Raw genomic sequence first — 121,367 nt, 5'->3', positions numbered from 1 at the left:
GAGATTTCACAGCCCAAGGAACACTCGCCACTTCACCGTGACATTCTGTCTCATTCCTTGGGAGTAAAATGCCCCGAGGCACGAGTCTATCGCGCTAGGTTGGGCACGCTTCCAGCCGACAGGGCTCTGGTGAATCTGATTTCAGCAGAGCGCTGCCAATTTAATCAAACGAACCACTATATGCAAACTGACATACGAGGTGTACGGCTGGCCGTGCCTCTCATTCAACTGTGCAAAAATATGGCTAGGATTTGATCCAAAGTGAGGAAGCACTGAGTGCACACCAAGTGCACCCTGAAATAAAAATTCTGGGTCAAAGTGCCGAAAATGGGACAACTTATTGCAAACTTTTGTCAGACTTAAAGTTTCCATTCAAGAGAGGGCGCTGTTTCTAACGTGTGGCGTTCGCTTGTGCATTTCCGTTACCGAGTGACCCTAATAAACACAAAACCACATACACACGATATAAAAGCTTACAAAGGCAGTACGCCGACTTCGAGGGAGTCATTCTTTACTTCAAAATTTACATAATACAAACTGTACTTTTAAATGTCACATTTTCATCAACATTATTCATTCTTCTCGGCTATTAAATAAATTTCTTGTTAATCGGTGGCCAATAGTGCTTTCTACAAACTTCAAGATGGTAATAAATTATCTTTTGCTAAAAATATACGTACAAAGTAACAAATGTTTAAACGTGACTGGATAAATCCAAGGAAATATCAGACAACATATACAGTACAAGCTCTGCTTCCATTTATGGATTTCAAGATGGGTGCAATTTTCTAACCAAATAAACCAAAGAACTTTTTTCCAACCTAGCAAGAGAACATAATTGCATCCGCCTGCCATCCACACTCGCAAATAAGAAGTATAGTAGCGGGTATGTGAAAGGTTTTTATTAATCTAATTTATAAATCAATGTTCATCGTTTATTCCCTTGGTGAACATGGTTTGAAATCTACTACATGTATATGCTTCATATCACTCTTTTACTGTCGACAGTAGGCCCTAAATAGGTTCAGAGCATTTTCTTCATGTAAGTCGTCTCCTGACCGAGGATCAGATTGTCTTTCAACATTAAATGGAACGGAATGTCAGATCGAGCAGGATTGAATGATTCCCAGTTTTTGGAAGATAAAGGGAAATGTTTGTCCGTACTTATAAAATACTGTACTTCTACGAAGAATGCAATGATAGACATATTGGATACTGAACAGAAATGAAACGAGAAACTTTTTAACACAATACATTAATTGCATTTTGGAATTTAAAAATACCCTTTGTCGAAATGCAATCAATATACATTTCCCAACCAGGAGTTCAAAAGTCAAATTTTAAAACTACTCCGCCTCTGAAGAAGACAAGGAAAGTTGTGACAAAATACTGCCGCTCTTCTGAGCTGATTGGGAATTTAAAAGTTTGATCAAAAGGCATTGTTCACTGAATATAAAGAAGAAATATGATTTCATATACAAAATATATTTACAGAACACGATATCAAAATGTAACACAAATAGTACACAGATGTTGCCTTAAAATTCTTTGATTGTTCGCACAAATGTTATTAAAAATACTTAATTTTCTCAACAAGACAAAGGCAGATTGCATATATTATTTTAATCTACTTTAACAAAAAAAGAAACCAATATCAGTAGCACTCAAGTTTAAAGCTTGTCTACGCAAAAAAGGAAATACTATAATGGTAATGATGGCTTGGATCAATCCTCAGCCAGTGTTCATTGCTCTAGACACCATGTTCAGATCTCTTTATGTGATTACGTTAGCAGTTTTTCACATGACTACCTCATATTAAAGTTTCTCATCCTACTGAGAAACTGAGTTTTTAACTGACAAGGTTTTATACAAGGTGGTTGAATTGACAGGCTTCATCTTGTTCCTCTGACAGGATACTTTGTCATTCCATCCTGTCTTCATCTTGCTAATATATCAAACTCTCTCATGCATTGTTGGGTGCTACTAATCTCGTCAATGTGACAATACTCCACTTCTGTGAAGGCGAGAAGTTGTTTATTAAGCATCTGCAGGCGAGGTGAACCTGACTGCTAAGGAAGACTTCTACTGAACGCACTCATGTTCAACACAAAGTGACAAGGAATCAATTTTCTTGGGGAAACTTCCTTACAAAAACAAAAATCAGCCCTAGTGTCCTTCAATTTGTACTTGTAACCAAACAAGTTTCTGTCATTAATTATGCCATATCTTCATTGAATGTTAACCTTATATCATAGTCAAGTTTCTTGCTAACTTAAAAATCTGTCTGGTTATCCCTCCCACTTCTTATAGGGTAAGGATAAATACTTACCCTAAACTTTGAATCAGTTGAACACTTGCAAAAATTATTGTCATTAGGACTTACATTTTGTCATCCAAAAACTGAAGTGCATGGTAATCTGCGGAAAACCTATTTATAAAATCAAAATTCAAAATTTAGCAATTGAATGTTCAAACTTCACTGTACGTCCCAATGAAAAAATTGTTCTAAAAAGCCGTATAAAGTGTCATGAAAGTAAAGTACCATTTCAAAGCATTTTTTTTAAGTGAACAGCAATGTATTGACATCTGCCCATCATGAAATCTAAGGTAAACCATGTCTGAGTAAAGTTAATGTACCTAAAAAAAAATAATTCCAACATTATTTCCTGATAATTCTGTTATTTTCAATATTTCTCCGCTTAACAAATAATTATTCCAAAACTCACTGCCCAAATATTTTGCAAAAAGGCTGCCCCATGTATTCCATACAACATGAAAATTTGTATGTATATTTTGTGGTCCAAGAAACATTTCCACACTTTAGAAACAAAAAAGAATTCCTATGTATACAATTAATATGCAAACTAAACCTACTGGGTGTGGACGAGACATTGACAAGGGTGTACAAAAATGAATGTACAAAGGACGGACTATCATATCATGGCAATACCTAAGTTGACAATGAATTTCCCATTGTGTCTTGTTGCTAAGCAACCTTTCCAATATCTTCTCTACAATGCTACACATCTTTGTAAACTACATGTATAGGGACTGCTTTAAAAGTTGGTAATAAATTCATAGCAGATGTTGAAAGGTAACAGTGAACAGGTTGAAAATGTGCCCATTTACGAATGTAAATGGTCATTGTTGCTGTGATGAATTCATTAAATTGGCAAACCTACAACTGTATTATCTCCCCATCATTTCCTGAGAATGAGTAACGAACCCCAAATTTGTTCAAGAACTGATGATTAAAAACAGCTGGAACTAGTTCCATGACTTTATACAAGTACTCTTGTTGCTTTTAGGTTTAATGGCATAGCAATACTTTGAGAGAGTTCATACAAATATGTGTTCTCTAGAGATCCAGATAAGCTGGATTGTGACATCCAGAATACCTGGACAGAATCTCAACAATCTAACTGCTTGATGTAGGTACATGTATGCCACTTGGGTGACCACCGAGGAACGTGATAACCAAATGCCAGGACGTTCCTACAACCAGCCAAGACTTTATACAGTGTTTTCCAATTTATGTTGGCACACCTAGGAAGTAATGAATATGAACTGACCCTTAAAAACAATGCATGCTTGGATACCAAAAAGGTTTGTCACTGCTAAACAAACCACACAGTTTGATCAGCAGATTCAAAAGTTAGTTAGTTTTATAAAGAAATCCTACTTACAAATGGCTATGCATACAAAATGGTACCATAAGTACAAATGCATACAGAATGGTAGCATAAGTACAAAAGGCATTAATAGTTTCCTTTGACAATTTTTAAATGTTGCTTTTGGAAGCACCTCAAGAATTTAGTCAAGATGATACCATTTGGCTTGGAAAACCCGAGTTTCAAAAATATACAGCTTTAGACATACCAAGCACATGCAAATCACATTGCAAAAAATATTTTCTACAAAAATGCTGGTGCAGAAAAATAAAAATATTACATTTGGTAAACAGTCTTAAATTGTTTGATTCTTAAATTGTTTCAAACATTTTAAAAATTCTGCAAGCATTCAAAAACCTCTGTAACATTAGGCTTTTCTTGAAAAGCAAGTTTGTAATGTGCTTCAAAAGGGACTGTAACTTCAATCCATTTGACCACATACTAACTTTTTAACCAGCACTGTTTTTATTGACATTTCCTCATTTATGTTTCAAGTTTTAATGTCCATAAAAAATTTTAACTATTCACAATTTTGTTTGAAAGACACTCGGTGTTTTAGCCAATGGTCAGCTTGACCGTTTGGTTGCAAAGAAGAGCAAAAGTGGCATCCATTTCGGCGGCCACTGTCGTGTGCAAACAAACGCATTGAAGTTTGAAATATGTGTATGTTGCATTCAACAAACTCCTGACCCTAACATAAATACACAATTGATTACTTTCCACTTATTTTGCCAAAAATATTAAAACAAAAACAATACATTGTGCATTCTATATTGTGCATGTCACTTAGGTGTGACACTGCATGTCACACTGTGCAAACAATTTGGAAGACACAACTTGACACCAATTTGACCCCAATTTGACTCTGACACAATTCAGGTCAAGTAAAAACAACCTCACATTGCCAGACTGGTCTACTTGCACAGCAGAATCAATCAACAACTTTTCCTACCAAATTTTCTGGCATTGTTGAAAACTACTTCAATCCAAAATTCTGGTACCTCAGAACATCTACGCTGCGAAAAATGTTGCTTGGTGTACCTAATCATGTGCAAAGAAATTTCACAACCAACAGGGTGCAAGTTATAAATGAATATTCAGGAAGGTGCTCTTCTGAGCAATATTTGTATACAATGACACAGACAAAATGAATATTCAACACTTTCACCTCCTATCACACCAAAGGTAGTTTCAGTATTTGAATCTCAGGACAATTTAAGTGCAAAGTGTTCACTTACAACTAGCATAAGAGGACATACTCTCGGATGCACGACCTCAAACCTCAAATCAATATCTTTAGTATGGTCACTTACGGGTGATTTCTGAGCCAAACTGTACTTGGAGAAGGACAAATCGGGAGTGGTTGGGACTCACTGTCTTACCAAACGCTGGTTGGGCTTTCATGGCCATGAGAAGACTGAATCAGACCATTGGATCCATTGGAACCCTCGTGGAGAAGACTCGAAGAATTGTTGGCACTGAACAGGGATGGCTTGGTCTTACCCTTGTTCATGTCTGCCAGGAAAAAAATGATAACAATGATTCGCTGAATGTTGCAGGTGCATGCAGTTTATTGTCATGTTCAAGAGACGCTTCTGGAGATACCAGCAATTGGATGTTACAGTGTCACCATTGGAATAGCCATGACATTCTTGGTTAGGGGATATTCACTTACTGGAAATTGCCAGCCGCATCTTTCTTCTCGCCCCAAAGGTCGTGATGCCAAGCTCCTTTAGGTCATTGTCCGTCAGGGTCAGGAAAGTTGACAGGTCGATCTGCAGAAAGTTAAACAGCTCAGAGGTTAACTCCAAAGGGCAAATTGGTGAACAATCTGATCAAATCTATTCTAATGTTTTGCACAATGGACAAATGACACATTTCAGGTAAATGTCATTTCTTACTGTCTGGTACCCAGACTTTAAACCCTTACCTCTTGCTGTTGAAAGACATCAGCGTATTTGCCCAGACCAAGATTGATAAAGAGATCAGCTAGGTCTGGTTTCTTGGATTGTGTCAGTGAATTACTGCCCTCACTGCTGGACCAGAGGCCTTTAGTCTGTCCAGGTAGTGAGGATCCCTCGATGTAATTACTGCAACTGAGGTTGGTGTATGTTACTGTAAAAAAAATTCACAATATTATCAGTAACAAAATCAGTTTTACTTTGAAATCAAAAGTGATGGTGTTTTTCATCAGGTATGATCATCCTATAATTTGTTGAAGTCTCCAGAGTGCTATTTCTCACTTCTGTAAAAACAACAATGCATCTCAAGGACAATACATAAGTACAAAATATAAATTAAAAAAGATTCCACAAAAAACTTTGCGATTTATGATGAAATATAGTCACATGGAACTCTTGAACATCTACTTGTATTGCAATGGTCATCTGCTACTGTACATATGCCACACTCAGCAATTAGTAAATTTGGAACATGGCTGCTTTGGGCTGTGGAAAAGGAAAGCCAACCTTTCTTTTTCCTGTTGGCAGGATATTCTCCAGGTGCAGCTGATGTTGGTTGTGGTTGCTCAGGTTGTTGACAGGTCAAGAGGTCAATGGACGGACTTGGCTGATCTGGTGGCCAGCTGCTGTCAGTGGTACCATTCTCAGTCTCCTCCTTCAGTGTGTTCTAAAAAAAAATGGAGATCATCCCACTTTCAAAGTTTTGTAAGACATTACAACAGGAGTATTATCCAGATGTGGACCTAACCCCTGAAATGCATACATTCCGTGACCACAATCCCTGAAACATTTCTGAGAAATCTGGTGGACTGCTGGGTAGTCTGGAGGTAGATTGGACCAAGTTTGAGTGATGACTAAATGTCAACCACTTATTGATTTTATGGTACCTGCCCCTCTACCTACCAATTATACCCTGGGCTCCTAGCCAAAGTGGGCAACAGTGGCTGGCTGCAGTGGCAGACTTATAGGCACTGATCAGGCCTGGCCTGTGTTGGTAGAGCAACAGGACTGTAAATACAGAGGTAATGGGTTCAATCCCACTCCATCCCATTTCCTTTACTGAATGCATTCAGGATACAAGCTCAAGGTTTTCCCAACCTCTAATACCTCATATGTAGTTGGCAGCTTCTCTGTATGGAATAGTGAGAATCCGTTAGGTTTACGTTGCTCCCTAATGGCTGATTCCGGCATTGATTTGGAGAAGCCTAAGCCACTCCACTGGTCAGTCGGCCGACGGACTTCTGTACCTATTGGCTTCTTCTTCATAGCTACGAGGGAAATCGATGGCAAATATTCTGATGAATAAGTTGATTTAGCTGGTGAGTACATTCACAGTATGCATGCCATAACTAGCAGCATTCGTGATAAACTGTCATCACAAACATGGATGTCAAATGAAAATGGCAAGAGTAAACTAATTGCTAATACAGCTATTCCTTGTGTTACTTCACACAAGTCAAAGAAACATGCACTGAATGATTGCAACCATCCTAACTCTTTTCCTACTTTCCTTTATTCTTGTAATTCTTTGTCATTTTTCCTACCTCAATTCTCAACAAGCAAAACGATCTTATGGTTACAGTTGGGAGATGTATTTGTGGTACAAAATATTTGCTGCTTGAATTCTGCATACCTTTATTTGCCTTGAGTTTCTTCTGGTCATAGTCAATACTACCGTAGGAGGCTGATGTTGACTGCAAAGCCAGCCTGTCCACCTCCTCCTGTCGTTCCTTCTCTCGTCCCCTCTCCCATTCTCCTCTCTCTCGATCCCTGTCCCGCCTCTCACATCCTGGAGCACGCTTGTCGGAGCTGTCTGAGTCACCGCCTGATTCTGATGATCTTCTGCCGTTTGTGCTGAAGCAGAAGAAATGAGATTTTTTTCCAGGATTCATTCACTCATTGGCTTGTGTCTATGTAGTCCAACTGTTTTGTAAATTGAACTCCAACCAACTCAACTTACTGATATGCTAGTCCAGATCCTGTCAATCCCAGGGTTCCATCCTGCAGAAGGGTCAATGACCCCCTGCCTCCTGAGCCCATCAGCACTCCTGACAAGTTCCCGTTGCTGTTGTTAGGTGAGATGTTGTTCTGAAGGTAGCCCAAGTCTACCAGTTTGGGATTATTGTTGTTGCTGCTGCTGATAGGAGGGGTTGTTGGCATGGAGATAAGGTCAATGGGGCTATTACAAGGGCTCTGGTTTGGACTGGTGCCACTACTTGTGTTGCTATGGCTACTGCTCATCACTAAGGAGAAACAAAGAACATTGAAAGTCACATTCTGGAACATTCTTGATTGGTCCATACTTCCTATGGGAACTTTGGAAAACACTTGCCTTTTAAAAAGCCTAGCCGTAGGCTCAGCTTTTCTTAAATTCTCTGGAGGACAGGATAAACGGTTGGCATATATTGCTGATATCATAACATTTGAGAGTATTTCAATTGGACAAACTTCTGTACCTCTGTCTTTGGTGGGACTTGAGAGCTGTCTGTCAATTTGAGAAGCTTGGGCAATGTGTTCCATCAGCTCTTCTCCTCCACAGGAACTAATTAATTGAGCTGCCTTTGCTGCCATGTGTAGTCTCTGAAGCTCTGTCGATAGTAGGTCAGGATCTGCCTTAGTCAATCCTGGGGGTGGGGATGTTGGGTGTACCCTCTGTAGGGAGCTATGCGTGACCCTCTGTGCCTCTGTCTGGTGTGGGGTAGGGTATATTACCCTGTGTGGCTCCGGTTGTGACACTCTATGTTGGGGTATATATGTCAGCTGTTGTGCCATAGTGTTTTGTTGTATCGTCTTTGGTGCTTCAGCTTGTGGGTTTGCCCTCACTGCCGATGGGATAGCTACCTTATGTGGCTCTGTGTTTACCACAGTATTTGTCACTGGCAAGGCAGCTGATGATAAGATGTAAGCCTGAGTCGGCTCAGCTGCTGGACGAGTGACTACCTGCAGACTGGCAGCCATGTTTGGGGCTAGCTGGATGGGGGCTGATGGTGGATTGGCCAGGGGTGGAGGGGAAGTTGGTGCTGTGGTTGGGGTGAACAGTGGGTTGGCACCTAGGTGCACAGGGGGGCTCACATTAGGGTTCAGGGCAGGATTGGTAATGGGTACTGGGGTGGGGTTGGGAACAGGGTTAAGGGATGGAATGTGGGTTGGGTTCTGGACTTGGTTAGGGAAAGACTGGAGGGTGCCTTGACTCTGGAGGGTGCTCTGACCCTGGCAGGCGCTCTGACCCTGAAGGGCAGTCTGACCCTGGAGAGTGCCTTGACTCTGGAAGGTGTTTTGTCCCTGACAGGCACTTTGACTCTGGGGGGCGCTCTGACTCTGAAGAACTTTTTGATTTTGAAGGGCATTTTGGCCCGGCTGTACAAGAAGAGGCTTGATGGTCTGCTGGGAGATCAGAACTGGAGTTACTCCAGCAGGAAAACCTGCAACAACAAACAAAATAAACTTGTATAATTAATTCGGGTACAAAACAGCAATTACTAATGCAAATAAATATTAATTCATGATATCTTCAAATAGTCATACATCACACAGCCGGATTTAACTACCCATGGGCACCTTGCTTAATTGGAGTTTCCAAGGATCAATTATCTAGGGTTTTGTGGATGTGGAGCTATCCAATACCAGTACAAGACAGTAGCTAGTGATGGAATTGATGCCCACTTACTATGACTGAGTCCAGTAGATTGCTGGGATACAGCTGGCCAAGTCAACCCATTGGGTCCACTGACCGATGACCGTGGACTCTGTAAGGGACTGACTCGGGAGAGACCATTCACCGAGAGAAGATTGCTGGTGTTTATACTGACAAGGTTGGAGTTCAGAAGACCTGGAAGGAACATGAAAAAGATCCAAGTACATTTTATGAATCTGCAAGGGGAAATGGTTTAACAGCAAAAACACTGACACCGACAGGAACATAAGCAATAATGGAAGTAGATACATACAACAGTAGTAACAGATTAACTGGTACCCATGGATTCTTTGCATTGGTACTCATCATTAGGAGGGTACTTTCAAGCACTTTACTGATTCTGGCAACTGATGTCATGATAAATAACCTAATAAGCACAGCTGACAAGTGTAAAGTGTTGCAAGACACTCTTGGAATATGGTCCATGAATGTGATCTTACTGCTGATATCATGTACTGTCCACAGATTCTATTTAAAAATGCCATCTCTCTTTGCTGCAATGCAAACTACATCACTGCCAAGAGCTTACTAAGCTTTGTCAAATTGACACCTGAAAGTGGTAGCGACGTCCCATTCAGACCCCTTGTAGCATTACTGCAGTTAGCAGCACAGCTCTCACATTCCTGACCAAGTAGAATCTGTCTGGCTCGGTACATGCTGGGAGCATTCCTCTCAATGCTCTTGACTATAACAGACTGGAGAAGACAAAAAAAAACAAAGGAAAGTAAGGATTACTGGAACCTCATGCAATCCGGGAGAGATGAGATGCTGTTCATTTGTATTTGTAGTTCATCATTTACTTGCATGTGGTACTCCATACAAAATTAACCTCATGACATGATTCCTACTTCTACGGTCACTGCCTTATTGACATGACTTAGGGCCTACCTTGCTTGGTTGTCTTGGCTTGGGCTTGATACTGATGAAGACATCCAATTGCTCCATCAACTGTGCTAGTTTGGAGGCATCAATATCCACTTCCTCCTTTACATCAAACATCAGAACTAGAGGAAGACAGCCCTGGACAGAGATGCAAACCAAACAAGACAAGAAAACAGGGTAATTTGTGGCTCTTCTCCTAGTCAAAAATATGATTGCCATTCCAAATAAGGTCTGCTCTTTTGATGTTACAATCTTGTTTTACCTACTAGTGGTGTCTAAACTATGGTTAGCTGTCAGTGCAAAAGTAAAAAGTAATTCACAAAGTGTTAAAATCCCACGCAGATACATGCTGCTAAATACTAAATGAAAATACAACCCTATTTAAATCAACGAGACAATTGTCCATTTTGAACGAATTAAAAGGAGAATAACCACCCAAAAGATGGTATTTCTGTAGAGCCTGGCTGCCCATAGGCAAAAAGACAGAGGTCTATAAAACTTAAGCCCTGCCTCCGAAAATTCATGTGGAGATTCTGTGTTAACAGGAACCAATTCAAAGACGTAAAGCTGCCCTTTTAACAAACACATTTTATTTGTTTATTGTTGATCTTGTGGTTAGGGCTGCAGGCAAAAGATGAGCTTATGGAAAGGTGGGTGAAGCTGAATAATGACGCACCATGAGTAGATGTCTAGCTATGATGACAGAATCCACAGGTCCTGAGATAAACACCGTACTCTTCCTCTGAGCATTGTTGGGATCAGGGAAGTGGATGGTAGCGCCGGTTCCCTGCATGATCTGTTTCACATTCAGGCCACCTCGACCACTCATAAACTGATGGTGCTGTGGGGCTATCTCTATCTGTGTACTCACGGGGAGAGTCACCTGGGAACCAGACAAAAAGAATTCTATTCCTCACATTCCTGGCGTTTTTGTTAAGAACTTCCTGAATCTGCCAAACCTCCTCCACTTTGCAGTAAAACCAATGGCATCTTCTTTGCATTCATAAAGTTTCACAAATTGGTGAAGTCTTTCTTAATAACATTTTCACGGATCTCTTGAGTTTTTCTAAGTCCATGCTCCTACAGCAAGAAATCACAGGCCATTATTGAAACCTCAGCTTCAGCTTTGACGTACATCTTTGACTTTGGAGATGTGAGCTCTGCATGTTCTTTTTTGGGGGGGAAAACCAACTTATACATTTTGAAGCTCTCTACAAATACAACAAGCACCAACCATGATTTTTTTCCATCCAAATGATTTCCCCCAGTTGAACTTACGCCTATGTTTCCAATGAGGTGTTCCATCAACCGCATGGTGCCTTCCTTGACTCCCACTGCATTACTGCTGGATCCCCTGACTGTAACTGTGGTGGAATAGCCTCGTGCCCTCTGCTTCATGTTAACACCAATGTTGTAGAGCTGGACAATCTGTTGGATGGTTGGGGAGTTGATGTCTGGTGTGGGGTTGTTAGTGATAGGAAGCTCAAAGACCAAGACCAGTGGCAGAAGCTCCTAAAATCCCAGGAGACAAAGTAATATCAACCCTAAGTCATAAGGTCAATTTATGTTGATCACATCCTTCCTTAATCCTACAGCATGTCCAAAATAAACCAATGTGTAGGAAAGAAGAAGAACCACCAAGCTGTTGGAGCACCAGTACAGTATTCCTGCGGTCCCAGGTTCAAACCCACTCCGGTTAATTCTTTGTTCATTTTTATAATTAAAATGCAAGCACACGCACAGAGTCCCTATTTGGTTTGTCTGATTACAGAGACTGAATTCACACTACACAATGTGCATGTACTTACACATATATGTATAACTTACATTCTGAATGGGGTCAAATGATGCATGGCATAGGTACATGTACCTATCCATGCATCGTAAGACCCCTTGTTAAAAGGGTAACTTTTACCACCTATCATGACCTGTTGAATAGGTCATTTACTCTGTAAAAATCACAACTCTGTATTCAGCCTTGCAAGATGTATAATAATGTCAGTTCAGAATCCATATGCAGGGAACCGTTCATTTTTATGGAACCTATGTAACAATTGACATCATCACAAACTGTGCCCCAACCTCATGGAATGACCCACATTTACTGTAGTACAATGCTCTATGCACGATGTACATGTAATATAAAACACATACCACATACAAAACATGCACAGAAATATGAGACATACATGTACAATATAATTCACCAGTCTGAACTTTTTAAATACACATATCTGCTCCTTTAGGGCAGCTTAAAATGACTCATTCTATCAATCCTGGGTAGAGAACTGTCCATGGATGACCTCGGGTGACCCAACTCTAACCACAGGGTATCATCAGGGCAAAGTGTTGCTTAGCAACAAGGTATAAACAAACCCCTCAACAATCTTCACCATTTGTAGTGATAATGGGTTGTGTTCCCTGGCCCCATTGCTAGAGTGTTGTGGCTTTCTTTTTCCAGGTTGCCTTATTGTGGCTTGTGGTTTAAAGTTTTAAATTCATCATCAATCTCCAGGGGTTATTGTTGAGCCAAGAACAAGACTGTTGGGCTGTACAATGTACATCTACCATGCCTTTATGTAAATGTACACTGTACAATTGTACATACATGTATTGTGTACACCATGATATGTACATGTAAAATGTAAAATGTAGGACGACTATGCACACAACAGAATAATAAATGCTATATACAATGAAATTGAGATAAGGGAGTTTCACTTTCAGTGGTGGAAAACTGCTTATAGTGGAATGCCAACACAAGTGCATCTGCTAAATTTCCCTCCAAGTCCTGGAAGTTAGAAGTTAAAGGTGATGCAGTACAAAATGAAAATCAAATTCTTTTCCATGTCCACTGATTACATGTAATTAAAATAAAGAGGGACTTATGACAGGAAACAAGTAGTTTGGGGCTCCTAAGAAAGGAGAATTCTGTTGCAAAGGCTCGGATCTTTGAGGGCAGACTTACCCTAACTTTTGCCCGTGCCTGCTCTACTCCCCCTATCTGACCAGCTATGGAGACTTGGTTACTTTTCTCTTGCTGAGAGCCTCGGTTGGAATCCGGAAAGTGAATATGGCAGCCTGTGTCCTGCATGACTTTCTTGATGATGTTACCTCCTTTACCAATCACATGGGAGTGTTCGGTGTAGGAGACGTCCATTTTTAAGGTGACTCTATTACTCTGTCGGAGGGCAAAACAGGTGTGTTCAGAAATTTAGAAAGTTAAAATGTGTTAGTGCCACATGGAATTAAAAAAGTTAAATCCCTTGTGTGTCTTGATGGCATTTTACAGAGTAACTCAAGTCAAAGTGGTAGACAAGATGCAAGTCAACTCATCTTGTAGGATAGTACATGCACATGTAGTGGTAAACCCATAAAGAGAATTTTAATGTGTACTTTCAGTTGAAACAAATTGTGTGCAGTGAACAAACTAGTCAAAAGCAAACATTCCAGCACCAACTACCGTACTTGCAACGTTTCTCCTTAACCTCCCATGGGAAGATACATAAATTTACAGGTAAATTCTAATATAACAAAACTATTCAAATGTAAACGTATAGTGAATGAAGAACCACTACCTACCTTTGTGTCTAGGACTGCCATGATTTTATCTTTGGCTGTGACTACGTTTTCAATTTTCCCTGTCACTTTGATGTGGGGATCTGTGAAGAAATACAATCATAAATGAGCAAAGATATAAGGAACAGTAAAAAAAAAAGAGGAATTCGTGCTTGAGTGACCCAAATAAGGCAACATTCTAAACTGGAGCAAAAGTGTTCAGACTCAAAGGTGAGTTTGTAAGTTTCCTCCCAACATTTTCCTATTTTTTTTTCCTTCACAGAAATTCAATACAAATCCAACTGCCTAACTCGTATGGCGAGTACAAGTACTGTACCTTCATTCTCAAACTGCGGTATTTTTGTTACTGGCTGACACATCCTGTGGTCATCTTCAAGGTACTGTCTTGCATGTATGTCTACCATTTATCAATCATCTCTAGTTCCTCTACACACAAGCTGACTGGTTTGATGTCAGTTCTCTCCAAATGGGTTCAAACTTTGACCTCATCAACAGAAGGCTTAAAGTTGCAGGTGGTGGCTCAGCAAATCAGTTCAAGTGAATTCTAACCTTGTCCTCACTCAAAAGTTGACTACTTTCGAGAGGGATTCAAACAGTTTATTTCATCCAAATTTACTTTAATGGTTACTCCACGGAAACTTGGATCAAGAAAGATTTGAAACCACCGAGTCAAGGCTTTCTGCTGATAAAACTGACCAGTGAGCTCTATTCCACATCAGAACTAACTATTGAGACTACTTGGGGATCCTTCGGTATACGCACAAGGCAATTGTCTCAATGACGCCAAGATGGACCATGGAGGGAAGGAGATGCAACTTCACACAGTACAGATCAATACAGAAGAAGCTATTGACTTTCAACTTCAATTTCTCATCAATTCTGGTATGTTATCAATTCATCATATTAGTGGCAACGACAGACTCCTTCAGTCACCATAAGCTGAATGCCACTATAAGCACAAACTGGAGTATTTGTAGACAGACAGCAGCAAAACATTACTACCGGTTGCAGATCTGTAAACCACACAAGAAGCAGTGAGCACACATGAGTTCCTCTCTCTACCACCATTCACTGTGCACTGACCCCAGCAGGCGTTGACTTGTCGCTTTTGTGTATCCAGGGATAGGTATTAAATCAGCGCTGCTGTTTCTATTCATCAGGACTTTTTGTGGTTAGAGGCCAATTCCTTTTAAAGGTCTGCTTGACTACAGGTAAATGAACTGAGAGGAAAGTAAAGGTTGTTATCTACCCTAACAATAGCAACAGGATTTAAAAAGGCCTACATCCAAGAAGGACGAGAATATTGACAATGGGTGAGACTAGAAGAATTGATCAAAGACCAAGACACATACAAGACTTGCTCACTTCAGACATCTCCAGATAAAGAGGTTGCCTGTGTCTTGCAACACTCGAAATAGAATATTTTTCAAGACAATGCTTGGGAGTTGTTTGAAAGTGTGGCGTGAGACGTGAATTTTGCGACTTCCTTGTTTTGGTGGATGAATGGATCTCCACCACTGCCTGCCAATGGGGGGGTCGAACGTTCAGCAGTCTTCAGTGACTCAGTCCATTAATTGTCCCTTCATCAAATCGGCTTTGTAGCAGGGGAGGCTTAGCGTGTTCTTGTGGATGTAACAATCAAGTCGCCCATCATCTCTCTTAAACTGCCACAGAGATGTGAACAAATCCTGTGTGCAATTGAGGTGAATGTGCCAGAATACAGAGGAAGAAAAATGATTTCCTCCTCAGACAGAGCTGGAGGCGGAAGAAAGAAGCAGGCTTTTTGGAGGTTGTTTGGAACACAGAATCAGGAAGTACGGATGAGTGAAGTAAGGAGACACAGGTGTGTCTCACCCATAAAGTAACATTGATTTGGATGGTTTGATAATTTGATGAAAATAATCACTCTGGCCAACTTTGTTCCCATGTTTAAAATCTCAAAAATAAAACTGAAAAAAATTTTATTAAAGGAAAAAAGCCCATTAAAATTTTCTGGAAACACCCTGATAGACTTTGAAGGATTTCTTGGACATTTTGAATATTTTCAAGCAAGTTATGCTTCAGGAAATTAAACAACATTAATATTGACGGGATATTTTAAGTAAATGTACAGTGACTCAATAAATGTAAGTGTGTGACGATTGTTGATTCAGAATCCAAAATGTCAGCAGTTGGTACTACAATTGATAGAATTTGTATCAAGAAGATGTAAACTTCAATATTTGTAATGCCCTTTAGGTAAAATCAGAAGCAAACTTCTAATTGGCACCATCCTGATTACAGAATTCTATTCATGGCCAACCTGCCCACATTTACATGTACATGTACATCACATGAGGGGATAACTTAAGACAACCTTAATCACAGGGAAGTAGAAGATGAAAGCGAGAAAAAAAACAGGTCGTTAGTATACTGCACTGAAGGCCACAAGAGACAAATAATTCCCGCAATTACCTAAGCAGGGGGACAGGAACACATGACAACAGGAAGCATACAGGATTTTTTCCAACTGTCACTGACTGCACTCAATAAAGAACGAGACATTCAAGTTGTGACACCGTCTGGTATGGAAACTCAATGTTCATTTGACTTTAGCAATGTACAAATAATGTACTGCATAAGTTCTATGCACCTCCATCTAAAGCTTATTTTTAATAGGCCTGTAGTTGTTCTGTGTAAATTTAAAGTAATGGGGCCTATAGCTTTCACCAGAACCCCTGAACCAAACATAAAGTTGACATTTCACCATGCCTCAGCAGCACTGTCTGTAAGACATAAAGAGCAGATTTCAGCCACAACAGAATATGTAGGGCTAGACAGCAGACCTATTCAACAATTTTGAAATATAAGCCAGGTTGATTTTGAAATGTAAGGGTGTCATTTTCTATCCTTGTTAATGTCAATTTCTCCTTGATTACCACCAACCTGAGAAAAACCACAAGTAAACAAGATTACAGTTTATTCATCCAACATCCTTGAACCAAACCTAGATAAAGGGTTCAGAGGCTGACAAAATTCCTGGCCAAAATATGATCTTTTGCACTCAAGTTCATTTACTTTTAACGCCCAGGCGTTTAAAAGGCTGTAACCACATTATACAAAGCAGTCCACGATGCACAATGAGCAGTTCCATGCATGCCAGTTCCATGATGTCACAACTGGATATGTTATCAAGTTTATATTTGACAAACTGGGGAATTACCTTATGCTTAAAGGATGATGACTGTTAACACAATCCCTACTTGCATTGATAGGGGTCAAAGTACAGAAAGTTGCTGATATGTGGAACAATATAAAGCAGGTAATCACTGCGATGCGATAGAGGTCACATGACATGCTGGGGCTATTTTGAGCCATGACTACATGTACATGAATCTACCTGTAGGCTGTACAGTCGACGTACATGTCCACCACCACACTCTATGAAGAAACAGTACAATGAGACGCAAGTGGAGGTTTCATTAAACACAAAGGAAATTTGGCTACTCCTTTGTACATGTACGTAATTAAAACTATCTTTTCATATACGTGCAATGTACATGTATTTGCAGCCCTCATCAAAATCCCCTTCAAAGATTGCCTAAGGAAACTGCCTCCTCTTACGACCTCTTGCAATGGCCTTCTCCTATTCTCAATTCTGTCTTCACCTCTCTATAAATGAATGAAAGCATTTCTGATAATCCAGTGACTCAGCTCTAGACCACGAGTTACATTATCCCTACTCTGAATGAACATGAAAAGCCTAACCAAGAAATACTTCATGCGGGATGTCCCTTTAAACAAGTCTTTCAATAGAAATTGCATCAACCACACTAGCCTCTCTGATGACGCTTTACCCAAAGCCACGTATGCGGAGCCTTGACTTGCACAGTATATGTACGTGTACATGTACAGTACATGTACTCCTCTCTCACTGAAAAAAGAAGAGGTTCAGAGAAGTCCTGACGAGATTCAGTCAAGTGGAAAAGGACAGGGTTTGGAGAAAAGAGATAACAGACCATGACAAATTGTTATTCAGACATAATTGTTATTGGCAATAGGGTCTGCTCTTTTAACGTAACAGTCATGCTTTTCCTACAAGTGAATGCTGAATCTATAGTTGGCCGTTGTTGAGTATAACAATAATTCACAAAATGTTTAACATCCCTTGCACAGTAGCTGCCAAAGCAACAGATAATAACACACATTACAAAATACTAAATGACATTAAATCTTTGTTTCAAATCAATGAGACAAAGGTCCACTTTGAATGAATTTGAGGTAATATAAAAAAACTAAGATGATATTTCTGCAAATTTTGGCCACTCATACAAGTTGTAGGCAAAGCATATATAGTGGCTGACCATTACATCATCAGGTAATGTTCCATTGCTCCTTGTTTTACCATTGAACCCATTATTATACAAACATATACATGCATGGAAAAACTTGGATTACTCTCAGATGCTAGAGACTAAGGGAAAAGTGTTTTACCCTCACACTTACATAGTTCTGAGTCTGAAAATCAGAGCATCATTCACACAAATCCAGAGAGATCTATCCGTACAGGTACATATATGAACCATCTACACGTACAGTGCATGCTGTATGGACATCCATACAAAAATGTGATCTTTGTTCAACAAAGCCAGCAACAATTTCTCAGAGTCCCAAAAATGAACAAAAAAGGCCCCCCTCCAAAAAAATGGGTAAAAGAATACAAGCAGGAAGTAGCAAGACAATAGTCATTCAAACAAAGCAAACCCACAAGCACTTGAGCAGAGAGACAAACAATAGGACCGCCTGGCACTCCAGTCAACAATCAGGCCATTCATTCTCAGCTCAGAGCTATGCTATGACTCAATCCTTCATTATTGACAATAGGCGCTCAAGAAAATAAATACAGAATGCTGTTGACTCTCACCAAAGGGGCTTGAATGCCGTATATAAGAGTTATCACTCTTTGGACCAAAGCCAGTTTATTGGACGGGAGACAATGCAGGGATGACAGGGATTTTTCTTGCTTGAGGACAGTCTCATTCACACACCAACTTGAGACTGTATCGGAAGTTAACTTTATCCGAAAAAGAAACTGATCAAAGTAGTCAGAAAAATCATTTCCGTCAAGACTCCATCCTCATTACTGACATCTCCCTTCATTAAATGGTGATTTTTCAAAACAGACTCTTCAAGGTGAGTATATTGACAGACCAATCAACATACTGTGAGCAGAACCTCCTCCCAAGCGATTCTAGCCTTGGGTATCTGACAGCTGTTTTTAGGAATCCCATGAGCCATCTGGACATATTTTGAAAATACACCTCTATTTTCACTCCACGGCAAATAAGGAAATCCAACATTTTCATAAGCTAATCAAATTCCTGCCCCAACAAAACCCGCATTTCTATCCTTGTCCCTATTTAAAGATGTCTTAAAATCAGTAATTCTAAGACTGCTGCAACAATACTGCAACATTCTTGTACCAGGAACTGCGTATAGTTGTCCTCAAAAAAACCCATAATTCCTCAACTTTTCTTTAAAAATGCAAATTATGGGTTAACATATTAAATATTAGCTAGGGAAAAACACACAATGGGCAAGAATGCTGTCAAAATGACTGATAAGTCCTATGCTTTATTTTAAAAAGGTATAAAACCCCACTGTTTGATGACCAAAGCTAGTTTGGGACAGGTATTGCTTCAAAAGAGTTACTGGTCAATCACATACATGTATTTTATACCATTGGCTATTCTAAACTTGTTCACTGGCGTGGGAAAGAGCACATCAAAGCAACGACAGGTGCACACAAAAGCCTTTGCTGCATCACAATGTCACAAAGTAGGCATTACCAAGACAAACATAATGGTGGCAGTAGCATAAAACCATTACAACACTGTCATAGAAATTCTGTGTCTAAGAGCTCAGACAAGAGCCAAAATCAGACTGCCTGAACCGAGCAACAAAGCCAGAATAAAGGGAAAGAATCAACTTGTAAACAATTGTATGCATTGTGCCAAAATGGAAGCAAAAAGCCATTAAATTGGTTTCGGCTGAACAGTTTTACGTGTTTGGGCTGGTGGTGGGTTTCAATACAAAAAGTAGTCACAACCACTTTTTTGAGATAAAGATTGATTGCATTTGTTGGAATAGAAACGAAATGGAAAAGCGGCCTCTTTTATCCTTTATGTTCTTTAGTCATTTGTTAAAATCTTCAAACCTACTTTCAAATCTAACTAGGTATTGTGGTTGACGACATAGGGGTGGGTGATTGTCTCACAAAAACATCTTTGCGGGAACTTTCTTCAGTGACATAATGCAATTATGACAGAATATTCTGGTTTCAGTTCCGGTTTCTTCAAATTACAATGTACATGATGTATCTGATCCTGCTTTAACTCTTGAGAGTGGACCTTTTGCATGGCAGTCATTTTGGAGGAACCAGTGCATTCTGTGTTCATATTTCACAGTTAAAGTTATCAGCAGTTACATCCCACATTTAAGATATCTCAGTACACTTGCCTCTTTTACCCCTGTTCAGCTGGAGTGCATAATTATGTCACTGCTTCTCACATGTAAGCTCCTTTATATATAATCATTTGGACAAATACACCGTAGCTATCTCAAACACAACAGAAGTTAACTGATTCCTCTCTCACAAGTGTCTATCACAAGTGTCTATTAAATTTTTTTTAAGGGCAGCAATTGTGGTAAAGAGCCTTGCCTGAGAACACAAGTGCTATAATCCTATGGCTGTATTACCAACTTTGCACTTGACACTGTTTTGTTAGTTTTGGCTTACCTTTTTTTGATTTTGCTCCAATCTTTAATTTGGAAGGCCACGTGATGCGTGTGTCTGTTTCTTGCATTATCTGAAATGTTACGAAAATCACTCTTTAATGATTTTTTTAAAAATGAAATGACATCTTGGATGAATACGAATTTGCATTGTTTGATAAGAATCGTTCATAGGCTCAGAGGTTAAGTACAACTTTACAACGCACAGGGCATTCTGGTTACAGGCTGAAGATGTTCATCCTTTAGCTTCATGCACCATGTATGGTCTTAAAATTTAGAATGGCACTAAATGACCAGCAGAGGGCCTCCTACAATTTCCAAAGACAGTGTAAATGTGAAAACTGATAAAAAGCTCAAGATATAAGTCCTTCATAAATTGCACCCCTAATCCTAATATCTCTATGATTCCAATGGCCATGGGCGCCTAGCTCCTCGCATGTCTCTGTTTGACGTGGAAAAATAAAGAGCCCCATCTAGGGGCTCGGTGGATCACTGCGTAATTCATTATTTCAAACTAGTAATTTGTTATTCCAAATTAGTGATTTGTTATTTCAAATTAGTAATTTGTTATTTTGAATCAGTAATTCGTTATTCTGCATTAGTAATTCATTAAAACAAATGAGCGTCAGGCTAAAAATTTATACTTCATTATTCATAGGCATGATTGGGCTTTCGTAGTATACATGTACATCCTGTACATGTACTACATGTACATGCTGTACATGTACACTGTAGGCATGTATCCCTGGCATCAGGTTTCCTAGAATCACAATCATGTTATATATGCAAATAAGACTCCCTAGGGGACAGGGAATTAACAGTTTTGGGGTCATCTCAGTACAACCAGGGAGGTCAAGGCTGGCTCCCCTCACAGTTCTGACTGATGTGTAATAGACTCTGAAAGTAAAACTTTAGCAGAATGTGGCTCAATACAAGTACATGTGCACGGATTTATAGAATGTACTGACTACACTGCCACTGCCACAGAATGGCCCCAAATTTGTCCCTACCTGGTTGGCTATGACAATTATTTCATGACAGCCAATATTTCAAATGTTAGCTTCTCAAATGCAAACTTTTCCAGTTTTAACTGGACAACAGGCTCTGTACTGCAAAAGATATTTGTTGCACTCAGGAAAGTGATCATCTTGAACAAATCACTGAGAACATATCATATGTTTGCTGATGACACTTTCAAAAATTGCATGATGAGTTTTTTACCATACAATGAAGATCATAAATCATCATACATGGTCAATGGTCAAAACGAATACTTCAACACAGAGCTACTGAAAACCCGAACTGTACTTTTGTGAAATATTGTTGGCGTCATGCAGACAATCACATCAGATAAACAAGGTAGTTGAGTGGGTATTCGTGTCACTGAACGCAGTCCCTGTTGAATGCGGTTTCAAGTTTCATTCACACTGCGCAAGCAAAATTGACAGTGACGGCTGCTGTGATACAGGGTGAAAAACTAGAAATGTAAATTCAGCAAAGAGACATGTGATTGTCTGGTTCAATACTGGTGAGCCTGTAACACCATTTGTGTGTATCCAGTTACTGATTAATTCTGAGTTGGTGGACATGTTTTGAACTTTGTATTGAACTCTGTGGGTCCTGTTGGTCTGTGAGTATGATTGGAGTAAAGAAGTTGAGAAGAGCTTTGAGAAAGGGAACACCAACATACAGTTAGCAGTGAAAAAAGACTTCAATATGGATAGATCAACGTAAGACAAGTGAAGGTTTCATCAAACAGAGAATTTAAGGGTAGAAAAATTGATTTAAATCAAATTGTCATCTTTGAAGTTGAAGCTAAATGACTAATACGTAGACGTACACGCACCGTATGAAAATAAATGTGGCTGAAAAACAAACAGTAATAAATTAATGTACTTAAAAATTATTGCCATCACTTAGTTTCATATGAAAAAAACTAGACCCTGCTTATTTATTATACTGGTGTGGAGTATAGCAGATGGCGCCCTCACTTGGCCTAATTAAGAAAGTGAATTTAGACATTAAAATATCTTTCCCTGCTTCCCCACTTTTCCTTTCTCTTTTGTTGGGGGGGGGCAATGACAGGATACTCAAATCTTTAAGCTATGCAGTCCTCTCTCTACAAACATATGGTAGGACGATGTAATAAGATTTTATGTTGAAAGCTGCACAGTACAATGGTAACAGGTGTTAATCACATCCCAATCCAGATGTGCAATACATTTGGGATAGGAGTAGAAAAGGTTTTATAATAGCCCTGGGGATACTCAACAACCTAACGGTCATGGTCCACTCAATCACGAATTGGGCAATGCCTATTCACATCAGTCTGGCACATTTTAAAAGATGCATTAAATATGGTATTTTTTTCCTTTAAATTACTGCACTGACAGTTTCTAAACGGCAAATTGTGGCCAGCAACATTCCATTTACAAATACTTTTCTTGACTATTTAATACAAAGTATCTCATTTTGATCAGAAACACAGAAATGAAAAAAAAAACAAACCCCAACTCATTTCCTGGTAGGGGACATATACATATACTTGGGTATGTTAAGCAAAAAACAACCAATTTAGAAAACACTTGTAAGTGTTCAAGTATTTTCAACTCTTTCAAATGTGCATGTCCAATATTGTGCCTCCATTCTCAACGTTCATGGAAGAGGCATGATTCAAAATGTTTAGGTTCAACTCCTCTCTTCAGATTGGAAACAAATATGCCAGCATTCCATACTACCACTTGAATAAGACAACAGCCAACTGTGATAAATTGAGTGTCACTTGGTTATCATATAGCTCTGGCTCCAATTCTTGACTTCAGAGTGACCCTGTGACCTCTTTGCAACCTCTGCTAGAAGTGCTCCATCTTTCTCAGCACACCCACAGTTGGCAATCTGTTCATCAGTTTTGGTTTTTCTTCTTGTTTTTTCCCTTGTTGAACTAATGCTGTGCAGTTCTAAGCATACATTCATCTACAGTTATCTTTTCAAATAAAAACTCCCACATGCACGTACATACGTTTATATATTATTCTGTTATTTTTTCTATACTTGGGAGTGGAAGGATTTAGTACTTCTGGGATCTGACAGCAGTAAATATTAGACACATCGTACAGTGATCATTAATTGTGCATAGTTCATGTGTACATTTTGGCATGGACTATCCTGAGTTTTCTACAGAATGTGCACAATTTGCATGACATGTGCACTTGATGAGCACAATAAAGTTATAAACATAATTTGAGAGCATACTACTGAGTTATAGCAGATTCCACAGGTCTGTTTGGCAATTACTGTACATCGTCTTTCCCCAATACATTCAAAACAGAAAAATGTGGAAAACTGAAAAACCAAAAATTGACCATGCATGCACTGCTTTTGACACTGATTATCATCAATGCATGGTTTCCTGACCCCTTTCCCTACAGGACAACAGTCTAAAACAAACAACCATCCTACCCCAGACAGGGTCCCTTGTCCCCTGGGGGGAGTCCTTAAAGCACTCCCCCTGGGATATGCTCTCCAAGGGAGGGCAACTGTAGATCAGCAACTGTAGGATATACCACTGACCTCATTATTAAGGGGGGTGGATTAACGCTAGCCAGACCTACATTTGTCAAAGACAGGTGTCAAAATGATGACAAACATTCTATGCAATTCTATTTTCTCCCCAAATGTTTTCTTGCGATACTGAATGTGAATTGGCATCAAACAGGTTTTTTTGTGTTTATTTAACACTCCTATGCAAAGATGCATTCCCCACAAAGTTGTCCTATCAGTCAAAATCAGTCAAATGACCCCTGTCTGTCTGTGCACTGTGGCAACTCAAGAGGAAGGAATTTTTGACTGTGACTGTTACAGCGATGTCTTTATGTCTGCACAATTTTTTAAAGTCTTTATTGTTTTTTCCCCCAAACTACAAACATTTCTTAATCAAAATGAGGCAGATCTCACTGATACCTACCCGCTGGAAAAATTCTTCACCCGTTTCAGCTTTCCCATCTTGCGCAGCTGCAGGAAACACAAATAAAAAAAATGTAAATAATACCAAACTTTAATCGATTGAGAAAAATCATAATCAGGAATACAAGAAATATCACTTTTTATGTGTATTAAACAATCTTATTTGCTTTCTAGAATTCAGCCACTGACTGGTACTTTTCTCAAATAATGAATTCATACAATGAATGAATAAACTGAAATGAAAATTTAAAACTTTTGGAATTTATGAATTTTTCATTTTTCAATGAATTTATAAAATTGAATTTATCATTTAGTTGGTTCTTGCTTTACAGATGACTGACAGATATCTTTGGGAAGCACTGGTATATATGGTGTATCTGTCCTGGACAAAGATACATCTGATATCCTATCAACCTCAAACACATCGTGCAATGGTCCACGTCACGCACATGTACCGCAGGCTCATGAAGGACTTCACCAAATGGTAGAGCTTTATCGTGGATCATCTTGCTCAACTAATTTTGCAGCTCCAGCTCACAAGCAGTAAACAGTGGAAGCACAAAGGGTCACAACTTTGGCAAAGCTTGGCCAAGTGTTGATAAAATCCCCTACTTCATTTTCAATGAACTAATCCGAGTTGTTTGCAACCTCTCCAGCTTGTCCAAGGAGGGATTTAGGAATGACCACTGCTTGGTTGATGATGAAGTGAGAGTGAGCCCTCTAGTAGTTGGTCCTGACTAGGTTTACCTTGAAGTCTGTGACTCAGAGTCAGTTACGACATTTTGTCATGTTATTCTCATCCACCCAGTTTAAGGTATGAATGATGACACCAACTTACAAAGGGCACAGGCAAACATTCTATTCAGAATGCAACAAGAATCCATTTGCATGAATTAATTATACACCATTACTGCTTAAGTTTCTCTGACAAACAGAAAATATAATCACAAACCTATCAATGACAACCATTTGACAGAGTTTGCACTGGTCAACGTACAAATAGCATCCTGCGTACAATGCTGATTTCATTTCAAGCTGAAAGAACTACTTTGTTCACATAACATTCTTTAACAGTTCACTTAGACGCGTAACAAGGATACTAAATGCATGATCACACTGTGGGTGTGCTGGTGTTTATGTGTCCTCTTTCTGTTTGTCTGTTGGTTTTATTTTGCTTTTATGGGTTTGAATGAAAGAATGAAAATTGAACACAAACCAGAAGTAAAAATGCATCCAAAGTAAACCAAATTGGGTCTTGTCTAACTGTAAATAGTCATACATAAAAATTACTTTAAGTTAACTCAGGCTACCTCATTAGCAAACATCTGGCAAAAACCATTCTTGAGTGTTTTGCTTGTAATGCAATGGTGTGGTATTTGTGTTGCAAACCACAATGCAAGGGTGTGGAGATTACTGTCCATAGGGGGTAGATGGTAGGCAAACTGCCCTGTTGGAAGGTGTAATATCTGTCATTGTTTGTCAATGTTTCAAGACAAACTCTAGCCAGACTATCCCTGCCACAGCACGTGATAAATTACGTTTATAATGTCTGTAACAATGTTGATGGCAGCTTCACACACATTTTTTGAGGATCTGAAGAAAGCTTCTAAGTGAATTGGTAGCACGCTGCTCAGTGGGTTACTGCTGTGCTTCAAATTTTGAGGTTCTTCTAGAGGAAAGCTTAAAAGTGAATTGGTACCCATGCTGCTCATTGGGTTACCGCTGTGCTTCGTGTGGTTAATATGGCCATTATTTATAACCACTCTTCGAGTTGTTGATGTGGTTAACACCAATAAAATGTACCAGATATAAACTTGATTTTATTTTTTACAGAAGTCTCTGCTGGACAAGAAGTGACATTCTGAGCAGACATTCTGAGCAGATAAATCAGTTTTAATTTTGCCCACATGTAACTGGTTATTTTTGTTCTCATTTTGTGTTCTCAAAACACAAGAATTCATTATCCAATCTATAATATTGATACTGATTTTTTTTATTCACTGATCACTTTCTTTTCCTTTTCAGATAGAACAGAAAGATAGAAAAATACTTGAAAGATAAGGCCCCCTGAAGCAAAACTTTAAACCAGCCAACACAGAGGATATCAATCCATCCAGTGAGTACCTCAGAACTCCTTTGCCCTTCTAACCTCATTGATTTCTACTAATATTTACCTCTGGGCAGCTTTAGTTCGGTTGGCACAAACTTGTAGTGACTGAGGTAAGCTGAAGACTCAAATTCAAAGAAAACATCCTAATGTAAATACCCATAAGCAAGAAGGGTAGATACAGGCCAACCTTTTGTACATAATTCATTATGTTAAATCTTGTGGCTGATTAAGCCTGAAAGGAATTCTGAGTATGTCTTCCTCAGTTCCAAACATTTATGTACAAATGTACTGTACAATCATTGCCATTACTTACAGTTCTGATCCTGTCATCCGGCTACAAACTAATCAACAAGGATTAAATATAATTAGTTCCGTTGCTAGGGAAATCTACAGTTTTAATGCCAATTTTACAGGTTTCAAACCTTAATGTATAATCTACATCTACACACGATGTACATGTGTATAATCCTAGACAAAACATTTGTTGCAGGCTTGCAAATTCCAAAGAGAGCATTAACAAGCCCCCCCTAATTCAATGTCTCAGCAACATTTTTCAAATCTTTGTGGAAGCATGGAGGTAGGAATTGTGAAAGTCATTTTCAGCTGTGGCATGAACTTTGACACTTGAATTTCAGTAAGGACTTTGTAAGATCATCTGTATTCTCTGATTACATGATGTACCAAAATGCAGGGTACTTCAAACTTGAGGATTTCTTTTTAGAAACACTTTTCATTTGTTTTTCATGAACACTACACAGCATGCACATGGCAAATGTTTACACTCATAAAAACCTGGCCAAGGACTCTGCTTTGCCATTCCCGAGGGTGTTCGCTGGTCACAACAAAGCTGTAAATAGTTCTCAGCTTATTGAAGTCTATTGATTGGTCTGGCTTGATCTGACTGGCTGAGTGTGGTTGGAATGCTGTTAGCAAGTAATTGAAGAGAATTAATAATTCAGTGAAGAGGTAAGATCGCTCCTACCTTTTGGGAGTGACATAATGTGAGCTTTTAAAACTTGTGTCTTGTTGACACCTCATTAATTTCAAGGTTAACCCTAACAGTCCTCAGTCCTCCAACAGGTGAAGGATTGAGGAGTGTTAGGGTTAAACCTTCCCAGTTGTAATTATCCTGAAATCCTATTCCACAATAATGTAGTTTAGTTCAGGGCAACTTGCAGTTGGTGTCATGACATGTGTATAAATACATACAGATGAATACATCTTTTCTTTTCAAAACACGCTGAATTTGACTACAGGAGCATACACATGCACATATACACATACTGGAGGAGGTACACATGTTTGGTATTCCATGAAATATATCATCATTAAGTGGTCCATGTGAGCATTGTTTGTCTGTCTCCAGGCAGTAATCAAGTCCGTTCAAAAAGCCAATTTTGGTAATTATTCCGCTTCTATTTTTTACTTTAGTGACAAATCCTTGACTTCATGGATAGTGAGCAAGTCCCATTGGTATTTACCCAGCTGCACTAGCATGAATTGACTTTAAGGGGGAACAAAACCATGATGGAGACTCCAGTCAAACCAGCTAAGGTCAAGTTTCGTTACCAGCCTCTCCCGAAGTCCCAAGAATAAAAGAAACACAATACGATAAAATTGACTTGCAGCAGCTATATAGGCAAGACCATGAGCCACACAAAAAATAGAAACATTGCCCAACTATGACACATCAAAATTCATCTCAGAAATACACTGTATGCCTTTCTGGAATGAATATGAGATGACTCACAAGTGTAGCTTTTATTTTCAAAGTGTATTCTCCAGGATTTCCTCCTTTAAATGCCAATTTTTTCGTCCTGTGTGTCTGTTCAGGTACTGTAGGGCGTTGCCACCGAAAGTGTAATTCAAATGAAGAGATTTCTGGTTTCTGACCAGGCATTATGACCACAAACGAGTTGTGAAAGCTTTACAAAAGGCCCGCTATATGCTAAGCAGGTGACAAATCCCTGGGTTAAAGGCTAAGCCAGGTTCCTTTCTGCCACTGTGTGTTCAAGTCTCCCGATAATACACCCAGGAACTGAAATGACAAAATGGGTTGGGATTTTTTTCCCTTCTCTTTCGTCAGGTATTCCTGGGGGGGGGGAGTAGTTTTGGGAGATCTGCAAATATGCACAGCAGTTTTGTTCCTGCAATAACTTGTATGGAATCTTTCATGGGTCAGTAGATCTGGGTTGCTATGTTACTGGGAGGTATTTTACAACCAAACATCAATGTTTTGCTGACTGCAAAAGGTTGTTTCACACTAGACGAAACCGCGGAGGTCCTGTGCGATAAAATTGCATCCATGTCATGAAATTGCATATCTGTGATGTGTGAAAGTGACCCTTGCGAAAAATTACCAAGGTCCTTGGTTTTTGATCTCTGAGGTCCAAACCTCCTCCCAACTTTCGCACCTTTGTCAAAATTGCAGCGATCGTGTGTGAAACGTGCGCGGTGTTCATAACCACGGACCCTGGTTTTGGCATGCGCATTGTGTGTTTGCAATAATAAAGATGGCTACATTCGAGGAGATATTGCTTATGCTTCTTCTGTGCAGTTTCATGAGAATTAAAAGTTCCTCGAAATCAAAGATAAGTAGTACAAGTGCCTCCCTTCGATGCTGGACATACGAACATAGCACACGTCAGGACGTATGTTCACATATGTACAGTGTACATGAACATATCATGCGTGCGGGAATCTCGGTGGTAACCTACATATGAACGTACTGCGGACAGTTATTGCACACAGTACCAGTGAAACAGTGAATAAATAATCGTGACCCTTGACCGCATGTTACATAAACTCCCAAAACGGGGATGTTGGTGTTTTGGTGTACTGCGTTGTGTGTGAAAGCTCGCTTTGTGATCGCATATGACCCAGGTGACAGACTACTGATGCCTGCAACCTAGGACCCTAGTATTTCGGCTTGTGTGTGAAACTGGCTGAAGTTTGGATTTGAAATAATGTTAGACACATCAACACTGAAAGCAAATTCTTGATCTCAAGGACAAATGATGAGGGAATACCCACAAAATGTAAAAAAATGAAATGGATTTACATTTATAATGTTCACTTTACAAATGCTGTGCACATAGCCCAACAGCACATAAGCATAAGGTCAGAACATGTGGGAAAACAGAGGCACATTTACTGTCATCAACCTCAAGAAATTGACCAAATTCACAGCTGTTTTGGGGGTTGGCCCCAACACTCTACAGCAGCAGTTTTCCCTGCTGGGTAATTTCTATCAAATTCTGCCAATCTCAGCAAGTAGTTAGGCTTTGGTTGAGAATTCTGTTGCATACTCTGGAAAGCTTTTAACTTTGTTTCTACTGTGACTGACTTTTGCTTGTGTAGATTCTTCTGAGAACCAACCAAAAGAATAACAAACATGTACACTAACTGGATATGGGAGGAAGAAATTGAATTACTTGCTTGTGTACAGTACCGACAGGTGTAATGTCAGGAAAATGTGATATGAAGATCAAGTAAATGAAAACAAAAGTAATGTCTATTTCACTGCATTGCTCGAAGATTTATAATAATCAAAACCGGCTAAACTGTCCATGTTGTTTGCTCAGTATACAAATCCCTTCCACAAACAAACCACCACACACAGCTTGCAAAATCACGAAGGACAGTGCTCACTTCTTACACTCAAAAAAACCCCCCTTTCTACTCCTGAGTTTACTTTCTCTTTCCACGGCGGAAAATCCGTCTTCAAGGGTGTAGGGCTCAGGCAAACACTTGCTCTGGGTGTTGGTTAAGTGTCCGTTTTATTGTGGCGACTTCACTGCCTTTATGAATGAAAGATTACAGTGCACTGCAAACTCAAGGAAAAAGAAGCGCACAACTTTCAAGAAAGTTTCTGTGATTCCCTTTTTTTTGTCAACAGGAAATCCTGTGCTGCACAGAGGTAAAGCAGAGCAAGATTAGCCCTGGATTATAGCAATGCCACCTCACACTAAGCCAAAGATACAAGAGGGGTATACATGTATGTGAAGAAATCAGAATACTGAGAGCTATAAGGGAATCTGTAGGTTAACAACAGAACGCTGAATGTATGGGGAAAAGAAGGGAACCGTCTAACAAAAAGGTTACTACATGGACACATGAACGTGAGCTTCATTGACATAACACTGTAGACAGATACTTCCACAGACAGAATGAGTACCACTGCTGTGGTGAATACATTATGTGCACATATGTTCCAAACAAAGCATCCCCCCTAGGCTTAAGCTCCTGTAAATGACATTAACAATATGCTTGTAGCATCTGTGGATAACTAAATTTAGCAGAAATGCATACCTTTCTACTGAGCACAGATATTCACACTCCTACATTGTAAGTTTCTTTCCATAGCCGCATTCCTCTTCTCTAAAATTGACACTGATTTGGCTTTTCTGCAGATGTGTTCACATTGGGCAATATTTCACTTCTTCAATCTTGTGTCAATGAAGTTACCCTTTAACTTTTACAAGTAAGAGCATGGCTTTCCTCACTCTTCAGGCATTTTAGACAGGGGGAAAGGTGTGGTTAGAAAAGCAACCATGCCAACCACAGGTAGACCCCCAAAAATGACCCAAGGTGTAATGAGATTGAAGTGTCATGGGTCACTCTGGGTCAGCATCAAGTTGTGGGCACCCAACAAAACCGCGCTGTTAATGTTCTGGGTTGGTTCTGAGATCAAGTTTTGAGACCAAATAATCTCTGACGAGAGCATGGCAGGTGAACGGGTTTGAATGGGCAGGTGTATTTCAAGGTCCCAATTTATAATGTTATTGCTGGCCTTATCCAGGTCAGTGACAGCTGTCATTCAGGTATTACAGGTTGTGGAACATTTCAAGCTCCATGCCCATCTCAAAGTGATAGATGTACATGTATCATGTGTCCTAATCTCTTCCCAAAGCAATGAGAGTGGTGCACCATAGTACATGTACTGGTACTGTAAGAAGTGACAAATCAAAGACAATATTATGTATGTTGGTGATATCATAAAGGCTTACGATAAACAAAAATGAGTTCATACAGACAGTGTCGACGTTTTCTTCAAGCACACATTAACCCAAATTGATGGGGGTCGATAAACACAAGTGTAGAATACTTGAAGACCAGGCATGAATCCTAAACTTCATGACCACCCTGAAGGAATGTATCTTTCCATGAACTCCTGTCTTGTGCAAATGTTTGGATGCAATGCAATGGTGATTCACTTCTGTTCCTTCCAGCATCTACTCGCTAATGTTTACACAACGTGTGGGCAAACTGTTGACTTCATATTTACAGGGTGGGGAACTTTTCATACTGGGAGAAAGAGGGTTATTGTCCTATTGGCTGGTGTACTGATTTCTTTTAAAGAACCACAGGAAACATGTACACATACTAAAGGAAAGACTTTTTAGTGGACACTTCAGACTTGTTTTTCCCAGCCAAAAAGTAGTTTAACCATACTTTGGTCTGGGAAGAGTTGACCGAACAAATTGTCCATACATGTACTTGCATTTATTTGTTTAGATAGAAATCTTGAAAAAAACCCATTTTTTACAGAATATCTTGAACAAACTCATGTAATGACTTTGTGATAACACATGTAGAAAAAGATAGGAAAGCAACAGGGAAAAATCTGGGTGTAACATCTCCAGAGTGGTCAGCGATTACCCCCTCAATCATAATTTAAAAAGCTGAATCCTATCTCTCAGTATGATACACTCTGCTTGCTGTAACTCAGCAGACAGCAGGGACCTCAACATGCTGCATGATTTCAAAGACTGACCACCTCAAGAGATCTACTTGTTGATGTTCGTTGTTATTCTTCAATTCTATCACCATTCTGTTCTGACAATAGGACAAAAAAGACAAGCAGAAAGCAGGCTTTCATGTAACCCAGTCCCCAATGCTCTTTTTGCACTTTGAACACAGTCCTTATGTACATGTAAACTACAGCTCCTACATTTTGGGGTAATTCACTTGCACTCAGTGCTGGTACAAATGTTCCTCTGCGGAATCCTCACTGTTCTCTTGGTAGAGACACTTTTGATGCTGACAGAAATGTCACTTTTAGGCAAACATATTTATGCATGAGGGTACATACCTGTACATGTATACACACGTACATTTACATATCCATCAAAGCAGGATGTCTTTCAACAAGTTATTAATGTCCACTTTTTTTTTAATGTGGAACCCGAAGAAGAATTTCTCTGTAAACCCCTACAGGTATTTTTACCAAGTTCTAACTTTCACATAGAACTCCTTGATATTTAATAGTTTAAATAAAAAAAATTCTAGCCAGCTTCACAGCTCTCCTGAAACACACACAATCACACACAATTTACTTGTCAGATCTCAACTTGTCAGATGCTGTAAGGAGCCACTGCATCTTGACTATCCAAACATCTTTATTAGAACAAATCTTCTTTAGTATACAAGTGAAAAGAAGGGGGGTCAGCACAGTTGCCAGGGCAACAGGGATGGAAGTGGTCCCTTTATGCTTTGAGATCAGGGTGCCACCTCAGTGCCACTTGACAAGTTGAATATCGACATGCTCCCATTGTTTGCCACTTATCAGAGACAGATGTCTCCGATTACTTATGTTTGTCCCAACAATGTCAGCATACCATTAAATTTGGAACAACGCAATGAAAAGGTTTTTCAAAAAGTCACTGATAATGACAGGAAATACAATACAGATAGGTTTAGAGTCAATATCATGTCTAATTATCTGCAGTATGTTCGAGGAAGATACATCTTGGAACAAATTTGGATTTGTTTGAGGCAATTTTAAAAACTGGGTGGCAGAAGGGGGCGGGACAAACATATTTTCTTTGAGGGAAGGGACATCTCTATAGCTTCACACTGCACAAGCTGTGAAATGATAAAAAAAAACACCTTCACTAAAGATTAAGTTTCAAACAAAATAAACACATCTGAAAAAGCTGAATCCATACATCTGCGAAAACACTAACAAACAAAGGCCAACTGAAATTGTATAGGCCTATGTGTGCAACAGTTGCCAGAAATTTCCTCAAAACAAAGAGGCTAACCACAGCAAACTCTGACCTAACCTTCCCTACATCACCCCTATCAAACAAGCTTCAGCTCCCACACAAATCCACATCCATCTTCACCTCAATATTTTATGGATCTTGTTCACCTCTATGAGTGGCCATGAACTTGGCCCGGCTATTTGGCAAGTCAGTGGTACCCAATCAAAATAAACAGGAAAAGTATGTAGGAATGTTGTATTCCTAAAGATTCTGCTGTAAACAAGAAAGGCCTGATCTTACTTCATGACACCTTAAGACATATGGTACATGTACATTTCACATCTTTGAAAAGAATTTACACTGGAAAGGTTGGATAACATGGTGTAATTATCAAAAATTAATAAACACCAACTACTTGTTGCAACAAGTTATGTTCATATCAAATGAGGACTGCCATGCATTTGAATTTTAAGCAGAAACACCAACTACCTGTTGCCACAAATATGTTCATATCAAATGAGGACTGCCATGCATTGAATTTTAGCAGAATCTTTCTCAATTGCATCATTGAGGTTTCATTGTCACAAATGACATACTTTTATTGAGCTTTCAGACACTATCTGCATCTGTGAATTTGCTTTTATTTACACCGACCTAAATCTTGTAGTTTTCTTCCCCTGAATGGCAATGGTGCTCCCAAATTAAGCCAGTGAAAAATATCCAACCAACCTACATTGTGTTATTTTTATGATAATCTCCTCCTTACACAGACAGTTTTTGTGTATCATTTTAGCATAGGCAAGAAAACCCTGTGTGTGTTTCCACTGTATCCTGTTCCCTCCCCTCCCCCGTCTTTCTGTAAAAGACACACTGTACCTCTATACATCCCAACCAAGCATGTGTACATGTACTCTGGGTAGGATTTACATGTAATTCGCTATGGTAACTTGGTTATTTTCAGAAACAAATTTAAGTCCTTTTGGATGATAGCAAAATAAAGTTCAGCAATAGAAAATTCCACAGATTAACAATTTGCATTTTTATGTCTATACAACTTCTGAAATGACAGTAAATGAAACAGACAACCACACAATATAACAACTGAACCTACACTGAGGAATTTTAATGAGTGTCGAACAAGTTTTCTTTTATTCATCCACGAGAACCATTTGGCACTTTTTACCACCATTCTGTTGCCGATAAAAAGGTCATGCATCATGAGCAATGCATGGTTATTGCCCATCCAGGTGTGCCCCACTTCATAACAACTTTTAAACAGGTACATTGCACTTTTGTAGTGTGATACTTTTTTCTTGTTTGGTGTGAAAAATTCTTAAAAGGTTAGCGAGTTGAAATGGCAGATTTCGGGATTAGAAGGGTCAACCACCATTAAGTGTCAATGATTGAGGGTTTTTATTGGAAAGATTAGTTTCATGCCTACATGTACATTGGCGGTGTCTTGAAAACAACATCAAAAACACCTTTGGTGTTGATGGTAATGACACTGCTTTAAACATGCAGACTGAATTTACATGCAGATGTGTTCATTCTTTTCAAGGAAAGCTATGCAAACACTGTGTTTTATATTTTGTGGTCAGAGTCTTATCCCCATCTCCCATCCACCTGAGCATGGCAAGCACTGTGGAATATCTCCCTTAAAACTAGAAATAAATATGTGTCTGCCTCTTGCCATCAATTTTCCTGCATTTACGGGGTAACTTTGACAATTTTGCTCCAATAACTACTTCACAAAGGTGTCAGCTGGACCCAATCTGTTAAGCTCATGGATTAGATGCTGTGAAGAATTCAGCACTACAACATTGTCCCATCTCTGTAGGAAGCAGTGGTGCACAGGGCTTAACATCTTGGGGTAAATCAAAGCAACCTCCAGGCACCTTGCTATATAATAAAGATTCCTTGCTAGTGCTCACCCAAAAGTAACTAAAGGATTGTAACACCTCCCTACAAATTAAGATGGTTTGCCGAGGTTATTCTTCAATTTAGCTTCTTTGGAAGCCCCATCAGTTCCACTGCTCTAAAACTATACTCTAAATTCGCTGGCACGAAACCTTGGGTAACTCAATGGCTGAACAGGATCAGCTGAACTCGTAGAAATTATAAGTAAACTTTTGCCGTCTGGTTTTAGCACTCCTTTTCTTCGTTAGTTTGAATGGAAAATTTTAAGCCTGCCCAGTGGGTACAGTTTTTCAGGTTCTTTTGTTACTCAATATTGTACACTGCAGGTCTCGAGGGTAGATTCCTTTCCATTTGTAAAGATGCAAATAATAGCTGTGTGACGGCGTGCATTGCATTGTACATCATGTACAGGTTCTCAAAGCACTCAGCAATAAGCAACATTCACACTGCCTCAAAACACTGAAAATAGGAACAGACCATGTTGGTTAAAGTTGAGAGATATTAGCATTTGTGCAGAATGCAGAGTGCCAACTCATATGGTCCTTGAAGTTGAACTCCTCAACATGCGTGGATACCAACTTCCTCATCTATGGTATTACAACTGTTTATGTCAATCTTTACTGATTTTATAAAGGAAAGAATTTGATATAAATGTACACATACATGTCCAGACGCTGCTTGGCATTCTGGGTACAGACCCTATGACATGGTCTGAAAATTGTACATGTAAGTGTATTCTAAAGGAAGACCTCAGTATTTTCACTGTTCAATTTGGATTTTTAGGATATTGCTTTCACATGACTATTCCTTTGTAAATTCAAACTGTACAGATTATCTCTGATTGAAGAATTTACACTGTACATCAAGTATAGGGACTTACATGTAATAACACACTCATTGAAGATTATCATTTTAATAATTCTCTTTTCAAGAGAAAATGGAAAAAAAGCACAAGAAAACAATCCAAACAGCACTTTTTGTTTGCACAATTGTAATGCTTCATATTGGAAGTAAAGATCTGCCTCATTTCAGGTTGACTTCTAAGCCAACATCACTGAGCTCCATCTGTGTCCTAACCCAGAGATAAGCAGTCTAGCCAGGAAAGATCTGACAGTGACAGTGATGGATTTCCTTATTCTGGGGGGGGGGGGGATTGAGAACCCTCCTGCTTGTCACATTTTTTTTAGTCCAATACCCTTCTGGATAGGCTCAGTGAATCTCATACATCACAAGGCTGGTTTGGAGAGAACGAGACAAACTGTGACAACTTAGGAGAAATCTTATCCAAGAAGAATGCAGGCAGTGACAGATTACATACTGTTAGCCCAAGCTAAAGGTGCAAAGTGTGCTGAAAGATGTTGTGCCTATGTACCCAAACAAAATGTAACCAGTTTATCAGGCAATTCCTGTGATACGGTTTGAATTTATGGTCCTTGAACCTAAAAAAGAGTTATCAGATATGAAGTTTCAAATATATATGAAGTTGTAAAAATGACTTGTTTTTTAAATTCATTTTGTATGTATTTGCAATAACTCATGACAATGATTGTACTAACGTCTACTAATTTCTTTCTCCCACCCAGCGTGGGTTTTTTAAATTTGTGATTAGTGGTCATACAGCAAGATATGAAATAAATCTTGAATCTTGAAATCTTAGATATATTACAAGCATATTCTATGCATTTGACAAGTGCAAACATTTACTCTCTTAATATTAATGCTATGCATTTTAAGCTGGCGCAAACAGCAAGAGTTAAGCGCCATTAAAACAAAACAATACCATTTCAATTAAGCTTGTTCGTCAACACTTGCTGACCATTAACCACCTCTGTTCACTTATACCACTCAAATCTTCAACAAACCTTGCAACGTAACGAGGCAAACACCAGGCCAAATTTCCCTACCAAACCTGCACGGGTAGTCTGGTTTCCGATACCTAAGACCGTCTCCTCATTTATAGGCTTTCATAGTTGTTTTTCTAAGATTTTTACAAATTCATAGTTGCAGTTACACAGTTGTAGTATTGTGTAAGTAAATAATCAGACACTATCATTCTTGATAGCGCCAAGCGCTCACAGTGCCCTTGAAATTGTCAATCAAGTCATTTACCATGTTTACCTTGTAGCATTTCTTCCAGTTTCTTTCGGTCGACACGGAATCTTTCCTCCATGTGTTCGGGATCGCAGACGCTCACCTGACCCGGCGAATCTTCTTCGCCTTCTTCGTCCTCCAGGGCTCCCATCGGCTGGCTGAGATCGGAGCTGTTGTCAGAGCTGAAGCCACTGTTGTTGTTATTGCTACTCACTGCTACGCCGAGGTCCCGTAAATCAGAGACCGTGTCCATAAGGTCCGCCATTACACACCAACTGAAAGTCTTTTAGAACTTCTTATGAGTAGCTTGCAGCGTTAGGCTGCATGTCTGCCGCGCGAGCACACACACACGTACAGGTGAATCGCTGCATTTCGTGTGCTCCGTGCATTTTTATTTCATCCACACTATGCTTCAGCACTTATACACAGGACGCATAACTTAGTGCACATCCGCAAGGCATGTCTGCAATGGCTCACTACTTGTACCAATTACACCTGCACTTGGTGGTAATCGCGCACATTTCAGACCTGTCAAACCTCAAAGTTGTTGTTCAGAACTACTCTAGAAGTTAGATTTTACAATTCTGAGTTATTCAACATTTTCAACCCAAAATACCGTCGTTTCTGGGCGGAAAACAGAAAGACAAGTGTGACTGTGCACATATTTTTTCTTCCGTCTAAATAGTAAATGCCATTTCGTTGATTCTCATTGCAAAAGTTTATTATTCTTTTCTATCAAATAAAAAATTGCAATTCAAAAACGTTTAGTCAGGAAAACAATAAAATTGATCGTTGTTGGTAGCAGAGAAAAATGGCAAACGATAACAGAGGCTTATATTAATGTTGGTTAGTGCGTATGAATATTTGCTGTCATTGTAGTGCTATCCGACGAAAGTCCACAATGTGAGGTTTTTCTTGTCGTCTGCAAACTTTAAACGCATCAGAATGTTTTGTTAAATTGTTATTGGGTTGGTTTTTAATCTTGAATCGCTCGTTCTGCGTTTCATTCGAAAATTTACAACCCTGTTTTCAGTTAAACATGATATCCCCCAAAATGTCACTTGCTTCACAAAGGAACATCCTGTAAATAATGCATAAGAACTGACTTAAAGACTTTATCATTATTATCGATATTTTGATTGCCTGTTTTGGCTCCATATTAGTTACTTTTTAGTTCTTGACAGTCTGCAATCACAGTACGAAAAAATGTTTCATTGCCTCGCCCATAGATCTTGCTTTCAAGGGTCATTGACAGGGAAGTTCCTTTTTCTCTATTTCGAAGGCCGAGGCCGGTTTGACTCAGGGCATATTTTGCTGTGCCGCACCTTCCTAGCCACACTGTCGATTTCTTGGAACAACTGAGCCACCGGGGGCCCGTATCAGATGAGCCACAGGTGAGGCCCAGCTACCCAACCGTTTTGTGTTTTCCCTTCAGTTGATCGTTGATTTAGCGGAGCGGGAGAGTTGGTCACGGTCGCCTGAGGGAGGAAAAGACTGTGCACGGAGAAAGGATGGTTGGAACGCGCAACGGCCGGAATCTTGATAGCCTGCGGTCAAAGCGTCAAAGTGGAAGGAATTTATTGAGGGGTCTACAGTGGTCATCATGTTCGTTTCTGTAGAAATAAAGCTGATTAAAAATGGTTGGCGACCATGAGTTGATGTCGACGATTAAAGGAATGTTTACACGGAGTCACGGTTATTTTCTGCAACGAGAAAATCTAGTGGGCAACAGGAAACCGTCAACCTCGACCACTAGGCGTATGGACTCCGGGTTGCATCGAAGAATCGCGCCAACGTGAAATAAAAGAAAATTACAGGAAAATGAGTTGAGAAACCCAGCTAGTTCGTATGAGAATGGTATTTCCACAAGACTTTTAAGACGAGCTGTAAGGGGGCCTACTTGTCTTGGCCAATTAAACACAAAGTAGCATCTTGTTTTGATGCCAAAGCGCATCGTGATTTAGAGTTTCCCATTAGGGGAGTTTCTATCATCTTTTGTTTCAGCTCTCATCCTCACCCCAGATATAGCTAAAAAAAATTCAGAGGGCAGGGGAAGCTATGTTATCATGATCCTGCTAGCTAAACTTCGAGTACACACTATCTCATGAAACTCTCGCGGATGAGGGGAGGGGAATGGTCCATTCTCCAGCCGTCCCCCTTCAGTGCACTTTTCGAAATGTGTTAAACTGTTTGTAAAAGCAACATTTCATGTGACCTCAGTGCAGTGCCCCATTGGTAAAAATATATCCCCACTCTAGGTAGGATATTGCGAACACTTTATACTGAGTTCACGAGAAGTTAACGATAAAAGAGGGCGCCATTGCAGCTTGTCCGGTTGCGATTTTTGGCTTGCCGGTCACAAAAAAATACCGTGCAACATTTTCATTCGGTATTCAACAAACAACTCAAAAAAATAAAATAGGAGGTAACAAATAAAAAGATTGATTGTGTTCCAGGAATGTACAAGCTAACGAGAGTATGTATATATTCCAAATGTTCCTACCCAGGCTTCCTGGAACAAGCCAAAAAGTACAAATAAATAATAAATAAATAAAATTCGAAACAACTTGTGCAGGCCCGGAGTCAATGACCCATGAGCGTAATTCTCAGGGTAGATGGGGATATGTATTCCCCCACTTTTGAGATGGGGAATGGCCTATTGAATAATGCCCCCTTTTTTGTGATGAGCAAAAAAAATTAAAGCGGATTGTGAAGATTTTATAGGATTTCTCAAGGACTAAAATGTGTGCAATGTCACTAAATAGGCAAATCAGTTTTTAAAAGCCATAAATATTCCATTCTGATATGAAATACTGCATGAATTTGATACACATTACAGATGTACATGTACATCTCTATCACGAACATCACCCCTATATACTGTATATTACATCCCCCTTTCAAATTTCCATGCCCAGGCAAGTAAGCCCGACCCCCCCCCCACTTTCCCCACCCCACCCCAATTTCCAACACAGACGCCACTGCGATGAACCCCTCCCCCAGCAGCCAGTATTCAGCCATAGGTGCTGTACACGAATTAATGGTTCAACTGTCCTGAGTCAATGGTCTGCATAGTTGCTTTAGGACATTACGCCCGGCCCTTCGGGATGGGTGCTTTGAGCCCGAGTATTCCAGAGTGTTTCATAGTGCACATGTCTGTAAATTCTTTGTTTACTATGACATTTGAAAATTGAAATATATGTTCATTTATATGTTTGTCGGTCAAGGAGGAAGGGTCGCATATATTCTTATTCAACGGTTTTTAAGAAGTTAAAATGTAAAGGTCCGGGCGGGCCGGGAGACCCCAAAAAAGTTCGTCAGATACATTACCTTAGCTTACCTACGGTGGCGGTTTCTACCTAAAACTTCCCACTGATGTTTCCACTTTGATTAGAGTGGCAAAACAACCTGCTTGAAAAATCAACAAAATATTTACATTACATTTTCAATTTTCTTTCTTGTTCAACATATCCAAAATAATTCAAACGTGAAACTTTCACCCGCGTCTGAAATGATGCTGATTTGCTATACATAACAATGCGACGCACAGGTAACAGGTCACAAACACGAAGGAAACTCAAAAAGACTGAAAACGGAAGTATGACCAGAAAGTTGGGTACTTTTGTGATTTGTGTTAGTATTTCAAAGCATTACGGAGCTGCCCTTGACTCACAAATAACGCAGGAATAAACGCTTTTACCTGAAAAAAGATAAATCTTTCAGTCTTCTCTAAAAGTTTCAGTGCGGTATTTTTCGAGAACGGGCAAGTTGGCAAGCGCCCTCTCGTGTTAGTCTCTCCTGCTTTATTCGTGCGGCAGCCGGTATGCAAATTAGCAAAAATGGTAAATGTTTACGCTGCAGTCTGAGAAGGGAGAAGGCTTACCTGGATGAACCGTGCAAGAAATCCGCTGGAATCCTATATTTTGGAATAGCATCGAACCCCCAAAAGGCAGGTGGCGGGATAAGTAGCCTTTCAACTATGGCTACTACAAATCAGAAGCTCCCAACTACTGAGAGGATCGTAAAAAGTGAGTATTCCGGAGCGCTTGTCACCTGAATTATAAGTGTGCCACCGCCATGTTTTATAGTCAGTCGTTTGACATATACATGTAATGTCGTAGCGGGTTGCTGATTATGTTTATGTCGCCGGGTAACTGTGTTAATTGTTTGTTACACGCCTTCTTTTGCGTTTCTAGGCATTGACAGGGCCTGTGTGCTTACGCTAATATGTTAACACCCCGTGTGCTGTTCCAGGAATAACGAATGCATTCAAAACATTTTCCCCACGGTAATTTTTTTGTTAGAATAGAAGTTTTGTGTAATGCAGTGGGCTTGGCCCACATCTCTTAAAATACATGTGGTTACCGGACAAGTGAGTTGATTATGTACTGCTGAATACTATAGTGGAATTCAGGACTATCTATGTTCCTCATGTAACAAACAGGGTCTGCTACCCAATGCACTAACAAGATCCTGAACCCCAGTTTTTGTTTGTAGGAATTGCTGTTGTAATTTTCCATGTAATGTTAAAACACATAGGCTGAGCCTTGCTAGTATTCATGCTCATGAGCAAACACACAGTTAAATGTCATTAGCACTTGAGACTAGTCACAATAAGCCTTATTGCAAATACTGCATGAGTGATTTTGCACAATGGTAGAAAGGCATTGTGGGAAGGAAAAAGGAGCAAAGATTGAATCTTTTTCCTTCCCACAATGCCTTTCTACCATTGTGCTAAATCACCCATGCAGTATTTGCGATAAGGTTTATATCCCATGAAGCTTGATAGCGGACGACTGAGCTTAGTCTTCAAACAGAGTGGAATAAAGTCAGAGTGTTTCACATCTGTGTTCTCTGTACTGCTAGTCATTTGGGAGTCATGCAAATCATTTTACCTATATCATCTTCACAGCTCAACTGTATTAAGTGGCGCGTAATTTGAATTGATGCAGATACTTGAAAATACAAAGTATGCAGGATTACCCATGCTTCCATTGGATTTTTGGGAAAAATGCTACCGCTATTCCGATTCATCCCTTCATGTCCATGTTCTTAGACATGTTAAATGGCATTGCTGTTGTAACATGAATTTCGAAACCTAGATAGTGTGCAGAACATTCCAGCATCCATTCTAATTTCACTGGATTTTCCCATGTTGATTAAATTAGTCTCTGGTCTGGTAACACAAGGCCGTACTAATGGTTTCCCTAGTTGCCATGGTGACAAGTTCATACTGACAATGAAGAGCTCAAGCCAGGGGGTGCTGTATAGTTACTGTCTCCTGTGATACCTATTTGAACTGGTTTTGTTTTTCCACTTATGTGGAACTGAATATCACATTATTTTAATGATATATGTATTTTTTTTCTAGTAGCCAGTTAATTAACGTCACAGTTAATATATGTAGCCCAGGGGTTGTGGTTCTCAAGAGAGCAACCAGTGCAGTTATGGACTGTTGTCATACACAACGTGGTGTAGCCCTTGAAACTACGATCTTCTTTGACATCCTAGTGCCTATCAGAAACCGATTGGTTTGGCATTATTGCATATTTATCAGTCAGCCCTCTCTGTCCTTCATATATGTGCAGTTTACAAATTGGGAGGATATCCGGAGATCTTGGAAGACATTGTGTTTATATGTGCAAAAAAAGCCAAGTGGGGATCTGCATCTTTATCAACTACTTGTAATCCCAGAGGGGATTAGGTAACATTGTTAAAGGGATCCCAGAGAGGATTAGGCAACATTGTCCAAGGGATAAACACAAAGACATGAAACCAGAATCTATGGATTGGCGCGCACCTTGACTAAGGCTAGCGGTGATTCAGCCCAAGGTGCCGTGTGTCTATTTTGCATGTACTCTACATGTACATGTATGGGTGGGTTGGTTTTCATACAGCAGAGCACTATCGGTATCTTGCAAGGAGGATGTGATCTACACAATTCTTTCAACTCAAGTGATAGAAAAGGCAAAACTAATCCTATTACGGGTAATGTGTAAACTGACATTTTACATTTTAAGGGAGCACACTGGTTTTGAGTTGTTATGAGCAGGCCTACATCCCGTTAAGGTTGCGTTTTCAGTTACTGTTGGTAAAAAAATTGGATAGGATCAGATATCGGCCAATGTTCCGATTAAAACACCGGATATCGGATCAATTGATCCTTGCTCCTGCTAGGTTGTTGCTTAGCTGTGCTGGTACATAGTGACCTGGGTAGAGCAGGAGGATTACCTTGTTACATCCCTTTTTGTTTGAGTCTAACTCTGTGATTTATTTATCGCTATTGTAGAGGTTCAGAGTGCCTGGATTTGGGAAGGGTTTTAGTACTGCGTTTACATTTGATCATGCAAAGGAGAAACAAGGGGGATCAAGCAAGGGGATCAGATCTGCGCTGTGTTTACATTGGATCCTGATCCCATGTGGCATCGATGAAGCGCTGCATCCTCGGGGCGAAGCTCATGTGAACAGTTCACTGATCATGCACACTGGAGCAAAACGGCAGGCATTATACGCAAAACTTGAATGTGCATTCTCATGTACTTATGCACTGTATATCTCGTCTTATCTCACATAGTTTCAGATGAAACAATGAAATTTGGGGAAATGGAAGGTGTTGGATGAGCGATATGCAGCGGTAATGAAAGTTAGGAAGGTGACATGGAAAAAGTACAAATGGGCGTGCACCAGTTTACCAGCTACTCACAGTAAATTCAGACTAAACAATCTATTATAATATAGACTTTATTTTAGGCCTTTTTGAAAACACTCGCTTTTGATTCAGATGCTAGAATTTTGGCAACATTTGTTTGACCACCTCAAACATATCAGCACCCCAAGAGATACCCTGATGTATATCCTAAGCGTACCTGATTCATGCAAGAGTACTGAAAAATGCTGTTGATAGTGGTACTAGAGCAACTTAGTAGATTTAGACCCGATTTTGAAACTCTGGTGATGGTGCCAGTAGGGTGAAGTTTGTAGGATTGGGTATTGTGAGGTAAGAGTGTTTTTCCAAGGTGTTGAAGTTTGTGTGATTGGGAAAGGTTAGGTCCAGCAACCCTTGGGTGGTTCGGGTTAATGCTTTAGGTACATGTATATTTTCCCATGTGTCCATGAATTTGCCACGTTTTGTCAAACGTCAGTATTCAGTTGGACTATTCACATATATACCGCAGTACTGAGTATGTCTCACCTGGATGCATTCTACATTCTGGGTCAGATTTTCACCATGAATGTTGTCAGATTCTCCAAGGATTTTGCAGGACACCAATTTTGAAATAACTGCTCCAGGCTCAGAGTCAATGAAGCCCCCCTCCCCTTGGAAGCCAGTGTTTAGCCATACATGTCATTGCTGTATCCTATCTATCCTGTGTGAAGGGCCTGCATGGTAGGCAGCGCAAGTTGCCTGAGGACATTTACCAAGTTGAAATGATCTTTAACTTCAAACTGTGGAGCTGCATGTTTATTCCAGGTAGCGTAATGTGCTATTTAGGCCTAGTAATCAAATGAAAGATTTTTTCGGCAAAAAGAGTCATTGTGCTAGAAAACAATGTCCCATTTGGTGACATACGTGTAGCTCTCTCGTCTTTTGTGAAGCGTTTTTAAATGCTTGTTAGCCAAGCTTCACACGCACATAGGGGCCTACCTTTAACCCTAATGCCCAAGGCTCCTTCTCTAGAAAGCATACTGAACCTCACAAAATCCAACAGCTGCATGTACAGTACTTGTCTTTATACTTGTACATGCAGGTCACTGTACCAAACCTGAAAAAATCCAACAGAATGAGCCCGTTGATGTTTGAGTGATATGGTGTGGATGGGTCTATGCAGTATAGGATGAATTGACTTGCCCTGAACAGTACCAAACCTGACAAAATCAAGCATAGTCCAACAATTGGTACAGCAAGCCAGACACTGCACACAATGAACCCTGTGTGTCCCAACTCACACAGAATCCAATACCGTCTCCCCCAGCCTTTCATCCAAGTCTAAAAAAATTCAACAAGTTCATCAAGTATGGTACCAAACTTGCCAAAACCTCACAAAGCCTGCTGTAAAGTATGGCAGGTTGGGGGTAGTTGGGGTTAATAGCAAAAAAAAAAGGATCCTTGTTGAATACAGCAGACGTACATGTAATGAATTCTTGAAAAGCAGTGACTTGATTGATTAGGTAAAATATTGAAGTCATAGGAAGGTGACAAGTGACTACTGTATTCTCTTGCAGTTGGATGACCGAAGTGATAGTACAGGTTGTTGTATTGTTGTGGTTGTATCTAGCCCAGGTGGACTCCCTGACTGTACTACGTTACTGAGGGAGTCCAGGATATAAAGGGTTTATTTATGTTTATAAACCAAAATATACAGTAGAACAAAATATGGACATTTTAGTGGTTACCAATAGTGGGTTAATTGGTCAGTCTGAAGCCCCTGATCCGACAACTGAACTGCATTTTTATATCAGCTCGACGGCAGGCGGGTTAAAGCTGGGTACCAATTACGGCCTCCGTGTAGCAGGTATGCAGTAGACCTTCACTGGAAATTGCGCATGCGTAGTGCTCGGATTCCTGTACATGCGTGCACTTTACAACTCAAGAACAGATGAATTATGTCTACAAAAGTAACGTTGTCTCTCACTTATTTTCCTCGATTTTGCAGTCCGTGGTTCGTTCTGAAATTCCTAAACCCCCAGATGGATAGCTAAGACCACGAAGAACTTAGTTCTTAGAAAAATTAGTTTCATCAACAAGGTAAACCAAGAACAAATTAGAACAAATTTTGTGGTCATTTTGTACACATTTTTATACCCTGGAAGTCAGTCGTAATGAAATGAAGACAATGTCCAACCTGGGATAGGGTTGTGTCCAGATGCAGGTTAGAACAAGTGTGCAGGTTCAGGAAGGAGGAACAGTCCCTTTGCTTTTATAGTGAAGTCACTTGTCTGGAGCCTGTGTTCCTAGATACACATACATGTAGCTTTCAGCTTGTTCCAGTCTAATGTAAAGAGGAGATGGAATTCTGTAGTAATGTTACCTCGTGTCATTCACGAGCCTGATACTCTCGCCTCAATCCAACAAGATGCAGGTGAGTCCCATGCATTGCCATCCATCATCGCCATTTTATAAACGAGATACCCATGTCTTGGGTAATCTTGGAGAAGGCACTTTCCAACATCATCGGGTTCACTTAAAGAACCCCAACAGGAACTTCAAATTAGAGACACATTTTCTTGACTCTGGACCAGACTGGGAATTCTCCTAGCCAAGGCATTTTTGCTGGGAACCCTTGGCAGGACCCTTCCTGAATCCCTGAATTCCTGACCTTGATAATGTTTGTAATGAAAATGAATCATTTGTTGTTTGCAAAGTGGAAAATGTTGGCAGATGTGTGAATAAATTATGAAAGCCATTTGCTCCAATTATTTGTGTGCTATCTACTTAATTTTTGAGAATTCTCTTCACAATCAAGGTCAGGGGAGGAAATTCCAAGTTGCTGGTCCATACTGTATCTTTTAACTTCCTACAGTTATGTAATACAGTATTTCCTCAAGTGTAACACATTGTAATACAAACTTGGACAGAATGGATAATTTGTAGTACACATAAGTTACAAATGAATACATAGCTGTGTGCTTGTATAGCTTGCCCATAAAGAGTCATGGCATGACTAGACAGAAACCTTAACCCTTTTTTGCTGATCCAATAATCAGTTAACATGATTGTGCTGGCGTCTAGTCAAATTATTGTTGAGTAGATCCCTTTTGGTGCAGTTTGGGTTATATTGCTCTTGGTCCAGCTTCATAGACATTTGTTTATTATGATCAGTAAGCTTCCTAGTCCAGAGGACCTACCCAATTGTCTGCATTGTTAAGGGAAAAAAGTCACATTCTCACGAAAAGACTGAAATGAAACTGAAATTTCAGAAGTGGTTGTGAGTGGATGTTTCCCTTCCCTTTAAATATAAGTATGCAAAATGGCTCGAGGGGTAGGGAATGGATAGTAATTTCAGTCTGGTATCTGTATGTCTTAGGAAAAATAAAACATTTTTTTTGTTGATTTATTGAACGCAGGTATTTAATTTTTGTAATACACATGTATGGTATAATCATGCCTAATTGGACAGGATAATGAGAAATGGATGATGTACGTGTGTAGTAACAAATTCACCTTTTATATATGTATAGGCTTTTGTGACTAAATTAATAGCAGTCCACGGTGACATGTTCCTTTATTTTATATATCCATTGTTATTTATGAGACACAGACCCATGTTAAAAGTAAATATATGAGGTAAACAAATCACTTAATGCCATGACAACCAATAAATATCAGTGTAAATAATGTCTGCAGGGAGGAGTGCATTTTCTCACGTAGTCACCACTGGTCACCAACCTGAGAGCTCTATGTCTCTTGCAAGTCTCAAATTTTACACTTTGATCTGTAATTATCTGAGAAAGAAAAATGCATGGGTGTGCCCTGGTTGCTTTTGTGGTGAAGGTGATAATTGGGTAATTTAATGTATCTTATTTAAGTTAACTTGTTATCCTGGTGTTGATAAAGAGATACAACACCTGGTACAGTATTTCAGTCTAATTTCATGAGCAGTGCTTCTTAAAACATTGAGTATTACTGATAAACATTTTGATGTTGCATTTAGTACATTTTGTCATAGTGTTTTTCTTTGAAATTGCAAAGAACTCACATGGTCAGTAATTTGTTGAACAAATACTTAGTTTTAGGGGTTATGACATGAATATTTAATTCCTGTTTTATTCAGAGAATTTTGTGATACGATTCATGTACTTCCCGTTTTTATACAGAACTATGTCTGATGTACTGTATATTGGTTCTGTAAATGTGTTTCCAGGTTTTCCAAATTATACAAGAGTGCTTCTTATGTGAATTATCAAAAAACGAGTTTTCCCGGAGGTTTTTATTTTCAAACCATTCTCAGGTGATACCTTTGAGCCAAGCATGTCATGCTTGCTGATGGGTTCAAATTAAGTTCACATTATAAAAAAGAATGGTTTTGTCGAGCATGTAGGGCCTATATTTTTCTTTACATAAGCATTCTTATAAATTCTTGGAGATGTAGTTTTGGCCTGTTGATGAAATGTCAAATTCTGTTTCAGTTGATTAGACCAAGACGTGCTTATTGATTGCTTTGTACATATTGGTATATACAAAAGGTGACATCTGGCATGGAATAATGTATAGAGATGCTGGTACTGGTACGGCTCACTGTGTTGATTACTTTGGTATCATGTTGGGCTCTCCCTGTCTAGTTCCCACGGATATAAAAGCATCACACCAACCGACATGTTCCAAATGGTATCCTGGTCATGAAACATCAGATAAATCAATCTGTGACACCTCTGTGTACTGAGGTACTGCAGTCCTGTGCAGTGCATACATGCATGTCCATGTAGATTGTACAGCACTGCCCTGCATGTACATACACATGTGGGTAATCCCTATGCACTGCGCATTGCATTCTCAGATTACCCTCCCAGTTTCATTTCATCTTGCATTTGATGATGATGGTACAGTATTGACCTCTTCACACCATCTGTGCCAGTGCAACTGGGCTGAGGGCTTTGCCATCCATGCATAATCCCCTCTCCATTGGAAGGTGTGTTCTGGTGCTGACCCCTTTATTTTTTGCATTTTTCCAATATCAATACCTATTTCTCACAGCCAGATCACATGAATGACATACCGCACAACCTCTTGCCAAGCTTGGTCCTTGTAGCTACAGCAACAAAACAATTTGTTGATAATGGTAGACCTTTAACCTCCATCTATTGCCCATAGTACAAGCTTTGTCACCAGTAGTTGACATGTAGAAGCATCACAATTGGTTGGGGAGTATTTGTAATCTATATTGACGCAGTATATAATGTCTAGATAATACAGTGTACACGACAATGAACCCAACTTGACCCTTTGTGGGTTTCCCAGCTTAATGTCCATATCCCATCTTATGTCAATAGCTGTGAATATTATTGAAGGATGCCCTTGTGCCATTGGCAACGCTGCTATTTTGTCTGGTGATGAGATTCCATACTCCTGTCTTTGTGTACTGTGCAGTTCTCGACATATGCAATCAAGGCAGACATGTGTCAGTTACATTCATGCATAATGTATGAGTTTCCCAGTATCAGATCCTACACATATTTGTATTTTATTTTATAACCAGGCCCATTTCTCTGTATGATTATGGAGAGCTTGTAGTCTGGGAATGCTTGTCCTTAGCAGTAGACCAGAATGGCTTCCTGTGTGTGTGGGTTTATGAATATATTTAAGGGATGCTCTTCAGCTGCCCTGCTGTATACGTGAAACTTTTTTAGAATGAGCTCACAACCCTGAGTGGTATTTTGAATGAGAAACGTAGTACACTGCAGCTATGTGGCTGTTTGAATGCACAACGTAGTACACTGCAGCTGTGTGGCAGTTTGAATGCACAACGTAGTACACTGCAGCTGCCTGGCATTTTGAATGCACAAGCAACGTAGTACACTGCAGTTGCCTGGCATTTTGAATGCACAAGCAATGTAGTACACTGCAGCTGCCTGGCATTTTGAATGTGCAACGTAGTACACTGCAGCTGCCTGGCATTTTGAATGTGCAACGTAGTACACTGCAGCTGCCTGGCATTTTGAATGTGCAACGTAGTACACTGCAGCTGCCTGATATTTTGAATGTGAAAAGTACATGTAGTTGAATGCATGCACAAGTTGTACACTGCAGATGCATGCAGGCAATTTTTGTCTGTCTTGAAAGAAAAAAAATGAGTATAACATGTACACGTACCTTCTCCTTTCTCAGGCCTGAGAAGTCTTTTATTTTACTTTCCGTACCTGCTTTGCTATATTAAAAGCACTAAAAGAAATACACAAAATCTTGCGTACATGTAGGTTGGGACTTCCTTTTTTTCTCTGACTTCCTTCGTCAGGTTGTTGATACTGTATTTAATTGATAGAGTCAAAATTGATATACACACAGGCCTACACATCAAATCATAAATGCATGCCTGGAATAGAAGAAAATATGTTCATCACCACAGACAAATGTAAGGTTGAGATTGAAACTGGCTTTGTTTTACCTGTATATTCTGCAGTTCTGAATACTGCTTCACAGTGAGTTCATTAGGTGAAGTCTTGTTTAATGTGATGGCGGCTTCATCATAAGAAACAAGGTTAATATATTCACAAGGCACTTGTAGACCAGGAAACCTACTGTTTCTCTGTCCACGTTCCTTAATGAGCAATAAGCTCATAGTTTCCATGCTGTTTCTGCTTCAAGACACCAAAGTTATTGGCTTTACTTGATTTGTTAGAGTGCAGTGGTGTTCAAGTTAATAAGCCTGACCGTTGATCAGCTGGGCTCATTGTTGGACTTGAAATTAAGGATGAGGCACAGGCACTTGTGCAAGGAGTCAAATTGCCATGCAGACTGGCTGCGTGTTCATTGGATAAATTGATCAAAGTGGACATCACACCCAAGTGTACTTTTGCAGTGGATAGTTGTGTCATTTTAATAGTTTATTTTTATAGAGTCATTTCTCATTGTTTGTTTCTTTTGATGAAACAAGGATTCCACAAAAGTACACATGATACTGTAACTCACCAGAAAACAGTGAAGAAACTTATAATGTAAGAGTTTGGATGTACATGTACATTGTAAACCCTGACTTAATATTCTGGGGTGAACAGAATTTGAAAACGTGAAGACAAGATGTGCATACACTGAACATGTGGACTAATAGATACATGTATACCTGTAATGACAAGTGCTTCCTAATTATACCAATTTTGCAGTTATTCCGTCTGGTTGTCAAGTGTGATATGTTAGGTACCCCTACCATGCATATCTTGACCTAAAGCACAGGTTGTTTCTCTTTCATTAAGTCTTATTTTAAGTAGTTGCAGGCATCCTGTAAGGATGATACACTCCGTGATTGACACTTCAGTAGATTACACTGGCATCATTATTCACATTTTTTTCGGCCCTCACGTGCAATGGCAAGGCACCTCTTTTCAAAGTACAATATATTGTCTGGGATGATAATGCCATTTGCTGTTGATCAGGAGGCTGAGGCCCTCTCCTGAGATGGCCAAGATTGCTATGTGGAAAATGATGTGTGGGTCCATCTATCCGCTCTGCTGTTGGAATCAGATTGAAGTAATGAAAGTTGTAATTTGTTTGACATTGGTGTAGGTGTAAGACCCATGCCACATGTAGATTTTTAGAACATTGTTGACAAAATTGTCCAAGATCTTCAACATTTTGTATAATTTGATTTCAAACCTCAAAACCCCCATAAATGAATAAAACAGCTGTGATTTGATTGATCTGCTGTTGAAAACTTACTTAGTGTAGTTTAAATGTGTTTTAAATTGACAAGAATTGGTACATATACATGTGCGGTAGAAATATGAATACAAGAATATCGTTAACCTACATGCACATGTATTCCTATGATGCACATGGGCATTAAAATATGCAGAAAGATCAAGCATTTGGAGTTTTGAGTTGCCTTAAGAGCAGGATTTGGATCAAGTCGAGCATGCTTTGAGGGTATTTTAAAAATTAATACAGGCATGCCATACTGGCACATATCCTTAGTGCAAATGTCACCAAGGGACATCTTTGCTCACCGATGAATTTGGATGTAGAGTGCAAAAGGTGGTTCATTTCCTGATGGCCTTGTGGTGGTCAGAGTGAGTGATATAACTGATGTTTTTTCTTTATGGTTTGATTTGCTGCTGATATTGAGCACAGGGAATTTGTAACCAGACTTGAATGAGATTTTTACAGTGAATGAAAGCGTAAGTTTCAGGTTTTGAACCTGTTGACAAATTGGTGTTTAAAAATGATAGTCATTAGTCACATAATTAAGAAGTGCACGTACATGTGTACTCTGTATTTTGAAACAACCAAGAACATGCACATTTACCTTCATTTACTGTCTGACAAGACTACTTCAATGGCTCCACAGTCACATATTCATTCTTAAATATACTGCACGAATGTATCTTGGTACATGTAAATCACCACATCCTTTTAGTGAAAGTACATATAGAATTTAATGTGTCATGTTACATTTATCTGTAGGGCCTATAAGAGTATTTTACTGTATTGTAACAGCTTCTGATGCCGACTCCTGGATTAGTTTACAGTTCAATATTTGATAGAAACAGAAAAGGAAGAGGTAAAAGAATAAAGTGCATGAGATCAATTTGTTTTTAGATATAACTTATGACATAAGAGGGAAGTGTGTGTGTTGAACTCTGTGAACCAACATGCAGGGTGTATCATTTGAAAGGATCTTGATTGACTTCTGTGTTTTATCCGGTATTATTTCTGGGTTTTTGTTTTGTAAACGGATGCCTAAACCATTCAGTTATGTGTGACACAGTCTTCACAAGAGACTTGCATGCATGTAGTCCTCTCAACACACTAGATTTCCATTGCCCATTGTGTCCAATACTGTGACACACTCCCAGCCTCTTTCAGTTCTTTCAATGTCATCCTGCTATTGCGTCTGTTTCACCTTCCAATTATTCCCTACCATCATTCCACATCCTGTGTGCAGAAACGGTCCTTACCACTCATCTATTGTTTGCCACTGGCAAGCTCTGATATTGCGTGTTGTTGCTTTTCATCTCCTTGGTTTTTTGGTGCAGTGCCTATAATCAGTTGCCAGCAGTGAGCGAGATATCCTGTGACTGCTGATTCATCCTCTTTGGCACAACTATGTCGATACCAGTTGGCTACCAGCTACTGACCTTGGGTGTAATATTCCTATATTTCTAGGGCGGCAGGGATGGTGGTGACTACTAAATCGATAATGCCAAGAGTGACCAATTGCCTTCATCTTTTGAGGGTTTATTTAGGTCTGTCGGCATGGAGAGAGTTGTAAGAATAAAGGGGAGTCAGGTCTAGTGTAACTAGACACATACATTATGATGTTGGAGTCATTTAATAACCTGGCCTGCAGAATCTAGGAGACAGTTACTCCTAATCCTGATGTTATTTTTGGTATGCAGTGTTAAACATGTTGTCACTCATGCTTGGCACATTTTATGACCCGTCTACAGGGGCTTAGACTTCTTTTGTGTTACACTCTTTTTTTCATTTGGTTTTTTTTTTAAATTTCATTTACCATTTTGCTCAAAGCTCAGCAAAGGAATGGCAAAGGACATCATTTCCTCATGTTCTGTAACAAAAATTAAAACATAATTTTGACCTAAAAATTACCAATTTTGATAGATTGAAGCCATTTTATTGGAAATGTCACATGTAAATGTTATAAAATTCCTGTTGACCAGATGCCCACTGCCCATGATGACAATATCACCTTTAAACAAAACTATGTTGAAAATGTACCTGTACATTTTTCAATCACATGGCAGAGATATATACCTGTAGTCAACAACTCCACATAAAATTTAATTTGGTTTTACGGTCACAGTCCTAGAATGCTGAAACCTTAAATAAATAGTCTCAGGTGTTTGGAGAAACAACACTTAATTTTGTTAGGGATTTTTCCCCCTCTGCCAGCCCTGGCATGACTGCACAGCTCTCTGCAAGGGCGACTGTGATGCGTGTGTCTCTCTCTCTGTGACTGGGTTGGTACTGAGTCTAACATCATTATCATGACTGTGACTGAGGGCCTTGATGGGGCTTTGAGAAATGCAAGCCTAATATTTTAAAGGGCCTCATCTGTTATTACATGTAGCAAGAATTTTCTTGAGTTTTTTCTTCTGTAGTATTAACAGTTCAAAATATCACTCTTGCTTGAGAAATCAAAATTTATGGTTGCTGCTGCAGTCAGAGAAAGTGTTTTTGATTGTATGGTTTGCATGTCTTTAATTGTAAGAGTTGGTTTGAATAAGTGAAGAACCAATTTGTTTACTTTGTCCATTTCCTGCCCTTATGGACGTGGGCAAAATCATTTGCAGGAAGTTGCAGAAACAAGCACATGAAAGGCTGAATGTTTGTTTGGAATGAGAGGTTGAATTTGAGCTTACGATAGCATGCACTTTTGGAGACAGACTCCATTCCTGGTTCCATTGATGTTAATAAGGTCAGGTTTCACCACCATTGCCAGTCTCAGCAGGTGTGACCTTTGGATGCACTCTGGGAGGCTAAAGGTCAAGCTTAGGTAGTGCATGGTTGGTGGTGCACCATTGCATGCACTAGGAGGTTTGGTTAGGTGTCCCTGCATGTGTGTGGCTATGTCCTGTTTGATTGAGGATGCTTATTGCTAGTTGATGCGGTCTGGTGCCTTGGCTCCATGGAGCAATCAGTGGCTAGGAATGTGAAGATTAACGTACTGACAGGGCTTGTTCTGTAGGTCTATATGTACACGTACATGGGTCTGTACATATGAAGGGGTAGTGCTGTGTATTTAAGTGACTAGTGTTTACTGTGGGGTGGTGAAGTAAACAAAACACTGACCAGCAAGCCAGCTTCCTTGCTGTGTTATCTTTGTTGATGCCGAGTTTTTTTAAAATCTTCTGAAGTTCCTGTGATGTGCAATAAATGCAAATAAGATTGAAAGACCTGAAGAATATTTTGCGTATTTGGTTTGACTATTTCCAGTACCCTTAGGCAGTTACAGCCTTTTATGATAGCCTTTTGCGAGTTAAGTTTGACCCAAATCTGGTACACTGAGTTCTTTAAATTCACGTGAACATAACTTGAATTCTCCATACTTAAACCAGTGTTGCTATACTTCACGATTCGGGGCAAGCTTTTGCTTAGTTACATAAGAGATGCCTTGCAACAATACACTCTTCTCAATGAAGAATGGCACAAAGGAACCAGTCCATTCCAGAGATGGTGGTCGCTATACGAAAGCTTGCCCCAAATCATGAGGTATAGCAACAGTGTCTTTAGTCTGGGGAATTCAAATTATGTTTATGTGCAATCAGATAACTCAGTGTACCAGATTTTATTCCAATTTAACTTGCCAATGGCTTATTGTGGCAGGGTTGTGGGAAGAAAACTGAACATGTGAGAAGTCTGCTGGATTCAGTTTGGTTAAGATGTTGGCATTTCAACCAACATGTATGCCAATATGCAATGGCAAGTTTGGTAGAGGCTAGCACTTCAACGGAAAATATGTGAAAACAATGACGTATTTTGCAAACTTATGTCAAAATGAGGGTTGAATGACCACATACAGTGTACCAGATGAATAACTTAAAGCCTGGTTTCCAGATGGTTTTTAGTAACTGAGACGGTCTACAAGACGTGAAGATGCAGACACGAACGGAAGAGATGGTGCATGACATAATTCCACCCAAAAATTGAAACAAAATGGCATTGAAAACCCAGTGATTTTGGCAGAAAATACCCTTTTAGAATGGCTATACCATGTCTTGATGCAAAACCTGTGTACCAGTTTCATGCATTTCATTGATGGTCAGCTATTTAATTGATCATTGATCATTTAATCATTAAGGAGAAAATTCGTGGAACTAAGTGAGAGAGACATTGTTGCATGTCAGTCATGCCAGCATGAGTGTTTGTATGGGGATACCATGGCTACTCGACGCAGACAGACAGCAAAGGTGAACCTAGCTTAACTTTGCCGATCATTACCAGGCTGATTTGCATTTGTCTGCATTGTCGGCGACACCTCCATTTGGCAGTTTGCGTCTTGATTGTGTTGCCCTCTGCATTTCTTGCGCCGATATGGAACCAGGCTCAACATACAGCCATGGCTTATGTGCCTTTTCAAAGCTTATCAGCAGGGAGTTTGGAAGAGTGAAAATGGCGATTCTGAGATCTGAGCTCTCGTGATGCATAGAGTGTTAGTTCTTTAATCTCTGAGGAATCACATCATTCATTGCATGGATCCAGAAACTTGGTGAAAAGCAGAGTTTTGTGCAAGTCACTGAGATTTTGAGCCCAGCTGAGTCACCATAATGCATTTGTTGTGGTGAAGTCTGTCAGTGTCATCCTAAAAACCTGTGAAGCAATTATCGGTCAACACCTGCTGTTACAGTCTGATAAGCAAATATGTGTGTGCACAAGGGAATGTGGATGCATAAGGCGCATGACTGGCTGTATAAGAAATGAAGTTAATTATGATGGAGCGACATGAATATCACAGTTCCAGCAATGTTCTCCTATGTCTTGTTACCATTCTTTGTATGCCCATCACCCACTCTTGAAGCTCTGGGGTGTGAACAGGCCATAAATATTTCAGGCAGGGGCAGCATGTTGAGTTTCTTCCCATAATTTCAGCAGTTGCTGATTGCCAAGTTATGCAGTGACATCTTAAAAGTTGTAAATGTCTCGCCATTTATTGTAACATGGCCTTTAGAATTTCATTGATGAGTGGCCTTTGTCCTTCAGTTAGACGACAGCACTTGTACAAGTAGATTGCAGAAGTTTGGTCTCAGTGTCTGCAGATAATTAAATATACCACTAGAAGGCTGCAGTGCTTGTTCCAGGTTCATGTACTGGCCATGAAGTACAATTTACAAGTAGGTCTACATGTACACTGTCCCTGCTGTTCACTGTTAGTTGCCAGTATGCTTCCATTGCCTCCTGCTTACTAGACAACATGGCCCAGCTTTTCACACTACAAGAAAAATTACCTGCTCAAGAAAAGAGGAATTTTTAATTTTTTACCGTCTTTCCAACCAGAAAAGACTGAAGCTATTTATCTGGGGGATTGAGCCTAAGCTAAGACGTAAACAGTGTCCTGAGCATGAAAGAACATAGCGCCGCTGGCAAGATGGGAACTAAAGCAGACAGGGTCTGAAATTCCTTGACATTTAGAGTCGACCTGTTTCTGTATTCTGTAGGATTGCAGTAGAATGAATTAGTGTCTTAAAGAGGCATTGACTGAGTGACAGGTTTAGGATGGTGATGGTGGAAGGGAGATGGTACATTTCCAAAGTTCATAATGAGTTACCATTACAGTACTAATCACTGATTACTATTACAGTACTAGTCACTGATACAAGTTTCAGTTGATTTACTGTTACAGTACTAGTCACTGATACAAGATGGAGTTGATTTACTGTTACAGTACTAGTCGCTGATACAAGATGGAGTTGATTTACTGTTACAGTACTAGTCACTGATACAAGATGGAGTTGATTTACTGTTACAGTACTAGTCACTGATACAAGATGGAGTTGATTTACTGTTACAGTACTAGTCGCTGATACAAGTTTCAGTTGATTTACTGTTACAGCACTAGTCACTGATACAAGATGGAGTTGATTTACTGTTACAGTACTAGTCACTGATACAAGATGGAGTTGATTTACTGTTACAGTACTAGTCACTGATACAAGATGGAGTTGATTTACTGTTACAGTACTAGTCACTGATACAAGATGGAGTTGATTTACTGTTACAGTACTAGTCGCTGATACAAGATGGAGTTGATTTACTGTTACAGTACTAGTCGCTGATACAAGATGGAGTTGATTTACTGTTACAGTACTAGTCACTGATACAAGATGGAGTTGATTTACTGTTACAGTACTAGTCACTGATACAAGATGGAGTTGATTTACTGTTACAGTACTAGTCGCTGATACAAGTTTCAGTTGATTTACTGTTACAGTACTAGTCACTGATACAAGATGGAGTTGATTTACTGTTACAGTACTAGTCGCTGATACAAGTTTCAGTTGATTTACTGTTACAGTACTAGTCACTGATACAAGATGGAGTTGATTTACTGTTACAGTACTAGTCTTTAGGAAAGAAAAATGGCAGTCATTCATTTCAGTTCACAAATCTCTATATGAGCTTAGGTTTGTTTTGGTCTTTATTATTCCAAATGTTTGCATTTGTGCTCACTTTTTTAGTCACAGGTGTTGAGTTCTTAACTGTAACATCCCTGAATACTACAAAGTACTACTGAGTAGTAAAATGTACATGTACATAAAGTATATTCAGTGCTGTCGCTTGTAAGAGGATATGACCTTACTGTTCTTTGAAGTCATAAAATACAAGAGATAAGACAATGTACCATACATGCTCTGGCACTGTGAATGCACGACTTTTTGGTCCTCTGTACGAGTAACAATGAAGGGTGCCCTAGCCAGAAGTAGTAATCTGTTGGTCCTTCAGGCTCAGAGTACTATGTAGTATTTTGCAGTACTAAGTACTGTAAGCCAAATGATATGCACGACTGTTAAGGTTAAGGTGTGAACTTTCTTGGGTAAAACTAACAGTGGAAGAATTATAGAACTAAAATAGATTCCCTGGAAAATTGTTGACCCTATCGGCCCTAGATGAAGTGCACCCCCAATCGGCAAAAGAAGGACAGGTGGTTACCAGCGGGTTATTGCGTGCGTTTTTTGTGTATGTAGAGACCATACAAGCTGGAATAGATAGTTATGTGTACTCGGCCGGCTCCGCGTCAAGCGCGCATATACTTGCGCACCTCGTGGCACCCTACAAAGTATGCGGTGAGTTCCAAAAACAAACGCCCTCATTTCTTCTGCTGGGAGCGGATTAGTTTTTGAATGAAAGTGGTTGCAGAATGTTTTGTGGAGCTGATTAACTGCACTGCAGAACTGCACTGGGCGATATAAATTCTACGAATGCACAGTAAAATGCCTCTTAGTTGGGAGTACATACTACCACTTCAAACACTTTGAAACACCATGGTATTCTGGTGTCATTGTCAGGCATGTGAAAGAGAACAAATATGAAGTGTGTGTGACTTTATGGCAAGAATTGGTCAACATATCAGGTATAGGAGTGCCCCTTTAAGCAGACTGCGCTTTTTGACAACTAGTGACTTGTGCTTGGGAGGGAACCCATGAGCATTACAACACAACTGGCCATGGAGCCTCTGGCTATTTTGAAACGAAGGCTCATTTCATTAGCCACCAACCACACTGTGAAATTAGTGCAGTGTTGTCCAACACTGTGGTAGATTTCACCTGTGTTTTTCAGAGATGCATCTCTCATTTGAATTTACATAGGCTATACATGTCTCTACATGATCCAGGCCTTCTTATTTTGATTGAATTACTCAGAAAGCATTAAAGAATTTTTATTTTACCTCGATCACTGTGAGAATTGAATAACAAAATCAATTTTTTCTTTCAGATTACCTGGACATTGAATTATAAGCTTGATGTTTCTATATTTGGTACATGTTGATATAAGGAGAAAATCTGCATGTGTATATTTGCACATTTTGTAGATATATGCAGCCTACGTGTACCTGTGTGTACATTGTACATTTGTGTGAGTGTTCAGTAATGACCCCATTGGATGGTACATTTTCTGTTAGTACAGAAGTGAGACATCTAAATTCAGCAGTTTTTACAATACTGTGTAAATTATGAACTGCCATGAATTATTCAGTTCTTTGCCTTCATCCTTATATGTACATTTGCATTCTGTGATCACATGGACTGGGTTGATTTTGGCCAGTATTGTGGGAGTGTGGGTCTGTACAGTGTGGACGGTGTGGACAGCTTGTGTGTAAGGCCTGCCTGTGACATTTACATGTAGTCTGGCCATCAGAGAAAATAAACCTGTTTCTCCTTGGATCTTTAAATCGTGTTGCCAAGTGGGAGATAATACAGAAAAAGTACATCAGAAAAACCCACAGAGAATGGGAATTACTGGAGTACCGGGGGGGGGGGTATGTACATCTACAACCCATGCATTTGCTTTAGTCAATTACCAGTACTAGAAATGCTTTTTGGTTTACTTGAATTAAAAACTGCTGCTGTTTTGATGTAAGGTACATTTTGTGTCAATTGTGCATGGCAATTTGGTATGCCTAATGGGTTTTTAGGTTGCATCATTTTTGTGTCTTTGAAACAAAGTGTTCATCAGTTGCACTGTTTATTTTGTTTTGCTAGAATTTTATAGGCCCTACAGTAGTGCTGGATCCGATAAAGCCAATATTCGTCTGATGGGATTGCACCTTGGTAGTTAAAAGAAAAGTTTGATGACAAAAGTTTCCCAAAACGAAAATCATTTTGTACGATCTGTTTTTAATTTTCAAATCTTGAAATGACAAAGCACTGATGTCCTTATCATAATTGGAGTGGTGGAGAATGCACACAGATCTTTGCAGCTCTCTCCACTTTACCCCTTACTTTTCTTTCCTGTTTACACTGGGCACCCACGCTGACCGCGTTCACCCGCTCTGGCTAATTTGGTCTGCAGATGTCGCTGATGGGATCCGCTGGTTTCTATGTATAGCACAGTACTGCCCTGGCAAATGACACTTGTACCCACACTTTGTTGATTTGGAGGAAACATGTCCATGAGTGTTGCGCTGGGGCATAGTTACTCACATCAGGCTGGGGGTGGTGTTTTTAGCTCCTTGTTCACTTTTTTTAAGGGGAGTGCTGCTTATTGTGAGCATTTAGTGTGACCTTATTAAAATGACTGTGTGTAAAGTACATGTAGGAGGCATTGGCTGTGTCAACTCTATCAGGCTGCACATTTCTATGTCCAGTAAAAATTCTGTTTGAACTTGTCTTTATTCCAAGGGGAGTGCTGTCTGTTTATTCTCACAGGTTTTTTTTTTTTAAATTGATCTTTGGACTTGTAAAAAGACCATGTTCTGGTAAGCAGTACAAATCATTTGCAAATGATGCACAGGCATCAGCATTTGCATAGTCTCACTTAGTTGTGGGAAGCGGCCATAGTATTCTGTAATTTTAAGACGTCAAGACTTGTGGTACAAAAATAATATCGCACCTAGGGCCTGGCCATTGTGAAATACATGTAATACCATCTTCAAGCGGTTAAAAAGTCATTGTTCTCATGAGGAAAAATATCAGCTACTTGCCCTTCCCAGATGCTTCTTTCTCTGGGAATAAAAGATGTAGTGACTGTTGTCTTCACCAGGAACAGTGTACATTCAGCTGCAATCTGTGCCTTTTTTCCGGGATAACTTTGAGTAACTTGCACTTCTTTACTGATATCTGATACATGTACATTGGGTGTAGCCAGGTCTCTTTGTTGAATTTTGATCTACATGTGTACTCAAGTAATAAACACCCACCCAGCTGAAGTAGGCTGTTGTACATGCACATGTCATCTGATGGCAACAGTACTGCTGAGGTTGACATAATCAGAGTGTATGTTTATGTGTTTTTACAGAGAGAAATTAGACATGATGTGCTGTACCCAAGATACCCAGGAAACTCTTGGAGCGGCAGTCCAGAGTGTTAGGAGGTTTGGCAGTGGCCCAAGTTAGACTGTGTATAGGCCTTTTTACCCTAGACAAATCCTGGGGTTGACGTAGGGTTGAAAACTAGCAGCGATTCACACTTAAAAATTTTTAACCATGAACCAACCCCAAGATTGACTTCAACCCGGGTTGAACTCAACCGTGCTGCAAACCAGGGTTGAGATTTTTCAGCCAGGGTTGAAAATTATTTGTGCTCATATCTGGGTTGCACTCACCCCAATAAGCTCAATTCACATGAAACATGTGTGAAACAATGGGTTGAATGCAGGGTTGAAAAAAACAATTTTCAACTCAGGGCAGCCATGGGCTCACCCAGAGTTGAGAGACTATAATGTTAAAAGGCCTTATATGGTGTAAGGTTTATGGTATCCACAGTGCACTACTGCCTCATGCAGAGAAATATAGAAACATCCATACATGTAGCTGACCTTCTGTCCAAGGCTTACAGGATGCTCTCTCTCTTTCCACATCTCTGTTGGTTGTCAGCGGTTACGCATCTCCTCCTCCAGTAGAGGAGTGCATTGGCCATCAAGGGCATGTCCCACCCAGCAGGACTGAGACTGAATAAATATACCCCCCATCTCTGTTGCCCTGTGGCTTTGATTATTGACAAGTCATATCTAGTTACAGTCTGTTCTGGTTGACTGGTGTCAGTGGTCAGAGAAAGCAGCTGACTTGTATTTAGCTTATGATTAACCTTGGTTTATCTATTTTTAATGGTGACAAACCACTCATTAACAATTATGCAGAACTTAGACTCAAATTACCTTTGATATCAATAGCTTATTTTTTCATTACCATGATAAAGGCATAGGTTTATATACAGTACACTTGTTATTTTGATAATTTTGATACTTCCATCATAGGGGCCGTTCAAAACTGGAACGATTCCACACTTTAAAAAAAAAACAAATAAAAAAGACTTGAAGGTACATGTACATTTACGTAGTTGGGTTCAGAAAGTGAAACACCATCTAGTCCTCATGTTTCCTTGGGGTGTATTCTAAACTAAAAAATTGATGTGAGCATGGAGGAGAGCAGTGGTAATGACAAGTGTGGTGTGATATATAATCAAGGGGGCTGATGTTGAAAGTCGCTGCTCAGTCTCTTGACTATCACTACTGTTTAAATTGCAAGCACGGTAGGCAGCATTGGCGTGCACCTGTGCCATTGTGCATGGAATACTAATAATACTGATAGTGTTCTGCCCAGTTATCATTTGTGCTTGTTGCTGTCGGTACACCATTCTGATTATAGTGTGATGGGACCAGTGATGCCGTCTGCCATAAGAGATTAATTTCTGTCTGAATTAGCACCATCTCTTCTAAAGAGGAGGTACAAGAATAGCTTTGATCAGTAGTGGGAAATATCCTTTTGTCAGGAATGCTTACATCATTATCTTTTCTCCATCGTGTACATGCACGTTGATGGTTGTGGGAAAATTAAGTGAATATTTAAGAGTATTTAATAAAATTTTTTCTGTTGTCAGCTTCTTTAGCAATGCATTTATGTGAAAGTGGGTGCTTTCTACAGCATAAAATCAATTGGCATACGTATAGTCATATTTTTCATTGTGTCTGGCAGCATTTAATGTTATTTCTCCAGGGCACCTGTTCCGGTACATTATTACAGACTCATTGATTGCCCCTGGGCTACACAATAAAAGGAGTAGGGGCTGCTACCAAGCAGTATGATGTGTTCAGGCAAGATTATTTAAAATGTAGGGCCAGCATTCTAATTAACTTCAAACTACTTGCGCATGAGTTGTAGCACTTCCAGAGCATAGGCTTGGGTGGAACTAAACTGAAGGGAATTGCAAATTTAAAAAATGAGATTTTTATTCTCTCTCTTAGCCTCAAAATGTACATGTCCTGATCCACTTACTTTATGTGATGACACCATTGTACATTATGCATATTCATAAGCCTATCTGCAAATGTAGGTAAAAACAATACTGTACTCTACCTAGAAGTACACAATATGCCATTCACACAAATTTCAGCTCTTCTGATCAGGAGAGTTTCATGTCATTTTAAGTGTGTCAGTGCCAATAAAAATGTGAAAACAAACATTTACGCAAAAACAAATTAACCAAGCAAAATAAATACATCACACCTTACTAGTCACGGTTGAAGTGTACACCTAAATAGTAGTCTTACATGTACATATGTTATCTTGCTTTGTTATATCTGAAGTTGTATGTCAGCTTGACCTAGTTTCCATGTTGCCTTGGACCTTCTTGCCATGTGAAAGCACTCTTTGAAAACATCCACAATACGATGTATTCAACGTGCTGTAAAATCCATGGGCTTGACTGTTATTTCATCAGTGATTCTATTGTACAAAGTCATACTTCAGTGGTTTGCTTAGGTATACATAAGCACGATCATTCACAGTCTTCCATGCCTACACATATGTAAATATTGAGTTGTGCTGTTAGAATAACAAAGCATTTCTGCTGGTAATGCTAGCCAAATCCTGGTGCTGTTGAGAGCATGTGTTACTATGGTGATCTGGACTGTTCCTGAGTGCTGTGTTTGCTGTCTGAAGTTGGTGTTTTCCCCTTTTCATTCTTTGTGATCAGAATCACACAGAGTTTCCCTTTTTTCAACTTTACTGTGTCAATTCTTTTTTGTCAGGTTTTTCAACCTGTGTCATAGGTCATGACCATATGCTACCTTTCCCTGAATGCAAGGACATGGTAAAAAGATCATGCTTGGGGAAAAGTGACTCTTTGAAAGAAACAAACAACCACTTAGTTCTTTTTAAAATTATCCAGAGTAAGAACAGGTGTGTAACTAATTGTGAGTGCTGTCCATCAATGTGCATACAACTCCTACTACTCACAGCAGTACAGTAAGCCTGTTCGATATGACAATATTTCATGATATTTCGATATGATGTTGATATTGGATATCGTGTCGTCCGTAAAAACACATCAGGATATCGTGCAAATCGATATGCCGAAAATTAAGCTCCAAACTACGTACTTTACATGCATATAGGGAAGTCAATGCACCACGTGTTGAGCCCTGCATGCATTACTACATTTAGGCCACACAAATACTCCATTGAAAACCTCAAACCACAAAGTCACTGTTAGCCCCAAACAGCTGCAAGGGTCTTCAAAGTATTAGGGGGCAGAACGAAACCAACAGACTGTACGCATGTGTAATGTATTGTACATGTACATGTACTGTAAACTCCAGCTACATGTAAGTCATCTCTCTCACTTGGGACTCAAGGTTATCATACCGCGCCCGCGTGCCCCACATGTACATGGCCGTTTTCCAATACTCAACTTCGTCTCCGTCTCCAAAACAATTTCCCGATTGTGGGCCTGAAGTATTTCAATTAAATAGAAGAACTGTAATGTTTGGCTCTTATGCATCTTACTTGATGTTTTGTACCACTATCAACTTAATATTGCGCTTACAACTTCAAAGTCAGGTAGAAAAAAAAAACAGTTGAAGCCTGAACGAAGTCGAGTATTGGAAAATGGCCTACATGTTAAGTTGTTCAATAAAGCGACCCCCAAAATGGACAGAGTGCATGCGTGTAGCCAAAGAGGGGTCCCTGATATTGGTGTACTCAACCACGTGCATGCATCAGTCAAGCAGTGTGGGGCTTGATGCTTCTAGGTAACCCCAGCGAAGGAAACCGATACTGAAGCGCGATATTTTTATTGCCGACTTATAAGAAGGATTTTTTGTGGTCTTGTAGAAAAGGGACCGAGTGAAACATGCCGACTTATGAGAAATAAATGACAACTTAGAAATGAGGTGAGGATGTCAGTACCAGTAGCCCCTCTAGTAACACGCATGTGGTCTGTCCATTTTGGAGGTTGCCTTATTGAACTAACTTTACCACGAATGTGTCGGTACTGTGCCATGATATGATATATGATAATTTTATGTCCACAATTTCCATATTGAAATTTGCTTTCCGCCAGCATATAAGAGTTCTAAATGTAGAAATAATATGTAGGCCTGTACATTGGATTTTTTTTTTGTTTTTTTTTAATGTGGCACTGGAGACATGGTGATTTTGGTCGTGTTTATTTTATGAATGGAAAATGACGTCATTATTGCGATATTTTTTCATGATATCGCGATATGAAAAGAACTGAATATTGAACAGGCTTACAGTACAGACCCAATTAATTAATTAAATCTATGCCATCGAACAGTACCTGATTGCATTTCAATATCCAATTGAATGTACAGGAAAGGTGGATTGGAAGCGTCAGTCTTGTTGAACCTTTGGAAAGAAGTAAGGGTTGGAAGCCACAGTCTCATTGTGATAGACTAGAAACTTTGAAGAAAGAAAAGGGTAGGGAACGGAATTGATGAAAATGGCGATGTGAGTCATGATCTTATTAAAGTCGGACACCTGGCCGCAAGCAGATAATGTGATGCATGCACTGGGGTGAGACTTGTCTACATCAGTGTATGTCTCGGCAGAAACTAAAGAGGCGTCTTGCGATCTTTATGTGCGTGAAGTCGAGTTTTCAAGCCGAATCAGAAGCTTTTATTTCCCTAGGAATTAACAGCACAATTCTAATGAATTGTAATACCAGATGAATGTGGCAGACATTCTCCAATAGTTAATGGGACTTCCTTGTCTTCCTGACCATTAACCACATACAGTACATGTACATCACTGGATCCAGATTGCTAATAAATACAGCTGCAATGCAGAACTGACACCACACCATTATCTTATCGTTTTTTACAGAGCTTTGGTAATTACATGTATATGTAGCACATAGTTCGGGGGACATGAAAAGATAGATTGTTTCAGATAAGAAAATGAAACAAAAGCCACATGTAACCAGGCAGAAAAGTTCAAAGTCCTTTTGCACCTTTCAAAGAATTAGTTGTGATGTTTCTTTCTGGAGTTTGTAGTCGGGCAAAACATTGTAAATAAGGATGAGGTTGTACATGTACCTTTACTGGGACATTGTTGGTAGTTCAATACGCTAGTTTCTGTAAAGGACCTGTCTATGTCATTGTGTGGTCTATTCATGACAGCCAATGAAGAACTTCACAGTGGTAGTTTTCTGAGCCAGTCCCTCACAAGTCACATACTAATGGTTCTTGGGGGAAGACATTAGCCTCTTTTCCTGTCCCTGCAGCTGCTGCAGTACTGGGTCAGAATCTGGCCTTGTAAAATGGCAAGGGCCCTTTTCCCACACTGTGTACACTCTGCTTAAAGGGGCTTGTATGGAGACTGTAATTTTATAGAGTTTCCCTGAGGTTTTGGTAAGTATAAAGTTGACTTGTATTGTGACACAATTTAGTGTAATGAAGTTTTAAAGAAATGCACTCTAAAATTGTTGCTTGATTTTAATATGCAAGTGGACCACAAATTTCAAAATTTTTGAATCTTGTCTTAAATTGCTTTTGAACACAAAAAAGATAATGTAAACTTTTTTGAACAACAAAGACATCTTAGTATAGTATTTGAGCACATATCAAAAAATATTTGCACATGTAAAAAGTATTTTTCCGGTTTGGTAATATACATGATAAACATCGATAAATGTTTCTTCCTATATCTTCTTGATATCTTATTGATACAACCAACCATCACACTCTTAAGGATTTTGCCCACTAAAGCTGCTTTTTGGTGTAGAAGTGTTGGCCAAAGGTCAAATTTTCATTGACTCAAGTCCTCTTACATGTACATACCGTGTGCATTTTTGAGAGTTTTTCCATCATCCATCCTTGCCGTCTTGTCCAAACTTAAGTGAATTATTTTAAATTAACTGAAAAAGCATGATACTTGAAGTTAAATTCACTATTCTTGAAAAAGGCAAAATCCTATAATCCACCTGTATTGAGTGCTTTGTAATGTATTTCATTCAACAAACCCAACAATGGCAACATTCCCAAATCCTCCAGTTTCAGTATGATTTTACATATACCTCAGGCGGTAAGGGTTGAAAATCGTTTTTCACAATTTTTTCACAGAATTTGTTCCAACCAAACTTGATAAGCACTCACTTGTGCATTAAAATCTTTTTCATTTCATGAAATCATTTTTATATCTTGAGAGTTTGATATCTCTTCATGGCACAAAATTGAAAGTTTCATCCAAACTTTCTTAAAGGTCAACAATTCAAAAAGTGAGTTTCGCTAAGTCTTCTGTCTCAAATAACAAATCATTTCATGGACACATACCCATCCAAATGAAATAAGTAGAGGCCATATGTCACTTTCAGTTTGACTTCATCCCTGAGACAGATCAATAGTTGCTTAATACTAATGTGTACATATTGGCCACGGAAGATGACATTCACTATAATCGACGCTTAAAGTACAAAGTGGTTTTCTGTCTACTCAGGGATCAATAAGCCACCGGAAACCAGTGAAATGTTGCACCCGGTATCTCGTGCAAGTGTTTAGACTGGTCACTTGAAAATCGGTCTGAAATTTATTTAAACATGCATTGCATTAATTTATCAGTCTTTTTGATCCACAGCTATAAATAACAAATATGTGGGCAGCAGGGCGCCATTGTAACAACACTGATTGCATCAAGAGAACATCAACGGGTGGGAAGGAACAGAGATTGTATGGTTGAATGATACCGTATGTCAAGTGGTGTCATTCTTCTGTGACATAAATACCCTATTTTTTTTTAGAGAAGGATGAAAATGATTCTGTTACCTTGGACTTCTGACTGGTTGGATCAGTTATACATGTATGTACATGTGTGAAAACTCGCAATTTTTTGATGTTGTTTCTGTTTTTTGGGTTTTTTGTTATGGATAGCCATACTGTAGAAGACACAGATTTCAACATCATGCCTGAGAACCAGACTTTCATGTGAGATTGTGGATCGAGTTAGGATTGGGAGTGTCATCATATTGAGCGTGTGTAAAGAAACTTAATGCTTATAGTCTATTTACACATTAAAAAAACCAATTTCAGTTGTGACCACTTGTACACCATGATAATGAAATGTTCTGTTGCATTATAACATCAAACAGTGTGTAACATTTTGAATTAACATTCTAGGATATTACATTTAACAGACTTTTTTGTTCTACATTTCCAACAAAATTCCCCATATAAAGAAAACTGGATATAAAACATTTGGTTCGATGTTTAAATCTGCTTGAATCCTTGGGTGAAAGCTCTGATGGTTACTAAGGTTTCAGTGAATACAATTCACACCATCACTGGGTCCTCTTCTGATCCAAATCAATTTTCATCCTGGCACTGTTTCATACATTGAAATAGTGTACCTCTGTAAAGGGGAGCACTGTCACTGTCCATGCGCCGTCTGTCCAAATACCAGTCTTTGTCTGTCCAAATACAAGTCGTTGTACAGCCAAGGAATGGAAACTAACATGTACATGTACCCAATTGCCTTCAGCAGAGACAACCTCAGTGTAAACATGGTGAAAGCTACTCCACATCAACTCTGAGTGAGATTAGGGGCGGTTAACACATTCCCAGATAAAAGGGGGGTGAGAGCTAGATGTGAGGTCTGCTTGTCAGTATTCTTGATCTCTCAGGCTTAGACATGTTCAGATGTCTAGATCAATTGTTAGATAGCCTCTGGTGTAGATGTAGTCACGAATGGGAATTGGTAAGGAAGAAAAGGTAATATGCTTACATATGTACATGTAGGTCATTCTAAATTTTTTTGGGGGGTACAGTTTAATATCCAATGGAGCTTCTTTATTAGTGCAGCGTGTGTGTTAAGAAAATTTCTAAAATAGGTGAGAAGTCATGAATTTGTAGTGTCTGTAAAATAGACAGTAATTACTCCTTTTCTCCTCAGTCCAAGCTCTGTTATCAGACCCTACCTGGTCCCTCCATGTTAATAAGCTAGCCCCTCCCAGTTTTTCGCCCCCCCACTATTATGAGGTGTTAATGCCCCTTTTCTTTCTACCCTTTTGTTAGGGGGGCTCAGTCTTTGTGTCAAATATGCTTGTTGTAAGGATTAGGGTATTGTTGAGTGGTAGCCTTGAGGCCTAATGTAATTGAATAGTCTTGGCTTCTGAAGTAAGTTGATAGCTGACAAGCATAGGTGACAAAAGATGGGGTTACAACTACAGTTGTGAACAAGTGTGTTGCCCACAACACTGAACAAGTTTGTGGTCTTAGACTTGACACCATCAAGTGAGCATTGCTCTTTTCCTTTGAACACCATTTTCACTATCTGTCCTTGTACTGCTCTAAGAGGTCTTTCAGATCCTTACTATTGTGATAGTCCTGTTTTCAGGATACCAAATGCCTTCATATCCTTGACATCTGATACAGTTTTAGAATGGAGCTACCTGCCATACAAGTTTGGTATAAACTAGGCATTCTACTCCTAATCTGTAGATTACTGTGCTTTCATTGCGATATAAAGACTCGCCAAACCTGTACACTGTATGTACATAAGTGAGACACTAACACACAATCTTGTACTAGAAGATGTCCTCTCACCAAGTTTAAAACCAAAGGTAGATCAGCAAAAGATATGTTTTTCAAGATTTGAATCTTCAACCTCTTAAATACTGTTCTGTCTCTGGTGACTGAGCTCTCCAATTCTATGTTAACAGGCTTCCAGTTTGTTCAAGTCCTCGAGGTTTATTTGATATAGTAGAATTTTGCTTATTTTAATGTAAATTGCAAACATGATGCCATAGGTGTCCACTTGCGGTTGAGATTGCTAGGATTTCTATGTTGAATTGTATCTATCCTGCCTTGAATTCATGGGCCTCAGACACACAGGAATCACCTGCTCCGTCAAACTTTACCAATGTGATGATTTCACCTGTTTCCTATCTGCAGGCCTATAATTACAGTAGGTTTGTAACAGTGTAAACTTGTAGTCAGGTGCAAGTGATTCAGTGACTCATTCCATTCAGGTCAGTACAGCATGTGCAGGGAACATGACTAAAATGGCTAGTATTTCTCAATACTGTTATATTTATTGTAGTTCTTGTTCCCCATGGATCTCTGAATTTGCAGGTTGTTACTGATACCCACAGGAAATCATATGGAAGCCTGCAGAGAAGCATTTATCACTTGCAGACGGATTACCATGACTAAAATCTGTGAATCTCTGACTTTTGCATTTTCTTACTCTGAGTTGCCGTTCACAGTGGTTATCCTTTTTTTTCCCTGAAGGTGTACCGTACCCGCCCACACGGAGGCTGCCTATGAAAGAAGTCTTTGATGCCCAGGGTTTTCCTCGACCAGACGTTTTAAAGCAACATTTTGTCTTAGAGGGACGCTTACAAGAAGATGTAGCACTTAGAATAATCAACAAGGGGGCAGAACTATTAAGAAGAGAATCAACAATGCTAGAAATAGAGGCACCAGTTACAGGTTGGTTCTTGATATCCACTGCATGTATAAATGTCTTTTGTAATTTCATAAATGTCTAGGTCTTAGGTTTACTCCAACTGGCTTATTAAGAAGAAGTTTGGACCTGCTGAAAGCTAATGATGGCTTGTTTGATTTTCAGTATGTGGAGATATTCATGGCCAATTCTACGACTTAATGAAGTTGTTTGAAGTTGGTGGAAATCCCGCATCAACACGCTACCTGTTCCTAGGCGACTATGTCGATAGAGGATACTTTAGTATAGAGGTGAGTCTCTCAGTTCTTTAACATAAAAACAACATAAGTCAACCTTTGTGGGAACTAAAGACAAAAGATCAAAATTCAGAAAGTGGGTAAACATGGAAACTAAATCTGACATAAGGACAACAGGCACTCAGTAATAGCCACTGACAAACAGATGAATGAATGTGACAACAAATGAGCCAGACAGACCAACAAACAGACAATGTGACTGTCAAGCAGACAGACGAATGAAGCACACTGCGATTCAAAGTAACTCCTCGATAGGTGTCTGGAAGTCTAACTGCAGATGATGAAAAGAGCATACATGTACATATGCTGAGGACTTCAATGATTGGTTTCTTAAAAGTAGGCATACCCACATGGCCGATTCATTTCTTGCTGTCAGTTCGTCCACCCAAGTGCCAGACAGTTAATGAATTTTTCTGGCAAGTGTATCCGAAGGGTCATTGCCCTCTGTCTGTTCCTTGTACTGGCACACTGCTCCATACAGTTGTGGAGAATTTCTCCAGGGCTTGCCATTTCAAATTAATTGTAGGTGATCCCTGAGTCTTCCCTGGGTCATGCATAGATTCCAGGGTACCTACCTGCACAGTTCTACAAGGCCATTTCCCTAAGCCAGCTCTCAGATTCCAGGTTTGGCTTCAAGCTTGGGATTTCATAAGTTAGGGGCTAACTTTAGATAAGTTTTCTGTATGTTAGTCAGACATTGTTAAGTTTAGGTCACTTTCTGCTGTTGAACCAAGTTCTGTAATGAGAGAGTACAGTTTCCAGCATTGTATTTCATTTTGAACATGAAATTTGAGGTTGGAAGCAAACTAAGACGAAGCTGATTGTTGAGAAACACCTCCGGATTTCATTCTGCCACCTCTCAGTAGTCAAAGGTCAGTGGAGGTCAAGACCTTGCCTGGAAATGGGTGGAAGAAATCATAATCTGTTGAAATGTTGGTTTTTTGTAGTCTTTCAAAAAGGTTTTTCACTGGAAAGCAAAATACAGAGAAATGCAACAGCATATTGGCCAAATACTACATTTTGTCATTACTACTCTGACGTTTTTGTTATGCTATCACAGAGTTCAAGTAGACCATATTTTTGCAATTTTCTTAAAACCTTGTGGCCAAGAAGAGAATACAAAAGTCTTTCTGGAATTTTTCATCCATGGAATGACTTGGAGGTGTTCTCATTCAGGGATGACAGATGTAACAACCTTGGCAATCTGCGTCCGATCTTTTGGAATGGGTGGTTTCATTGGATGTGAGATGCTGTTGTTGGGGGAGGGGGGGATTTCTGCCAAACCAATACCTCCTGTGTGAAATCTTAAACCCATGTCATTCAGCCCACTTCTCTTACCTGAGTGCACTTAGAGTGATTGCTATCACAACGCATGCAGGTGTGACTTTTAGTTGTTACTATTCACTATTTAAGAACTTTGGACTTAGAAAAAAGTGTCATATCTCAGTGGATTTTGGGTTGTATTGTTCCTGTGTGGTGATTTCATTTTAACACTGCCCTGGTACTGCAATGAAGAAGACCTGATGCTGTTGAGAGATATCTGAGGTAGCAATCGGAGGTGACTATCAAATTGTAGGGTACCTGACCCAGAGGTGTTGATGTGTAAAGGGACTATCTTGTGGAACCACATGAACTTGAGGATTAGTGTCTTGTTGAAACAGGAACTGGCTTGTTGGTTGTCACAAAGAGGTTATCTCATTGTAGTTGAGAGGAGTCCAGAGAGGAGAACCTTATTGGTGGTTGCCAATTCCTCCAGACCAAAGGGACTGATTGTTTTATTGTTGATGTCCGGGAACTCTGGAGTGGAGACAAATCCTGTGTTTGATACATTGTATCTCTTTAGCTTTCCAGTAGGAATCAGTCTGTTTTGGTCTGCCAGTATAGTAAGATCAAAATCACTTATTCCATGAATATGAATCATTGGTGTATATGTACAGCTAGTTGTGTCCATGTCCATGAACATGTACATGTCCATGTACATATAATTTATGCATGTGTTGGTGAACTTTCATCAACCTGTATATATGATGCAAGTAAAAACAAAAAAGCAGACAGTGAAATGGAAATATGTTGGAACGGTTCCACAAAAACATGTGGTTGGTGCTGTGATAATGCTTTGCTGTATTTAATACATTTTATGCCAAGAGTGACTGATGCTAAATTTTTGGGTTTGAGAAAGCCGCATATTCTTAGGAACTTCTGCCGTCTCACTCTCAGGGAAGTCAAAAGTGAGATCAATTATTTTTTGTAAATGAGACACCACCTAATTGTTCTGTCTGGTAGACTAACAAGCAGATTACCGTTCTCTTTTTTTCATGAATATTTCTTCCATTTGTTGGTCAGTGAGACTACCCAGAGCTTTACTCCCTTGGCTGTTAAGAGCTTTCAATATATTGAACCAGTTCAAACAAGTTGGTCATGCTCTTTGTATCCAAGATTAAAGTCAAAATATCGTCACCTTTTAATCTTGAGGGAGAAGAGCCCATTGCCTGCCTTCCTGCAGATATTATCCCCCTAGGGACAAGTCCCATTTTCAAAAGGCTTCCACTTTTTGTCTGAGCATAATAGACAGGCCTGATAATAGATCACTCTCGCTAAAGAGTCTTCAGTCTTAGCAGCTCGTGTGCAGTATAACTTGTAATTGCATTGCACTCCACTCTCTGTCTTGGTTTTCCATCGTTTTAAAGAAAGAAGGATACAATTTTTAAGTTTATAATTTCTGTCACTGTGCCTCAAAAGAGGTTGGTTGTCGAGACGACTGGCTGCCTGTGTCATTGCTGTGGACCAGTGGTGAGTCCGAGTTCAGCCTGGGTTTAATGAGGTTATGATGAATGCCTGAGTGATGGACGCGACGCTCATAATGTAGTCTGCTGACAAGGCTTGGAGCAAAATGGAGTATATGCAGTAAGACTACTTGCCTTGTAGAACGTACCCATGCAGTGGTAATGCTGCATCAGTAATCGTATTGCATAATGAATGCTCTAGGAGGTGCATTATTAAGGTTGCTCCATGAATAGCACAAGTGGGGGAATTAATTTACAAAATTGAACTGTCTACTGCTTTTCATTTTTTTTTTCAAGTATGATTTCCAATAAGTAAGCCCTGACTTGTTACATTGGCACAAGGTGACCCCAAAACATTGTTCTTAAATATAAATTATCAGTATTCCTGGTGAAAATTTTTTAGATATCTTCAGTTTTAGATTCACCCAGTGATTATTAAGCTTTCTGTTCCCCAATTCATATTAAATAAGAAATCCATTTAAAACAAAACCGAAAAGTGATATATAGTTAGAAATAATTACAATGGAAGTGGTAAGCTCATGTAAAAACTGAAACTAACTTGTTTTATTTTTGTTGACTTTCTGAGAAGGTCTGAGAAAGTTTTGTTTCTTTTTTTTTCTTTGAAATATTTCCTTGAAGTGCTGAGTGAGCATTGCGGAGGTCAATAAATACCTGCATTTGTTCCTCTCCTTCCTAGTTTATGCAGCCTTATGAAAAAATGGCCTCATGAATCAGGCTAGGGTTGTCAAGTGAATTATGGCATTGTGATACTATAATGCTGTGGGTGCTGTGTGATTTAGCATTCCATATCGATTAATATTCAGTGATTCAACCCCCCCTTACAAAGGAATTGTCATAAGGAAGATGTGAGAACTCTCAGTGTGTGAATGGGGATAAAGATGAGACATGGGACCAATTGTGCTGAGGCATATTTTTACTGAGAATAGAAAACTTTGTGCCACAGTGCCAGATAATGTGATCACCATCAGCTTCAGATGACATGCAGTGTACTGATGACTTGCTCTCACATGAGTTCCGGCATATAATCTAAGCACTTAAGATTGAAGCAATATTTCTTGGTAAGCGCTAAGCAGCACAGACATTGAGACTTTTAGACAGTTGCGCTTGCTGATTGACACACAGTAAATGTTCCAGTCTTGGAAGTTTGACTTGAACTTCCTCACTAAGTTGCTTTAGCTGTGTTCCCATTGGACTTTTTTGACTTAACTTACTGCGACTTTACTGTAGAATTACAAAATTAAATCCAATGAGAATACATGGTAAACTAACGTCCCTGTCAACTTACCGTTATCGCGATGTAAAACTAACAGGCCAAAAAGGGTTGCAGAAGATTTCCGTGCTGTCACGGTAAGTTAGCAGGGATACAAAAAGTCCAATGGGAACAGTTCCCATACAATGTAGATTGATGGTGACCACGCTAAACATACGAACCAGACAACTTCCTACACAGAGAAAATGGTTGTATGGTTCGCAGTCTCCAACTCTGTGCGTGAACAGTATAGCAGCATGCCGTGCACACATGTGAATGTGTTTTTGGGCAATCGTGGACGTTCCTATTGTCCTCTTTTGTTCATACTTCAACTTTTTTGGAAGGCCTCTAATATGTTTTGTACACTTTTGGCAATGGTGGACATATCGGGAATCGTGGACGGTCATTAATTCATTAGTTTAACATCCACGATTGTTTAGAAACATCAGTGTACAATGAAGCGTGCCCAGATAAAGCTATACACACATTGTGTATGGGGCTTTTCCTGTACAGGTTCATCGTTTTTGTGACAGATTTGGCCGAATTTGATTGATTTTGTCTTAGTTTTTGTCAGATTTTGCCGATTTTGTCACGATTTGTACAGTGCAGGCAATATAATCAGCTAGTCTTATTAGGTCTAATAACCCAGCGAATAAACATTCCATTACAGTAAAAAAGTCCACGTGGGAATGCGCGGTAGATTGACACAAAGGAATGTCGCGATAAGTTTCCGCACACCCGCGGAAGAAAAAGTCCACTGGGAACATGGCTTTAGTCTGTTCTCCATAAAGAAAACATTTGATCTGTTACAAAGACGATGTATGCACCGTGCTCATGCTCAATGATTTGTATTTACACAAGGTCAGATTTGTGTGAATTTAGTAGACGTGTGATCATGAGAACTGAAAACAGTGCATCCTGTTTATCAATTGTAGTGCGATCAACAATTGATATGTTACCACCAGTACTCACACTCGGCCATATCCTGCCACTCCACATTTGCATCTTCGTATTAGTTGCTAGGCAAGCAAGGGACTCTGTATCATTGTTCAAAGGGTCTCCTCTTCTGCAGATCAGACCAGTTTTAAGTCCAAGAAGGGGAGGAGGGATTTGGAGGAAAATGGAGCCATTTCTCTCAGGAGCTATGTACAGTAATTCCTTATTGATTGTCTTCTCATTTGAAGCCAGGGTTAGGGAGATACATGTGCTTACAATTGAGAGAGGTTTGTTTTGCTATCCGTTTGTGTTGTGGTTACTTATTAATTACCTCCCTGAGGTCAACCTGTTTTGGCTCGTGTTATATTCACAGTGTGAATGTTCAATGTACCAGTACATGTATGTATATGTATCCTGAAAAGCTGAGCTAAACCTACGGCCATCTATAGACTCTGGCAGAATGTTGAATACCAGGCTGACATTTAAACTCGTTGGGATTGATCGGTGGCCATAATGCCAAATCTTTTCCGGCTGGGGCAGTCAAAAATTGATTGAGTGTTGGATATATCACTTTCAGATCAATTTGGAGATTTTATGTGCCAAGCTGTCACCAATTTGATGGTGGTGGATTTGTTGTCCCTTACACAGTGTTCGAGAACTTGTAGGTGAATGATTGTTGTCAGATGTACAGCAACACAAAAGGCAACTATTTTGGTACCACATTACCACAACCTGTTTGATCATCTTACTGCTGATTTCAACAATTGTTCCATTTCCCTGTGATGTTGCTCATCAATGTTGAGCAGATGACATAAGTGTCTATTCTTTCAGAAATTCAGCTTCATCATTAAATCAGGGAGATTGAAACACTCCTAATAAAACTCAGATTGTTGCAGACAAAGTTTTGGACATTATGGCAAAAAGAAATCCCCTACATTCACCGTCGGGCGATCTAAGATGTGTCTGAGTGCACATGGGTAGGGATTTTTTTGTATAAAAGGCAAGGACGTTTAAAAGCATCACACCTTTCCTTGTGTGAAGCTAGGCATGAACAGGTTGTCTCCCTCACACAGACCCTGTAAGCCTTCTGTCTGTCTCTCCCTTGAAGAAGCTAATAGAATCACCTCACTGAGGGGAAAATCCAGTTTCCTCTTTGTGAGGTTGGGGCCTGTCCTGACAGATTATATCTTCCTCCCCTCACGCCATCTTTACAGCTGAAAGTTTTTCCCTTGCTTTCATTTCTATGTTGAGGACGTTTTTCCTTGGGCAGACATGTTAGATATCTCGGAGGATCATTGGATCTATTCTGAGCAAATGGTCAGGACAAAATGTCACAGGTTTGGGACTCCTTTTTAGGATGTAAGGTCTGGAGAAGTGTGGAATATACTCCGAATATGTCCCTTGAAGAGCTTGTGTGCACAAATTCTGTGTGAAGTAGCCTTTGCAACCCGTACTTTGCAATGTGTAAATCTAAACTTTTGTGACTTTCACATTAAAAACCTTCCTAAATTTTCATAAATTCTCCAGTTATCAGGAAACTAATGACACAGTCTTGAGACTTACATGTACAGGTACACTGTAAACTCCAAACAAACAGTCATCCTTCTGTGAAGCAAGAGTGAGTGAACTTTGCTTTCATGTACATTTCCCTTCCAGAAGACTTTATGGATCCGGGATTAATTTAAAGGACAAGAATACTAGAAAAGCAGCAAACATGGGAAACTAGTCAGCTCAATGTTTTGAATACAAACAGGGAAATGGATTTGCATTATTTGATGGCAGTGATGTTAGAGTGTCTCTTGCATGTTTCTGTTCATGTGTCTCTTGCGTGTTTCTGTACATGTGTAAGTGGTACATGTATTTGTCAGACCAAGAGAAGAGATCTGACTGTCAGAGGTAAATGGAATGTCACAAATACACGTATTGCATTAAGTGAAGTAATACGTAGTGAATTCTAGTGTTGAGTCTGCCGTCTGCTTTCGAAATGCTAGTGAAGCATGTACTGCTGTTCCTCCAAGGCTAAAGGCTAAGATGCAGAGACCTGCACAGAAATCATCCCTCCCCCAACCCTGACGCCACCATACCAACCTGCCGGGAGGTCTGTTAGTAATGAGTTGCCATGGCAACGTAGCAGCCTCTAACTCGGGGCAGCACGAATGTGCCGTTACGTGAAATAGAAGATTATATGTGTATGTATTGATTTGAATTCTCTGATGCTGGCTGCATGCCGACACAGAGTAGCAGGAAATAACAAAAACGATGTACATTGTACCGCGACAGGTTTGGGCATAGGAAATAAGAATGAATTTTTAATTAGTGCTGCAGAATTCTAGCTGTAACATGGGTAATGGGATGTTTCGTTTAGACTGGAAATTATAATGGTAATATTTCTTGTACATTTTCTATGTTGAATTTTGACAAGCCATACACAGTGATGTTAGTTTGGTTGGATCAATGATTTAGGACTCAACAGGCAAATGGTACATACACCATATTGTCTAAATTTAGATGTTGGTAAAAGCCGCATGGCATTCACTGCAAGGGATTTAAATTTGACATTTACCAAAATAGTGTCTTCAAAGTGAAAACAAAAATTAACACAGAATGCCCAAAGCACCATTGGAGCCATAAAAACTACAACTTGTCCAATTATGTGGATGTGATTCCAAAACAAAGGGAACTGACATGTTGGATGAGCCAAGCAACAAGCCAGTGCTTTTATGATTGGGATATCATTTCCATCGTCCCACACACAGCCCAAACTGTCATCGGCCATTAATATTTCATCTCTGATGGGGGTATTGCTTACCACCATCTTGTGGGCTAAGCCATTTAGCCTCAACCATTCAGGAAATAGGGGTGTGTTTGTACACAACAAATTAGGAAAACATGAAGTGGGAGGGGTATTATTCTTGGCTAAAAAGACCCAGGTGGGATTCCTACATTGTAAAATAAGGGTGTGAATATGATTGAGGTCACGTGTGCATGATATGCATTTAGCCTTGCTTGTACAAGTTTATTGATTCATGGTTTATGTGTTTTTGGAAACAGAAGTTTTGTAGAGTGGACAGTAAAATTGAAATTGAATATGTATTTTACCACGCCGGGTGATCTATTGTCTTGTGTTTGCTTTTGTTTTTGTGTTTTGCTTCTTTTTACAAAGGGCAATTGTAGTATTTTTGTTTTCTGTGATTTCAATATGTGCTCGTTCTGTGGCATTGTTCACTGATGACAGTATGCAAGATCTGACCTTATGACGAATGAAATGATTTGTGAGATCTCAGCAAAATTGCATTGTAGCAGTAATTTCTGTCAGGTGGGTTGTTTAAATCCCCCCAAAGCTGTGCTTGCCTAATACCCAGATGTTCACAGGGGAGCACCTTGCATATCTTGGAGTCTGTGGGGAACTACATGCAGCTACGTGTACATGTATATGCATCTGTGCATGTATAGGCCTAGTACCTGTTCTGGTGCAAACACACATACACACACACACAAGATGAAGCACTCAGTGCAAGTTGTGCTGATACTGCCCTGCAACTGATGACTAAAATGTTACACATCATTAACCAATTTTTTTGGACAGCACCCTGGCTGTCCTGCCAGGGACCCAGGAAAAGCAGAAATTGCTGGCATGGTTCATTTAACGCAGTTAGAATCCTTTTTAGATATCGCCATATATATTGGATATTTCATCAGAATGTCATTTTAACATGGACGTGTGGATATTGCAGGCTCAGAGTAAAGAAATGTAACCTGTGTGCTCTTGTAAAATTCAATTTGATTAGAAATGTTGTGCTTCCCGATGGGTACGCCAGTTAAATGGAGCATACCGGTAGGTGTGACATATATACCAGCTGGGTTGTGTGGAATTATACATTCTGCAGCCTGAGCATTGGGAGTGGCATAAATTAACGATTCTGTCTAGTAATTATGCATGCTCTTTGCTTTGAAGCATTGCCTGGTAGGCTGGTACTGGCTAAGATTGAGGTTGTTTATCTTAAACTGTGAAAATATGCACAGTTGAAGGGCATGTCCAGGCCCTGTATGGTTTTGTTGGGAGGGGAATAAATAGAAAATGTAGTAATTAACTCCCTATGCAAAGATGCAACAAAGTTGTCCTGTCAGTCAAATTCAGTCAAATGACCCCTTGTGTCTCTGTACTGTGGCAAATCAAGTGAAAATAATTTTTGACTGCGACTAATACAGCAAAAAGAGGGTTTAATGACAATTGATTTCCAGAAGTTGTGGGTTTTGTCAAATTTTGTTCTTATCTTCAAGATGTTATCTTCAAATCTTGCAAAATTTTTTGGAGAGTTTACAAAATATAAAACAATTTTTAGGGAAACTCAATTACGATAGCAAGTCTAAATATTTTTGCAACCCAGACATAATGTTTCCTGCAAACCCTCTGCATTTTACAGATAGTGTGTGGGAAAAAAATCTAGAGCATGGAAAAAGAACTTTTGTCGGAAAAGCTGACCCAGATTTGTATATTCACTGTGTATTTACATTTGTACCCCTTAGAGAGGGTTTTTCAGTCGGACATTGCCTGAGTATCTCCCACAGGGCTTTTGAATTGGCAATGCACTACCAACATGTTATTGGGAAAGAATGGGTATGAAATTGAACAAAGCAGTAAGGTTTGACTTGGTATCCTCTTTCAATTTCATGTTGATTCAAACTGACCTAGTCAACTTTTCAGTGAGATCTGTTTAGAAAATGGTGTTTAGAAATATAATTCCCAACTGTCAGCACAAGATTTATGAAAATGAAGTTCCAGAAATGAGTCAAAGTACCTACCCAGAGCTCAGATTTTGACTTGTTGAGGGCACTGCCATTTGGGCCTCAAGAGATGGGACACTGTTAAGGGGTACCGTGGCCAATAACGGGCAACAAGGCCAAAATTTCTACTAAGGAAAGGCACTGAGGCAAAGGTGTAACATATTCTGCCAAAAAAGGTTAGATAAACAAAAAGGGTGTTTTATGTGCTTGAGCTGTAATCACTATTTAAATATTTTATAACCCTTGACAAAGCATCATATTACCGGATGGAACAGGCATATTTTCTGACAAAGGATTTCTTAATGTAGAAAAATTAATTTGTAAAAAGAACTCCAGTGAATTTAATGATATATTAAACAAAGAGTACATGTTTCGTTTCAATTTTGACGCATGTTTTTCGACTGCATGGCGCGAGCTTACCAACCACATCCCCTGCATTGCAGGCAAGCCTTATCACGCAGTACGGCACCTCGGCATGGCACACCAGATCTACCAGCTCGGCTGGCCTAGCCGTATGTGTATCCATGTGGCATGAAGACAATCATGTACCGGTAGACCGCAACACAAAATAACATTCATATGAAAGTGAAGTCTGAAACCTACTGGAAATATAGGTATTTTTTCAAGGGGCACCACTGCCAGGAAGAATGGGGCACATGGCCAGTTTTGGCCGTGTGGACAAAGTGGAATTTTTCTGGGCACTGCGACCAGTTGTAAGGGCACTGACTGCTAAGGCCTTAGTGGCTGTGGTGAAATTTGAGCAGTGTGTACATGTATATATTCCATCATATTGGAAGATTTGTGCATTAGATTTGCACTCGCAAATGCCGATTCTGAGACATCTCCCAAAGACTTTGCTGTACCCTCCAGACCATGTACCAGTTTGAAAAGCAAGTGACATTGAAGTGGCTGTTAATCAACCCTTACTATGCTAAATCCAACAAGATGAATATGATGTTGCATACACTTGTGGGGGTTAGGGTTTTAAAAGCTCCTGGGAGTCAAGTTCACAACAGTTCCAAATACACAACTTGGTTGACCAAACCAAATATACATGATAAAGTGCATGTATGGGTTATGTGAACCTGCTCACATGTAAAACATCTGGCATTTGTGTTCCTGATAAAAGACAGGCCATCTATAAACAAGGGTTTATTGTGTATAGGGAAGTGTGTAACATATTTTTTCATTATTTTTTATTGTGCACTATGCCAGTAGTACACACTGATCATAAAGTGGTCACACTTGGTATAGAATGCGTTAACAGGATATGGATGGCTGAGAAGGCGTACGCTGAAATGATTTCATAAGCAGCGAATGCGTACACACGAGCACAAGACATTTTCAACAAGCAGGTCATGTGCGTTTGTATATGATTGCTGCTGTCGTGAGACACGTCAGCAGACATGAAACATCTTGCGGTGTGAAATTTGCACTGCAGAGTTGACGTGCAGGTAGTCAGTTTCCCTCCAGTTTGCAAGTTGTCCTGTATTTTGTTTATCAATTTGGAAAGGACATCAAAGCTTAAGGCTGAGATGGATGCAAAGGTTATGTGGTAAAGTGTTTACGTTCATATGCCAACACTGACTAGGGAATTAGGTATGAGCTTATGTGCATAGGCATCTTGCTTGAAGGAGTTTATTGACCTTTTTTTCATTTTATAGTTCAGTTCTTCAGAAGTTGTTTGTTCATGAGTTTTTAATTCATTTTGATTGGCCATTTTCTTTGGTAATGGTGTGTAACCTCCTGGGAGCTAATGGGCAAGTTGTAAAAACGTGTCACAGGGACTCCAATGCATGGAATTGGTCTGTGCTTCACGTTTATGGGCTGTTGGTTGCTGTGCATTTATAGGCATGCTCAAATTGATCAGGCTAATGATCAGTAATGAAATCATTGCCATGGAACTCAAGTACCCTTTGGAAGGGAGCTTGTATGGTCATTCGTGGTGATTCCAAATGTCAGTAACTGCAGAAATACAGGTTCATCTACATGCATCAGAAGGAGAAGGGGGAGGGAGAGATGGGGGTAATTGGCTTACTGACATGTGTGACAAGGCATTCTTAATTCATTCTCATGGACTGTTGGTTGATGTGAAATTGTTGGCACTCAGAAATTTACTCTGGACTGAAGTGCTTGATAGAGACTTGGGTACAGTTTATAAATTTTGTTGAGGTAAATAATTTATGCGGTTGGAGATACTGAGGCAAGAACTATCTGCAGTGCATTGTACAGTCAGACTGTTTGCCTCGTTCCCATGGAACAGCCATTTGTTAAGTCATTCAAGCTTATCTTCCATTAGTTGCTGCACATTTAAAGGTCCTGTACATGTACAGTTAAATAATGGCCATTGATAATGTTCATAAACTGGAACGCTCAGATGGAACTCTTTTACAGTACGTTGTTGGTTCTTAGGGACAGCCATTTTGCAACTGCAGTTACAGATGTATTCTGGTATTTATACACTGTAACATGTGGAGGGACCTGACTGAAATATACATGTATACTGGTTCTTATTTAATCATGCCGTCTGATTATCCGTTTTTAAAAAGTGTGCCAAAGAAATATCTTGTTGAGGGTCTCAGGATAAGTGTACAGTAATTCGTCGGTTTCACCACGAAGTGACCTGTGGGATAGTTTTGGTGCACCACGAAGTGACCTGTAGGATAGTTTTGGTGCACCACGAAGTGACCTGTGGGATAGTTTTGGTGCACCACGAAGTGACCTGTAGGATAGTTTTGGTGCACCACGAAGTGACCTGTGGGATAGTTTTGGTGCACCACGAAGTGACCTGTGGGATAGTTTTGGTGCACCACGAAGTGACCTGTAGGATAGTTTTGGTGCACCACGAAGTGACCTGTGGGATAGTTTTGGTGCACCACAAAGTGACCTGTGGGATAGTTTTGGTGCACCACGAAGTGACATGTAGGATAGTTTTGGTGCACCACGAAGTGACATGTAGGATAGTTTGGTGCACCACGAAGTGACCTGTGGGATAGTTTGGTGCACCACGAAGTGACCTGTGGGATAGTTTGGTGCACCACGAAGTGACCTGTGGGATAGTTTTGGTGCACCACGAAGTGACCTATGGGATAGATTTGGTGCACCACGAAGTGACCTGTAGGATAGTTTGGTGCACCACGAAGTGACCTGTGGGATAGGTTTGGTGCACCACGAAGTAACGTATTGTCCATAGACTTTGTACACATGATAGGACAGTTCGTGGTGTGTCAACTATCCATGATACGTCAGTTCATGATGCAACCAATGAATTGAACCCCGGACCATATTATGAAAGATAAGGCAGGTGATGTATTGGCAAAACATTACAGTGGTTTTCTTCGGCTAAGAATTAACTAAAGAGGCAGTTTTAACCCTAGCAGTCCTCAATCTTTTAATATCAATATGATTTTACACCCAAGGGGGTTAGGCTTTAGGATAAATTTATTCCTTTTCTTACTTGTATTACTAATAGATATGTGGCATCTCTATTCTTCCAATTCATGAAATCTCTCTGAAAAACTAACCCCCCAAATCATTATCTTGCTTGATCATTTCTTTTTTTTCTCTCTGTCCATCTATGCAGTGTGTGTTGTATCTTTGGGCGTTAAAGTTGCTGTACCGTGACACATTTTTCCTGTTACGAGGCAACCATGAGTGCCGGCATCTTACAGAGTATTTCACATTCAAGCAGGAGTGTAAGTAATGGCATAAGCTTACAAATGCTACGCCTGGTCCAATGCAATAATGTTCCTGTGGGGTAATTTTTTTTTAATGTCCTAAGATCATGAATATTCATGTATGGTAACCTTCAAGCTTACCTTTTCCTCTTTGATTGAGTTTGCTTTTGGAAAGAATAAACAAGTAGCTCCAAATTAAATATCTCCCGACTTACCTGGAAAAGCAAAACAGAGAATGTCCCTTTACTTTACTCTAACAGATTGGCCTTGATAAAGAACACATGGAGTGATATTGCTTTTAATGTACATGTAGGTAATGCAATATTGCTACAGTACTATGTGTCTATTCTGACAAACTTTGAGCTCACCTGCCATTGTGTAGGCAACTCGTTTTGGCTAGCCTTTCATGACAAGGATGGCAGCTTGTTTCTGACCTTCAGATGTTTTCATTTAATTTTCAGAAAATTTCATATGGCAGGCAGACGGAGTAATGGATTCCTTGAAATGCACGCCCAGTCACAGCATTGGCATTGAGTGTGCTCATAAGGGCAAATATCAGGCCCCATTCATGGCCAGAAGTGATATCTTCTCGCTTAAACTATCCTGTGGATAAACTAACAGAATTTATTATTATTTAAAATTCAACTTGGTAGACAGTAGAGAAATTTTTAGAAGCAGCCAGATTGAAGAATATTTTCCAGCTCCAGATGTGTAGCATTGAGTCACCAAATCATTTAACAGCAAATTTACCTTTTTTTAGTTGATATCCAAAGTTGTTACTAGTCATATGATCCCAGCAAGTTACTTACATGTATAGACATGTTGTGCATTTACAGTGTCTGCATCAGGAAGCATGGAGTATAAAGTCAAGTTCTACTTGAGGCTTGCTCAACTGTCTTGGTTCTTGGAAAAAGAAAATTTTATACATTGCTTCAAACATGAAATCTTGCAGAAGTTGGAGCCACCAAAATGTGCATGCATAAATTTATAACTCTGTGTGTATTCATGTCAGTGTCATTTGGTTCCTTCTCTTGTTACATTTGCAGGTAAAATTAAATATACAGAGAGAGTGTACAATGCGTGTATGGAAGCATTTGACTGCCTGCCCCTTGCAGCTCTTATGAATCAACAATTCCTGTGCGTGCACGGAGGGCTATCACCTGAAATACATACACTGGAGGATATCAGAAATGTGAGCTTTAGTCTTCACCTTCTGGGGGGTGTCAAGGACCACCTTGTGTGGTGCCACAAATAGGCACAACTCTGATAAAATGTGCCCATGTATGCTCGTGGCCATTTCTTAGTCTTCATGTAGCTTTGTTACACCATACCACAACTTACCAAAGGACTTCAGTACAATTTATGATGAGTCATGGTAGCAGTGAACTCTCAGGGATAAGGAAATACAATCTGTGGTGATGCTGTGAATATGAAATGATCAGGGTTCCCCTGGCCTGCAAAAGTCATGAAAAAGTCAGTGAAATTTGTGTTAGTTTCCCAGGTCTGGAAAAGCCATGGAATTTTGTAAAAAATCAAAGACTAAATCATGGAAAAGTCATGGAAATTTTCAAACACAATGTGTGTGAATTGTAGTATTGTCAGAAATAAGCCCATAAAATGCATTATTTTATTCGCAACTTTAAAAGTCTGAATACTCGAAGAAATCGTGTTATTGGGTCATGGATTTTCATACTTTGGTCATGGAAAAGTCTGTTCTGCAGCCTTGTGATTGCTGTTTCAGAGCAGGAACTTTGTTCTTGAAGGGCCATAGCAATTTCTCATTTGCAATGGGCACTTGTATTAGAAAATCAACTTGTCTATGGGGATATTTCAGTGGGCATTGAGGCAAAGATCAGGGGCATTAAGTCAATTGCCTCTGATGCCTCCTTGAAGTTCCTGCCAAGCTTTGCTAACTGTCTTTTGTAGACCTCTGTCTTGGGGGCAGCAATCTTTCATTTTTTCACCATTCAAAGCAATGTAACCAAACTGAGGCCGGGAGGAAAAAGGAAAAGTCTGTTCCCTTTTATCAATATGTGAAGTTGTATTACTATTGCCAGTGAGTTTGCAAGGAACAAGACAAACAGGGCAGCATGATGATAAAGGTCTACGCCCTGTGTTCTGCAGTCTTGTTGACTCTGTTCTGTACCCTGTCTGTTTTGCAGTTGGATCGGTTCAAGGAACCCCCAGCCTTTGGGCCCATGTGCGACATCCTGTGGTCGGACCCACTGGAGGAGTTTGGCCAGGAACACACGTCAGAGCACTTCAGTCATAACTCAGTCAGAGGCTGCTCCTACTTCTACAGGTAAGGTGGGAAGGTTCAAAGGTCAGGTTGACATTTGAAAATGTTCCCTAAACAAGTAGCATGCACACAGTTGTAAGAAATGCTTCAGGGAAGTTCTGGTTTCCATTTTTTCTAAAGGATGTGATATTCCAGGCGGCTTAAGTCTGAGCTTTGCCTTGGTAAAAGTTCTAGAATAAATCTGTTTTGGGCATTGGATGTTTAAATTCCTCCAATGAATGGTATTGCATTCTTGAAATTCAGGATACTTAATAATTGATAAAAAAACCCTGTTGCCTAGCAATTCTCTCAGGATAGTCAGTAGTTTCACATGAATCAAAACTAAAAACCCTCAGAATTCAGATTTTGAGAAAAAAGTTAAGAAATGAGCCAAATGTAGACAAACTGGAACAACCGCTTGACCAAATTCCCAAGAGATGATTTGATAGAAGTCTTATTTTTATATATGTATTGCAGGTGTGGGAAGGGCATGAAATCATGTGAAAGCAGTTTAGGACATACATGGTGCACAATAGCCAATTCGTAGTTAACCCTAACAGTCCTCAGTCCTTCACCTGTTGGAGGACTGAGGACTGTTAGGGTTAATATGTCACCAGAAACATACATGTAGTCTGAACTTTAAGATACTGCTGCAGACCTCGAATGTCATTTTTTTAGGGCACTACCATTTGGCATTGGTGGATTGGCTGAAATAATGGCTAATAAAAATGCTGTGCAAAAATCCCAGCATGTGATCACTGCAGTGGATGTTGCAAGTTTGGCTGCAGTTTTGCAATCCATTTTTCTTGTAACTGTCATGTCATTGCTGGAATGAAAGGAAATTAACACATGTACCAAAAGCACCAGTAGGCACTCAGACATGCTGTATTTCTAAGGTGGTTCCAAACGGACATTGAGCAATGCCCTATATTTCTTTAGTGGTGACCTTCAATATTGATCAAATCTTTTTTGTCTGACAGCTACCCAGCTTGCTGTGAGTTCCTTCAACAGAACAACCTGCTGTCTATAATACGAGCACACGAAGCACAGGATGCAGGGTAAGTGCTTTCGAACATGCAGTCTACCTCTCAGAAATGTTATCACTTTTGGCTCTCTGCATTAATTGTTCAAGGCATACTGCTGCCAACTCAAGGACAGGTCTGTGAAGGTGAATGGGAACACTGCATAGTCTGTGTTCAAAGCCGAATACAGCGTGGCACCACCATTAACATCAACGTTTGCATCCACAAACTCCCAGCATGCCTGCATTCAGTAGAACCCTGAGATGTGTTTCTCAAGATTTTGCAGGTAGATTTTTGAAAGTAGAGTCCATCCACTTTTTACTTTACACTTGGTTGCTGCCCCTTAGAAGTCCAAAGAATGAAGGATAGAGCGTACCATTTCTCGCCCTCCTTAGTGGATTTTGGATGATACAGGAAATTTGTCACCGTCATCCATACCTACTGGTAGTAATGGTAATCAGAGCGAAGTACTTTGCTTAGGGACACTGGTGTTATAATCCTCTCATTTTTGTTGGAGGCCACATTTCAACAGTTTGGTTTTTATGTGTGGTTTGGATGGCCTTTGACCGATATTCCTGCTATGATTTCCAGGTCCACCTCAGGCTGCTTGGATCATCCTGGATGCAGATCACTTGAAGAGCATTAATGCAACCTCCATAATCCCGCCCTCTAATTACCCAGCAAATTTACTCTGCTCTTGAATGGTGTGGTTAATTAAACATTTAGATGAGGCTTCAATCCTGAGATATCCCCCGGGGCCTGAATCCATTACTGTCTCCTTTTTCAACAGAATGATGCCATATAACAGCTCTCATGAATTGGTTCAGCATATAAAGGATTATAATGTTTTGTATGATTGATGGTGTCATTTAGCAATTTAGGCTTTCCAGACTGCTCTTACAAGTCTAGAGATGGGTTTTACGAAATGTATCAACATTATCTGACAAAATACACTCATTTTGTTTTGGACCTGTCTTTTTTATCCTTATCTGGCAAATTCAGAAACGGGGTTGATATGCCATTGATAGTGTACTTTATATTGTATTCATATGTTGGACCGGACACTTCGCTTGACCAGGTTTTGGATTTTGCAAGCAAATGATCGGTTTTTCATGGCATTGTCACAAATAACTTGTGGAGAGTGTGTTGGCATAATGTTGTTGAATGATGCACATAAATTATGGTGGGCTGATATGATTGCTATGCTGACATTTCTTGGTGTGTGGGCGTTGTTTTATGGTCTGCCTTCAAATTGATGAGAGTATGAAGTGTCTAATTTGCAAGTCATAAATATGCTAATTGAGGTTGGTCACTGAAAAAGATACTTGTCGATCTGCAGATGCTGGTATTGATATTTGGTTGGCCTGTATACTTCATACCTTGGCAGGAATGAACAGGTGTATGTCCTTATGCTGTGTCACTTTTTCCAGGCAATGCATCACTCAAGTGCCAAACTCATTCAACCTTTGTGAAATATTGATGGCAGATTGTGTCAACCCCACTGGCATTAGAAGGGCAAGCACAATAGAGAGAAATATGATTGGTTGCACCTGCTTTGCTTGGGATTCTGATTGGCCAGTGGAGTAATTAACAAAGCTGTTCTAGTTACAAGGTGTACATTAAATCAAATTATCTATTGTATTAATGCTTGTGTTAATATTAGATTTTGATTGTTAGAACAAGATGGCAAAGTGTCATTCTTTCGGGAAGCGTATTGATGCTTTGGAATACCGGTAGGTGTGTACATCATACCTGATTTGTTGTCTAAGATTTCATTGATAATGTCTAACAGTTTTAGGGACTGTTGTGCAACATGATGCCTGCATGTCTCTCTGCTTGGTGGGTTTGTGGGTGGATTCGTTACCAAGATTGGTGAGTTTGGTTCCAGTGATTCTGGGTGGGCTCAATTTTCTTGTTAAAGGTGACACCCCCCCATATGATACCAGAGTGATAGATGACTGTGTGCATTATTAAATGCCAGGTTTTCCTTTCTGTGCATGCAGCATCAATCCAGTGGGCAGCCATTTAAAAAAGTATATATGTTGTTATTTGTCAACAGTCTGTCAGCCATAACACCAAGAAAGCATACATATCATTCATCACTCCAGAACATCTGTGCTCACATGCATCTAGCATGTATGAGTTCAGTTAAAAATGAGGGCTTGTGAATGTTGAACAAAGTTGTATTGGCCTGTCTCCAGGACAGGTGGACAGGAGGCTGTATCGCTATCAGACACTGGATAGAATTTCTTAGCAAGTGACCCTTCAAAATCCAAAAAAATCAGTACAGAGGAGTGGATTTTGGTAACAGATCTATAGGCCTACCTATATGTATGGATAAACATGGTCAAAACTAACCTCAGGACTGTCAAGATCTTGCACTTCAAACCTGGAGATGTTGACAACATCTGCTGTGGTCATACCCTGCAGATTCCCCCCCTCCTTCTTAGTAACCTGACTCCCAGCCCACACAATAGCTGCCAGTTTAGCAAATTACACAGTCAGGGACCACCTGATCCCAGGTGTCTGCTGATACTTACAGATTTTGTAAAGTGATAAGTTGTTGGTTGGCCAGGACCTCTCAGTTCTTGGGGTGGTGGATAGTGTGAACAGCTCCTTCTCTGCTGCTCCAGGTCCTGATTGAGTTTTGGTAAGACTTTACTCTTGAAATCAAGGCTGATTGGTCACTGATTTAGCTATGGCAACTTGAGACTGTTTACTAATTTGCCTCTGTCAGGAGATACACCTGTATGCAATGAAGTATAATGAAGCAGAGTTTTATTCCAAAATCACCAAACTACCACACTTCTAAAGCAATTCCTACCGTAGGTTTTGCTTCGCATTCACGAGTCACAGACGTCCTGCTAGTGAGGGAGATGAGCTCAGCTGTTGAAGCTGTACTCAAAGCTGGAACTAAAGCTTGAACGAAAACTTGAAATATAATTTAGTGCCTTTAAAAGTTCACCTTAAATACTTCCAAGATCTAGTATTTGAAAGGCTGGCATGCGACCAAGAGATTTCATCTCTCCTTTAACCGCAGTCTCTATGGGATAGGCTATGTGGGATTGGCTAAGTCAGCCCAGTTAAAGCTCCTACAATGGCCTCTGTGAACCCCATTTGATATTCTGATAATTCACTGCTAGGGAGCCTTGCTGTGGCCTACTTTTTGCTACCCTAATGGGAATCACATTGGATCCAGTTTCTCAGCAGTTTTTATTGGCAGTGAATGATGGAATTGTGTCAGGCAAGACTTTGGTGACAGTCCACACCTGTCTTTGGAGTTCACACCTGCCTAGATGTAAAAATGATGATAAAAAACAATCGGTCATTAGAGAGTAGGACTTTGAGAAAAGACCAAGACTTTGAAAAGACAATTTAGTCATAGATGAGGCCAGGCATGAGAAGAAGGAACTTCATCAGGGATGAGATGATTGGTGTCAATATATTTGTAAATGGAAATTATTTTCAATATGAAAGGCTGAAGATCGTTCCAGAGCGTTCACATTTGGTATGTACTGGTACATGCATGTACGCCTTTCTTGTTGATTTTGTTGAAGGTCAATTCTGAGAATCATCAGCCTAAGTTGTTGCAATAACATCCCCCGCCCCTCCCCCATGGTATATTTCCTTCTGCAGGGTATGCTGCCAAACACGCAAGACCACACAACCCCACACCCCTGGTATTTTGTGCACATTACAGGCTCTCATTTGTATCGGCCCGAATACTTTACCAAGCAAAGTGAAATCCTATACAGTGTATGTGGTCTGCTGGTGCATTGGCCACCCTTTATCTGTGTAGCGAGTGTCATTTTAAACATGTAACAAGCGTTCTGTTGCCCTGCCAGGCTGCCTGTTGTTTTGGCAAGGACACCAGGCAGATCATTCATCTCGGTTAAATGTCAAATGAATAATAATTTTCTGACTGCTTTGCTCCTGCTTTTTTGTTGATCTCTGCATGTTTATTTCTTCTCTCAGAATTGTGCGTATGGTTGATCTTTAAAAGGCCTTAGATTTGTGTCATTTTTCTATTTCCACATTTGCCATTTCGTTGTCTAGGCCCTGCGCAGATGGTGAATTCTGACAGTCTTAGCACAGATTTTGAGCTTGAAAAATGATTTCTTTCACAGGAGACTGACTTCAAGATTAAGTTACGTGTACTGTATATTCGGTTTCAGTAATGTGTTGAAACGGTTTTGGCTTTACCTAATTGTTACCGGACTTAAATTATTTCATAAGAAAATTTTTCCTAAATTTTCCATTAAGGACTTTCATAGTTCAGGGCTTCATATTTTGCAGTGCGCAGTGTGTGAGAGAAATGCCTTGATCACAGTTTTGACATAAGTTGTCATATTGTTAATTGAAATGATATAAAAACAGTACTTTGCACAAGTAGTATGACATTGTTCCTGGGTTCAGTTCTGCCTTAAAAACTTACTGGGATGCTTGTGTGAAGCTGTGTGCTTATATTGACCCTTACAGTCTTTGGACCATCCCTGACCCCTTGTCCAAATCACCCACAGGATTATTGATAAATCTGTCACTCGGCACAGCATCAAAACCCACTTACATTTGTAATATCTGTAAGACAGCAATGGTATTAGCCAGTTAGAGCAAACGGCCGCAGATGGTCAACATGTTCAGTGTCTCTTGAATGTAGACATACAGTACAGCACACAACAGTGTCATTGCACTGCAGGACCCCACAGAAAAAAAAAATCCTGAAATTGAAAACCCGTACCCACTGCACCTCCTAATGTAATTAAACCGGGCCTGCATTTATACTGTGCGGCATGTGAACTGGGCCTTCCCTGTGCCCAGATCACCTTACACCTCTTAATTCTTCCGTCTGCATTGTATTTGACGGTGGTAAGTTCGGTAGCCGGGGATGTTCCATTCTGTACGCGGATGCGCTGCTTTAGGAGTATAAATAGACTTACTGTATGGGAGGTGGGGGGGGGTAGATGCTCGGCGAATTCGTCCAACTCTGTTTAGCTTTCATAAGCATCGGAATCGGACAGGACTTAAGAGCATGGGGTGCTGTTTCCCATCCTAGGAGGAAAGTCCCAGGGGCTCTGAAGTAAAAACATGCGTTAGTGGCTGACAAAAGTTAGGAATGGAGGTAGGTGTGGGAAAGGGGACATCAATGATGTATGGCTGGGCCTGTGTTACGCGGCAATTTATTACTAAAATGGTCGTTTAAAAATCTGCTGCCATTTCTGTCACCGTACCCACAGCAAACTACCTACAAGGAAAAACTTATGGGTAATTCCAGAAATTAGGGGTTCATTTTTTTCGTGTCCCTGTCATATCTAACATATGACTTTGTAATTTCAGAATATGTTTTCTAATATCCAGTAGTGATGAATTAATGCAAATCACCTGCCAAACTAATAGTAATAGTTTGAAATCAATTCTGGTGATATTTCCATGTCAAGAAACAAAAGTCAGATGTAACAGGGACCCCTAATTTCTGGAATTCCCTTGATCTTTTGGAAGCAGAAATGTCCATTTTTAATGAAATTTGTATGCATTGTGCACCAGAGTAGAAAATGACTTGCATTGGAGAAATAAGCTTGGACAACAGCACATCCATATAAACAAGTGTGTAGTGCAGAGTGGCTCGCAACATCTGAATAATTCCCCTTTGTTCACTTGCATTGAAGCCTTGTTTTCAGTTATTTTCCTCACGTTAACCTCTGTGAAATAAGTTGCACAGTGCGATTAAAAATCAGTGCAAATGTTTTGATTCCTTCCCTGACAAAAGAAGAAACAAGGCAACAGTTTGATGAAAGTTATATCGTCTCAATCTTCATGAGTTATTGCTAGAGCCAGGGTACTCTTTTCAATCAATTTACGGTAGATTATTGATATTTTGTATTACAATCAGCTGCGTTAATTTAATTTTGATCGTGCTTGTTATTTATGACTGTAACTGTGCAACAGATGTCAAATGAAAAACAACAGACAAACAATTTTGGTATTTCCAATCGATTGTCTCAAAGTGCTGGAAGCTCCCTAGTTTGCATTTCAGTGTTTAAATTTGCAACCCAGGCCAGTCGAGCAGTCAAGTTGTTTTATAAGCTCTTGCTGACAGATTGAAGGACTCTGTTGTTTGCTAGCGTTTGGTTTTGTTGGATGGTTTATGCTCAACATATTGATGTCAGATTTTGTTGGACATTCTTCACACATTACTGTTGCCAGGTTCTGTTGAATGTTGTTAGATTCTATGGGATTATGTAGGATTCACACTTGGGCATTGATTCCTTTGAATTAGCAATGTGTCTCAAATGTAATGTAGAATTTGCAGTGTCACATATTTAGCTACTGGCATGCTCTAGTCCTCAATCCTTGAAAAGCCACTGGTAGAAGGGTTTGGAGATTGATGGAGAGCCTAGCTTCTCAGTCCTTCTCGTACGGGTACTTTTATAGGGGCCTTACATTTACATCAACTCTGATAAAAATGTCTGATTTGTTCATTTCCACAGCCTGTAATTTTGGGTTTTGAAAGCTTAAATATACGTAAATGTCAGATGAATATTCTGAAGATTATTAAAACGGCTTTCGTATCCTGCTTGGAAATAGCAAACTCATTCCAATTCTTACATTATGCATGTAGATTCCACTTTGATGCACTGGGGAACTCGTGGGAAAAGGTAAATTGACTTATCAGAGAAGACATTTCACTCGGCTCTATATTTAGTCTTCATTGAAATGCAACTGTCTCATACAGTGAGTCGAACCCTTGCCATTTTTGATCTGTCGCCTCTTCCTGTGACTTCCTAGAATTACTGGAGGAAACACTTTCAACAAATAATACTGATAAATAAAGTGGTGTTCATCACTGGCATGTAGAGCCACCAGTTTGCCCAGAAAAAACTGTAGCTATCCTTTTGCGGGTCAACATTTGGATGCACTACTTTGTGAGTTATAAATACTCTACACACATTTACATAAACATCAACCTACTTTGTTTAAATTTTTAAGCATTTTTTGTCAGAATTAAATCATGATTGTCAAAAAGGATGAGTAATGGTTTGTGTAATTAAAGTAATAATTTCAATAGAAACTGTTGAATGTTTTTGAGCCTTTTGTGTTTCTCCAACATACCCCATGTGGGTGGTTCACCCCAGTTGTCTAGGGGTCGGTGGATACACACTAGCAAATGAATTCAGTAATACCTGTACACATTACATGATCATCGCACTCAGGCTGTTGCATAACTCTTAGGCACCTTACTTGATAGCCTTTATTGTACAAGGTGTGTCCTTCATGTACACCAGTCAGTAAGTCCGACTTGACGGATAAGCCAATCGGACCCCCCCAGTCGTTGATATGTAGTTATTCAAAATTGCACAGGAACAATATGATCTTGCATAATCCACCAATCGAAGTAGTCAGACTTGGAATTTCAGCAATCCAAGTAGTCAGACTTGTTTATTATAATGCAGGTATTAACGATGTAAACACAAATCCGGCAATTTGATTGGCTGCTACCTGTTGTGGGAGATGAGCTGATTCGCTGTGTGCAAATGGCTGTCAGATGTGTCAAGTTGGCATTTCTGAATTCTAATCAATAATTGAACACATGAGGGCGGAAAGTAAGTAACGCCGCCCAGCCTCCATATCCGAAGTATAAACCATTCATCCCTATTACAATGGAGATCAATAACATAACCACAGACATCACAGAGGATCCTGACTTGGTCAAGTCTAATATTCTTTGGCATTTATCCTAGGAATTACATGTGCAACACAGCTGTGAGACAACCGTGGCCAATGTTTTATACTGGATGCGTGTTTCTCCAAGAATCATGTGCTATTCTATATGTAATGAAGTCAAGATGGGGACAGTACAGATGCAATGTTTCTGGTAGATTTTCAGCTTGGATCACGATGGTTAGATTCCCAACCTGATGCAAATGGGTCAGAGTGGTGTAATTGTGACATCAGAGGCCCCTGCCTGTTTTGTGTCAGAGGTAGTCTGTCAGACTTCATGATGGTTACAAGCTGTCACAATAGTGCTGTGACCTTTGAACTAAATATTGATCTAACTGTGTGCATGTGGGTTAACATGCCATACCATCATCTGCTCAAATAGCTTTGTAATGTCCTTGGCTTGCCAGCATGATGTTGGACTTGTGAGACATCAGTTAGGGTCTGTCCATGATTCATGAAATGTCTCAGAAAACTGTTACAATTAAAAGCTAACCTTGCCATCGTCAGTACCTCAAATGGTATAGAAAGGGTTTGTGATAGAGGTGTAGAACATTGCATTGGATTGTTTGTGTGGCCCGAACCCTCAGGGATGTGTGACAAAATTGCATGAAAATCATTGGATTTGAGACTGTTTAGGTACTTGTACATAACTTTAATTGGTGACTTCAACTCCTTTGTGGGATATGAAGGGGCAGTGCTTATTGTGGTCCTATAGTGAGCCCTTGGCGTCATGTTGAGATGTTTGAGATCATCCCTCAACTGGTATCTGGCTGATGTTTTTTCAGCCCAAGCTGTGCAGACTCCAATGATTTGACCTACCCTATGCAGGGAATCAGGTAGCTGAGCATTGCTGCAAACCTGGGCTGGGAACCGGGAAGCTAGGAACTACTAGTACTGTGAACCTGAACAATGGCATTGTGGGATTGATGCAGATATAGTTAGAATTGATGTAGAATTTCAAGAAAGGAGACATTTTATTATGAAACAACCTGGCAGGAGGTGCTGTTGGAAGGTTTCATGATAGGCATATGATTCCAGTCCAGTTTAATGTACGGGTACATATAAATGAATAAAACTCAGAATTCCACCTTCAAAGGGAAATCTTGAGTTTGTACTTGTAGGGGAAATTACAAAGGTACCATAATTTCCACCAGGTTTGATCACTGGCATATACACGTAGTTGCAGAGATCACTTCTGTTGTTTCATGTATCACACACAAAAATTATTGAAATTACTATTTTAATTCAAAGGATTTGAGAACAGTTTTGTTTCATAGGCACATTCGCGCACTGAACAATATTTCAATAGTATTAATATGCAGGCACATTGCTGCAGTGCAAGGTGATATGATGATATGTAAAAGCTATATGTGGGAGTTATTTGGGATAATATCTTTGGCAAGTGTGGGTGTTTTCTTATTATCCATACAAAGGGAAAGTGTATTTGACTTGTCATTGCAATTCCCGTCAACCCTTCTTTCTCCCTTCCTCCAAGAAATGACCTTTATGTCCAAATAGCCTGTGTCCTTGTCAGTTTCTGTTGCTTTAGTGTGACAACATGATATCCAGTTACTTTTTATCAAGAAGCATGTCCAAATGACTGTTCTTGGAAATGTTTGCTTCCTTACATACTTTAAACTTGTTACAAATTTTAAAAAGGAAGGACCACTTCTGTCCATTTGCGTTGTTTTTGACCTGAAAGGCTATGTTTTCTAATGAAAAAAGAGAAAAATTCCAAACAGGATTGTGTAACATTTCCTGGCTCTCTCAAAAGTTCCTGTCTGAGAATTGATATTTTTCACAAGTGGTATATGTATTCTATGAGGGGAATATGTATCATTGGAAGATTTAAAATTCTGTTTTTCTTTCAAAAACAATTCCACAGAAGCTTGGAATCACCCAAGAATTTAACCCACCAGTATCGAAAGACCAAATGATAGAGAAATAAATGGAAGTTATTCCATTCAACTACCACCCTTACCAAAACAGATCAAGGCAACCGATATGGGCTTAAAATAGATGATGGAGTTGGTCCAAACACTTGTTGGAATTTTCTTTTCATTGAAATTGTTTGAGGAGGCATTTCCAAGAATCTTTAGGATATTCCCAAGTAGAAATAAGAGAAGTAAACAAGAAACAAATGAAATGAACGGTGCGTCCCATTTAAGTGTAAATGTTAGCATAGCCCTGAAGTCATTTGCAGGAGTACTGTACGTGTTTGTTGTGTTGACATTAGGCCACTGTGGGAAAACTGGTAGTTTGATGTGGAAGTCAGCTGTCAGCTCCAAAGATGTTGTCAGGAAGGCTGAGGTGTTTCTTGCACACCACCGCTCACTTTAACTTGGACAGTGACTTTCTTTGAAGAAACTAGCTTTGTACATGTATGCTGAAAACACCTGCATTTGATTCCACATCTTGGATAAAATCATTACTTGAATCAGTATCTGATGAAGGAAGCTTGTCTAGCAGTCTTACATTGAGTTCAGGAGTTTTATGGATGCATGGTTCATGATTAACTAGAGGAGTCTTGTACATGTAGGTTTTCTAATGGTGGACTCTGGCAATCTTGTTGTCTATTACTCTTGGCACTTCCAACTATCATTCACAAATGTTTACTTGAGCTCATTTCAGGCAGGAAGTGCATTAGTTTTCATGCTGATCAACGTGTCACATTCATGAGAATATCTATTACATCATCAAGGTCATTGTTCCCGAGTCAGGTCAAGTAGTTATTTGGATAATGCAAATTAGATTGATTTGTACTTTAATTAATGGTCCACTTCTCTGCTTCCATCTATTTTTCTGCAGGTATCGCATGTACAAGAAAAGTCAAGCAACAGGTTTCCCTGTACTCATCACTCTTTTCTCGGCACCCAACTATCTGGATGTTTACAACAACAAAGGTATGCCTCTTATCATGATCTTAATATTCCATTTGGCAAACGTGAGGATTCATATTCACATTTTCAGAATGCTGAGCAGAGCATAGAGGTAGAGATAATTACAGTTTGATTTTGCAGGTCACGTTTTCGTTCCTGAAATTCAAACTGCCATCATCGACTTCCAATTTTCTCTTTGTAACCTAATTTCTGTTTGTCGATGGCGAACCCGAGGTGGATAATGTGAACTACATAGAGCAAGATTTCTGAAATGTTGAAGTTGTCAGTCTGAATTTTTTACTTGTGATGCATCAACACGTTCAATGTTGAATGTTGGCAAAAGTCTGTCTGTCATCAGAAATGTGAGAAAATAGTTTCTGTTGTTTTATTGGGTTTTTCCACACTGGTGTAACACTCATGGAAAGGGTTCCACACTTATTCTCATTTTTCTATCCACTTACGAACTTTACAGCTGCTGTGTTGAAATATGAAAACAATGTGATGAACATTCGGCAGTTCAACTGTTCGCCCCATCCCTACTGGCTGCCCAACTTCATGGATGTCTTCACATGGTCCTTGCCGTTTGTAGGAGAGAAGGGTAGGAAATAACGCTGTCTGGTGTCCCAGCTACAGTATTTGCAGGAATAATCTTAAGATAGATTTTCCTGACAGTACCGAAAATGTAATCTGCCAGCCTAGCAAAAGCTTCCATTCCTACTCATTTTGGCATTTTTCCAGAGTTTGTAAAATTCACCAAGCAACTTGAATCAGGCAGAGTATTTTCCTTTCTTATGATGATTTCAGATTTGATCCTCTTGTCATTAAATTTTTTTGCCTTGAGGTGCTATGCGTCCCTCAGGTATTGAAAACGTCATATCCCACATCACAGCAGTCACCAATTGTTTTGCCATATCTCTGTCTTACGGAATTTATCCACAGAAACAAGGTCTGAAGTTAAGAAGACGATAGGTCTACTGTCAAACAGACATAAACAATATCGTTTGTGAATGCACTGTTCCCTCACTTTCTTTAATTGTGTAAACTTTAATGTGAAAACAGTGTGGATACCAGTGAGTACAAGTTCACATGTCATGTAGTCTGGTTAGAGGTCCCTGTATTATCTTATACACCGTACACCTTTTCCTAGTTTTCCTCTTGAGTTCAAATATTGTGCCATTTATATTCAAGAATTCAAAACCCCTTTTTTTTGTTTTTTAATTGATGCGCTTATTTTTTCTCTCGTCAGTTCTTGAGAATTTAGCATAGCCAAGATGTTGCTACAGTTTTGCTAGAAGCTCTATCCGTATCTTCTTGGAACTGAAACTCAATTTCCACAAAATCCAGAAGTTTTTTTCCCCTAGTTATTTTTATCCACAGTTTTCTTGGCCACCCTTTGCCTCGACTCGTTCTTGATCATTTGTATAAGTCCACTGTTTCACCTTACAGTTACGGAGATGTTGGTTAACATCTTGAACATCTGCTCAGATGACGACCAAGATGACAACGAATGCACCCAGGAAGGTGAGAATGGAAACCGATTCCCTGGACTTGCTCTTGTCTCGGGAGATGCTTGTTACCATACAGAAAATGTGCTGGCTTCTGTGCTTACAATCACATCATTAGCAGAAGTGCAAGGCCTTGCACACTTTGCGTATGGTAACCAACCTCCATGCTCCTTCCAGTAACCCATGCATGTCAGTAGATTGGTGCACCAAGTGTCGCAGTATTGATTTTGTATACACGCAGTACCATTCCAGGTACAAGCAGATAAATAGAAAAATGAGCAGTTGTCATCCAACACCTTGACCAAGGTAACGAGTCTGTGGTACCTTGCATGCCTTACAGTGTGCAGACATTGTTCAGAATTTGCCAAAGTACATTTTACAAGTGATGTATTCCTTCTCTTGTAGACACTTCCTCTTCTTTTCTTTAAGTTTGGCTAATGTTGCAGTTGGTCCTACCTGCATTTATTTGTAATTTCCAATTTCTGTTGTGTCCATGTTCAACACACTTGAGAACCCATCTGGATTATTTTCTTGCCTCCTTGTAGGTGAAACTGATTTATAGGTCACTTGAGCTTTTGAGGGTTCTTGCAAATCATTACTGAGAGAAACTCGCACAATTTTACAGGATTGGAATGACTTGAAGTCCTGACATATTTTTAGGTTTACTGTTGAGGTGACTTGTGTCGACTGTTAGTCTCCTCCCTGTCTGTTAGTTTGTCACCTGTCTAGCAGCATTTCCCTACCCTTGCTATCCTCCTTGCCTTTGGTCATCTGCAGTCCACACTTTTTTAATGGACATGGTTTGATGTTTTCTTATAAAAGTTTCCTGTTCATTTGCACACACTGATCAAGAGGGTAATGTTTACTAAGGGGTGTGGTCGTGTGTCAGGTTGAGTACTGCATAATTATATGCAACTCCCTAGCTGATTATTGCCTAATGTTGATTTGTCTACAAGTGTAGGAGTTCTGTATTGTCTCTGTATGGTGACTTGGCTTATTAAATCATCCCATAAGGTTTACTTTTTTAAGAATAAGAAAAATCAGATGGTATGACTCTGAGAATTTTGCAGGAATGACGAGTATTAATAAGCTTCTTGATTCCAAAGAGGTTCTCAATAAAGTTGAGTAGTTGTAGAAATTGAAGTCAGATTTCAGTTTTTTTTAACTACAGGCATTCACTAGGGTTAGTAAGCATGTACACGTATCAGAATACCAACTGCCTGCTCGCCAGGCTTATAACTCATTCCCAAAATGAAACCTCAGCTTTAAAGTTCTATCTGGCAGTTTAACCTTTTTTGATGCTGACTTAAACTGAAACCCTTCTTGCCTTCAAAGTTACCTGTGTGGTTGTTGACCCTGTTTTGCTTGTCTTTAAGTCGTAGAGGATCTTTGTCTTGCTCAGAATGGATTTTTTAAAATATATTTTAGTACTCCTAAGACGTCCTAAGTATTGAATTAATTTAATGCCTCCTGTTCTGTAACTCTGCCTATTAAGTTGTTCCCTATCATAGTCATAACTGGAGCTTTTCCAAGTAATCCTTTCCCTTTCAAAGGCTCAGAGAGACAGTTCTACCCAATTCTCTTGTGTGCCTTATATTAACTCTTCATACTTCCACAAGTAATGGGGCCGTTATTTGGCAAAGAAAAGGTCATTCATTACTAATTACTCATTAATTGTAGCAAGAGCATTCCATTTGGGGCTGCATTCAAGATTTTTATATTGGTTCAGGTTTAGTATGTACATGCAAGTGTGCTAAAATATAAAATTGTGGGAGTTACCATGGAAAGTCTCCATGGTAACAAGTGTCCTTTGTAATGAAATTGTACCCTGGAGAATGTTTGGACCTTTCTCTATATTTCCAGGTTGTTGCTTTGTGTCCAAGCATTTTTTCAGGATTTGGTGGGAAACAGTGTTTTTTAGCACAAGTAGGATAAGATGATTAGATAGCAATGGGGAGTAGTCCAGTTCTTCCTGAACAAACCATGAGGGAAGACATCACAGAAAAAGCACTGAAGTAAAATCCCCAAACTGCCACTAAACAAAGTACCTTGGGTAAGATTTGTCAGGATGTTTTTTCTGGAATATCCTGAGGTTAACATCAGTGATGGAAATAGCTGGATTCATATCGCAAAATGCGATACATCTTGCGCAAAAAGCGAGACAAACATGAAACTGATGTGCAACTTTTGCCAATGGAAATTTCTTTTCAAATCATGCATGGACAGCCCATACAACCTGCTCCCACTGGCCACAGTGCAGGTGGCGAGCTCACAGCACGGATCAGAAACCAGCCCCCGACCCGCTAATGTCTTCACAGCAACAAAACAAACTCACCCCCAGTTTCTTGCCCTAGTTTTGTGTAGCACGAGGCCCGCGGATCGTGGGGAAACGAGGTTGCTGCAATTTGGTGGGATTATATAGCACGTGTAGTTCGGTACAGTGTGGTTTGAGCGCACACATGTACAAATGATAATGTGAAGGAGTGCCTTGTAGTAGGCAAACAGAAATGTATGTCATAGACCCTACATTGATGTGGCCTCCTCATAACCTTCAATGTTTGATTTATGGATCTTTTATTCTCATCCAATCTCATCCCTGAAGCACTCACAACAATCTACATGATTTCAGAAATCCTGCTCAGTCTATGTAACATGGTAAAACTCAAAAGTATGTTTTCACACAATAGGGTTAAGCACATGTGATCTGGTCCATGAGTCTTTGTTCATTCAATATCATTTTTCTGAATGTTCAAAACTTCCATCCATAATACATGCACATTGATATACAAATTTAGTGGGAAGTAAACGTGAATGTTACGTTAGGTTGGCTCGACTGTGGCATATTGTCTCATGCAGTGCCAAGGTCATTGAAATGTATTGTTAAGGCTGGGCGTGTAAAACAGACCAAAGATTTTATGTTCTGTTGTTTCAAAGAGGGTTAAGATTGAAGTCATCTTATGATTCTTAAGAAGAGGTGCCTTAGTGCGGTCCATAATTACTTCAGAATTAAAAAAAATTCATGTTTTCTTTTTGTGGCAAGATTTTTCGCACACATAACAGCAAAACCAAAATCATCGATGTTGCCAAAAAGTGGAGTGAAAATGTGAATTGTGGCCTTCCAATCCTTACCCTGGACCCCACCCACCTTTACGTGAACCTACCACAAAGCATGGTTGTTCCGCAAAGAAGGTAGCTATTTGTATTGGGTAGTGTCAGAACCAGAATCGACACCTTCCCCACTCCTTCCCATACATGTACCCTGCCTAGTGTGCAGAAATGGTTATTGATGTCAATGACAGCTACATGTAGCTTACCATGTGTATCACCCTTGTCCAATCCTCACAAATTTGATCCTGCACAATTCCCTGCACAGCATCAAGTTTGAACATTGTTTTGATGCAGTCAAATGTCAAATGCTGTAAATTGTCTGTCCCTAAATTCTGCCCAGACAGAAATTTCTGGATAAGTTTTGTATACATGTAACCCCCCAGCGTACCAAAATTTCCCCAAACCAACTTCAGACTCTGCCCAAGAGTCCTTTGTATTTCATTCGTACTTACCATGTACCTACTTGGTCTGTTCGACCCACAATTCCCCTACTTTAGGTCGCGAGGAGAATGCTGACCAGGGTAAGTCCATTGCTAGTGTTTTGTGACCACCTTAGTCTCTCCATAAAAACACAGCAACCCATACTCAACAATCCCTAGTAGTTTCCCACTTCCAGAACAAAGCACCATTCCTGCATAGTCTAGAAAAAAATACCTGATGCAAACCATTTCCTCCTTCATTTTTAGAATTTTTAAACATCACTTCACATCACTTATTAAGTTTTTCCCCCTCATAAGTATCCATTAAAAAATGAGTTATTTTATATCTCAAATTCCAAGTGCACTGTATGTTTTTTTATGGTCAAATGTCTTCAAAAATTGTACCTGTAGAATGTAGTGATGGGTAGGAACCCAACCATTCACCCACTCCTATTATGCCTATTATGTTAACTCTTAGCATCATAACCACCGAGAAAGTGTTGAATATTGCAATCATTATAGGGCCCATTCCTTGGTTTGCCCTTTGACCAGTGCTAAGAACCCATGTACATGTACAGTATTATTCACATTAGCTTTTGAGGTTCCCCATGGTGACCATTATATACATGTAATGTGTTTAGTCCCACCAACTTAAACACCAATCATATACATGGTATGGAAATGCCCTTCATTCACTCTCAAGGCACCCTTTATACATGTAATCCATACGTAATACCCTTAGACAGCAGATGTGGAACTCAAAGACACTCATCTCGTATCATTCTTGCCAAACTCTTTTGAGGAGTAACAGAGTAATCTTTGGAGAACTTGATGCTTGAAGTATGCACTCAGCATTGACAGCTGCTGGCTGAGAGATTATGCTTACAGGGTTGTAATTCAAAGAGAAATTGTTGGCCCAGCTGATAATGTATTAAATTAAAATATATTTTAAAGCTTCATTCTGAGAAGTTTTTACTTCAGATGGCAGCCATGATGACAAAACTTTTTTAACCTTGTTCACAGGAAAAAGCCAGTCATGTAGAGACTGTTGCTTGTATGAAATGTTTGCATTGTTTTTGAATTGGGCAGCCCGAATTTGGTTGCCCATGGAAGCTAAAAATCTTACAGTATGGTGCCTATAAACCATTAAATGGTTGGTTGTACTTGTAGATGTACATGTACTTCCAGGGTGCATGACCAAGATGTCTGCCAGATTTAAGGGGTAAAAACCATATTGTTTAAAATGAGCACTTGTTGAATTCAGACTGAAAGCCCTGATGCTTTTGGTAGTTATGTAATCCAGTTATTGGAAGTTGTTGGACAGTATTACCCATTCCACCCCTACTGTGTCCCTGAAGCTCCAGCCCCAGTGTCGTTCTTGTGTTGAGTGCTTGCCTTTTTTAAACAAAGCTTGAGCCCAGATATGTCATGGTCTTATCACAAGTGCAGAATCAAACTGGCTGGTGGTGGTTGAATGTCAATGAAGCTGTACGTTGTAAGATGTAACGCAACGTCAGTGCACTTTAAAATGCCAGCGTGGTCGGCCCATATGTCTAGAAACCAGGTTCATTATTCAGAAATGAGCAGAGCACTAGCCACAGGCATATTTCATTTGTGAAAGTTTAGCTGGTAATTACCCCACGTGTCAAAGACAATTTGTCGGTTTTTGCAATTCTGTAGTTGAAATTACTACAGGTCTGGAAGAATCCATTTTAAACAAGTGCCTGTATCCCTTACATAGCACTTGCAATCAGAGGCTTTTTTGTGAAATCCTTTTGTGATGTAAATTTGAATGTTCTGCGTGTATGTAGACGACACATTTTTTTCTCCTGTACACACAATTTATTCATTTTCTGTGGACGTGCGCACCCTTTTATCATGCAAACAGCTATCCACAAACGCAATGCATCCGTCAAAGTCAATGGTAAGTTGTTGCTACTTGCAGAATGCTTGAACCACTCCTCCCCCAAACCTGTTGCTCTCTCCACCCACCCCTTCACCAGCTTCCTCAAGAAGGTTTGACAAAGTGGTTGGGAAACCAACATATCGCTTCAAATATTAAGTCAAGCATGGAATCACTATTAACATGTAACAGTCGTGGGAAAACCCTGAAGTAAAGAAATTTTTTGGACGTTAGGTTTTTAGATTAAAATCTCGCATTGGTTGTATTGAAACAATAGTTCGTTCTCAATATGGACATTTCATTTCAAATGCTCTCAAATCTCCGATAGAACACAAATCAACCTAGTGAAAGTTGCATTTTATTTTCAATGGTTCCTCTGGTTGATTTCTTTCAAGGGAAATATCTGTCTCAAAGTTTTTTTATCCCTTTTCCTTCTGAAGGTAGTTACCGTCCAGTCACACGCTGTCTTATCTTTGTCCCTGTTCAATCCTGAATCAAGCTTTGTATCTATTCCTTTCTTATGTGCTACTTCAACTTTCAACAAGACAAACCCCCCAAAAGTCGTGTATGGTTGGTTTCCTTCTCCATTTGTTAACCTCTTCAGTTATGCTTTCTGGCCATGATTAAGCACGCTTTTTGGCCCTTCATGAAGTTGTATCTTCAGCTGACCCACTGTAACATGAAGTTTGTTACCATGCAGTTGGAAGCAACATTTTTAACCCTGTTTTGTTCATGTTGAGAATGAATTTGTTCGTTTAATGCAGAGAATTAACACCTGGTATTAATATTGTTAATACTAATAGTTTTATGTGCTTCATTTTAATGATATCTTCATAGTTCTTTTCAACTGGACATTTTGCTTGACTTTATTTTTAGCTGAGAAAAAATTGTTATTTTTAAAACATCAGGTCCTTATTCCCGTGAATGACATTTGACATCAGTTTTTACACATTTGAAAACTTTTAAGCCAGCCCTTCCATTCAAAAACTCTGGTGTGTGCATGTTTTCTAAAGAGCGCCCTCGTGTGCGTGTGTATTGAAATACCCTTTAAAGTACCCAGTGTGTTGAAGTAATCCAAGTGGATCACCATTACTTGTACCAGACATGTTGTAATTTTGGTCCATGCGGATTATGAATGAAGATTCATGTACTTTTCAGCGGATCAAGTCATTGGTGATGTGACATATCTACTACCTTTCTACATTTTCTGGCACCTGAAGCTACTGTGAGACTTTATTGGCAGATTTACACTTGCATTTGGTGTGCTTGGGTACCAATGTTTTGACCTGGTCCCAATTTCTTGCCAGTGTCTAGTACATTGTAACTTGTGGTTGAGGCCTGTCCCAGGTACCACAGTGTAATGCATGGGGGCCAGGGAATTAGGCTGGTCCCAATATGATATAACTTTGCCACACTGCATAGTGTCATTGTATATCTTCAGGATATTACCATTGCTACATTTTCAAAGGTATTCATTTCAGCTTCAGTAATTACTTCCTACACTTGTCAGTGTCTCTTTTCTACAAAATACAAGGAATCGACATCCGAGGCCAGCATACATCACTAATCATGCCTGTCTGTTATTGCAAATCCAGGTTTAAATTTATGGTGGATTTCTTAGCAGCCTTGGTGTCACCGAGAAAAAAATGGATAAGCCCAGGAAAAGAAACCTAGCCATCGAAAATGGGTGTAGTCAACATACTTGTATTCTCTTGATGTGGGCATTGAGATATCTGTTGTGCTGACACGCTAAAAAAGAAACAGAACCTCTTTCTCGAAGTTTCTCTTAGCTCCGTTTGAGGCATCATGTAATTATTCTGTGAGGATTGACAACTGTTTTGGCAATGACAGACAGAAAAAACTTGTGGCTCTAGGCAAAAATACACCAGACAGAGAGAATACAAACTTGAATGCCACTGGTGTTATTTGCCCAGTAGCAATACCATGATTGCTTGCTTTGTACATGTTCAGATGGCTCTCAATCCTTGCTATATGTGTGAGCAAAGGGGAGCTCATTGTGCGCTGATCCAGTGGGATGTTGTCAGGTAACACCTTAACTTGCCCATGGCCTGAGTTCATTCAGTGGTCTTATAGTGTCTTTGCATCGGTCAGAAACCTCAATGTAGAAATGGTGCGTGTAAAGATGTCGTGATAAAATGATTAAAGTCCTCCCCCCCCCCCCGAAAAAGGAGAGCATTCAGTGTTGCAAAATTTTACCGGAGCAAATTTGGCGTGTTTCAGAATGTTGCAGTTACTTCAGTTTGAGTGCACACAATCTGGGAATATTTAAGATGTAGCAATTGGTTTCAGCTAGTTTTCAATATAGCAACAATTCAAGCAGACTTGTGAGACATGAGGGGCGGATGACAAGTCCCCAACGGAAGGAAGTCTGTCTTTCTTATGATCTCATCCAGGAAGTTGTGCAGGTTATGAGCGGCTGATCTGTAACTGTGACACATCATAGTGTCGCTTCAAGGGTCTTGGGTTGTTGCCAGGTAGTTGCCAGGTCTTGCAGGTTGGAACCCGTAGCAAAATGCAGAATGGACTCCACCAATCCCAAGAAAACAAGAATAAATCAAACCTGATGAAAAGCAGAAACCAAAATTGTAAGAAATAAACAAAACCAACACTTTGAGGAGACAAGATTCAGTTGAGCCCTAATGTACTTTTACCACAGTTGTACCCTGCTTCCGTCTATTGTGGGCAAGCTACCTCAAAATCGCCTTGAAAACAAGTTAATTGTAAACTTCTTAGGTATAGTTACAAGCATCAGCTTGTTTGGCAGAAGAAAAAGGTTTCTTTTCATCAAGGTTGTCTTTGGTTTGAAGCCAGTTTTTTCAGCACATGATTATTGTCAGCCATTTCAATTTGAATTGTGTAAAACTATTATAATCAAGTTCAGTTTTGAGTTTCACCGGTTTCATGCAGCTTGCAAGAATCATTGCCATCTACCCGAAAGTGATCACCTGACACCTTGCTTGAAAAAGAATGGTTGAACAATTTAACAGCAGAATGAACGTGTTTGAATAATGATGTCAGCTAATCCAATTTGTGTTGATGCAGTTCACACTAGTCTGCCTTTCAAGTATTATTTGCATTGGCAAAAAATTAGCACCTTGTACAAGTTGTTAAAAATAATCATGTAATTGTTGCCAATGAGTGCAAAAGATAAATACTCAATGCATTGGAGAGCTTTACAACCCTGTTACCAATTTTTCAAATGTGTGAATTTATTTATTGGAAAACATGATCTTTATCTGCCATATCAATTTTTTTTGGTGCCATATTTTATTTTGTACATCATGAAATCAAGTTGCAGAGTTGGTTATGTACACCTTCAAAGTGAAGTTACTATGTAGGAAGAGGTGGTAATGTCCGTTGCTCTCAAAGGGGAGAAAAGTGTACCTATTTTCATTTTGAGTTAAGTACATTGTCGTAGATTTGTCATGCTCTTTCTCTTCCAGCTGCCTCGGCTGCAGCACGCAAGGAAATCATCAGGAACAAGATCAGAGCAATTGGCAAAATGGCACGAGTCTTCACTGTTCTCAGGTAGGATGAAATGAAATGTACTCTAGTTGGTAACATGAAAAAGGTCAGGGCAAGATGTGTTGAGATGTCCTCAAATCTGCAAAAAGAGGATGTTGTCAGTATGTCTCCGTTTGTTTATTTGAAGACTGAAATAACAACATTTAGTAATAGATATCTGGAAAGTTGAAATTTTTATGCTGAATGAAGAAAATGTGATTATTAACATCCACTGAAACTTGTTTGTTTTCAGAGAAGAGAGCGAGACAGTGTTAACACTGAAGGGACTGACACCCACGGGTATGCTACCAGCAGGCATCCTGTCTGGAGGCAGAGATACCCTCAAAAATGGTGAGTTGACCTCTCAGCCACTCAGGGAAGGACTAAAGAGGCATGGAACAAACAACACTGTTGTCATTTCAAGGTTTAAGGTGTGCTCAGAAGTCCAAACTTTGGTTGAAAGGTTAAGGATTGGATTTAAAAACGAGGTTGAGGCTCATCTTAGCTACCTCAGTCAACGTTGACATGCATGTACATTTCTCCTTTGATTCAGGTCTCAAGACAAGAGTTTCAACTTAATTGCTATTGTATTTTACAATCCATAAGAATTAAAAACAATTTTTGGATATTGAAAAACAGTTTTACTTCTGCGTACTAATAAAAGATCCTTGCACATCCAACTTGGTTTTTAATAGGTTCCTCCTGGGCTTGGTGTTTTTATAGAATAATTTATTTGTTCAGTTCCTTGTCTATCCTGGATAATTTGTGTTCTTTTCAGAAAGGTTGTTATCCCCAATACTGGGATTGTCCCTCACACAAGTACAGTGACTAAGTTTGTCTCGTTTTCTCTTGGTATCGTTCCTTCCCTCCTCCAGCAATGGATTTTCACAAGATCAGCGGCTTCGCTGAAGCCAAGGGCTTAGACAAGGTCAACGAGAGAATGCCACCTCGCAAGGATTCGCCCACACCCCCCAACAATACAGGCCCCTCCCCTGCATCATAGACCATGATACCCATTCATCTTCCCCTAGATCAGAGAAAGAAAGAGAAAACCAACCAAATCACAACCCTTCTGTGCTGCAGAGAGAGTTAACAACCACAGACAAAGGTGAAAGCGATGTGGAATGTTGTTCAGGCTCTCAAAAGGTTAGGATGGTAATATACATATAGGTTGTCACAAAGCTACGTGGGCTTGGTTGAAAGGGCAGTCCTCATCTACAGTGTACAGAATTCGGAACAGCAAAGTGTGTGGTATGCCCCCGTGTACTTTAAAGGAACAATGTATAAATTTTAAATGAGTTTCAAAACCGAAAATGTAACGTTTGTCTCTCTGCCATTTGATGTAAGACACGAAACCTAATTATATACCTCTTGGTAACAGGACTTTTACTATTCAGGGGGGGGAGGAAGTGCACAGAAAGCCCATCAAACATGAAAAGTTTGGAATGATGATATATACTGTAATTTTTGGAATATAAGCCGCGGCTCATACATTGATTCTCACGCTGAAAAATGTCTCTGTGGCTTATACCCCGGGTGGCTTATATGGCAAACTTTGAAGGATAAAGTCAGTAAGTGAAGCCGCGCCCGGGCCACGCATAACACGTGCAGGTGGCGCACTTATGTTTTCGTTGTTTGCCGTTTACATCTGAAAATCCAAACCTCGAATAATAAAAATTCGAGTTGTCCAGATTCGAATTACATTACAAATGGAATTACCTGAATCACGGAGTCAGGAAACACATACCGACTTGATATATACGTAATCTTAAACTTTATCATGTTTACTTGCCCTGTGGCAAGTTCTTTTAGTGATTCTTTCCTGCTTTTTATCCAATCTCGTGTATTTTTTGCATACAAATAATCATTTTACTAAGATTGTTTTATTGTTGTAACCTAAGATTCCTTTCTGCCGTTCAATAAAAATCAACCGCTTCGCTTCAACATGTTCAACGGTTTACCTTCGTGTGGCAGATCTGTCATCTTTTCATCTATTGTGTTCAGTGTGACATGCTTCAGAATTTCGGGGGGTTTTCCTGTGGTCACGTGGTTATCGGAAAGAGTCAGTGATTGGATTGTCCACGAATGGGTGTGTGGTAGCAATCAGGCTAGTTGTAAATTGGATTTGCGTGATAACGGTGGTGCCGCGTCTCGTGCAGCATATGTACAACACAAGTGGTTCCAATGTGATGACTCAAACTAAGGTCTTGCGGCAGATTTTTCACACGTTTGGAGTTTGCTTTCTACTTTCATTAGGATTGCATGTGTAGCAAAACCATTGACATACTATACATGCTATATTGGCACTTCAGCACACAGCAAGATGTTCTTCATGGTTGAATGTCAGCACTGTGGTGTGGGTTGTATGGCAATTTTCAATCTTAATATGCCGATTTTGCATGCTGCGGCTTATACACCAGGCGGCTTATATCCCAAAAATTACAGAAACAGGTTTCTGACCATAGCATTTTGAAAATCTTCAAATTTCAGGATCCCTATATCCCAATTTTGGGTCTTGAGCACAAGTCCTTTCGTTATGAAATGGATATATATATATATATCCCTTCTGGATCTCTCCTTGTAATTGGGGAAACAGTTGCAAAAAAATTAAAGGAGTTATTGCCAAAGTTTCTGTGAAATCAAACAGTGGGGAGAAGTGTGGCTACATGTAGTATTGTGATGTTATTGTGAAATTGTCTGAAATCACAAACACTAGAGAAGAGACTACTGACCAGGAACAAACAGGGAAAAAAATTATTACTGGACTAAAGTGCAATTGAGATGTGTTTCTGTGCAGGTGGATGCATACTAGGGAAAGTGTCGCCATGACAACTGTCTCAGGTGCATGAGTAGTAAAACGCTACTGTAACCCCCTCCTCTTTTGTACATTGTGTAAGACAGAATTCCTCTCTTCATATTGATTACAATCTATAGGTATTTACGTGTGAGAATAATGTAAACCAGTGGTTCTAACAGTTTTGAATTATGCTCTCTCTTTAAGCCTTAGATATTAGCTCTCTGAACTTTGGAAGCTGTGATCTTTTTTTTCGTTTTTGATGGTGGAAAAGGTGTTGACTGCAGCCTTAAATGTGTATGGATGTACAATATGTATACAGTCAAATATGGTCAATCAAATAGTGGGAAGCATAGATCTCTACTATGCACAGGCAGATTTCACTGAGGGTAAGAATTAGCAGCTAAAGGTTGCATGTCATGCATTAGGCTGGTTACCAGCTAAAGGGTGCATGTCAAGCATTTAGCTGGTTACCAGCCAAAGAGTGCATGTCATGCATTAGGCTGGTTACCAGCTAAAGGGTGCATGTCAAGCATGTAGCTGGTTACCAGCCGAAGAGTGCATGTCATGCATTAGGCTGGTTACTGGCTAAAGGGTGCATGCCATGCATTGGGCTGGTTACCAGCCGAAGGATACGTGTCATGCACTAGGCTTTTGTATGTTGATTGTGACGAGATATGGAAAGGGGCTGCAACCACTGGGCTAGTGGATTGAATAGACCCATGTGTTAATTCTAGATGAATCCATAATGTTTGGACATGGTCTGCCTTCTACCGGTAGTTGGTTCACAGTGAAAGAAGATTTGGCAAAGTTGTCTGGTAAATTGGCACTCACAGCTGCGGTTGGGTAGGGTGTTTAGTTGTGCAAATAATTCAATTCACAGCTTGAAAACTTGGCGTAGTGATTTTGCCAAGAGGAAGACTACTTCTGTACAGAAATCAGTGATATACAGCCTGGTATCAAAGCACATATTTCATTATGTGTGTATTTCTCCTTGGAGTGAAAGAAGGAATTAATTTCTCATCAGTGAAGCAGATGTCTTTGTACGGATTATTTTGGCTATGCCGGTCATAGCTGCATTTTATGATTCCTGACTTGTTGAAGTGGTTGTCTGGAATTGCCTGGGTACGATAAAACAAAGATGTCTCACTTGTGCAGCTGCTTTCAGCTTTCCAATTTACTGGGGAAGAAGTTTGTTTGCTCAAGATGCAATGTAGAAAGTGAACAGATGTATAGCATTCTTGTGGGTCAACGGTAAAGTACAGATATTGCTCATTTTTGGCTTCTATTTGTAGAAAGATTCAGGCTGTGTTTATGACTAAAGATCAGTTTAGCTTCAAAGGGATTGTTGGTGAATTCTGCGTAAGTTTTTGCCAAGAGCTGTGGTTGTAACATGGTCTGTTTATGCTTACATATATTTGATCTTGGGAGATACCTTTTGAATATCCTTGCCCACAATAGGCTGGTACCTATGACATAATGGTTCAGTGTTGGTATTGCATCATTTGATTATTGTCTGGGGTCAAGACATTGTCTGGAATCTGGGTGTGCATATACTGTGAAGTAGTGCTTGGGATGATAGCTGTACTAGTTTTGCCACACATTGGGTAGTTACGTTCAGCCTGGAAGTGTACTGTATGGTATACCAGCCAAAACAAAAAAGAAAACAAGAAAACCTTGTGACTTTTGAAGCAAATGTTTGTTTGCGCTGTCTGAATTGTGCAATTTACTCAAAATTTACCATCTTGCAATTTTTATTTTGTGGGTTCCGTAGTTGTAGCCAACCATTCGCTAACCGATTCAAAAACTATTTGATCCTTTGAAGGGTGTGTTTGTCATATTGCACAATTAATACCTCGTTTGGGGGATGGTTAAGCACTCCCTGCTTGTAAATCTACCCTGATCTGCATGGCATGTATACAGCTTGAAGCATTGGTAATAATGTTCATTACAATATTAACAACTAGCTTGTAGTTCATGTCTGATCCTCTGTACATTAAAAACTTTTAACGTGAACTATGAGGTAAAAACTATAGGATCTATGTACATTTTTAAGTGACCTTTATTATTGATATATGATATAGTTTGGGCTTGTTGCTTTTTTGTTTATATTTTGTTGGTTTATATATTGTGTTGGAGGCTGGTCTATGCCTCGCTTGGAAACGTGTTTTGATGGCTTGTACGTACGTTAACAGTGTAACCATCATGGATTTTTCAATCCCCAAAACTTTATGATCAACTGATCAATCTCTGTAATGTATGATTGTATGGCTATGCATAGCTGAGATGTGTATGTATGTATGTCTACAAAGGGTCAAGAAAAACTTATAAGAATTAAAAAAAAAAGTGTTGTCCGCCTGCCCAAGGATGCTGTAGGCTTGTGGGTGTTAATTCAAATTGAACAAGAAAGAGTTCTATATGGTTAAAGACTTTATAGCTCTCCCTGTAAACAAAAAAAATTTACCTAGCAACTGTTAAGCTCTTTTAATTACGCATGGCTAATGTTACAGTGAAGTAGTTGTTGTGGAGCAATGTATGTTCTTTTCTTTTTTATTTTTAGTCACAAAGTAGTGGCTAGAATGACAAGTAAGTAAAAAGAAACTAGTTGGTAGTGGAGTTGCTTCTTCAGACCGTTTCAGGGGTTTGGCAGAGTGAATGGATATTTTGGCTTCTTGTGGTAAATGGTATTGCAGACAGTGGAGCATTTCCTGTATTAGGTGTGGACTAGTTAATTGTATGAAATACCTTCTGTGTATTTTTGCTTTCCTCTGTTGTTTTTCCTCTCTTTTGACAAAGCTGTACAGTTTGAATTATTGTTATTATATCTTAAGATTTAAGACAAGTTGGGAAAAACATTAACTGTATTGGAAGACACGAAAATTGTTGAATGTTGTAACTCGTAGAAAAGCGATGATGCACTAAAAAGGGAAAAAAATGTTTCTTTTTAATATTTTTATATTGCAATGTTGGGGATTGAATTTAGTGACAGAAGTGTTTGGGCTGCTTGTGGTAACGGTAGCCCATGTACCTACCTATAAGCTACTTGTTTCAACATTCGATAGGCCTTCCTTGTTATTTCTCTCTCTAGATGTAACAAACTTATATCATGTAAACTTTTTGAAAATTGTACATGTTAAATGATATAGTATGGGGGTAGGTTCTCACTGCCTCTTTGATAGCACAGCATGTCTCATCAGGGGAAAAAGGAAGGAAAGAAACACAAAAGTTCTATTCCTGTGTACTTCTCTAAATGGATTTGAGAATAAATGGAGATGGAACCTGTGGGATTTCTTCAAGAACCATAAGGAAGATTAATATTGTAATTGGTCAAATTTGGGGCTTTATTTATCCTGTGATAAGGAGTCAACAACTGTGAAGTCATAACAGCCTTTTTATGGTGTCAATTTAAACCCAGAATGGATGAGAAACATTGTCCTTTGCTTCAAGTTCCCCGTGACCTACCATGATATAGTTCATATGATTAAGGTCACTTTTTTCCTTAGTTGTGAGTAGGTTAGGTTTAGATCGGATGTAACCTGTAGTACTGAATTATTTGCATAAAGTTTCTCATTGTAACTTATCTCAAAGTGGCATGTTCGTGTCCAAGTGTTGAAAACATTTTAAGCACGCACAGATAAGCTTTTTGGGAGTCTGAATAAGAATAATGTGGGACCTTTGCAAGTTCCAAGTTGAATACACATTAATGAAAGATGTATTGAGTGTATTGAGTGAAATTTCCTCTTATACTGAAGTGAATGATCAAAAAGTAAGAAGTTGTCCAAAGAAATCACCCTTGTTGGTTGGAGATTTTTTCACAAGATCCTCCAGAGTCATTCATAAAGCTTCATCTCAAGAAGCATTTTGGAACTTTTTAAATCCATTTTCAGAAGACAAGTGCACTTTTCTTCACTTTTCCCTGGAGACATTCTGTGTTTATTGTACTTAGGTTGCACTTGGGGTGTTCGTAAAATAAAAAGATTGAGTGCTTTGTCAATTACAGATTTTTTCCGTGTCACATTTTATGCACAGAGTGTTGAAGCCACGATTCTTTTAACAAAATGTTTAAGAAAATTGGAATGAATGATTCCCATTGGTTGGTTTATCAGATGTACAGAAACAAAATTCATCAACTAGACATTTTTGACATGATCTTAATCTATGGATCCAATTGATTCAACACCCTTATATCATCCCTTCTTCCCTCCACCTCTTTTACACTTTCCTTTTCAGCAGTTTATTCAATAATTTAGTTCAGAAGTTTAAGTTTACATGTGTCACAAAAGCTGTTTAAGTTAACCACACTTTTTAGATATGTATTGAAGCAAACTTGGTCCGTTTATGTAGACCAGATGGTGGCTTTCTTTTTTCCTTCAGCACTGCAACATTACTTGATTGTTATTCTGGGTTGGACTTTCCATACTTGTGATGGAAAAACGTCAGTATACATATGTTGTACAGAAAAACAAACTAACTAAAGTGAAACTTACAGACATGAAACCAACTAAAAAGTCAGTGTGGGGATAATAAACAAGGGAAGAGGTCAGATTGGGGATAATAAACAAGAGAAGAGGTCAGAGTGGGGATAATAATTCACGTTCTAATGAGTTGTTCCATTTTCTAGTTAGAGTTGGGCTTTTAAGCAGGATCTGTGATTTGCTTCTTCAAGAATCTCAGCATTTTAAAAGTACATGTAATGTCAGAAAGATGGGAGATCACAGGATTTATGGTACTAGGGCAGTAAGAATTTCCAGTAAGGAATGATTTTGTGTCGGGTTATAGTATCGGACTGCCTAGACCGTTGGCTGGTCTTGCATTTTTCCCTTGATTTACAGCCTGCATTTCACAAATACACTTGCCACAACCAAGTGTGAAATAAATGTCCTACATTGAATCAACTTGTAGGTCCAGGCCACTTTATTCTTTTCATTTACAGCAAATTTACGCTATGAATGAAAGTTTGAAATCACATCAGTTGTCTTAGCATTAGACCAGGCACAGTAGACTCTTGATTGTTTTGTGTTCATGATTTGGATTTTTTTGGTGATTTTTGAAAGGTTCAAGGGAAGAAGGATGAGAGTTTTCTTTTCATTGTAAGATCGTTACTCATGTGTCGTACTACTACTCAATTTGAACCATTTCAGTGTAACGGATGAAATAAAGTGACTTTTCAATGGGAAATTTGCTTAATTGTGGTTGATTTATTGAATTGATTACCAGTGGGATTTTTGGTGGTAACAATATTTACCCAAACGAAATTTTTATGAGATTTGTTTGGCATGTCATTTTCATATCTGTGCACTTTTTAAAGAATCTCCAGGAAAACCCCTTGCAAGATGCGGATGACATTTTTGGAGAAACATAAGTGTAGCCCCTTGCCAATGTTTTGTGGGGATGAAATGTTTATCAATTTCCAAGTAAATGACAAGGTTATCATCTCATCAATGTTTTTTGAATGAAATGTTCATAATTTTTTGAACTTTTCATTAATTGCTAATTTTGAACAAGATCACCATGTAAACCCCTAATCAATGTTTTGGGTGAACATTTCATAGAATTGGCAGTTCTGCATAATATCACAAGGTTGACCCATATCAATGTTTTGGGGTGAAATTATCACAGATGTGGGCTATTTTCATTAACATCAAATGAAAGGGTGGTTGATTTTTTGGTGAAATTTGCAAAAGTTAGCAATTTTGGATAAAATTGCAAGGTTTACCCCTTGTCGATGTTTTGGGTGAAATTTTCATGAAATTGGCACTTTAAATAAAACCACAAGGTTAACCCCTTGTAAATGTTTTAGGGTGATATTTTCATAAAATTGGCGATTTTGAATAAAATCACAAGGTTAACCCTTTGTCAATGTTTTTGGTGAAATTTTCATGAAATTGACGATTTTGAATGAAATCAAAAGGTTAACCCCTTGTCAATGTTTTAGGGTGAAATTTTCATAAAATTGGCACTTTGAATAAAACCACAAGGTTAACCTTGTAAATGTTTTAGGGTGAAATTTTCATAAAATTGGCGATTTTGAATAAAATCATAAGGTTAGCCACTTTGCCAATGTTTTAAGATGAAATTTTCATAAAATTAGCAATTTTGAATAAAATCATAAGGTTAACCCCTTATCAATTTTTTCAGGTGAAATTTTCGTAAAATTGGCAATTTTGAATAAAATCACAAGGTTAACCTCTTGTCGATGATTTGGGTGAATTTTTTTATGAAATTGGCAATTTTGACTTAAATCACAAGGTTAACCCATTGTCAATATTTTAGGGTGAAACTTTCATAAAAATTGGCAATTTTGAATAAAATCACAGGGTTAACCCCTTGTTAATGTTTTAGGGTGAGATTTTCATAAAATTGGCAATTTTGAATAAAATCACAAGGTTAACCCCTTTTCAATGTTTTTCCTGAAATTTTCATAAAATTGGCAATTTTGAATAAAATCACAAGGTTAACCCCTTTTCAATGTTTTTCCTGAAATTTTCATAAAATTGGAAATTTTGAATAAAATCATAAGCTTAACCTCTTGTCGATGTTTGGGATGAAATTTTCGTCAAATTGGCGATTTCGAATAAAATCACAAGGTTTACCCGTTGTCAGTGTTTTAGGGTGAAATTTTCATAAAATTGGCAATTTTGAATAAAATCACAAGGTTAACCCCTTGTCAATATTTTAGGGTGAAATTTTTGTAAAATTGTCAATTTTGAATAAAATCACAAGGTTAACCCCTTGTCAATGTTTTTCCTGACATTTTCATAAAATTGGCAATTTTGAATAAAATCACAGGGTTAACCCCTTGTCAATGTTTTTCCTGAAATTTTCATGAAATGGGCGATTTTGAATAAAATCAAAAGGTTAACCCCTTGTCAATGTTTTTGGTGAAATTTTCATAAAATTGGCAATTTTGACTTAAATCACAAGGTTAACCCCTTGTCAATATTTTTCCTGAAATTTTCATAAAATTGGCAATTTTGAATAAAATCACAAGGTTAACCTCTTGTCGATGATTTGGGTGAATTCTTTATGAAATTGGCAATTTTGACTTAAATCACAAGGTTAACCCCTTGTCAATGTTTTTGGTGAAATTTTCATAAAATTGGCAATTTTCACTTAAATCACAAGGTTAACCCCTTGTCAATTTTTTCAAGTGAAATTTTTGTAAAATTGGCAATTTTGAATAAAATCACAAGGTTAACCCCTTGTCAAAGTTTTTCCTGAAATTTTCATAAAATTGGCAATTTTGACTTAAATGACAAGGTTAACCCCTTGTCAATGTTTTAGGGTGAATTTGTTATGAAATTGGCAATTTTGAATAAAATCACACGGTTAGCCACTTGCCAATGTTTTAGGGTGAAATTTTCATAAAATTAGCAATTTTGAATAAAATCATAAGGTTAACCCCTTATCAATTTTTTCAGGTGAAATTTTCGTAAAATTGGCAATTTTGAATAAAATCACAAGGTTAACCTCTTGTCGATGATTTGGGTGAATTTTTTTATGAAATTGGCAATTTTGACTTAAATCACAAGGTTAACCCATTGTCAATATTTTAGGGTGAAACTTTCATAAAAATTGGCAATTTTGAATAAAATCACAGGGTTAACCCCTTGTTAATGTTTTAGGGTGAAATTTTCATAAAATTGGCAATTTTGAATAAAATCACAAGGTTAACCCCTTTTCAATGTTTTTCCTGAAATTTTCATAAAATTGGAAATTTTGAATAAAATCATAAGCTTAACCTCTTGTCGATGTTGTGGGATGAAATTTTCGTCAAATTGGCGATTTCGAATAAAATCACAAGGTTTACCCGTTGTCAGTGTTTTAGGGTGAAATTTTCGTAAAATTGGCAATTTTGAATAAAATCACAAGGTTAACCCCTTGTCAATGTTTTTCATGTGAAATTTTCGTAAAATTGGCAATTTTGAATAAAATCACAGGGTTAACCCCTTGTCAATGTTTTTCCTGACATTTTCATGACATTGGCGAATTTGAATAAAATCACAAGGTTAACCCCTTGTCAATGTTTTAGGGTGAAATTTTTGTAAAATTGGCAATTTTGAATAAAATCACAGGGTTAACCCCTTGTCAATGTTTTTCCTGACATTTTCATGACATTGGCAATTTTGAGTAAAACCACAACGTTAACCAATTCTCAATGTTTTGGGGTGAAATTTTCATTAAATGGTAATTTGATAGAAGTCAATAAGATCAATTTTTTGGGTGAAATCTTCTATAAATTGGCATGTTTTGGGGGAATCATGAGCCCCTGTCAATTTTCGAGGAAGTAATCTGGTTTGTTGGGTTGTGTGCTTTGCTGTGGAAGAACTGGATTAAATCACTGAGGAAGGACACACAAGTTTGAACAGCGCGGGCTGTAACATCTGGCCAATTACCACTTCCTGGCATGCTCGCTATGTCCATAGCCAGAGTGCAGGGCATGCTTGCTACGCACCACCTGTTTTGCAACCATAAGCCCCCTTTGTACTCCATGATCATCGCCGCAATTGTTGGTAATCTGTATCCCTAAAATGGTGTGTACTGCAGCATAGAAGGTTGAATATTCATGCCATCGTTGGTGCTTGGTATGACCTGACAATATCAAATTTAATGCTTGTATGTGCAGTTGCTTTTATCAGGCCGTGTACCCAAATGTGTTCATATCGAACGCTTTCTTCTGGACTTCTTTTGGGAATACATAGCCAAGCTGCTTGTAAGATTTTGAGTTTTTTTTAATCATTTTTATTGTGGAATCTACACAAAAAGATATTTTATGAGACCTCATGATCACTCCCTGTGATGAAACAGCACATTTTGTTTTTTGTGAACTTAACTGTCCTGTGGTGTTCGACATGTTGTTGGTCAGTCTTAGCCAAACACGTACAAAGACGTTGAAAACTGATGTTTTGGAGTGACAAAATAAAATTACAAACAAATACATGGATAATGGAAACAGGCATCAAAATCCTTAAAAATATATTCCCAACGACCAAAGTAAATCTAATGTTAGATATTTTTCTTTCTGTTTCTGGTCACGGGCCCCACTTGTCCGGCTAAGCTGCAAGCAGTAATTAGGCATTTTTGGAATGTTTACTATTGTTCATCTGACCCGGCGGCGATGATCATCGAGCACTTTGATGTATCAGAGTTGTAACTCCTTCTGTGTCCTTCCTCCATGATTAAAGGTACACGTAGATATCACTGTCTTTTCAGACATTTCCTTCTTTTAAACTGTAGTTTTCAATGATTTTTTGCTCCAAAATAGTACTGAAGAAGCAGTAAGAAAAATTTGACTAGACAAGCTTGACTTTCACAA

General features: G+C 39.3%; 2 protein-coding genes across 9 annotated transcripts; one reads left to right on the top strand and one right to left on the bottom strand.

Annotated features, from left to right (window-relative positions):
- Positions 1-494: 494 nt before the first annotated feature.
- Positions 495-38,070, bottom strand: bicc1 (BicC family RNA binding protein 1). Of its 4 annotated transcripts, XR_002598309.2 has the most exons (19): positions 37,659-38,070; positions 24,526-24,572; positions 20,566-20,635; positions 13,791-13,870; positions 13,177-13,389; positions 11,487-11,720; positions 10,885-11,091; positions 10,215-10,346; positions 9,877-10,021; positions 9,300-9,461; positions 8,089-9,054; positions 7,593-7,875; positions 7,266-7,486; positions 6,740-6,900; positions 6,140-6,299; positions 5,602-5,786; positions 5,347-5,446; positions 4,985-5,186; positions 495-4,712 (listed from the first exon to the last, which is right to left on the bottom strand). XR_002598309.2 is itself a non-coding variant. In XM_022237082.2 (18 exons), the coding sequence occupies exons 1-18, from the start codon at positions 37,894-37,896 to the stop codon at positions 5,050-5,052; spliced, it is 3,741 nt and encodes a 1,246-aa protein (XP_022092774.2). In that variant the 5' UTR covers positions 37,897-38,069; the 3' UTR covers positions 495-5,049. The 4 variants fall into 4 exon arrangements, 3 of the variants coding, with proteins under 3 accessions (XP_022092774.2, XP_022092776.2, XP_022092775.2); XM_022237082.2 differs by having other exon boundaries at positions 495-5,186; positions 37,659-38,069; XM_022237084.2 differs by lacking the exons at positions 20,566-20,635; positions 24,526-24,572; positions 37,659-38,070 and adding an exon at positions 18,273-18,572 and having other exon boundaries at positions 495-5,186.
- Positions 38,071-41,454: 3,384 nt separating this feature from the next.
- On the top strand, positions 41,455-117,229 carry LOC110980404 (protein phosphatase 3 catalytic subunit alpha-like). Of its 5 annotated transcripts, none has more exons than XR_015423339.1 (15): positions 41,455-41,659; positions 70,981-71,181; positions 71,321-71,445; positions 84,809-84,920; positions 85,949-86,094; positions 87,065-87,204; positions 88,161-88,238; positions 98,727-98,821; positions 99,270-99,395; positions 100,244-100,318; positions 105,718-105,753; positions 109,197-109,281; positions 109,511-109,608; positions 110,133-112,460; positions 112,498-117,229. XR_015423339.1 is itself a non-coding variant. In XM_022237041.2 (15 exons), exons 1-15 carry the CDS (start codon positions 41,611-41,613, stop codon positions 110,258-110,260), a joined length of 1,518 nt encoding a protein of 505 aa, XP_022092733.1. In that variant the 5' UTR covers positions 41,472-41,610; the 3' UTR covers positions 110,261-117,229. The 5 variants fall into 5 exon arrangements, 4 of the variants coding, with proteins under 4 accessions (XP_022092734.2, XP_022092733.1, XP_022092735.1 ...); XM_022237041.2 differs by adding an exon at positions 103,908-103,931 and having other exon boundaries at positions 41,472-41,659; positions 110,133-117,229; XM_022237042.2 differs by having other exon boundaries at positions 110,133-117,229.
- The last annotated feature ends 4,138 nt before the right edge of the window (positions 117,230-121,367 follow it).

This window comes from Acanthaster planci, linkage group LG19 (assembly GCF_054643075.1).
Source record: "Acanthaster planci isolate LZ-2023a linkage group LG19, COTS_SCS, whole genome shotgun sequence".
In the NCBI taxonomy this organism is placed as follows: Eukaryota; Metazoa; Echinodermata; class Asteroidea; order Valvatida; family Acanthasteridae; genus Acanthaster; species Acanthaster planci.
Note: the sequence above shows the minus strand (reverse complement) of the source record. Positions and strands in the feature narration are given on the sequence as shown.

Excerpts from the sequence above, each read along its gene's own strand:
- bicc1 (XM_022237082.2), bottom strand. The coding sequence starts at position 37,896 with ATGGCGGACCTTATGGACACGGTCTCTGATTTACGGGACCTCGGCGTA. Across the intron at positions 9,462-9,876 it reads GACGTCGCTACCACTTTCAG|GTCTTCTGAACTCCAACCTT; the intron begins GTGTCAATTTGA and ends TGTTCCTTCCAG. Across the intron at positions 9,055-9,299 it reads ATCTACTGGACTCAGTCATA|GTTTTCCTGCTGGAGTAACT; the intron begins GTAAGTGGGCAT and ends TTGTTGTTGCAG.
- LOC110980404 (XM_022237042.2), top strand. The coding sequence starts at position 41,455 with ATGCAAATTAGCAAAAATGGTAAATGTTTACGCTGCAGTCTGAGAAGG. Across the intron at positions 71,182-71,320 it reads AATAGAGGCACCAGTTACAG|TATGTGGAGATATTCATGGC; the intron begins GTTGGTTCTTGA and ends TTTGATTTTCAG. Across the intron at positions 98,822-99,269 it reads GGATGTTTACAACAACAAAG|CTGCTGTGTTGAAATATGAA; the intron begins GTATGCCTCTTA and ends CGAACTTTACAG.